At 42.0% G+C, this 144,179-nt stretch overlaps 1 protein-coding gene across 1 annotated transcript; it reads left to right on the top strand.

Annotated features, from left to right (window-relative positions):
- Window positions 1–63,366: 63,366 nt before the first annotated feature.
- On the top strand, window positions 63,367–141,388 carry ELOVL6 (ELOVL fatty acid elongase 6). Its single transcript, XM_061355215.1, has 4 exons — window positions 63,367–63,685; window positions 115,719–115,850; window positions 136,790–136,941; window positions 138,933–141,388. The coding sequence occupies exons 1-4, from the start codon at window positions 63,597–63,599 to the stop codon at window positions 139,355–139,357; spliced, it is 798 nt and encodes a 265-aa protein (XP_061211199.1). The 5' UTR covers window positions 63,367–63,596; the 3' UTR covers window positions 139,358–141,388.
- Window positions 141,389–144,179: the final 2,791 nt, after the last annotated feature.

Raw genomic sequence — 144,179 nt, 5'->3', positions numbered from 1 at the left:
CTATAAGATATGACAACAGTGCAAAAATAATGGCTAGCTTAGATTAAGCTATTTAACTATGTCATAATATAATACTAAGGAAACTCATAGGCCTTTAAGAGGTAATAAATTTGACACAGGCTAGAGGAAAGCCTTTCAAGTTTCTCTCACATATTTCTTTCATAGTGGCATTCATAGTGAGTGGCCACAGATGCTATTCATGAAGCATCTAATGCAAGCCACTGAGAAGCAGAACAGTGGACTGAGATTTCTGACCTGCTCTGCTATGTAAATTCATGTAGTCCTTTCCTACTTAAGATGCCTCAGAAATCATGCCAAGTCACACAAAAATAATTGCTTGCATGATTTCCAGCACTAAAGAAGTTAATAATTTAATTTCATAAATAAAACCAAGTTAATGGAAGAGGAGATGACAGTTAAGCATTTTTGCCCAGTTGGAGATGTAATCTCAGAGGAATTGTCTGTCAACATGTATTTAGGTTACTTCCAAGCCATTTTCTTGGCCAGGGTGATGAAGCTGCTAAAAGAGTTACAGTGGCAAAAAAATGTTTCATTTACTATTATGTAAAAAAAAAAAAAAAAGAAAACAAGAAAAAAGTCCCTTTTTCCCTTTGTAAACAGGATTGTAGTTATATTAAGGCATTTGAGAATTAAACAAGAGATTGGGGGATGAAAGAAAGTTGACAATTATAGATCTATCTTCCTCCCTTCTGCCCCACCCCTTCCCCCAGAAGGGAAGAAGTTTGAGTACTGGTGTTTTACAGGACAAGCTACAGAATGGGGTATTGTACAGCCAGATATTTCCTGTACAGCCTTTTTTCCCTTCTCTCTTTAATTCACTTTTTTTTTTTTCCTCAAACCCCAGTGATAGACTTTATCAGGAATCTTTCTTTACTAAAACGAACTTCCTTCTGATAACTTCTGGTAATAGAAGCCATGAAAATACCAACAAACCTGATAAAGGAAAACGGACATAAAAGACAAGTTTTCAGCCTCTGTCCTAATTCTTTTAGAAAAACCTACTACTACTTGTATATGCTGTTTTCGGGCTATTTCTGGTTCCTTCTGAAGTCAGTAATAATATTTCCATTCACTAAAGAGAGATCAAGAAGTAGGGCAGAGAAGTGCAGGCCTACATTTATTACTATGTCTGAGGGGAGCATTTAGACCTAGGGTATCTGATGCGTCTACCTCACAGAACTTTTTTCTATTTATATACTTACTTTCAAGAGCAGTCTAATGCTTTTAGATGGAGTAGAGGCTTTGTCCTTGCCCAGAGAGTGCGTCTACTGGCATGAGACATGATAAAAAAGTAGGGCACTAAGAAATGGAAAGGGAGAATGAAATGAATTCATAGGACAAGTATATTGGCATAGTCATGTAGACAAATAGGTATTTACTATTCATCTTGATTATTTGTAATCCAACATACGCAATTCATATTACATGTAATTCACATTACATGACAGGCTTTCATTCTGTTGGCTTGCTTCCCATGATGATACAGGACTTTATTCAAAGTTATTCAAATTAAATAACTCCATTAAGATATCTACTCAGTAGAGAAGAATACTTACTGGACTCTAGGACAAAGCAATTGCCAACTGAATTATCAGTACTCATATCTATGGTGCAATCAACAGTGTTCTTCAATGCTTGTGTGTCAGTCTAAAGATTAAAAAGTCAAAGGACAAACTGTTCAGCATAGTTTTACAATGATCATACCTTATTTTGCCAAGAAAAGGAAGTTGGTTTTGAAGCATATACTTAGGGTAACAAATGAAGCAAGGTGCAATCTACTTAACTCCTCACACCTTAAAGTTCCATGTGATTTTTACAATGGAAAAAACTTTTTCTTTTTTTGAGAAAGATACACTACTACAACAATACACAGCAACAAAAGAGCTCTCTCAGAGACATAACTTTAATAATTTTCTTATTTTTTTAATAAAAATCTGTGCACCAAGTTGACAATGACATAAGGGCTTGTTTGCACAAGAGCTGAGTCTGTTTATTCCAGCTGGAGGGTCAGCCTGTTTTTTTTGACAAAAGCTATGCCACTCCCTTCCATGTTTGGTCTGTAATACCTCTATTATTGACAGAGATGTTAAAATCTTCAGTCTGTCCATACTGTCTGCTAAGCAAGTTGTTGGGGAAAAATGGGACAAGGCGCTAAAGCTAATCACAAGTTACAGAGAGGCTTAAAACAATACCGTCTTTGTAGTCAACTACAAAGTTGTTAATGTAAAAGGATACCTATTTCCATCCCCCAGTTCTTCCTGATTACTATTCTAATTGTCCATTATCCCATAGCAGGACAGATACCTGAACTGCTGATATTTGGGGACATTTTGCCTAGATTACAAAGGAATGCTTCTGACTGTGTAACATTTAAGACTGCTGTTTTAACAATAGTAGGTAAAAACCCTTTAATGTTCCAGATAGAGAAATAGAAAGGCTCCTTCTGCTTTGCCCTTTGGTTTTCTTAATTCCTATTTTCCTCTAAGTGGTAGCTGCACATTTAGCAATGCAGGGAAAGCAGAGTTCATACCCATGCCTTCAGGCAGACTCACTACAGTTTAACATGCTGAACAAGCTGTTCCCTATTGTCCTGTTGCAATATTTTGGCACACACTCGACTGAGACTCCCAGCTTCACATGAAGCATTTAAACAAGCGGCCTAGTTTTTCAAGTGCTTCCTAGTGAATGTACCCATCCAATCTAATGCTTAATCTTCAGAGTAATGAAATAAATATTAAAAAAGACTTGCCAAAATCGTAATCTAGTTTAAGATTTTTGCGAAGGGAAATGCAAAAAAGAAGATAATGTAGAAAAACGAAAGTCAGCACCTGTTTTCCAATGTTATCCTGAAAACTTGTATGTATTATATGCTGCAGCTCTGTGTTCCTGGAACCCTATCAAAACCAGTGTTATACCCTTGGCTATATCTAGATTTGCAGACAGATATACAGCCTCATTTTAACAAAAAGATGAGTTCTGGTTATGCTTGTGTGATCATTTGGATTATTGCCATCGCCACATCGAGCTGCGTGTCTGTGCTCACGTGCCAGCCCTTCCCTGCAGTACAGGAAGACTTGGGACTTTTTGTCTTCTGAAATATACTGAAAAATTCCTACAGACAGGGAAGCTGATACATTGCTTTAGGTCACACAAGTGACCGGTAGCAGTGTCCAAGCAAATTCTCTATACTGCCTCTTAGTGCCTTTTACCTGATGGCTCAGTGCAGGTCTCAGATGAGGATTCTGTTATCTCGTTCTGTCAGGAAATAAAATTCAGCACTAATCCCACAGCCTCACCCAGGACAGAAGACCCAGAGCAGCAAGGATTAGAGTGATCTTCCTGAGCGGTGCTGACCCCATATTCAGCCTGAATCACAGTAACTATTAGTAGCTAAGTGTAATACCATGTCCCAACAAGGGATACTGTCTGCCGATACTGTCTGCTTACCAAGTTGTTGGCAACTAGTTCAGCTCAGACAGACCATCATTTCTACAGCCTCTGGTTAATTTCTGCAACCCTAAATACCATGTCACCTCAAAGCCTTTGTATTCAGTAAAGACACTCACCCATTAATGCCCTTTGATGAGGCAAAATTCTGAAATTCAGTTCCTCAGGTGTTTTCCAGCATACATTCACAGATTTAGGAGTGTCAAATTGTAACAAGGCAAACAAAATGCTTTTATGCAGCAAATCACTAGAGCCGCCTCCCCCCTGGGAACAGCATGAACTAGTCTCTTAAATACAGTTCCAAATCCCTTGATCTGCTAGGATTTACAGGCTCACCCGGAAAGCAAGTGGTGAAGCCAGGCAATGACCAGTGGAGCAGAGGGAATGGCCTTAACTGTTCTGAACAGAAGAGCTGGGAAGAAAGTGGTCAAAGGAGGTGATGACTAAAGGAATTTGCTTTCTGAGGTGATGACTGGGTGAGATTTCTGTATATCTGCCATAGAGGATGATTATATGTAAAAATATTTCCCTGGATGGGCAGTTAATGAGGCAATCCAGTTGGTTTTGGTTGGTTTGTTTTTGGTACTTGTGTGACTCAGTGACAGATTTGTGGCACTTCAGATTCAATTCTCTCGTGCTAACATTATATGCATAGGCTCTTATGTTCATCTCCCACCAACATAAGAGCATTCAAGACCAGACCTGTGTTTATGCCTGTTCCCAAAGCTGTGTGATCATTTCTATACTTCAGATAACCAAGTTACAACAGCTATGAGCTAAGTGACCCAGCAGAGATGGAAATGTGGCTCTGAGGGATTTTTGTATGAGTTTATGATTTACTTTCCTGTTCCAGCAAGTGGAAACCCATGCTGTTTTCCCGAGCTGTGTATCTTGAAAAGGTAATTTTGATATCCTCATGAGGACAGACTTCCATTATCTCACTCTGTGGCAACTTCATCCCTCACTTATAAATAGGAACAGATGTTTCACTCACATACCAATGAAGAACAGGTGTGGAGAATAACATTATTTCCTCCCAATTTAGTATTGTTTCTCTTTCTTCACACTAGTGTCTCTGTGAAGATAATCCACTCCTGTTGGCCAGCCACTCAGGCTGGAAGGGAAGAGCTGGGTTGTGCTCCCTCCTATGCATGCTGCCCTGAAAACATTTGGATTTAACTTTCCTTTTCTATTCAATACCCAGAAGTGCAAAACAGATTATTTTCTGCAGCTGTATGAAGGTGGCAGTGAGGGAACCTGAATCATATTTATTCAGGTTTGCCTGGTTATGCAAATGGTGTCGAGGTACTGTTCTGTTTTAGACTTCTGCTGATAGATTTGCAGTGTTTTTTGCTTAGGTAGCAACAGCTGTTGGCTCTAAAAGCATGTTGCTTAAATGGAAACTGAGTATTCATTTTCAAAGCAATTCCTGTACTATAGAAATGCAATGAGTCTCCTAGTTTAACAGGTTAATAGTTTACTCAGGATTCACCAGTATGTTTTGAAATGCTAGAAATGGTTCTATCTTATTGCATGCAATTGGACTTTATTCTTTCATAAGGAGTGGCTTTAACAGTTGCAAATTACGCAGAAATAGCATTAGTGTCCTCATATACGGAAAGTGGAGCAAGTATAAAACATAAACTGATATGAATGTTTATTACCACAGAAAGAACTTCAGCTAAATAACCTCAAAGTCGTATGATAAAGGCCCTGCGTTTCAAATGCTGTTTTGTTTGGGAGATTACCCTCACGTGATGGTTAACGCCCATGTTTTAGCCACATCCTTCAGTGACAGCTTTTGCCAGAAAGAAACCAACAGGCTAAAAGGACAGGCTCATACTGCATCTGTGTGATGTCCCTCTACTCATGTAAACAGCCGAATAATGTTTCCTTGTGTCGTGGTTTAAGCATGACATCCTGCCATGCCATTCTGAAGTTAGATGTTTAATATTGCTAATGCTTAAGGTGCAGTTGGGCACTCTGGTTCTGAAATGTACTTTCTTTGAACTGTGCTACTATCATTTTTGCAGCTTAGATGTTTTTAGAGCCAGACTCCAACATTTCATTACGATGTAACTTAAACTGCACCATTGCTTGTGCCCAATGGATGTAAGTTACTTCTCTGGAATGAAAAAGGAACCCACTCCATTAAAATGTTCAAAGTCCTAACATGCACTGAATTCATTTGCAAGACAATACACAGGCACCTGGAACTTTATGTGCTCAGATCCTTCATGCTAATTCTGGTGCCATCCAAGAGAAATGCTGTATTTTCTAGAGTATGATGGTAAAGTCTCAGTTCATGCTTTGCTGACACTATTCCTGTTGCAGTAATTTTTCCAAAGCAATGAGAGCTACATCGGTTTCTTTCTTACCTCATCTGAAGTTGTTCTTCTCAACTCCATTATGCCATGACCGTGTTTCTTGGTGTTTTCCAGAAGGCAACATTAATGTTTCTTTTAAAGAACTTTCAGGAGGAAGCACTTACACAAGATGTTTAGTGAAGATGCTTAGAAGCCTTTGCCCATGCACAGGGCTAAAATACTATCTGTAGTGGCAGTTGATGTATGACATACAGTAAAATGATAAAACATATTCTTTAAGGAGCTTTCAGATTTTTCATATCAGATTGCATGGCAAGTAGTACAGCTTGCCTTGCCATGAAATGCTGGGCTCCAAGCTTGAAAGCATGCTAGCAAATTCTGATAGAGCACCAGTTTACCATGTGGGTGTCTATAGTGATGAGAGAGGGTCTCTCTAGGTCTAGTTGGAAAATGAGTCCATAGGGTGAGAGTCCTAAACCAGGCACTGACTGTGACAGTGCTTAAAAAAGGCGATAGAAGCCCAACCTGATCCTAAATAGGGCTCCAATAGGTAGGGGTGTGGGTCCCAGCTGGAGCTGGTCAGGGCCACAAAAGCCTGTTAATGTAGTCTGTCCCTGATCTGAAGCTTTTGATTGTTGTTAAGTATTGAAATGGCTAGTGTGTGCTAGGGCAAGGGAATCAGGGCAAAATTCAATTTTTCTAACAATGCCAAGAGATCTTGAACAATATCTTTGATGAGGATTTGGTTTGGGTATTTTTTGTTGTTGTTGTTGTTTTTTTTTTTTTTTATGAAAAAGAAGGAAAGCTTTGCCAAAATGCAGAATGTCAGCTCTAATTTGGCTGGAAATGGATTTTGCTATGGTGGGATGACATGGTTTCATGTGCTGCAGCTAGTAATCTGAGCTTGGGGTAATATTTGCTTGTGTGGCTGATACGAGGTTGGGGCAGACTCCTTGCCTGTGAAGGTCGCTGTCCAAGAAGGAAAAAGATCTCTGAGCAGAAGTGAACCCCAGAGAGGTACAGAGGCTGCTTGCCTCCTGCCAACAAAGTTGACAGTTCCTGATTGTTTGTACTGCTGTGGACTAACTAGAATGTGCTCCTTTTCAAAAGGTGAAAGGGGTGCTCCTTCAAGAGACCAGAGCACCCCATTCCTCCTGTCTGCATTTTATGTTCCTCTTGAACACTGTCCCTTTTCCTAAGGTGTTGACTAGCTGAGGGACATGTTAACTGTGAATCTAAATTCAAGGGTAGCAAGAAAATCTTCTGGAGGCAGAAGTTTGAATTTGCAGTTTCCATCTTAAAACTCAGATGTTTATGTTAGATTCTTTAGACGCTTTTACAGCACATTAAATACAGATATATGCAGATGCAAAAGGATAAAGGATATTTCCTGCATTTTCCAAAGTAAGGTATATACTCAGCGCATCAAACTGAATTTTCTGTACTGTGTAAACCAAGTATTATTCATACAGTGCAGACTGATATCAGAAAATTCCATACAATCTTTTCATAATTTAAAGAGATGTAATCTAGGTTTAGAAGATGCAATAATGTTTTGTGTAGTCAGAGTATGTTCTGCTCCTTAGATATCCTTGTGCTAAAGATCAGTGTTATTTCTAATACAGTTTAATCTTACAAACCTTGAAGGCAGCTATAAAAACTTTAACATAAGTTCAGCTCAGAAATAACCTCTACTGTTGCAACACTAAGGAATATAGAGGGAACGGTGAGATCAGATCAGAAATCAGAGATGTTACCTGTTCTGTAATTTACTGCTGACACCAGTCGGCAGGGAGATAATCATTAACAGGATTAATACAGTAAAGGTTATACCATCTATATGACAGCTTTTACTCTTTGCTTGGTGTGGGAAACTTTAACTTTCCCTGGTGAAGACCAATTTAGATAAAAGGAGGATTGCAGGAAGTATTCTGAGGCAAGGGTATGTTTCCTTGTCAATCCATTTCTTGATCTCTGATTTTGCAGTCTAAGGGCTTCCACATCACTCATGGTATACAGCCATTTCCTTGTGCTAATGGCCTGGTATAGAGGCAAGGCTTCTTATTGTCGATAGTGAGTTAATATAAAAAGCTGGAATCCTGTTCATACCAATGTGAAAGGGTCAGAGAACAAGTACAGGTAAATACTCTTGTTTGCTCTTCTAGGGACCTTAGTGAAAAACGTTTTCCTTATCTTCAAAAGGGTTATTAATGGCTGTGCAGCTTCCGCATGTTTTATAGGTACCCCAGAAGTAATGGACTCAGTGGGATCTCATTGAAACAAGTAGCACTGTGGCCTTACTAGGAAAGAACCAGGTCCTTTACACATTGAAGAGAAGCTAACAACTAGCTTCACAATGTCTTTTTTTTCAGAGATGGACAAAACTTCAATGACAACAATCACATTGGATTTAAGAGAGTATAGAAACCCTTGTTCTGAGAGGTCTGTATCACAAGTACTAAAGCTACTTCAACTGGGGGAGTTGTGTGTCTGAAATTTGCAAAGTCATCTTAAAAAGAGGAACTTAAACACCATTTAAAGGTTTAGTTCTTTTCCTCATATCACTAGTCTTAAATTTGGATACATTGTAAGGAATTTTGTTCTTGTCATGTATGTGGAAAAATATGCTAGAAAGCAAGATCTAATATTACCTTAACATCTCCTCATAGAACTGGAACAAATAAGGACCTGGACAACAAAAGGTGTTTGTAAAGTTTCTGGAAACTGGGATGAAGGTTCTGTTTTAACTTCATCCCTCCTTTTTTACCTTATTTTGTCTTCTTCTGTGATTCCAGTGAATGTTATCTTGGTGAGATCTTTTCCTTATTATATTTCTTAACCTCTGTCCCATAAACCAGAAGATTTTATTGAAGTCTAATGAGGATTTTAAAAGATTCAAAGGTTTGAATATTTATCAAAACCTTCCATTCTTGCAATAAATTTACAAACAGGTATTTTATAATACACTTCTAACTAGAAAACTTCAGTAAGTGTTAGTTGCAGGCCAGCTAACTTTGGTGGATTCTTAATGAGTTCTCTTAGCCTTCAGTCTGGGTGCAGGATCCATAATTCATCTCATTCTTGCTAATAATGATGACCCAGTTTGGTTATTTTAGAAGAAAGAGGTTCACAGCTACCTCAGAGCACCTTCTCAGGATAGTGAAGATGACTGTTCATGTGCTTGATTTCTTGCTATGACATGGGGAATACTTTACTACTTGGAGACAGGCCTTTCTCAAAAAAGGGTTCCTTGTCACAAGCAGCTGAGCAGAGTTCCCTCCAGTGTATCCCCACGTATCACTGGTTGAAAATGGTCTGACACTGGGTTTCCAAGAAGTGCAGAGGCAGAAATGGTTAATGTGCCCAATACTAATCTACACCTGGTGGTCATGTAAGATGTGAGCATCTAAAAGGTCTACTATTACAATAACAGAAGTGTTACATTATGAACACTTGCATTGTGAGTTCATCGTCCTCCATAGTGAATTGGCCTTTAAATATGAAATTCCCTTGGAGACAACAAATGTTGTTCATCTGCAGCCATACAGATGAGAGAAGAATTTTCCTGGTAACTCTAAAAGACTCAGAAAAAGCAAGATGCTGTTATCACAGATAATGTCTTTTTCTTCAGATTATGTCAGCAAGTATGTCTCCAAGCAACCCTGTATGGTGGTAGTGACGTATTCTGGCAGTCTACATGGAAGTACATACTCAGCTGTTGGAACTCTTGTGGATAGAGTACACAGCCATACCTCTGGAGGTAGGTTAATGAGGATGACTTGTAGGAATTATTTTGGCCACAAGTATGAAGGACAGCACTTAGTTTTTACTTACTGCTCAGGCAGAATAGAGCTGTCATAACCATTTATAGTCGGTACACTTTGAATCTTACTATAATAATTATAATATAAATATTTCCACATGAATATGTAAGAAATTGCTTTCCTTTGGTATTGTATGGCATTTGCATAATTATCACTGAAATTCATGGCAGATTCAAACTGTCAAGCCTGTTTACGTTGCAGTGGAAAATTATTTACTGATCCATACAAATGTTACATTTGCATCTGTAACAGAAAATGCATACCTCTTCAGTTTACTAATGAGAAAAATTATACATCTGGTTAAAGAAACTTTGCAGAGGCAGAGGTGGCGTTTCCCGTATCCTATTAACACGTGGAAATATTTCTTTGCTCCCCTGGAATTTCAGTCAACTCTGAGAACATGTTGTTGAGGAAATTGAGTGGTACCAGAATTTATATGAAGTATTAAACCCCAGGCTTCTGAGCCATTGACTTATACTAGTCACAGTCTCATTTGGCTGACCAAGTAACAAATACAGCATTAATACAGGTTTTAAAACTGAAGAACAAAATAAATGGGATATTGCCCTGTTGTTTAAAGGCCTCAGAAACAATGTCTGAGAGAGCAGGTGCTGAGTACCCAAGAGGATTTAGCATCAGGAGACTCAGCTCTCCCTTGCAGCTGTTAAACCCCTGACTGAAAAACTGGATGCAAACCTGCGATCAGACTCTATGCAAAGCAGGTCAGATCTAGTTAGGTTTATTAGCTTAGCCTCTATAGAGATCAAATGAAGCAGCACTTAATTTGTCCAAATCTGGCTTTGAGGGACCATAACCTCAGACCTGAGAGAACATGATGGAGCTAATCCCACAAGGCTCTTCAGAAGTCAGAACAAGTCCAGATTGATTTGGTACATGTGGGTTGGAGCTGGCTATGCTGGCTCACAGCTGGTCTTTTGGAGAGAAATTCAATGTCATTGGCCTGTGCTCTTGTGTTAACCGCATGGGAGAAAAAGAGAACTTGACTCCCTATCAGTCAGAAGATATCACTGCAACAGTCATCTTGTCCTGCTAGATGCAGAAGGAAAACCATGTACTCTGCAACTGCAAAAAGAAACGAAATTACAAGAATTAGCTTGAAGAGGCAAACCTTCAAATACTAGGGTTGAGGTTCCAACCAACATGGGTCTGGCTTAGAAGATACATGTTAGGCTCAGTTTAGTTTTGGAAACTTCTAGGTGTACTTGATGAAATTCCAGACTTGTCCCTTTAAGTTAGACAGACTACAGGTTTTCTTGTCATATGACTGAACTTGACATTCCTGGTATCAGGAAGTGGGGCACTAAGTAATGCATCAGTATCTATGAAACTTGAAATGAAACCAGCACTAAGCCCTTCTGAACCGATGACTCTGTACAGTCCCAAACTTCATACCCTACTGATTGCCTTGAAACATTTGTACGAGCTCTTTACCTGGTCAAAGATACTTGTCAAAATGCCTTGCTCTTAATACAGGAGGTGTGATAGAATCAGAAATGCTTCTTTGACATTAAGTTACTTAAGGAAAACATTCTTGTTTAGATCTAGGGTTTTATTTTGGGCCAATGGCTATGCTAAACTGAGATGCTAAACTGAGATGCTTGACCATTTCACTTAGTTCTCCATCATTTAAAGGTATAGTTTTAAGTATTTTTTCACATTCATACTAGTGACCTTCAAAGTAACCATTAACGCAGAATGTTCAAGAAGTAAATAACTAAACCATGAAAGATGTCTTTTATTACATACACAGGATGAAGCTGCTTCTTGGCCCTGAACACTTAAGTTCCTTCCTTCCATGACTCTTTCTTCTAATAAATGCAGCTACCTCATTCTAGCCATCAAAAATCAAAGTGAAACATTAAGCTCTTTTCTTGACAAAAATACATTATATTTGGCTTAAGCTGTTCTTGCTGTAACCTGTGGAAAATTCTAATTTTTGTTCTTCCTTTCTTAGGTAATAGGGCTTTTAAGTGCTCTTGTCATTTTCACACTACACCACTATATTTTTATCTTTAAATGGTGCCCATGAAATTGCTTATCATTCATAAGAATTGCCTCAGAAGCATTTATTTGATGTTAAGGCATTTCTCAGATCAGGAGCCTGTTTTATTGATGTTTATAAATCTTCCTTTGGAATGGTTTTGTTTTCTTAATACCGGTTGCTGTTTGCAATCTATTTGCCTGTGGCCTAAGGTTAATATAATTTGGACATATATCTAAGCTGGAAAATTGTCATACCTTTAAAATCTTAGTCTGAGTTTCAGCAATTTTTGAAGAGAGATATTGTGTTTTGGTCTGTGTCCTCTGTAGTTCAAACTGCAGGCTCATGTTGTTATGTCTCCTCTGCATTTTCTCCATTAAAAAAAAACAAACCAAAAAATCAACTTTTACTCATCTTTGCAATAAACTGGAGTGTTGTCTCAGTCCTGGACTGGGGCCAGAGGTGATCTCCATGCTGGAGAAAAAGATGTAGTGGTAGAAATTTGGCACCCGAAAGCATGCGGACTGCCTCCTGCAAGAGGGTTAGTGCAGTAATGTGAGATTTTTTTTCCATTCTTTCTGCAAAGTGTCCAACTTTCAACTTTAATTTTCTATTTTGCTGTAAGCCCTCTGCTATTTCTTTCACAAAAACTTCTCCCAGATGCTATTGACAGCTCCAAGTTCTTCCTGCAATGGAGGAATCCCAAGTCCAAGTTCTCATCTTTTTCACATCCCTGACAAGTACCTTGACCAGCTGGGGCTTTATATCAGTATTTCCATAATCCTCCAAAGGAGACTGTGTGATGGTTGTGACTTGAACATGGATGAAGAAATATCAAAATGTGTTTCTGGGGGTTCAGTTTACTTTTATAGGAGTATGTCTTAGGGCTTCAGGGAAAGCTTTGGCCAAAACCTGCTCAATAAAGAAATAACCTTCTCCTGAGCACATTTACTTCAGGTTCTCTAGTCAGTAACAGGCTCTCCCCTCATAGCACAAAAATCCAGTGAAATTCAACCTCACAAAAAGAAACTGATGACTTCTCTGGTTCATAGGGTGTTGGGCCACTAAGGCAGAATATCTACATACCTGATTTTCTAGGCAGCATAGGAAGCTAGAGATGTAGAATGGATGCCATGAAAGGAGAAGAAAGTGTGGCCTGCATAGTGGGCATGTCCATGAAGATTAACAATAGACTGTTGGGATGGAGAGCTGAGAGTGTGACCTGATCACACATGAAAGGGGACAGGGCCCATAATTAGATGCACTGTACCCTTTTCAAAAACATGTGGCAACTGCTGTCTGAAACCTTAGAAGTAAACTCTCTTATTTTGTTGTGCTTGATTTACATTAGCAACCTAAGGACCTGACAGAATTCCAGGTGTTCAGGGCTTTTCTTAATATCCTAAAATTTCCTCAGTAGCATTTCATTGTAGGAGTTAAAATCCTTGATATTTATTTATTTATTTATTTTTATTTTTACATGGAAATTTTTATTTTTGGTTCATTTATAAGGTCAATATTAATGCAATCCGATATACATGCTCCAAAACAGATGAGCAGAAGCTAAATTATAAGAGGAAGAAAGTTGAAAGCAGCTTCAGCAAATCCAGGTTCTAGAAAATTAAATTGCCTTGCCATGCTCCAGGAGGCAAAGTTATGCTCAGGTTACAGAGCACGGTTTAGTTTAATTGACTGTGTTGTAATTCTCCCACACCCTTTGGTCACAGAAATCAGATGCAGTTCTCTGGTGCCTGCGGCATCAAACCAGGCATGTCTGAGGTATCTGAGAGCAACCAAAGCTCACTAATGGAACCTTGTGGTGTGCAGAACAAATGTGTTTATATTGCTGTGTCCCTCTTAACCAGAGAGTTACAAATAGCCAGGCTATGTAGAACACTTTTCAGGAAAGCTGGTGAGGATACTCTTATCTCTCCATTAGTTGCTTGAATGACAAGCGTGTATACCTTTGAGGAGTTAACTGACATAGAAGTATAAGTAAGGTCTAGCTTGAAAACATACAGATTTTAAATTCAAATATTCTTTTCATCTGCTCTTGGAAAACTTTAAAAAAATACAATTTAATACATTTATGCCAAGTAGAGATCAATTTTATATTTTTTTTCTAGAAAGGTTAACAGTATAAAATGGTAAAAACCCAAACTTAGAATATTAATATATTGTTATTTTGCCTAAGATGCTGTTATACTTGTGTCAATATAGACTTACCAAAATACTTAGAAATGTAAGTACTATACTATAGTCATAATAAAAAACCCCAAAATAAATGTGAGGGTACACAGTACTTTGAGTGCCCAAGTTAATGTTGTATGCATATATATGTAGCACATTTGCTTTTTAAAAATAATTTAAGTTCAGTCCTTTTCAGCAGGATCCTAAATCATGGTGCAAATTAACAGATTTCTGGAAAAATATGTCAGGGAGAATCCTTTACAAATGTAAACCATTTATAACTGTTCTAGGATACTTAAGACAAAATCCCTAATTACAAAAATTGCAAGAATGAAAGGATCTGAAAATAGTAAGTAATGACTTTGAGCTTAAGTTCAATGATTATTTTCTCTCTGTAAATGAATGAAATGTGTATAATCTAATATTAAAATGGAGCAATTAAGTTTTACATCAAGGAGCATTTTCGGTTACCATTTCCAATTAATTCCACAGCATTTTGCTCACTTCCACCTAATTTAGTGTAATTTAAGCTTCCTAGCTTCTCAGCTATTCAAAATACTTCATGGAAACAGTAGACACAGTGATTTCTTCTTCCCTGTAGTGCAGTAAGATGGCCTTGAACCCCAAAAACAAAGACAAGAAGGTTCAGTCACCTTTTCAGCAGGATCAAAATATTCCCTTTCCCACTTGTCTAAGGAGGTCAGAGTACAGCAGCATAGATCCCAGGTTGTCTTTCCCCATTGAAGGTGCATGGTCACCCAACTGATTGGAAAGCAATTAATATTTTCATAATCTCACACTTATTACTACATTTTTTACATCAGCCCAAATTATGGTGTCATTTATTGTGATGAAATCATGCAGGCATAATATGGATGTGCAGTAATATGATATTTACAGTGTAATTCAGGCTCCACTGACAAGTTATTAATTTAAAATGTCAGCAGGAATGCATCTCTGCTGCATGATGAGGGCTACTGCTTGGATGCATGTTAAGTTCAGTTTTCTTCTCTCCCTGACTCCCTGCCTCCTCCAAACCAGCAGAAAGTCTGTGAATTCCCTTCAAATATAAATTGTGATGAAGATCTTGAGGCTGTTACCGCTGTGTTCAGTTTCTAAGGCCCAGGAGAGCATGGAAGTCCTGCAGGGCTGCCCAAATGCAGCCAGCAGCTTCAAAGTGCCACCTGAGGTTAAACTCTGCTGGACCTCAGCCTGGGGAGTGTGCTAAGTGGAACGCACTGAACTAGTGTTACCCTGGCCTTCTGCCTGCTTCTGAGGCTCCAGGCGTCATGGTGGGCTGGGAATGGCACATCTGCCCTCCTTTCCCTCCTGACTGCTGGTCGTTCCTTGCTTCCTCTGTATGTGACACCTAGAGGAGATTTTCACAGCCTGAGCTGCTGGGTTTGCTCCAGGTGAGGGCTCAAGTCCTTGGTGTGCATAGTTTCACAGATGCTTTTTTTTTTTTTTTTTTTTTTTACAGAAAAGTAGCTCAGAGCACAAACCTACAATGGCCAAATATATGAGGGCGTCTTCCTTGGCACAGGGGAAGAATGGGGCACAGGGGAAGAATGGGGCACAAGCCCAAGCCACCTGGCAGGGAATGCTGCTCACAGCACAATGCAGACCTGTCAGCATGGACTGGCACCAAGAGCCAGACAGGCCACTAGATGAGGGTGAGATGGCTTAAAAGCATGTGTGCTTTTCCCAAAGCCCAGGACTTGCCCTTGTGCTGTCCTAACCTAACTGCATGCTGTGTCATTTGTTGTTTGTGTCATTCAAGAGCATTTTCTCAACATACTGATGTTCCTGTGCACTCATGTTTGTTTTGTGAATACTGGGACATCTTGCTGTGCTACCAGTCACCTGAGCACGAAACCACAGTTACTCTAAGAGTTGTGCTTGATGCTAAGCGCTTCCTCCTTGGCAGCAAAGCTAGTTTTGTTCAAACTTCCTCTCTTGAGAGGATGCCAGAAATTATTCCAGACCATCTCTAGCAAATCTCTTACTGAAGCCCTGCATTATATGTCTATGAATTTGTGTGCTTCTATCCTTGCCTTATGTAGCTGACATGAGCATAGTTTGACCTGCAAGTGGCAGTATATGGCTTAAAATGCTTCCTTCTTCCAATGCTTTTTCTCACCAGCTCGACATTCGGAGGGAAGGACATTTGAAAGGCTGACTGAATTTCTCTGATTAGGGGCTTACTTAAACAATCTGCTTGTCTGAATGGTGTCATGCAGCTCCCTATTATCCTAATAGTGCTCAAGCATAGGAAAAGATTTTGAATTGCTTTATTTTCTCAAGTTGTTTTAAAGCTGCTTTTTATAGTAGTCAAGATTTATTTCCCTGCATACTTTGAAGGCGTTAATTTCTTATTAATTTTGAAATAGCACTGTGTAGATAATTTCTACATAACACTTGGTGTCATTCTAAATATACATACAGGAATGAGTACATTCAGTCAACAAAAGAAACTTTACTTATGCACATGATTTCCTCTGCAAAGCTGGTGCTAAAATTCTCTTTGCTTTTTGGTAGCATTCATTTCCATTGTTTGGTAGCAAACATTTTCCATTGCTGCAATACTTTCCAAGGCTTTCTTCTGACCCAACCGGACAATGATAAGGTTCTGTCAGATCCCATGGCAATGCACTGAGTATAAACAGATGACATTGCTCCCTAATTTTTAAATCTTACTGACCATAATATGTGCCATTCTTCCATATAGAATTGCTGAAGTAGTTCCCAGGTGAGACCAATGTCCCATACACCTATAATGAGGCATGGAGAAAACTGGATTGATCCAAGCACCCCACAGGTTTTGTCAGGGACACCATGACTGCTTAATCCCTATAGGTGCAGCTCCACCCTCAAAGCAGATGATTGCCCAAATTACCGGCAGGGATTAATACTTGTGTGATAGATTCTGATAAAGATTTCATAGGTTTTATGCTAACAAATGATTCAAGTTTGCCAGTGAAAGGCAGGAAGAATAGATTTCTTCTCTTTCTTCTGAAAGGCCTCAGCCTGGTTTGTTTGTTTGTTGGTTGTTATCCAAAATTTGAAAATAGCTTGAGTGACACCCCACAAACCTCTGTTTTACAGATGGAGGAAAAAGGCAGAGTTTATACATACTGATGTTATTCTGCTGTCTCACCCATGAATCAACCTTCCCTAGGACTGAACGGCAAGCAGAAGCGATGCTCTCCTTTCTCTCTGCTTCCCATGCTCTCTTTGCTTTATGTGTAAAGCTGCTATGCTTCAGCCTAGTCAGCTGCAAGTCTGGTGGTTTTTCACAGGCTTTAAAAATATATCTTGAAAGAAACTATTCTGTTCTGTTTGGCTATAAAGGACACTGAAAGTTTCATCTATAGCATGTCATGCATAAAAATAATCTCTGCAACTGCAATGTACAAGTACTTATTGTTCCAAGGTAGAATCAAGAGGTGTCACAAGTGAAAAATATTACTCTGGAAAAAATTGTCCTTGCTTTAAGAAGTAGAGAAAAATAGCTATATCAGTGGAAAACCAGAACACAGAGAAGATTTCATTTGTAAGTCAGCCTTTTATGGTACTCATAAGAATCCCTTTAGTACCTCATAAAGATGAATTCATTTATGCTCATAACTCTTCTATGGAAAGTATGGAAATACAATTTTCTTCAGTTTAGAAAAGGGAAAATGGGGCAAGGAAAGATCAAATGAATTGCCCAAAATCATAAAGATCACCTATAGTAGAGCAGAATAGAAATGCAGATTTCCAGGGTCCTGACCCATACTTTTAGCCACAAAACAATCTTTTTCTTAAAGATAATTGTTGGTATCTATCAAAGAGGGGGGGAAAAATCAGCCTTGCTTTCAGGAAAATAAAGATGTAGTGACAAAATTAAGTGCTCCATCTGGAAATCCCTGAGAGTTCAAAGCATTTAGATGTTAGTAAAGTTTTCAGAGGTTAGCTTCTGATTCAGCTATACTCTTGAGGTAACAAGATTTAAAAAAACCAAATTCAAATACTCCATAAACAGTAGGAATTACACATGAAGAGGGAAATCATGAGTTTAGGGTTTGGGGTTTTTTTCTTTTACTTTTCAAATGTATATCTGAACCCTTCAAAGAACCCATAAATATCCTATTTTTAACACCATGGGTCTCCATCTCCTGTTAGTTTTATGATACTCAATTTCAGACATGAGATAAACCGTATTCTTCAGTCAGTATGCTGACAGTTTCATTCCCTTGCTAGGTCTAGCTCAACCCCAGTGCTCCGAACCCAGCAAGGACAGCCCTGAATCTGTGCTTGCTGGCCTCTGCCCTGAGGTTTAATTCCACTTTAAACTTTTCCTGTCCATTTCCCACCACAATAATGTTGTTAAATCCTTGTCCTTTGCACAGTTTCCTGAAAGAGTTTTAAGATGCTACATAGGATATTTGGAATGCTTACTTTCATTTCAGCTTTATCTCTTCAGTGTCTTATTCTTGGACATAATGATGCTTTAACTTTAAGACTTCTTCTGGACCTGGAATTTATGTCCCTGTGAATAGGAAGTCTCCAGGCTGATATTAGGGGAAATTAAGTGGAAGGCAAGGTGGGAGAGAACATGTATCTCTGTAAAACAGCCAATGATACCTGTTAATGAAAGCAGATGGGGAGAATGACATGACCAAAGAGTTGCATTGTCACCATAAAAAAAAAAGCTTCTTGCTATACATTGCATGAGATGCGGTGACTGTACCTCAGTTAGAAATGTCGTAGGAGTCTGTGTGACTGGCCAGTCACAGGGATCACAAGCAATCTCTGTGCAGCTGCACCTGATGACACTGCTCTGCTGATCTCACTGCTCTGCCACTTCAACTGAACCAAGTCTCAGTTGCAAAACCTTTCTTCCTTTGAACTGTTCCCTCAGCCATGTGTGCAGTGTCTGGTTGCATAACACGCACTGTTCAACAGTCAAAGCATAACAGCATTTGTCTTGTGTTACTAGGAGTGATGTTAGCCTACAGGTATTTCTCATGTGTGCGTGTGTGTGGTGAGAGAGCTTGATGGATTAGAAAGTCTAAAAGGGCTGTTGTTCCACCATAGCACAGTACAAAGCCACTTGGTGTCTCTCCTTGTTTCTGCATTTACCTTTGCAAAATGCTGTTACTTGGCAGTCTAGGAGGCAGAAGGCAGATTTTTTAAGGTCATTTTTTTTTTCCATTGAAACCTGATAATCGAGGCTCCTCCTTAAAGATGGGGTTGTTGTATTCATCACCCTAGCAGAATCCCTTTTGGTATGCAACAGGTTATGTGGTTGATTTCTTGCAGCACCAACTGCTCAAATCTTAAAATAATTAAGTAAGAAGCTGTAGTTCTAAACCCACCATGGTTTGTTTTTTTCTCCTCTGACCATCTGTGAAGTATCTCTTCTCTCAGTGCCAAAGTAAGGGAAGATTTACCAGGCAGTGGAGACCACGAGAGAAATGACTGAAGGACCTGGAGACCATTGGGATGTTCATCATTGGAGGAGAAGCAGTGTATGTGAAGAAACACAAGTAATACCTGTTATCTCTTGCTCTCTTTCAAAACCAGCCCCGTTTTTCTCCTTTTCTGAAGTGGAATAAGAAAAGACTCACTTTGGTCTGCGTCTATGGGAAAGTTGCTAGTATAAGAAAAGAAAAGCAGTCTTTTCCCAGAGAAAGATGATCACAGGCACATAGAACTGTCAGGTCTACTATTTCAGTGTGTGAGCAGCCTGGAAGAATAAAGCCTCAAGGAGTCTTATGGACATTTAAAAATGCAAAGACAAAATGGAAATAAGAGAAGAAAACCCAGCTGAATAAAAAGGGGGGTATATGTTAAGTCGTATGGAGCTTAGCATACAGTTGAATGATGGAAAGAGGTAATTACTGATATGCAAACAAGACAAGAAAGATTCATGATAAGCCTTTAAAGAAGAGTAGGAATGGAAAGTCAGTGTCTCCTGCAAATCTTCTTGAAAGTTTATTTTTTTAATTCAGTTCCATATGCTAGAGCTGAGCCCATCTTTACAGTTGATGGCTTATGTTTTTCTATCAAGTATTTTTTCTCAGCTGTGCTAACAAGCCTTTTGGGCAGAAATGCACTGCTATGTTTAACATGGAAAATAGGAAAGCCTGCTTTAAAGAATTCCAAGCTTTCAGGAACTCCTGCTTTTTGAAAAACCATTTGTTTCAAGATGCACTCTATTGAAGAATAATAAACTAAGGCCAACTGCTTGCTGTTCATGACTCCTTTTATAGGCAGGAGTGGTGTACATACCTATCTGCTGAGAAGTGTTAACTGTTGTTCCGGCTCTTTTTTGACAAAAATAAGATTCCTTACAGTTTGTGCTATAGCACTTCCTTGCAAAAAGCATAAACCAGGCAGTAACAACTAAACTCTGTATGTTTGAAGTAATGGTCTTAGATTTTGCTTTAAAGCACCTTTGAGAACCTTTTATGGAAAAGTACATTTCTCCAAATTGGTACCTCACTTACCATAGGTAATATTCTTCAATACATTCTTCAGTGAGGTGTTCAAAGGGAATTTACAACAGAGAACTTGCAGTTCAAACTCACTGCTGTTCAGAGAACTTTTAGGGCATGAGATGCACAGGGATGATAAACAACATTAGCTGTCACCAGAAAACGGACTAAAAGAAACCTAAGACTTCAGCTTTATGATGGATATGGATGCAAATATTTCTGCAAGTGATGGGATGGATATTGCGCCATTGTGTCAATCTCTGCTCCCAGTTAGCAGGTGCTGAGGCTGGCAGTGTGTGCCTTGCTTGCTTTCATGCTTGGGGAGCAGGAGCTCTGCCAGTTGCTGTATCCTGCCAGCTCCCCAGATCACAGCCTGCAGTGGCTGGAGGGCTGGCACAACACAGAAACTCATATACAAATGCCTGAATTTCCACTTTCCAGCTGCCCAGCTGAGGAATTGAGAATTTCTCATCTCAAGATATTTCAGGGTCTTTTCTGAACTGGGGACTCAGAGAACCATTCCAAATACAAGGGAAACATATTAAATGTAGCAGACTGAAGTGATCAGCAAGTAGGGTGACATCAGATTTCCAGGAAGTCAAGGAAGGTGTGAGTTTGCTGTGTACACTTATCTGCTGTCAATTTTTCTGTGACTTTTCCTTTCTTCTTATGAGCTCATAGCCATTTCTCCCTTACATCACAAGCGACAAATTAAACACAGCAGATCTTATCTGCACTCCTCAGCAAGCAAAGGCTGTTTGTATTTCTGTATCATTGTTAGGTTCAGTGGGATATATTTCAGAAAAGGATAGCTCTCCCAGCCGCAGTCTGGAATCTGACTCCATAAGAAGCTTTGGTATCAAACCTGATCTCGGTGAACTATGAGCCACCTGAGTGTCTAACCCAGTAATTTTGGCTGTCCAAATGCAGGGTGGGATTATTATCTGGTTTGATATAAGCATGTAAGTTTCAAAGAAGCAGGCGGAAATGAGATGTTAAAGGGGAAAACCAGTTTGTAAACTCAGCTATTTTGCAGTGTTTACAGTCAAACCCCCCTGTCCTTGCTTTTGCTGAATAGCACTAATTAGCCTCCCTGATGTGCCCCCAGGAGCATTTTGGGTAGGAGAAAATGAGGATGTCAAAATAAATCCTTTACTTTCCTTTTTTTTTTTTCCCAGGAGCGCTGGTTCAGCACTGAAGGTGACAGTAAGCTATAAAATCTTGTGTCACTTCTGATACTGGGAACCCCGAAATCGATGCAGCGACAGAATGACCTACCATCAGGGCATGGTACATTGTGCAGACTTGCTGTCAAGGGTGAGACTCACCGGCATTGCAGTCTTCAGAGTTTTCATAGGACTTATCAGTAAAATATGCTGCTTTCATTGAAGATAAAGACAAGGACGTGCTGGTGGCATCATCCCTGGTGTCAGGTGAAATAGATTTCCAGGCATTTCCATTACGGTTAACCAGTTAAGTTTAGGTTTAAGAGATATGTACAGTACAGCATGGTTCTGAAGGCCAAGCAGTATATGCAGCACAGTATGGCACAACACAGCATGTGCCTGCACTTGTTGAAGGCAACTGGTGCATGGATCACAAGCTCCTAGATGTACAATACTCTGGTTAGGACAACTGCATATGTCCTGCAGTCCTAAGTGGATGTGAGATGTCCCAGGAGGAAAACACATCCAGTTCTGGACAAAACTTGTAAATGGCGTAGCTGGGTAATATCAGCTTTTCCAGCACTTTCTGTGCACAAATGCTTGTATCACAGTGATTAAAAGAGCTGTGATTGCATGGGGAGTAGTATTTCCACATAATTTACACTAGCTGTATGTTGGTGAGAAGTCACAAATGGGCATGAGACGCAGGCATCTGTGTTGGAATTCCCAGAAGAAAGTATGTGGGATCCAGCTTCTCTGCATTGCTTAACCCTAGCACGGTAGAGACTGTTTTCAGGGAGGAGAGGACAGTTTATTTTCCCTGTTTGCTTCAGTGATCTTAATCGGTACAGACACTGCCAAGGTGCAACACTCCACCAGTGCCAAATCCGGGCTGTGAGAATCGGGCCTTGGTCTGCTTGGAAAGCAACACAGCCTGCTGCTTTCTGGCCTGCAGATGCTGGGGGTGAAGGGTCGGGGCTGGCAATACCTCCTTCCTCTCTCTTTTGGCAGTGCACAATGAGCTCTTCCCAGCCTGAAGGAGCCCTTGCCACAGCTTGTCCCAGGAGGGCAACACTTTTCCTGCTGCACTGGAGCCTTCCTGGACAGCAGAGGATTCAGCCACAGTGGCAGGGTACCGCATTAGACCTCCTGACCACGTTTGAAAACTAGCAGTGTCTAAATACAGTCTCCCTTCTCCAGCTCTGACCATTTCAGCCAAGAGAGCAAAACTAAAAACATCCTATTGATCACTTTGTTTGTCTCTTTTCCTCTGCTGTGCAAGCACACATCATAAGGCTAAAATCTGGGCTGTGCTGAAGTAGGTGGTAAAATGCCTACTGACTTCAGCAAAGCCTCGGGTTTACTTCAAAAATAAACCACAGAGCTATGCAGTAAATGAATTCAACATCCCAGTTGCAAACTCCTGCATTTTACTGGTTTAAATTTCATTACTCTGGGTTTATAGTAGTACTATGGGAGCATATATTATTCCAGTGTTTCCTATATATTATTGAAAATCAGATGCTAAACCTAATCTGCCTAAACTCCCAAACTAGTGACACACAGTTCAATTATAAATTGTGTGCAAAATGTGTAAGCTGCCAGAAGCAGCTTCAGCCAAATATGTGCCCAGGGGCTCAGTAATGCTTGCTAGTTATGCTTACAGTGTTATGCTTAAGCTAGTTAAGCTTACAGTGTTATGCTTGCTAGTTTATTGCTGTCTATACTCTCTTCATCCTTGTCTTACAATTTTACCCTACTGTAGGCTCATTTCTTTCTTCTTAAAATATTTAGAAAGGAACTGGAATGAAAAATTACAATAATTGTCTAATTTTGTATGAGCAGAAGGTTCTTTGGCATAAATCTACAGTGAAACAGGCATTATTGACAGCTTTGTCAAATTTCCCATATGGACAGTTTATGCTGATTTCCAGGCAGTTACAAATAATTGAAGTTAAAGATCTCTGTAGCTTGTCTGACAGGGCTGAAACAAGAAACGCGTGCATGTATGTCTGATTTTGGAGAGCCTATTGTTCATGGTGCTGCTGGTTTGCTTCTCCAAGGAACTGGCAGGTTATTTTCCAGCACAAAACAGTGGAGGCTAATTTGGGACTACCAGAAGCGATCACAAAGTGGATGTCATAAACGATCACATGATGCAGCCTGAAGAAAGCTGGTAACGTCAGGAACCATGGTGCAAACCTTTATGTTTGATATGTGATCAGCGAGAGCCCACTGAACCTGGTTTTGCTGTTTTACAATCTCATTTTCAATATGCAGTAAAAACAGTTCTAAGAAAAGGGAAGCTTGCCAGCCTGACTAGAGATTTTTTATATGGTGAGGATGGATGTGGCAGTAAAAATCTGTTTATTAAAATCTCTGAGTATGTGTAATTATAGGGTACTATGTGATGAATAAAGATGAAGTTGGGAATGAAAAAAAGTAGTCTTTTAGGCACTTTGAGACTGCAGTAATTGTAGATACCTTGAAAACTTCCTAGCTCACAAGAATAATACATGAACAAAACAGGCTTCCCTTCATAACTAAAGCTGGCAAAATCACGTATGAGCAAATCCAACAGCAATTATTCCTATTTTTTTGTGTGTGTTTGACAAGGTTTGCATCATATGTATTTTATGTGTTTGCATTTCTCTTCTAAGAAAATCAACAGGGCAGGCCCCACAATCTACTGATAACTGATCTGTGCTGTAATTATGTTGGGTCTGGTTTATGTCTAATGATAAGATTCCTGTGTTTATATAATATAAACACCTGAAAAGAAAAATGAGAGTTTGGAGCCTCAAGAACTGAGATTTGTATGAGAAGGGAGTTTCTCTTTCTGATGATTCATAAAAAATAATAGGGCTGAGGGTTGAGAGGTTATCTAGTCTATCCTCCTAAATCAGTGTAAGCCCAGTGCATTTTGTGCAGCCGCTCTGGGAATTGGGAGCAGATGAGGAGCATTTACATCCTCAGAGGCTACTATCATTCCCGTTCTTCACTGCTCTTTTTCAGACTGCTTCAATACTCCCTTCTGCACCAGTGCTCCTAACCTTTTCTTCTTTCTCCATAAGGTTTATTAGGGGACAAAAATGTCCAGAAGCACCTACTGTTCTTGAAAAAAAGAATCCACAGTTGGACTTTTTAGTGGAAAAAGACACAAAATCTTGAATTTCTGCATCTTCAGTCAATTGGTTTAGCACCCCATGTTAGATGGGTGCATTTGTGGAATGTCACAGCTTGTTACCCTTTTTTGAGGCCTTTAAGGCTAGCTGGTTTTCTACAAGGAATAAGAATTTATTATCTTCATTGACATATAAGCACTCAGTGAAGCTCAGGCTCATACCTCACTGATAAGTTTTAACTAGACAGCATACTAGAAAAGTCCACCTCCCAGTGATACTAGTATGGTGCATTTGCTGATTGTTGCAAATGTTCTCTCTGAAAGAAAAGCTCTGAAGTATGCATCTTTGCTACTTAACTTTAGGTTCGTATGTAGGTCAGGTATAGACAAATATGATGAGATACTCCCCTGGATTTCTCTCTGGCTAGAGACACTTTTCCTTTTAGTTGTTCTAATGGAAGCGTTGAAAATAATGAAACAGAAAAATGTTATCTCAATTTTCAGGTCACTGTTTCCCTTCTAGACCCATTACAATTGTATTGACCCAATTGAGTTGATGTAATTAAGGATCTAAAATTAACTTTGAGTTGTGATACTGCTCAGTTCTTCGCTTCATCTTACAAAGAATCTCATGTTAGAGTTTCATGTCTTACAAGCGTATGACACCTTTGGTAGCAATTGCTTCAAGTAGCAATACGTACGACTTAATTTGAATAAGAAATTCTAGGAGATTCTATGGAACCTAGGTGTAGTCAATAATAGCACCATTTCTTTTATACACACAGTCAAGGTCTCCTCTTGTCCTGGAGCATTTCTTCCAGTGAATTTTGATCACAACCTACCAAAACTGGTAAGAGTTCTTAAATTGATACACGAAGGATGTGCTACAGTTGTTCTGGGGTTTATGTCTCCTTATTGGAGTGCTTAACCTTCTCCGTATCACCTTCGAAGACTTAGTCAGAGTTATCTGATGGCAATAAAAGTGCTAGCTTCTGCTAGTCTTCCCAGGGATGAATTTGGCCCATAACCTCAGACTGCTGTCTAAAGTACTTGACTTGTTTCTGAAGTCACTTTGACTGCCATAAAAATCTCATTCAAATATCTAAAAGCCTATTTGCCATACTCTTAAAAGGCAAGCAGTAAAGTAGATCTCCAGAGTTCACCCACTGGTTGCTGCTAGAGTTTAACACCCAAATATCCCGATTAGTTGTACTGAATTGATGTTTGTAGATAGAACTAGTGAACATTTACAGTGCCAGTGTATATAAAAAAAATCACACTGCATCTTTTCCATTTCCTCACAGGTACAAATAGCTTATAATTGTAAACTGTGTTTTAAAAGTCATTAAACATACAGAGAATTAACCAACCTAGTTTTTAATTTAAAAAATAATGTTATTTTAAAAGAAGTTTCCTTTGCAAATCTGTTGGAGCAAATCAGTCTCATACATCTGCATTGCAGCTTTTCACCTCTAGTGTCTTATCGATTTCCTCATCAATAGCAAACACCAAGTGTGTAATTTTTAATGGTCAGGAGGAATTTCTCCCTTTCTGAGCCTGAACTTTACTTGCAAGGAGCTGGAATGGAATTCTCATCCACTAAGTGTTCTGTCTTTTGAAATAACTAAGTTTTCATTTAGCCTAAGGTTAACTTCTCAAGTGTATCATCTTCAGGACAGATAAGGCTTTGATGTCAAGGCAGTAAGTCATGAATCTCTCTTGCAGTCAGTGTTCATTTCCAGAACATTTTGGGTTTTCCTCAATTTCTGTCGATTAATGTGTTCTTTTTTTCTCTTCCCTAAAACCGTATATATCTTTGTCTGATGATGGCAATATCTTTCTTGCCTTTTCTTCACTTTTTGCTTCTTTGAGGAAATCATTCTCAAGTTTTTAATTAGTTCTCCTCACACTGTCATTATAATTGTCATGACCTTTGAGATTTTACAAATTTGTGGATCTAGTTGGCCAAGTGACACTTTCCTCATGTTTTCTGAATTCCTTTCCTGACTGCAAAACCCCATTTGTTTTGTCTGGGTGACAGAGTTCTTTCAGCTGTAAACCCTGAAATAGTTTCAGAAGAGTTTTTTCTTTCTTATCACTCTCTTTCTTTCAGAATAAATCATATTAATTAGTTTTTAAATCAGAAGTTTAAGGATCCCTGTGTAGTCTCATTCTTACCTCTCAGTTCTTTACACTGAGGCTGTCCTCAATTAGGTTATGATAGCTATTTATATCACTCCTGAATGTTCATCTCCAATTATAAATTTGTACAAAAGGCCAGGTTTGAATTTACATGGAACATACTTCAGCAATTCTTATAATATAAATGACTGAAATGTGATTAAAGAAACTGAGAGAGACTTGTGAAAGCAATTTCAGGTTCTTTTGAAGTCATTTAAGTTACTGAAGCTCTATTAAAATTATAAAATCAGAATTTGATGCGAGAATGGGGATTTTATATTTAATTTGGAATCCTAAGTGTCCAGCTGTGGATTTTTCTATAGTATTGAAAAGAAATAAGGACAGATCTCTTAACATCATTGCACCTATTTTACAAAAATGTTTTTATTCATACATGCAAACACAAATTTTAAGATATCACTTGGGAATGGATTTTTTCCAGAGACCAAAGCTGGAAATAAGCTCTCCACCTTTTTTTTTTTTTTTTTCCCAGCTGAGTACCCATTAACCTCAGGTGACTTTCATATGCTCACTGGTTTTGTTATAAAGCATTTATTTTTGACTGAAAAGCTTGTTTTTAAATACAGTATAAATAAATGCCATAGATTTAACCTGATTACCCTCTACAAAATGTAGATGCAATTGATTGAACACAAGTGAAATCATATATATAAAAATGTGAATGGAGGGCAGTAAATAAATCCTTGAATTTCATTCTTGGATTGTATGAAGTATTTATATGGTATCCATTGTTTGGATTCTATAAATAGCACACCTTTATGTGTTGATGTGACTCCCAAAAAATGTCTCTACACCGCGATATTTTCTTGTCTCCATAAATAACCTGAAGATTGTCTGTAAGTGTTCAAATCCTATAATTCATCTATATGATGAACCCACAGCCGCTTTGTCGTGCTGTTGTAATGGTATGGGACATATATATTCTTCAGTCAGATTCTGTTGTGGAGACTGATTTGAGGATTTCTGTAGCATCTAGAAATATCTACTTCACTGACCTTTGCAGAGAATTTTAGACAGAAAACTGCTTATTTCTGGACCCCAATTTGTCTTGGGCACTGTCTACATCTGTTTTGTTCAGCTATGTCAAGACTTGGGGAGCAATGAAATATCTATCTATGGACAAAATGGGTCTCCAGCATTAGTACCTAACTGCAAATTCAGGGCTTTAATTTTGGGTGTAGGCATCTAAATGACACATCACTCTCCACTCAACTTTATCTTTTTTTTAGTCTCTGATATCTGGATCTGTGTGCTTTCTTGACTAGGCTCAGGGTGAGGAAATCAGTCTAACTGAAGTTGTAACTGGATAACCCCAACTAAGGGTTACATTCCCATGCCTAATGTCATTGGGATTACACCAGAGATGAACTTAATGCAAGTTTAACAAACATTGTCCAACTACAAAAATGTCTTGTATAAAGCTGAAAATCCCTTCACCCAACTCATTAAACAGCCTCCATATTGAAGTTCAGTGACACTTTTTTCCAATTTGTAAACTTTTGCTTCTTGCTTTAAAAATTCCTATTTATGATGTATTCAATTGTAGATCTCATCTAAGGTCCAGGGGGAACTGTATAACACCATTTAAACGTTGCAGTGTCTTCCCTCTAAGCTCTGCTGCTCTAGGTTGGTTTACTTGTGTGAGCTTCTGCAAGGGCTGAGACTGTTTCCTCTAATACTTTTCACTAGGTCACAGAATCTCTTTCCTGCTAAACATGACCATGTCTGGGCTAGCACTGATACCTAAGATAGTTGTTGCCTGCTAATAAGGTTCCACAAATTCTCACAGAATTCTTTAAACAGCAGAACTGTCTGGGGCTTCGAGTTTGTTCACAGTGGTCCCAGAAATATTTGACTTTCTGGAGGGTCATAGTTATGATTTATGTCTTCTTTATGTCTATCTTGAAACGATGGACTTCATGTGGACAATATTGTCCTATGAATGTCAGAAAAGAACAGAAGCTGCACTACTGAACTTCTTATTTCCAAAGTCAGCGTGTCTCAGACAGCGAGTTGTGATCACTGGGGATCAAAGAGGAGGAGTCTGGGATCTTTACAATTGAGTCTAATATCCACCTTGTTGTGATTGATGTCCTGTCAGCAGTTAAAAGCAGCTTTTCTCCTGGCTTATGTAAACATTTAGAAAGGAAGGCACCACAAAAAGAGATCCATCTGCAAAAGGTTTGAGAAATACTGCTTTAGAGCTTGTATAAAAAATGGCACTCAGTTTCCTGAAAGCTGGTGGTGTTCATGGTCTAAACTCTCAGAATAGAGTCATACAGATGAAGAACCTAAGAATTTATTGAAGGAGGTTAAAAAACAAATCCCCAGGATCTATCTGAAATATCCTGACTGTAAATGTCTACTTTGAAGGCAATGCTCATATACTTCCCTTTCTCTGTGATGTTCTACACTCGTTTTGATTCAGTACAGTTAACTAAACCTACGCAGTCTGAGTTCTTTTCAAAGCTTTTCAAGACTTTTCCTCCTTTCCTTAGTTTACAAATCAAGCAGGAGACTTTCATTAATAGTTGTCAGAATTATTCTTCCTATTCCCACATCAAAACTAAACAATTGCCCTTTTCAGTGTATCCTCCACCCTTTGTTTTTCTGCCGTGAGATAACACAACACAGCTGAGGGGAAAAAACTCAGTGCAGGTGATTATTACATGTTATATTCTGTTATCCTTTTTTCTGTCCTTAGCACAAAAAAGAAAAAGGATTGTGAGACTGAGGAGAACTGATAAGAAAACCTGCCCCATTTTGCTTGGTGAATGAAACAGGTAGAAAGCAATTTGCACGTAGCTCACTGTTAGCTGCTCCCATATAGCAGCACCCTTTAGCATGGAAGCCACTGTTTTCATTTTGTGCTTACTTCTATAGAGTACTATCTTGAGAAAATAAATCCTCTTGTGTTTCTTTAATGGTGCATTTGACTTCTATGCCTTTCTTTGGGCTCAGTTTATTTAAAGCTTTCTGAGCATTGAATCTCTGGTATGTGAATAACCTCAGGCAGTCCAATCTATCTGGAAGAACACCTCCAGTTATTTGTGTTTCTAAAACGGCATATATGGAAAAGCAGGCTGTGAAAAATATCACTGCATAATAATGTTATATAATTGTGTTTATCATAAAGAGAGCAATGTGCTATCTACTCTTAATTGCCACTTCCACTACAGTATCTCGAGGCACAGATCTTTCTTTCAGCAGTACTATTTGTTTGCTAAAACAGTAACTGTAGGTCAGGTAAATGGGAGTCAAATACAACCTCATAGTCATTTTGTATGTGCAGTATTGGGGCAGGATTTCAGGCTGCTTCCTTTAGCCATGTGTGTTTCCCTTTTGTGAATAGCTGTGTTTCTGGGAATAGCTAATGCACAGTGATTGTCTATATTTTGTTGATAGTTGCTTTCTTGCATTAACTTCTCTTCAGTTTTGTGGGGGTTTGCCTACAGGCGGCTCACTGCAAAGCAAAAGGTCAGGCTTTGCAATGTGCATTGCAGATAAAAGCTGTGTGTAGGTGTTAAGTATTACTTATTCTGTGTTTTCTGTAGTATCTGCACAGTGTGATCACTCCTCTGGCTCTAGTCATATATCTGGAGTAGGCAAAAAAAAAAACAAAAAAAAAAAAGGAACTCCAAAGAAAAAGAAGCTGAGAACAAACCATGCCATGTGAGAGGCCATTTCAAACCATGTTCTTGTGCACAAGAGCAGTGACCTTCTCCCTCTCAGTTGTCCCCATTGCTAAGACCCCCTAAGACCTCAGCAATCACTGAAAACCTCTCTAAATGGAATACAAGTCAGCCAAAACTAAGATGTCATTGTCTGGGTTATAGCTGCCTATTCTGCAGATCCTACCTGTGAAACTTTCTTTAGGATGTGTTAGTTGAGATGGTACCATGGGGTAGGCAGATCCTGCAGAGTGTCTGAACCTGGGAGCTTATGGGACATGATGCGACTCCCACCTGCAAGGGAGGTGGCCCTCCTCTGGTTCTTCTCCAACAGGTCCATGTCTTTCCTGTATTGAAGACTCCAGAGATGGATGCAGTACTCCTGGTGGGGTCTCACAAGAGCAGAGTAGAGCAGCAAAATCACCTCTCTCGACCTGCTGGCCACACTTCTTTAGATACAATTTAGGGTACAGTTGGCCTTCTGGACTGTGAATGCAGAGTGCTGAATCATGTTCAACTTTTCATTCACCAGTACCCCCAAATCCTTCTCCTTAGGGCTAGTCACAATCCCTTCATCCTCCAGTCTGTAGTTGTGTTTGGGACTGCCCTGACCCAGGTTCAGGACCTTGCACTTGGCCTTGTTGAACTTCATGAGGTTCACATGGGCCCACTTCTTGAGCTTGTCCAGGTCCCTCTGGATGGCATTCCTTTCTTCAGGCGTGTCAACCATACCACTGAGCCTGGTGTCATGAGTCTTACTTTAATTTTATCTCTTGAATTTTAATTTATTCAGCTGGGACTAGATCTCATTAAAGTACCCCAAAGATATTGACTGTGCTTTTGTCCATAAAGAACAGTTCTTTTTGTCTTAAAATATGAGAGTGTAGAGCATATTTGCAAAGGGAACTTGAGCTGTATTCTAAGCTGGATTCTTTTGGACAAAGATAGAGAGATTTCGGATTTCTGCACATAGACTAAAACTATACCTGAAAATACAGTTTACTGTGAGAACACAAGCTGAGTTAGAAAAACAGTGGGTTTTTTTTACAACTAGTAGAAATTAAACTTTAATAAAACAGAGAAGGAATTGTTAACTTATTAATTGCTAACTGATTAATCCACAGCTTTAAATTAGTAATGCATCTGACAAGGATATATAATGTTCTGGACTATCTTTGAAATTTACAACTATTTAAATTGTTTCTTTATTAAGAGGGCTCAGCAAGGTAAAGGGAAGTGACACAGGAGCAGAAAGCTGAAGGGAAAAGGAGTCAAGTTGAAAGAAGACAGGAGAGAAAAGTGAGTTAAGCAATAGCAAAAGAAGGGAAAGAGGCTTCCACCAATTCACCTGACTATTAGAGCAGCTTGAGAAAAATATGTTCAAGCTGTGAAAGGCAGCCTGCTACTGGCATCATCAGCGGCCTTTAAAGACACAAGGGAGAAAGCAGAAAAGCTGTCATGCATCATCCTTTACAGTACTGATTCACACCTGCTGCTGGGACAGCCCAGCTGGCAGTGGCAGCTGCCGCAGTGGCAGAGGTACTGCTTTCATGCTCAAGGCTGGCAAAAGGACCTGTGCAATGACAACTGAGTGACCCTGTGTGCACTGGACCAAGGTGCATCCCTTTCACTGAGTGCAGTTACTTTCTCCTGAATTTCACCAGGCTCATGCAGGTGCTTTTTTAGTTGTTGGGGGGGTTGTGTTTGGTTGCTTGGGGTTTTTAAGCTTCCTGTAAAAATAGGTTATTTCAGGAAACAGCTATTATGTCAACTCCTGAGACACTCACTATTTTTGGATACCAAAACTCTCTGAGCTTTCAAAAGGCATCCAAGAGAATAGCTGGTGCTGCAGTATGTGATCAGCTTTGCCAGTCTCAGAGCTTTCTTCTTATTTACAAAGTAGTAGTAAAAGTTAATAGCGTATGGTTTGAATTTCAGCACTGTCAAAACATTACTTTTTTTAGCAGACTTGCAGCTATTTTTCAAGTGTTAGCATCAAAGATTCAAGGCAAGTGCCAGACAGCAGATAATCAGAACACATATCAGGATCTTTTGTATGCTCCACAGAGGCAGGCATAGCATGTCAGACGCTGGTGGGAGAGGAGGTGACCAGAGCAGCTCCTGCTGGCCAGCTCTGGGGTCTTCCTAAGCAGGTCAGTCAGCTCCCGCTCCTCCCACCCACCCTGTCCTGCCTGCTTTGCAGCAGTAGGTGTCCCTTATCTGCTCCTGGTGTCCTGCACCATGGGACTGTTAACAGACATCTGGAGCTTTGGAGGGAGTCAGGGCAGCTAAGGAAACTTCAGCTGCAGTACTTTCATTTAGATGCATTATCACCTCTTATCTCTAAGCTATATTAGATGTAAGGGTCTCTCTGCCTTATCTGTTGCCAAATAAAAAGGGAGTCCAGATATTCTGGCAAGGTTTATAGGCAGGCTGTAGGAAAAAAATCTAAAGAAATTCAGACAAAAAAAGGCTAGAGACAGCTTATTACTAGCCCCTTTCTTATTAAGTTGATTCACTGGAGAAAATGGTTTATTTTAGGTCATTCCATTTTTTCTCTGTCTCTTGGATGCCAGAATTGCACGCAGACAGTGGTATCATAAATGCTATCCTCCTCCTTCCGGTGAATTGTCAGAAAGGCAGTATGTCTGTCAGGTGAGTACAATAGAAGAAATTGCCAAGTTGGTTTTGAAGCATTCGGCAAGATTGCAGAGCCTGGAATGACAATGCTTCCACAGGTCCCTTATGCTACCTTCCTGTTTCACTCAAATAAACTTATACATTTCAGTCTGCTTGTGCATATTGTGCCCAGTGATTGTACCAGGTCTTTGCTACTTCTCTATTTCAATTTTTAGCAGCAAGATAGTACCTTTCTGTTTTAAGTTGGGTTTCCCAGTGAGTGACAACCTCATGAGAAGCTTCAGGAATTGGAAAAAGCAGTAAGTTAGTAGCCATGAGATGCTGCTGTGAAGAAATGCAATCCCCACAATTTAAATATTCCAAACACAGCCCTGAAGTCTTGATCAGAAAACAATCTTTCAATTTAGGTTGTGCTTCCATCCAGTCAGCGGCACAATTTTGGTCGCAAAGGAGGGCTGTGGTCTTGTGCTAGCAGAGATGCAAGCAAGGCAAAAAGGAACAAAGCCAAATATTTTGCTACAGTATTTTTCATTGCTTTTTTACAGGTCTCCATAGGTTTGCTATAGTACAGCTGCTATAAATGCCCTGCATTTAGCCAGTCCTATAAACCTGTTCAAGGAATCAGAGTAGATCAGATGTAACTCTTCATACCTTTTGCACTTAGTTGTCTGATAGTAAATAGACTTTGCCATCTATTGTTATCTGATTATATAACCCAAGCTTGGTAGTACTGCTAGGCACTGATTTAAAGCTGAGATATTCAAGGTCACAAACCCACCATTTGCTAATGCGGTCTGTCAAGTGTTGAGAAATATTTATGGGGAAGAGTGGGAGGAAGCTTGTGCATTTCCAGTGACTCTCTCAGACTGCTGGTCAAGGAGCTTTGGACGCAAAATTAATTTGATTTTATTTTTAATCCCATTAATTTCTGCCACTGCAGAAGTGTTTGCTTCTTAGATAAGCTTTTGAAACAAGCAGCCATACCAAGGGGAAGACATGAGGGGCTTGCATTTCTTTGAGGCCACTGAACTCCCAAGTTTCCTGTCATTCACACCAATGGAAGTGTGCAAGGAATTGACCCTGGTTCAAATGTCCATCATACTTTGCAGGCTTTTTTTGCGTAATAAAACCTGGAAGTTGCTTAGCCACAAATATCTTTATGTCCTGGAAAAAGAAAATGCACCTTCTTACTGGTTATGGATAAAATGGTATGATAAGCATCTCTCAATTTATTTTATTTTTTTTTTTTAAGAAGGATAGGATTAATAGTGAGCTTTTAAATGGAAAAAGCTTGCTGAGCCAGACCAGCTTTGATGCCAAGTCCTGTAGTGGAAGTAGGAGATACCATAATTTCCAAACTATTGCTAGTTTATTCCTTAATTGACAGTACCATGCACATGGGCAAAATTCACCTTCCCCACTGGGACTATATAATAGGAGTCAGGATGTGGTTTTGTCAGGACAATGCAGTAGGAGTTATGGCAGCAAAAGGGATCTTCACATGCTTGAAGCAAGATGTAGATATCTGATTGACCTAAAGCAAAGAAGGTACTCATTCATACTGCAGAGCATGTTCACTCTGGAAAGAGAAGGAAAGTGTCATTGATTTAGTTTCAACTAAACTATTAACCAATAGTTAACAGTTAATTATATTCCACTTAAAACACTGTAGGAGATAATGGAATGACACAGCATTTAGCTGTACCTAGTATACAGTGATCTAATATAATACCCTTCAGCTTGTATATAGTATCCAGCTGTACATTCGGTTGTTGGGGCTTTTTTAATTTCAGTGTGTAATTTGTGAGAAAACTGGGCAGCAATTCCAGAAATGTAATTTTGCTTTCATTACTTGATATTTTCATATTTTTCTTCAGTTGCTATCCTAATCTGTCTTAAACACACAAGCAAGTGTTGGGTTCATCTCCAAAATATCTAGATGTCTTCTGGAGATACAATACAGCAGTAAAAGGTAAAAAGGTTGCTCAGAAAGATGGTAGATGCGCCATCCCTGGAGACTTTCAAGTCCAGGTTGGATGTGGTTCTGGGCAACCTGATCTAGTTGAAGGTGTCCCTGCTCATTGAAGGTAGGTTGGAGTAGATGACCTTTGAAGGTCCCTTACAACCCAAACTATTCTATGATTCTAAAAATCTGGCTGGATGGTTGGGCACAAAGAGCAGTGGTGAATGGAATTAAATCTAATTGGCAGCTGGTCACAAGTGGTGCCCCCCAGAGCTCAGTACTGCAACCAGTTCTGTTTAATCTCTTTATCAGTTACTTGTACAAGGGGATCAAGTGAGTTTGCAGATAACACTAAGCTGGGTCTTGATCTGCTGGATGGTAGAGGGATCTGGACAGGCTGGATTGATGGTTTGAGGGCAGTTGTATGATGTTTAACAGATCTCACTGCCAGGTCCAGCACTTGGGTAGTAACAACCCCATTTAATGCTACAGGCTTGGGGGAAAGTGTCTGGAAAGCTGCCTGGTGGGAAAGGACCTGGGGACGCTGATCAACAGCCGGCTGAATATGAGCCAGCTTGTGCCCAGGCAGTCAAGAAGGCCAACAGCATCTTGGTCTGTATCAGCAATAGTGTGGCCAGCAGGGCCAGGGCAGTGATCATGCCCATGTACTTGGCACTGGTGAGACCACACCTCAAATCCTGTGTTCAGTTCTAAGCCCTTCACTACAAGGGAGACATTGAGGTGCTGGAGTGGGTCTAGGGAAGGGCAGTGGTGGTGGTGAAGGGCCTGGAGCACAAGTGTGATGAGGAATGGCTGAGGGACCTGTGATTGTTTATTCTGGAGAAAATGATGTTCAGGGTAGGGAGACCTTCTCGCTCTCTAGAACTATTTGAAAGGAGGTTGTAATGAGGTGGTGATAGGTCTCTTATCCCAGGTAACAAGAGATAGGACAAGAGGAAATTGCCTCAAGTTGCACCAGGAGAAGTTTGATTGGATATTAGGAAAAATGTCTTCACAAAAAGGATTCTGAAGATTTGGTGCTTAGGGACATGGTTTAGTGGTGGAGTTGTCAGTGCCGGGTTGATGGCCAGACTTGATGGTGTTAAATATCTTTTCCAACCTTAAGAGTTCTAAGATTCTAGTCTATTAAAATGCCTATCTGTAATTAGTAGAAATGTGAGTTCCAACCATTACTTATTTGGGATCACCCAGGGGTGATCTGTACTACTGCTTTCAGGGACAGCTATGGGCACTGTTCTACAAGAACAACTAATGCAGTTTCAGCCCCAGTTCTGACTGCTCCATTCATCTGTCTGCTTTAACTGTGGAAAAAAAAGCTTAGTTTTGAGTACAAGTTGGAGCAGAACATCTACCCTGTGATATTCACTTCATATTTTTTTCTGGAATGGGAATGGAACAGAGCCAATAACAGCAAAAGTCAGGGTTTTTTTTTTTTGTTAAGAAGTTGCTGTAAACAGAAGTGTAAAGTGCTGGGAATATAAATTTCTAAATAGCTAATGACATGTGCTTACAAGATACTATCTCAAGAGCAGGTAAGAAGGGGCTGGGATCTCCTCTGGCATGCTGTTCTTGGCAAGGCATAGACGGGGGCTCCATGACTCAGTTTCCTTGCTCTGTTAGAAAGATAGGATAAGTCCTTGGTACATTCAAAGTATTATTCTCCTTGTGCCTAGATGGCCAGAAGAACAAATACAGCTTGGTGGTACATGCAGTCTTCTGCCTAGACAACAGTCATCTCTTCCTGTCTACTTACACAGGAGCTGGAGTGCTGTTAACATTATGTTGTATAACTTGCACTATGATTTTTTGGTACAGGTGATGACAAGGCAAAATCGTGTCTTACCCATAGACTAAATCTGTAACTCAGGTATCTTTCTGCCCCTTAGATTGTTTAAACTGCCTGCTGAAAATGAAATACATAGTCTGTACGGACACAGGCGTTTATGACTGACTGGTAATATCAAGTCTTCAGAGAGAAACATTTTGCAAGCAGATGGTAGCTGCTTTCAGTTGCCTTTAACCAGGAGATGAAGGGACCAGCTGGAGTCTTGCTAGTGCTTGAAAAGCAAAGGCAGCCGCTCATTGACATTTCCCTGAGCCACCCAGTTTCCAGCAAAATGATTTTTAGTGTCTGTTCTGCAGTGCAGAGTTCCAGCCAGGAGCAACAGACCAGTGTGCAGAAAGGGAAGAAGAGGTTTTACTGGCAGGGACTGATACTGGTGTCATCACTGGCCGTGAGCAGAGGAGTTGATTGCCATGTAATCATATGAGAGAGAGCCATCTAATTCAGGAATTAATTCTTAGCCAGGCATCCCACTGACAATATAAAGTGCTGACGGGCCTTCTACACTGAAATGTGCAGTAGTTCAAAAGTAGCCAGCACGTGCCTCATGCAATCTAAATTCCCCTAGTGCAGGATGGATTACTGGTTTTTTTTCAGACTGAAAACTGAGCAGCAGCCTAATTTTCCCATGTTAATCAGGAATATCAAAATTTCTCTGATAGTTCAGTGCTGTTTGCAGATTGTTATGCTGCAGTTTTTTATGCTGTTATGAATGGCTGGTTGCAATAAGGTATAATTGCATGGCAACTAGGATTGCTTGGAATTCAAGAACAGAGGTTTTTTTCAATTATATTCAACCCCCCCCCCCCCCCAAACAAATCCCACCCCAAAAAACCAAGAGGTTTTCGGCTTTTAATTTGGACAGCCCCCTCTCTTCAAGCATCAGGTATGCCATGGCCATTCTAGGAGCAAATGTCCTTCCCCTTTCTGCTCACAGTCATTCTTAATGACTGCTGGCAGTATTTTGGCCTCTACTGAAGTACAAGTTTTTAAAGTAACAGAACAGATAATTTTGGAAAATGGCTGGCAAAAGTTCACATGTATTTGTGCAAGGGCACTGAGAAAATAGTGCTGGTTTGTAAATACTGCCAAGTGTCCACTTGACTGCTGTCTGAAGAGCAGACTTCATTCTTTTGGAAGCTGTGAAGCAGGGGCTGGAGGAGCTCTGCTGCAGTGCTGTGCTCTTCTGTAAAGCCTCTCTGTGGTGTGTGCACATCACTTGCATAACCAACGCCCAGCTGACCACCAGATGGCCTTTGCAGAAGCAAGAAGATAAGGTTAAGATTTTTATTTCTGATTTGTCGGTAGACACTGTTTCCAGTCCTGCATAATCAGATTCACTGTGCACTAACCAATTTCCTAAGGCATAACGTAATTGATGGGTAGAAAATTGCTTATGTTATTATCCTCAAAGCGCTACAAAGGTAAGCAACAATTCTCAGTATCTTTCTTGCACAGAAGCAGACTGTAGATGTGAATTGTTAGGCACACAGGTTCTCCATTCACTCCCAAAAGGCACTGCAGGGTAGTGGTGTCTCCAGCTGGCTCAGGAGGGCTTAATTTGCAACAGAGTGGATAACATCTGTGTGTTGTACTCACAACATCATGAAGCGCTGAATGTGCTGCAAAACAGGTTGGAAAAGCTGAATGAGTAGCAGAGTGGTTGCTTCAACATTTAGTTTTATGCTGCAGTGGTAAAACTGCTACAACACTAGCAGCACTAACTCACCTAAAGAGTTTCTAGCTCAGGTACATCTGCACTATTCTGTTGTGGCAGCGGTGCCAGCCCAAAAGGCATAAACCCTAGCTCATCTAAGTCTCTATCAGGAAACCAATCACTGAACTGTGCAGCTTTCAGCATTGACAGTGACAATGATGCTACAGCTCAGCCTTCACCTCTGCTGTGTGTGGAATGTACACAGCAGGATTGCACTGGAAGGAGTTGTGTCTGGGAACTGGATGCTGAAAAGCATTTCCAGGTGGTTAGAAGCCCCAGTTAGAAATTGCCCTTCCTGCACCAGACTGGCACAAGGCTAGTACTCCTCTGCCCACAAGTCCCCTCAGAATCCTAAATCCTTCTCTACTCCCATCTCACTTTTGCCTCTGCTGCAGCTCAAGGCCATCAGTCTGCATGTGTGAGTGTGCAGTACTGCTTCTCATAGCAGTGCCAGGTACCCTGGATGAATAGGTATGCTATTTCATCTTTCCATTTGCTCAAGGGCTTGTTCTTTCTTCTTCATTCTAGGTGAGGTAAAGGATGCTTGCAACTCAGTGTTTGTGTCACATAGTATGCTGCTGGGAAGAGACATGGCATTTCTGGTTGTGCTCATTCAGCAGATGCGGTGAAAAGAGAAGGATACTTGGAGTACCCAGCACTGTCTTTCTCTGTCTTTTTTCTCGGTGCAGATGAGTTAGCAGTTACCTTAAAGCCTTCAGAGATTCACAGCAAAAGGCAGACTTGAAAAAACACTAATAAATTAGATCCAATTATCAGCTTCAAATTAGATGCAAGAATAGTCTTCAGCTCCTCTTCCGGATCCAAGCAAAAGTCAGACCAAAATACTAATGGGTTTTGCCTTTCACCATCAACAGAGACTAGTAAAATGCTCTTTCATGTCCTATAACCAGGGATCTTATCTTTCATTGAAGTAAATCACCACGTTTCTTGCTAGAAATATGCCACTTCACACAAAACGCGAATGAGTAGCACTACTCATGAACATGTGCGTATGTTCGCATCAATGCATATCTATTTCTGCATTGTTACACACTTCTGTGCCTTTTCAGTCCTTCATTTTCGATCTCGATAGACTGCAATAATGCTGTTTTCTAAATTATACACTGCTTTGCTGAATTCCTTAATACACTTAGAAAATGAATAACAAAAGCATTAAATGCTTTGCTCAGAATTAGCTGGCATTTGTGATAGCTGTGGAAACTACTCAAGATTCAGAAAATTAAATTATTAAGCCATAGGGACCAAGCTAAAGCATAGCTGTTTCCCACAGCATCCTGGCTGGGGAGATTTGCCATTCCATGGGAGGAAGGAATTTCAATTTCGCAGGTGCAGGAATAGATTAAAGCATTATACCTTTGACACAGGACTTCAGGTAGTTGTAGATCCAGTGAGCAGTGGAGTTTATGTGCATGCAGAAAGCTACAAGTCATGGTCTAGCAAGGCAGTCTTGAGTGATGGTTTCATTGAATATACCTCCCCAAGAAAATGGGGGCAGAGGGCTATGGAGGAGCCACCAGTGGTCTTCTGCAGAACAAGGAGAGTAAGAAATCTGTGTGTTCTGCTCCCGGAATGCCACCATCACAACAAAGGAGAGGGTTGCAGTATATCTCATGAGAAATGGTGTTTTTATGGTATTCTTTATCACACATATTGAGATGTCAAACCCAAATCATGACTATTAAATAAATAAAAGTGTGAGTCCTGAGCAGGAGCTATCGCAGTGGCTGAATTCATAGGTCAGATATGCTTAATTCTGTATCTAATTGTGTCTAATTATTGCCCTGTAGGGTGTGATCAAGCTTTGGGTGAATAAAGCCAAGAACAGGGTCTTTTTACTGTGTAAAACAATCACATGCTTTTTGCTAGGTGGCAGGTCAAAACCATACTAGGTATTTATGGTTTTTTTACAGCTTAACTTAGAGCCCTGTTTTGGCACAAAATCAGGACATAGCTTATCCAGATCTTTGGCCAGCTAGGAATTTTTACCTTTGATATCTATCCCAGCCACAGTTCTCCTCATTTCTTTTACTTCCCCAAGCCAAGTTTCAGTTAGCATGTCATGGACAGAGACTTGGACCCCACAGGACAACATTTAGCTGAATGTGGAAACTACAGGGGGCTTTCTGGGCCACCAGGACTACTAAATAGTCCTTTGGAACTAGTGCAGAAAGAGTTGAGCAGAAAACGAGGAGTTTGTGTGGCTCATGTTCACAGAGGCATACACAGGCCTATCTCAGTTGCAGTAGCTGCAGTTGCTCCTGTTAACAAGTCTCAGATGAAATCATCTGGTTTTACAGTTGACAAAGGCTGTTTGTGCAATGTCAATAGTTGAAACATAACATGTATGGGTAATTTTTTCCTCAGTTTTAGTGTACTAAAAGGGTTTGCTTTTGCTCTGGCTTTTGTGAAAGCAAAACCTTATAAATCTCCATTATGTAAGGCTGTTTGAAAACACTCAAGCTCCATGAAAAAACCTCTTTTAATTACATGATCAATTTCGTCCTTTAGTGTACATTCTTTCTCATGCTGCATAACTTTCTTTCTACGACATTATCTTCATGGGAGGGTAAATAGCACTATTTACTGTTCTAGGATTACAGTGCCATAAATAAAACATATACTGAGAATTACCATATCTAAATAGGATTAGCATTATTTTTCTGCTTATTTTATAGGTGGATTATTTTTATATAATTTATTCTCATCCACGCTTTCTGTAACAGAAGCTTTAAGCTCCTCACCCTCTTCTCCCCTTCCGCTGGCTGTTGGTCATTTTCTTGACACAGGAGTTGCTGAATAAAGCCAGAGGCCAGGTCATGTATGAACAGGATTTGAACCTTTATTTCTATTTTTACTTTTACTCTAATCTTAAATAAACTTTAAAGTCTTATATATCTCTTTCATTCTTTCCTGTGCTTCCCATCAGGAAACAGGATTTGAGGCAGTTCAGGTAGGGAAATGTGCCCTCCTAGAGGCTGAATTCCCAGGAGGGGTTTTATAGATGTCCCTGGTACATGGTGACCACCAGGCCCCAAGCATCCATGATCACACAGAGAACTGAGCCATAAGCAGTGGGAAGCCCTTGCTTGGCCTTGGCCTCCGCTGTGGGGATGGATGCTTTAGGGAGTGCAGCTTGAAGCTTTCACTTCATTTTAAATCTAGGCTGGTGGGAATCCAGTTGGAACACTTCAAGTAAGAACATCCCCTAGAGATAAGGATCACAACTAGCTCCTGTCTCACCAAATCAAACTAAAAAGCTCCAACAGTGTGTGCCTTTGCCTGGGCACCTCCCTAGAAAGAATGTATGGAGGGCTTTGTGCAAGGCCCAGACTAAAGAGGCTCTTGGGAGATGCTTGGCCTGTTCATTCAGAGGACACCTGAGAGAGCTGTTTTGCAAGTGTGATACACAAGCAGAAGTACCAGCCTATTCAGAGGAGCTTAGTCCCAGAAAGAGAAGTACAGAAGCAATGCGGATACTACTGCTTCCAGGGGTAAGTGGCAGCTGGGAGGGGCACCTACCTGAAACATACAGCCACCACTGACAGTTTTGTTAGGCAATTTCATTGTGCTCCCAAACAAGTCTGGCATTTCTTAGTAAAAACTTTGTTAAAAAATCTCCATGAAAATGAGAGAAAGGCACTATTTTGCTTTCTCAACACCCAGGAGTTTTAAATGAGCTGGTTGAGAGCCTCAGTATTTCTAGGATGAATTTTAATTAGCTTTTCAGACAAAGAGGAAGCTCCAGCACTATGCCAGTGTTTACAATCAGAAGATGGCATGACCCAGATGCTTTCAACTGCTATTTCTCATTCTGACACTGATTCTGGGTGAAATATTTTAAACGGGATATGAGAAGAAAATAAAGGGAGAATGAATGAGTTTATAATTACTACTTACTACTATTTATTAAAGAACTTAAACAGATACTTTCATATTTGAACTAGATTGCTACATAAAGACAAATTTAGATGGCATTGATATGTACTGAAACGTCTGTTAAGAATTTTTCTAGATCTTATATAATTTTTGAATAATAAATAGGAATGCTACAAAATTATCATAGGATGTCTTAAAAGTAAGATAGAAGACAGGTCTTCAGTCACAGCTACAAGCAGGTAACCGTGAGCTCCTAGAGTGGTCAGCTGATAACTGCTTCTTGGCCACTGTCTAACTGCCAGTACCCAATAAAGTTTAGAATGACAGCAACATGGGGCTTAAAAGCCATACAGAAAGACACAGTTGTCTGGATAAATTGAGAATAAACTAAACAATGTAGGTCTTAACCTGAGGTTTCTCATACAAATACATGATCTGGGTGCAATTTAGAATAAAGATGAGGGGAAGAAAGATTCCTGCAACCCAGAAAGCAACATCTCTGTAAAGGATTCAAAGAGTAATTTGAGCTGCTTAAGTAATAAGCTTCTCTTTGACTGGGCAGTGTCTAATGCAGTCCTTAGATGTATAAACAGAGGTAGCTCAAATAGCAATGAAGTGATGATATATGTGTTTAGCAGTGGAGAGAGCACTAATGGAATATTGTGACCAGTTCTGTCATTCACAATTCAAGAAGGATATTGGCAGAGAAGAGTTATGAACACAATTAAGAAGCTGGAAAATATTTATTATGGGCAGAAAATCCTGGATCTAGGAGGTACCATCTGTTATAAAAGAAAGTTAAAGGGTGACTTATTTGCAATCCATAAGAGTTTACAATTACAAAAAGTTTTGGTGATGGCTCTCTGCAGTCTTGAAGCCAGAAAAATGGGACTAGAAATAAGACACAGGGTTTAACAGTGTGGCTGTCATTAAAATTTATGGTAACAATTTTCAAAACTTTATTTTTAGTTGTTTTTTTTCTTCCCAGCTACACCTACATAAGATTTAACATGGGGGTTGCTGCTCAAAAGTCACCCCTGTTGGCCTTGAGAGCTATGAATCTGAGAAAACTACTGAGAATATCTCAAACAAAACATTTGAGTTAAAATTGCACACTCATAAATACAAGCATGGGGTCAGGGTCTAGATCAGTTCTTTACATGGTTTTGAATGTTAAGAAAATTGTTCTAGCCTGGTCACACGTACATAGAAAACAGGCATCTTGCAGCACACCAGCTCTCATGAGAGATACAGGAACATTCCAGTGTTTGAGGCTAAAATGGAAAGGAATCCAATATTGGAAGTGAAAAGGGTTGGTTGGGCAAATAACATCGGTAAGGCATGGAGCAATAATAGTAGCAGAGAAGCCGAGTAGCTTTCTGCTATGCAAGGAGGTCTGGGAAGAGTGGGATTTAATACAAACACGTCAGGGTGAAATGAATCCTAAAAGGAAAATGGATAAGGTAGGGATTTGTGTTAGGTTCCCTTTTTATGCAAGTATCCTCATTAATATGAGTAAGGGAAACTGCAGATGATATGAAAGTATAACTAAGTGCCATAGGGGAAATAGAAAAGAAGTGACATAAAAAGAGCTGCATATGATAACAACACAGACATAGAATAACAGTGTGAGATTTGGGGTGAAAATATGCAAAATAAATCCTTCAGGCAGAGGAAAAGATGGAAATAATCCAAAGGAAGGAAAAGTTGTACAGACCAGCTATGCAGAAAGATAAGGAATATGCAAAGATGGGAGCACAGAGCCAGTGAAATGAGTCTGCAGCATGATATGTTGGCATAAAAGATGGCATTAGCTCTGTATTTCAGGTATAAAAACACAGAGCTTTCTCCTGTAGGAAGTCTGCTGCAAGTTCCCAGGTGCAGCATCAGGTGAAGTTGACCTGTTAATGTTCTGCTTCCCTGGGAACAGAAATACCCCATCTGCAACTTGAAATATCAATAATACAAGGCAATTTTGGAGTCATTGAAATGAGTTCAAGTAGGACCCAGATGTGAGTTGAAATACATTTGAATTAGAATTTAGCTGGAATATTTTGATATTTTACTGGCTTTAGCCAAACACCCCTTTTGCACATTGAAAAGTGATGTGGATTGAGTTAAGGCACATTGCTGAAAGTTATGGGCTGAAAATGAGGCTTAAACTGATCTGAAAATCTGGGCCTTCCTTGGTTGTCAGACGGGGAATTTCCCTAGAAAAATTTAACAGCATTTTTGCCAGCGTATACATAGCACAAGCAAAATTGTGCAATAAGGAAAATCCTTCTAGAGTCAGGGAGATGAATTAGATGACCCACTAGACTTTTTCCATCTTTAACTTGGAATGACTTTATGAAAGTCCTTTGTCAGCTCTTCACTAACTATTGTGCACTTAGCTCTGATCAGTCCTGTCAGGCTGTGGTTTGGGAAGTTAGATTCAGATATAAATTCCAATCCCAGTCTCTCAGAAATTTAAAAATAGAATAGTTGAGAATGTATGGGTTGAATTATGGATCAAATGTGTCGCTGCAGGAACCAAGGACAAAATCTGTGACACTAAACTGATGTCATAGAAAAATTCTCTACTTGACCATTTCTCTACTCGACCATTTCTCTACTCATACAATGCATTTTTCATTCACACAGCCCCATCTAGACCCGCTAATTAATCCTCACAGGATGTCCGTGGATCATTACTTATTTTTCAGACAGAAAAGAATGTTTAGAGCATCTTTTCATGTTACAACTGAATAAGGAATACAAATTACCTTGCCCATTGCCACATGCTGAAGTCTCCCGTCCATACTGCCACCTAATGCCTGCCTAATATATGTGAGAAAATGCAGAAGGTGCTTTGAAAAACAAATGAAGTAGATATTTTCAAATTATTCACAATGTTTAATAGTTAAAAAGAATTATACAGGGGAAGGAAAAGCAGTATCTATTATTCACGGTTTCAGCCATAGTATGGCAATATCCATAGCTACACAGGCCTCTGTGCTGCCCCTAGTTTGCTTGCAGCTGCTGAAGCAGGCAGATGCATCTGAATAGGTTCTGGACTAGATAGCAGACACTTTATGCAGCTATCGACTGGACACCTGCAAGTCGTAAGTGTCCTTGTAATAAAAAGATGTGGCATACTTATTGCGCTGAGTTAACACTATGATTCACTCTCATTTTGTACCTACCCTCTGTAATAGCTAAGGAGACATAACTACAGTGTGCAATTAGCAGTTGCCCAGAGGCAGTATAAAGCAATCATACCTTTATTTTCTTAAATTCTGTAGCAGCTAAAATATTCCATTAGGACCATATTTGCATAGTCTTGCTACTCATTTGGCAATTTCCCTGTAACTACTAGGTTTTGTTAGTATTAGGTTAATAAATCCTGGTATTTTATTGTCCAGGCAGCGCTAGCAGCTTTGCCACTGGAAGAAAATAAGGGAAAATTAAACTATTTTTTCATCTTGTTGCCTTTGTTACGGAGGGGAAATTCTGTTTTGCTATGGTTGATTAACCTTTAAAGGGGAAGGGAGGGAGGCGGAAATCAGGCCTATAGAAGCACCCTATGTTTTTAAAAACAATGTGCTGAATGTTGCGATTTGCTGACAGGCAGGGGAACCTTTCATAGTGAAAGCCAAGCTTTTACCATTGGAGAATATTTCTAATTGCCTTTCTGACCATCATTCAGAAATACCTTATTAATGTAACAACTGACTTGTTCAAAACTAGAAATCTATGCGGAAAAATGTAATTGTATACCTTTGAGGATTCGGAGATTTCAGTCCGATTTTGCCCTAATTCAAGTGGAAAACAAAACCATTTTGAGTCCCCCATGACAGCACTGAAGGCATTCTTAGCTTTGACTAGTGTCATCTGCTTAGCAGACTCTGCTAGAGCCTTCAGTCACAGAAGTCCCCAAAATTTTTGCCTGCTGGGGATCTGTATGCCAGGCAGATTAACTTCCCTGGCATCTTTTCCCCAGGGAAGATCGATGCCAAGTGACTAGGAAATGGGACAGGCAAAAAACCTGCTGAAGAGATTTTGCTTGCTTGCTTTCTAAATCTCACTGGCATGGGTACACATTTGCAAAGCATTTCAGGTTCAGTTAATTCATCAACTTGTAATGAAAAGAGAGTCCTCTCTGTTCTGCCCTCCCCCCAGGGGTTCTAATCTTACCAGAAGATGGCTAAAATTACTGATTATCAGCTTTCATTGGAAAACGTCAAAGAGAAAAATTCATAGCCTAATTTTTAAAAGGTAGTGACTGTAAACTTTCCCACTGGAATGTTCATACTCAATTAGGTTATTTTTCTGTTTCAGTATCTTCCAAAATAGGCCAAATTCAGTTCTGGAGGAAATAAATGTATTTATTGCAGAAGAACTCAGGTTCCCTAGAGGTCAGTGTTTTTTTCTAGGGCAGTGTTGTGTTGTAATTGTTGTAATAATAATAATAATAACTATTATTAGTATTATTATTCCCCTTAATTCTGTATGGCAGTCCCACTATGGCAGGTAATATACGACCTAAGAAAAAGTACTCCCTATCTCAAAGAAGGTAGATTGCAGGCAGACAAAGGCAGAGAAAGGAGAGGAAGAGGAATTGAAGTTCTTGCATAGGATCATATGTATCGGCCTTATCGGTCCTTAATGGACAGCTTCCAACATACCCTCACTGCCACTCAAGTTTAAAAAGAAAATGTTCTTGATGGCATCCACCCGCACTTCAGGGTGCCACGGTGAAGGAGATGGCATGTCAGTGCTCTGCCGCCAGGATTCCAAGTGCATTCCCCAGCAGCCAATTAAAGCAGACAAGATAGGTACCAAAGGAAAAATAAGTATTCGTCAGCCACCACCTCATTACAGAACCGAAGCGCCTGTTCTCCTGTCAGAGTCACTGAAAGGTTTTGCAAATGCGTAAGCGCATAAATCGTGCCTGCACAATTACAGCTACCATTGCTCAATGCATCTTGTTAGCTTGCTTTTTAAGTGTAGTAATTAAAGGCACAAGTGGGGATTGTGCAAAATTCAGAGATCCTGATACTAGGACATGGACTTTTACAATCCTAACAGTGCTTCTGTCCTCCACATTTCTTGGTGGATATCCTCCTTTGCCAATCATATTTCCATTCAGCTGTTTACTAGACCTGGGACAGGTTGAATTCAGGAAGAAACAAAATCCTGGTTTTGCCTGAAAGTGTAAACCCAATTTCTTTCTTGCACAATCAGGTAGATATAGTAGTCACTCATATGTTGAGACTTTGGTACGTTAAAAAGTACAAAATTCTCCCTTAGAAGGATAATATCCTATACCTATGATGCAGCAGACTTCCACTTAGGTTATTTATAAGGGATCAGCTGTAATTAGCATAAGGAGTATATGCTAGGCTCGATCATTTTATCACCAGTTATGTGGATACTGTATTGTATAATAGGAATTCTATGCTTTTTGTTTTGTTTCTGTTGCTAAAACCAGTAAGTAGCAGTGTGAATGGTGCTGAAATGGCAATTGTGGTTTGCAGACCTCCTCCTTTCCCACTGGGCAGTAGGTGGGACAGGCGATGTTTCACATTGTGACTTCTACTTAGGCCTTTAATTGTTACTATTTTGTGCTTATATGTAGAGTAGAAAGCATATGTATTTCTGAGTCTGATAAAAGAAACTGAGATCAAAGGGTTGATCTTTTTCTTCTCAGTGACTTTGCTGTAACTAAATTACCTGGAAATGCAAAGATAGCAAATACAGAAAATGGACTGGAAATGTTTCCAGAATCCCTTAATGAAATTATAAACAAAATGAGCATTTCAACAACACGCTGATTGTCCCTCACAGAGTCACACACAACAATTAGCACACAGTGCAAAGCACAGGAGGAGGGAGGGTTTAGGACGGTGATCAGATTCCATTAAGGAATAAAAAGCTAATTACTGAAGGTGCTTGTCTCAACTTCATCATTGATGAGCCTTAATAACTTCAGGTTTCTCAGGTCATTTTAGGGATCAGCAGAAGGGGAAAATCTTTCCATTATAGGTTGTAGGTTTAAATATAATTGCGGTCGCTAGTGACCAGAACACATCACTGACAGCAGCCTGCTGGCACATATGGCTGATGCTGGCAGCCTGGCTCTGATGAGATGAACTTCCAGATCCCAGATATCACTGGCTTCACCTTCACTTGCAAAGAAGAGTGATCTGACTTTCAACTTCTGGAGGCCAGTATGATCATGCATGCTGCTTTTGCTATTTCTTTTTTGGAGAAAGATGATCTGCCTTCAGTCCTGAAGCCCAAGGCTCTCAAGGACTCCTTATTGCCTTGCTGAAGGGGAATTGCCAGTGCAACAGGAATCCAATTCATTTGCAGGTGTGCAAGAAATCTGGCTATGAAAAGATAATACCCACAGACCTTTGTGGAATGAGTGAAAACACACTTTCTGTGCTGAAATTCAAATGCCAGTTGTCATTTTATCTTAAATGTGGAAATTCACACAATACTGAGCAATTCCACAGGATCCACCTATTATTGAATGAAATGGAAAATATATTTGCTTCCCTCAGAACTTAAGAAGAATTTAAGCGCCCATTGAAGCTATTACTTGCTTCAACTGCTATCTTCAGTGGGGAAAAACGTATCTTTCCCTGTAACATTTTAACTTTATGGCTCCTTATAAGCATAACCCTTACAGACTGAGTACCCCATAATAACGCAGTAGGAATATATCAGTACCAACTCCGCCAGTACCCACGTGCTTTTATGCAGCTCTTAAAAGCCTGGCACCTTCATCAGCAAACCCCTGCTTTGTAAAATCTGGGTTGCTGCCTTTCTGGCAGGGCTGAGAAAGTTGTCGGCAGCCGAGCTGCACAGGAGAGCACCTTATTGTTCTGCTTGTCAAGTACGATGCCGAGATCATTGCCTGCATGCTTCAGTGCACACCTCACAAATTACAGCTGTACCTGCATGTGGGTTTAATTAGGTACGTTCGCATAGAGGGGAGCTGAAGCATTTCAGTGCTGGCTCTGGCAGTACCTATTTCCAGCACTCTGACGTGGAAAGAAAGAGTAAAAGGACTTCTTTTCACAAGAATGAGCAAAAAAAAAAACGGAAAGGAAACCTACAGTTAAAGCTGGTCAGTGCTTCCCATTATCATATCTGCAGTGCAGGCTGAAAGATCCACAGATAGTAGCAGGGGCCTGACACATGAAGGGGGAAGGGGGCAGGCCAGAGAGAGGTGCCAGTGTGCTGGGGGGAGCCCAGGGCATGCATGTGGGGCCAGAGAGACGCTGGGAACAGAATCAATGACCTGGAAGCCAGTCTACAATGGTCTTTTAAAACCTGTACATTTCAAAGGTGTTGGATGAAATTTGGATTATCCTAAGACATGTTACTAGGGACAGAGGGGAGTGCAGATCCAACCTAATCAGCTGAATTCATGTGTGAGCATCTGAGACAGAATTCTCTATTAGACTTTGCTGTGTTTGCTAACAAAATTTTATCCAGCCTTGCTCTTTTTTGTTCTTGTTGTTTTTCAATAATTAAAGTTTATGATATAGCTGTGATCATGCTGTAATCTAGATAGATCCTACATGTCTAAGCCTGGCTCTAACATTGCTTCTCATGAATTTGCACTTGATTTGTCTTCTGCTGTTAGGTCTTTATGCCAGTTCTATTTATGAATTATTTGAATAAATGAGATATCAACCAACAGATGATGGCCTCAGTTCCCTAACATCCGACTGAGGTCGCCATTTGTCAGCTGGCTCTGAAAATGAAGTGAGGAGAGTGAAGAAACAGACGCTGGAGCAAGGCATTCATTACAACTAGCAGAAGGACAGGGGCTACAGATATGTTATAGAAGACCAAAACCTGCATTTCCATCTTCAGCAGCAGAAGACTGGCTGAGTCGTCCCTGCAGTTTGAGCTACCATACAGCTTTTTGTAGAGATGGTTTCTCTTGTTAGAAAAAGAAGATGGTGACCTTCCAGGCTGAAATTGTAGATGAATGCTTTTCCAAAGGCAGTAGGAAAACTGCCCTTAGTTTCAGCTGTCAAAAATAGAAGGCATGTCTATGACAGTCATGATATATATAACATACAGCAATGAATCGATCTCTGGTCTTACTTCATTTCAGTATTATGAACAGTTTACACTATACAAAATACTGCTTTATCACATGGCTTGTATTTTACAAAGTACCTAGTAGATATTTGACATTAAAGGTAGATGTTGTTTATCTTTAATAAGGTAAAGTAAGGTTTATGGTTGTTTAAAACAGGCATAGAAAAGAAGTTTATTTTTTCATAAGGTATTTCTTGGCAAAACATTAGTGGTAACAAAGTTGAATTAATACAGTTGTAACACTCTCCCAAGGATGGTTTCCCTTTTCCTTTGGTTTCCTTTGGTTTCCTTTGGTTTCCTTTCTCTCCTCCTCCACAGACCCTCTGTAGTTTTTGTCCCTGCTCTTTGCGTTCTTCAATACTTCATACTTCAGAGCATAAGCTCTTGTGAGGAAAAAACACAGATGAGAAGAGTTTGCCATTGCTTTCAAAGGGGCTTGATTTGACTCCAGATCACATTCCTGGCCATCACAACACAAGAGCAAGGGCTGACAGAAGAAGTCTATGAGCTTTTATGGAAATTCAGGGCTTTATTCTAAATGCACTCAGGTGCAGAGTTTCACAGGAAATTTCCAAGGGTCTTGCCAGCCAGTACAAATCAAAAGTACAGTCTCACAGTAAGTTTGACCACTTTGTCTGAAACCGAAAATGATGATTTCCTTTGAGCAGTTCTGATTCCAACAAGTGCATCAGGCTGCTGAGGTTAAATGTAGCCCTTGTGAAAGCCAGTCATTAATGTCACTGGAGTTACAGCAAGGATGCATTTAGGCCAATGCACTTAGAAAAATTTGTAGTGTAGAAGTACAAAATGCCAAGCACGGTTGAAAGGTTCTGGGGCATGTGTGTGCAGATGAGTAGAAAGATGTGATTTCTTTCTGCTTTGTTTGGTATTTGGCTTTTTATTTTGTTAGATTTTTTGAGTAATAATTTATCGTATACTATTTCTGTTCTGTTTGTCATCTTTATTCCCTCAACTATTTAAAAATCAAGGTTTACTAGTTTTGGGTGGATTGAGAGGTGACAGGTTTCAGGCCACTACACTGGCAAATGAAATTAAACTGGTAAGTCTGTAGAAGAAAAGCACCAGGAAAAAACCCTAAAAGACTGCTATTATAAGAGGGCTGAAGAACAAATATGGAAAAAACATATCTGTGTTTCCTATTTATTTGAGCGAATCAGTGACTGTGACCTACGTAAGCTGTAGGTCTGATATGCTACAAGATCTGTTTATCTAGGTACTAGCCACAGCACGGACACATACAGCACTGGCTTCAGGGCTCCTGGGGGGACACTTCAGACTTCTTGTGTGTGAGAGCAGAAACTATACCCAAAATGCAGATCACGTGCATCAATAAATGCATCTCAGCGAGAATAAGTCAGTGACAAGTCTTATTCATTTTAGTCTCTAGGAGGTCTTCATAAAACCATTTAATGAAAACATGATTTGAGATGTTTGCACTGGATGCAAAGGTGAAACAGAGTCCTCCCCTACACTGCTGTTGGCAGAGGAAAAAGCTGTGGTGGAGTTCATAACAGACTTGGACCAGCTGATGTAAATTGCCCAACCTCCACTGACTTCAACACAGCTGAAGTGGTTGACCCTCAGTAAAAATCTGACCCAGTAATTCTGGCTCTTACCCAAATCTGTCTTTTATTAGCAAATGAGTTTCATGAAGTACCTTTATCCATCTTGCGCCCCTCTTCCTACCTAACCATTTTCCAGAGCAGGACAACCTTCAGTACAATTAATTTCACTAGGTTCATTCCCCTAAGGTTTATAAATAATAAGTTGCCTAGGCAGAGCGTTGTATTTGCTGTATCTGCTTCGTTTAACTCTGTAAGAGCTGTGTTTCCCTGCCCAAAAAGAAATAGCTTGCAAGTACCTAACAATTTTCAGGACAGTACAAAAGATGGTACCGAGTAACAAACTCAGCACAGCTCAAACATCCAATGAAGCCTTGACAAAAGCTTCCCACAGTCCGCATCTTACAGAGCCAAACTCCAAATTATGTCTTGGTGCAACAGTCTTGATTCTTCCTGCCAAATTGAGGGGGAAGCAATGCTAGGAGCTAGCTTGGCAGCAGGACCAACTTGTTGGGGTTGGGGTTTCTCACTCCCAAGACTTGCACTTGCTTTCCTTCTATTTAGCACAGGAGAGATTTGGAGTGGGCACCAGGGAAGAAAGCATGCTGGAAATTGCTTTACAGACTGCAGGAATTGATTAAACCCCACTGGAACAGAGAGGGAGCAACAGAGAGTGTTTCTGCACTCTGCCTAAAATCCACCTGGGAGAGGGTGCCAGAGCTTGGGTACTCTCCCCTAGGGCTGCTTAGGGCTTTATTCAGTGAAACTATTGCAACCTACAGGGACTTAAATCCTGTGTGGTAAAGGTGCTACCGGACCCATCCCTGAAGCAGCAGCCTGGGGAAGCACAGCCTACTCGGCCCTCAGGAGCAGACACTGGTGGGAGGGGAAGGGGGCTGCGGGTGGCTTACTTGGACTTTAGCACTTGCTGGCACCTTTGCCCAAGCCTGGTTTTGGGGCTGGTCCTTACCCAGCAATGTCCAAAATGCAGGCTCCACCAGAGGGCACAGCCACCCAGCAGGAGTGGGGAGCTGGGGCAGCAGCGGAGGCAGCAGCATCAGGAGGATGCTCCTGGGAGCAGAGATACCGCAATAGCTAGAAGGGCTGGCTCCTGCCAATCCCAGCTGCATTCTAAAAGGAATTGCGGTTTTTGTTTAAAAACACACTGCCCCTGCTACTTTCAAAAGTGGCCCAGCATCTGCTTTTGGCATCAGAGAGCATGATCGATCACCTGGCCAAGGCAGGTGAAAGGAAGATAGCACAGCCAGAACATCATTTTTTTTTTCAGTGATTTTTACTTACTTTTGACCTTATTTTGGATGTGTGCACCAGGCAGGCTTCCTGAGGTAGCAACTGAGGGTTGCCATTCCTTCCCACTGATACAGTGCTAGAACCTGGGGTAGCTAATGTGAGGTCATGATTTATGACTAAGATCAGAGTCTGACCCTTGTTCTTTATTTGCAAAAGCCTTCCACTTATTCAATAGTTACCCAGTGACCAGTGTGCTTCAATGATTAATTTTCTTGTGTTAGAAGAAACATAAAAAACCCCACAAGCTCTAACTTGTAAGATGATGATTTTTTTTTTGTAGCGGTTGTACCTAGTCTACCTGTGAGCTGTGGTGCTGAGAGGGGGGTATGAAGACCTTTCCTCTCTGACCTGGGGCAGCTATGTCCCCTTTGCCCTCCATTAGCCTGTGCAGCATTTCTAAGGGGACAAAGAAGAGGAAAGGCATCCCTCTTTCTTTTGAGCCAGCATGTGCAGGGAAATTGATAACACACCCTTCAAGGAGGTATAAATCAGGAGATGCACCCTCCTTGAGCAAGGAAGAGCTCAAGGAGCCCTTCTTTCTATGATGCCTCCCAATGCTCACTTTAGAGCTGCATTATCTCATTAGGGCTCTCCCTCTGTGGCATTATTAAAAGCACACTTGAGTTTTCTCTATTTGTCTCAGTAGATCATCATGGCAAGCACAAGCGTTGTGTTATACAACGTGCCAGTAATTAACACCTAGCTGCAGCTCTATGGAATCTAGGTCTTTCTTAACTGGTGACCACAAGTCAAAGACAAGTATTTCTACTACTAACAGTAAGAATATGGCACATTTTAATTTTGTGAACAATGTATGTAGCAGATAAGCAACATAGTAATTATGCTTTGTATGTAAAATAACACTTTCCTTATAAGTCTCTTCAAAGTTTTAACACTCAAAAGTGAATTTAGTCTGGCTGTATCTGCTGTGATGGAAGAGTTCTCAGTTTTGCTCTTCAGATTAAAACTGAAGCAGAGAAGGGACTTGTCAGAAGTATCTTGGAAACTGCCATTGACCCATTTAGGCTAAATGAATAAAAACCTTTAAGTTCACAGTTTTGGGGTGTAATTGTGAATGGTATTTGTGTATGTCTGTTTGTGGAGCCTGACTGACATCTAATAAATATTCTGCTGATTCCTGTAATTAAGAATAGGCACTTTGACCTTTAGAGCCCAAGACATGAGTTTCTGGTGACACACGTCATACACATACAGAGCAAGTGATGAAATTTCCTGTCTTCTGGGTGTTGGTTTAAACCGATGAGGTTCTCAGATAAGCAATGCATTAATTCACTGTCCTTCTGAAGGAAGCTAGTGAAGAGGCCTGGATGGAAATGCAAAGAATCTTCAGTTGGTCGGGTACTCATGGTGACCAGTGGTCGTATGTGACCTTCGTATATTCAAACCTTTGATAACCATATGGGCATGCCAGAAAACTCACCTCTCTTCTCGGGATTATCCTGGAAAAGGGAGAGGGAAATAACTGTAAAAAGAAGTATGGGATCAAAGACAGTGGTATATTTATGTTTCTTCCCATGGAAAGGCAATTCTTATCCTTAGAAAGACCTTTCCTGATATCTGACCTTTAAAAATGATGAAGAAACTCATAGCTTCATATTTTATCACCCTTTTTTTCCACATTGAGTAATACTTAAACAGATATATTCACATACTACCTTATGTCCATGTGACAGCTTATGGCTTAACCCCTGATACCAGAACTCTGAATCCCCCAATTTCCAAACTGGAATCATTTCAAATGGATCCCTCTCCCACATCGAGTGCAGGTTAGCCAAGCTGAGCAAACCAGAACTTGCCTCCTTCTGGTCAAAATAGTCAGCCTAGGGCTAATCTGTTTCAAGCAATCTGCTCCTATTAGTGAGAAGTTGTTCCTGCTGCAGGCTTATCCTTGGTCAACACCTGGCTGTAGCAACACACGTTCTCCAATTTACAGACTGGTAGATAGGTGAGCACTAGAGCAGTAAAACAAGATAAAAACAAGCAGATAGCTGAAACTGAGAAACAGTCTGTCTGCTCAGGAATACATAAACCCAAAGAGAATTAGCACTTCATATTTTAGCACCCTTACGATGCGTAGCAGGTGTTTTTTCTTCCACTGCCCATCCTACATCCTCTGGGCCAAGCACTCTGTTGCAATGCACTGGCTCACTTTGCCCCTTTGAGAGGGCACAGGGTGACATCCCAACTCCAGCTCCACCATGAGCCACACTACTTTCCTCTTCCACAAGACAGACCTGACCCTTCAAGGAGCCAATGCAATTCACTACACAAGATATTTATTTTCTTTCTGCTTTTTGTTTCTTTGGGGTTTTTTTCAGGTCATGTACCCACCCACTGTAGTGAGCTGAATCAGCTGATACACGGGTGAGGGGATTGCCAGGGCTGGGGAAACAGGAGGAGAGCATGACCAACAGGAGAGCAGGGAGCAGAAACTCCCCCTCTGTGGCAACCAGATAGCTCAACCCTTCCACCCAGGCAGTCTCTGCCTGATAGTGTGGCAATCAGTTGGAGTGCAGAGAGCAGGATGACTTGTTATTTTGGAACACTCCCCAAATAGGACTCATCCTCCAAATGACTGGAAGACACCAAAAGAGTCATTCCTGTGGCTTGTCTCTTGGAATGCAAACAGCCTGTGGCACACAAGCATGGTTATATACCCAACTGAAGGTGTCTGCTTCCAAAGGTGGGTGGGCTAGGGTATCCTGAACATCCTTGGGGCCAGCAGATAGGACACGGGATTTATGGGAATAGCTGCTGGAGGCCAGAAAGAATACTGGAAGACACCTCAAATGGCAGTACCAGGCACCTGTCTCCCTGAAAATGCGTTGAGATTAAAGTCACTGACATTAGAGTGCTCATCAGTGACAAAATATATCTCCAACTACACTGATAGAGCACTGTCTGGGAGAAGGGGTACCCCTTGAGTAGCTTGAGTACCAGTGGCAGAGCCTGCCCACAGACTTTCCCATACCTCTGAAATAGCAACAGCAGGCTGAAGATACAGTACAAAAGCTCTCCCTTGACCCTATCGACTTCCTACAAAAATCATATTTCTTCATGGATTCAATCTAATACAAATATAGAGCACTTTTTCATGCCAACAAAAAGCACTTCTGAGGCCAGAAAATACCTGTGCAGTCCCAAAGATGTTCAAAAATGCGTTTAAAAATTAAAGGCAGCCTTTTAGAAACAGATTCGCTGCACGACTGTGCAACCACTTTTATGTACGACTTTTCTTTCTTGTACTCTAAAGTGCATGCAACTCTAAATTGCAAAGTAAAGTTATTCTATAGACTATGTTTTCAGATTCCAGATGGCACAGAGCAAGAGACTTTGCTATGTAAAGCAAAAGACTTTAGAGGAGGTGACTATAAAAATTTTCCCAGCTTTTGTACCCCCTTCATTACTGACTGCAGGATTAGCCCATCTGATTAATTGAAAAAAAACCCCAAGAGGAATATTTTCCCATTTTCACTTTTGAAGAATCAACCTAGGCATCTTTTTTTTTGTTTGTTTGCGGTGATTTTTTTTTTTTTTTGATAATTCCTTAAAATATATACAATCAATATTTGTAGAATTAAATGTGACATTATTACATGGAAGAATGAGACCTTCTTTTTCCCCTTTGAAATCAGTGAGCTTTTGTGTATACCTGTATGATCTCAGCAGCAACATGAGGTTAGGCAGCATAACTGATGACTGAGTCCTGTCCTTCATTTTAGTAATCTCTGCATGGGTTTTCTGTAACACATTCACATTTGATGACAGTGGTAAGCAATAATAATCTTAACTGGACTAATTAAGCAATAATTAACAGGAATTAATTCTGCTATTGCCTTCCTGCTAAAGGAGACCAAGTGATGGTGTTCATCTTCCAATGGGCAGTGAGTGGGCTGAGCACTATTTCCAAATCCCACTGGAGGCTCCATTGCCTCAGACAGCAAGTGTGCCACCACATCTTGTCCCTGCTGAGGTCAGCAGGACCCTGTAGCAGAATCATGATCTGTATGTACTGCAAGCTGTGACAGCTGGGATAGAGCCTGAGAGCCATTTGGCAATACCACTGTTGCATTATCAGGTTTTTTTAAGGAAGGGAGTGAACGGACAGATAACACTATCAGTTGTGCTGGTTCTGGGAGCAGCTAAACCTGCACAGAGCAGAAGCAGGTGAAAAGTCCAGGCCTGCTTAATGACACTTTCCTAATTGCAGTTGTCAAGGAAGCTCCATCCTAGAGGCTGAAACAGCAAAGAGAAAAGCCTCACCACAGGATTTTCAGGGTGCCCAGTATTTTGCTCTGTAGCTACTTCATCAAAGTGCCCGTCAGCTTTTTGCTTATATTCAAGATTGTGAAATACGCAGAAACAGGCTTTAAAAAAAATCAAAATATGAAAAATTACAGAAAGTTAAGGTTGAAGTTCACACACTTGTCATTATCTTTGTATCGCCCCACTCGTCAGTGAACATATACACATACCCACACATAAATAGGCACCTATAATAACATCACTAATCACTTGAAGCAGTGCTTTCTCCTTCTGTGGCTCTTTTGTATGGCAACATAAAATTAAATAGTCTAGAATGTGATTGCACAGACTCCATTATTTCAACCACCTTTTCAATTTTTAATTCAAATAAAAAGTAGTATGTAGGAAAGTCAAGCAAATATATGGATTAACGTCAAAAACCTCTAAGACAGACATTTAGAATGACCTCAGCATGCAAACTTAGGTGGTTCAGCGTAGTCATCCAGCTCCAAATCACATGCCCATGTTTGAACTTTTTGCCTTTCACTTCTTCATCTCACCTCCTTCCCTTACAAAACAGATTTTTGCTGACCTCTCAGCAGTGAAAGTCAAATTATTTTCTCTCAGGTTTACTGATATTGTTTAACCCATAGTTGTAGCGAAGTAAGTACACTGTTTGTGTCATGATCTCCCTGGCTTGTAGGGCTGAAGCAATCGACAGGTCTGCAGATGTACTGGCAGATAATGTAGAAAAAACCTTGTGTCTTTTGCTTATGAATGAGTACCATCTGGGATATGCTTAGAACTGCTACTAGTGAACGCAAAGATGGGAAATTCAGATTCTGTGATTTATATGGAAATGGCTATAATGAGGCAGGTCTGGCTGTTGGATTGCATTTTATGCACAAGACTTCATGTGTTTTGAAACCACAGAAATTTTCCACTTCTTGCCACAAGCCACGGCCTAGAGCTTCAGCACGAATTGAAAAATGCCCCTGCTTCTTATGGCTGTGAAGAAAATACTGAGAGGGGCTGAGGACGTGAACCATGTGAAGACAAAGATATAATTACCCCACTTACAACCACAGTGAGCTTTTATCTGGCCAATCTAAGCCATAGCACTGACAATGTGAAGGAGCAGATTGCTGTCGGAGCTACCCACAAGAGCTGCACAGTAGAATTACTGCCTGGCCCCTGCGGTGTGCTCTGCAGATTGCTCCTGCCCATCATCTTTTCTGTTGTAACTGGCATGAGCTGCATTAAAAATATTGCAGAACAGCTTAGATCTAGGTGGTTACAGAGCACAGGGGTGGTTTAAGTACATGATCAAGCTGGGTACTACAGAGCGAATGAATGGGAGTATGTTGAGCCATAGGTTATTTTATAGACCTGAGAGAGGACACAATAATTGTGTTTTAAATTTCTTTATAACATTTTGATGTTGATTAGTGCTTACTGTTGATTTATTATGAGCTGACACTTTGTGAGTAAGACCATTTGTTCCTAGGGTTTGCTTAGGCTTAGCACGGCATCCATCCAAGCAGCTTCCCAGCTGTCTGCAGTTGAGTCCAGGAATAATGCAGCAGCACAGACTAACCCAGTTTGCAGGCCTGGCTTGCCAGGTAAACTTGGGCTGTCCATAAACATCCCTTGGCCATTTTTTGTTTATTCCATGGCACTTTCTGAAACTTTTTTTTTTTTGTTAGGACCAATCAGGACCAGCTAGTAATCTTAAGGAGGTCCTTTATTAGTTCTTGGTATCAACTCCCATTTTCTTATCCAATGGCACCACCTAATTGTTTCCCTATTATGGGGCATATAGGAGAAGCCAGTTTTCCATGGCTTCCATTATTTGTATGTTGCTCTGCTTTCAAATATGGCAAAATTGAAGACAGAGAGATTGAATCCTTTAATACATTAATTGATACAGCTGAAAAAAAACACCTTTCAAGCACACAGGCCTCCTTCAATTCTGTTTGTTTTAGTAATTGATGTTGTTTAAACCACAGTGTCAGCTCATTGCCACTTACTATATCTTACGTTGACTTGTTGGCAACATAGCATCCCATTTCCCAGCAGCTGCTAAGAGTTTGGTCGAGACTTAGCTATACATCAGTACAACAAACTATTCAAAATTACTCCTTACAGCAATAGAAACCTAATGAGTTTTGCAATAAATTAACACTGTGACAGGGAAGAAAAAGTGTTTAGTAACAGGAATGATAATGGTAAGGTGCCTAACCTGATTAGACAGTTCTTTGTAAATCCTGAAAGAACCTGCTTGCATTACTCAGCCAAATGGTCCTGGGTAAAATGGAAATGGCATTAACATGTATCTGATAGGAAATGCAGCATTTAGTTGCTATGTCTTCTATACAGCTTTAGAAGACATACTAAATGAGGGGAATAAAAAGTAATGCTCGATAACTATCTATTTACTGACCGAGATGGGCACCCTGTAGGAAAAATAAAGGTATGCACATGTATGTGTGCAGAGGGACTTATGTTGTATTCCCTGTCTCTTGAAACCACATCATTCTCCCCACATCCTTCCTCGTGAAAGGTATTTACAACTTTCACTTCAAGTTCCTGCTTTTATGTGAGAATTAAATACATTACTTCAAGAATAATTACATAAAAGTTATTTCCCCTTATTTTTGTTGACTGCTCTTGACTGCAGTTGATGTAAGCAACCAGAAGCAGGGATTAGAAACTACTCAAGGCCCAGAAGATTTTATGCATTCTTCCATTGTCCACACAGATTTTGTAAGTGACCCTGAGCTTTGGGATTAACTTTCACATAGATAGTCACATGCTAGGGTGAATTTTCAGGTAGCCCTCGTGAGGCTAGGACAGGAAGAAAAGAAGTATTCATTGCAGATTGTTTAACCTATGCAGAAGTCCTGTGAGCTATCAAAAAGCTGGAGAAGTCCCTGGTGAGCTTTTGAGATGCATATGAATCCCAGTCGGGTTTAGCATTTCAAAGCTGTTAATATATTTCCCGGAACTGTTACAGCTGATTTTCAAGCACTGCTGGGACTTTCTTCTACATGATGCCTTGCAGAGTCAGCACTCCTGAATGAGCACCCAATGCCACATAGATGCTTTGAGTCTGGATGGCAGCTGAGTCCTGAGATAGGTATTTCCAAACAGAAACCCTGGTGGCAATAGTCAACCTCATCTGAAGCCCTGTGGCCATCCAAACCCTAGAGGAGCCCTTGCCATAGCATTTCATAACCTTCAGCTCCATCCTGTGCACTGTACCAGCTCTAGCACCGATTTTTGGAAGCTGCCACTGTAAGGGAGCAGGTCTCAGGCCTTCTGGCTAATCTGTTACTTCAGGATTTCTGAAGTCCATCCACACACTCTGGAAACTGCATTTGGGGCAGTTCTGTTCTGAACAACTGTTTTCTGTCAGAAGGAAACTCACAGACCATAAACTTCAACGCACCAGATAATCACGAAATAATCAGATTCAATAAGCCTTTAAGGCACACAAGTTTCTAATCCAAAATAGGTTGGAGTTGCAGAAAAAGGCATACTGATCTTTTTTTCCCCCCAAAATGAAGATTTCTGGTAATGGTCTCTCTGTAACAACTCCACTTTTAAGACAGAAAAAAAATATTTTGCCACTCATGGGAGTAAATATAACCAGACACAGCAAATATTCTCACAAAATTGGAGCCCAAATTTCCTTATTTTCTAGCCATTTTCAAGCAAAGAGCATTGACATGCAACAGCATTTGTTGTCTCACACATTAATTTCTCCATCTCTCCATATCAAAGATATTGCTCAGTATTGAGCAGTATCACCTGAAGCTTTTAATGGAGCAAGTGCTGATGCACACTGTGGTGAGGACATCTGGAGCTGACACATCCATGTGTAATCCTACAGGAATTATATCTAGCAGAGGAGCAGGTGATGTGGGCCAGTATCTGCCATGGGCAGCATTTAACCTCCAGCATGATGGCAAGGAGCAGTCCCATGGCTCTATCAGACCTAGAGCTCTGTAGCTGTGAGGAGCCCTTTATGCTGTGCTTCATCCAGCCACCCAATGTCATGTGTGGCGCTGTTAGAGATCTCTCCAGACGTCTTCACCCATTTGCCTTCTGGTCCCCATCCACAAAAACTGCCTGCCAGTGGAGATTTGGACTTTTAGGGGCACATCCTTTGGAACAGGAGTGCATGTGAAGTCAGCTTTCCCAAACACCACTCCACCAGCAAGTTCAGTAGCCACTGAAAGCTGATGTGAGGCAGTTTTGAAAATCCCTGCAGCTCTCAGAGCCTCTCATCTGGAAAGCAAAGCTAGCACTATTGCTCTTCCCCTTCATCCTGCCTGTACAGACAGTAATCATTTAGAGAAAAGGACTGAAGGACCTTGATCTGTTGAAGGCCTTTGGGTATGATAGGAATAAATAATAATTTAGCACCACCTTGCAGTTTCAGTGTGAGCAGCGTGAGGTTTGGTGTTTTGCTAAAAAACCCCTGTCAGGTGACAATGTGAGAAACTCAGCCCTCGTTAGGGAAAAAGAAAAGGTCTAATTGTCAGGGAAAAAAATGGAAGAACATGACTCTGAAGTCACACTAGTAGAATGCAAACAGGAACATCTGACTAGCTGGCTGTTGACGTCCCACAACCTGAGGGCTCTCTGCTTCTCTTTCTCCTACCCAGTGCTTGGGTTTAATGACATTAAACACTTCCATGTTAATGAGAACTGAAGTCCACAAGAGACAAGAGCATGCTGACCCGTGCTGGATCTGCTCACGTTCTTGACATCTGCTAGCTTTCTTGACCAAAAGCTGTTCTCCTCCTGCCTTCAGACTGCAAGCTCGGTGGGGGCTGGGACCGCTCTTTTAGCCCAGCTCGCACTGTAAAGCACGTCCCGGGTGCTGCCGGAGCCGGAGGAACTCAGCTGGAGACATCAGCATGTGGTAGATGAGACGGGAAGGCAAAATTAAGGATCCATAAACACCGTGTACCTTAGCTGCCAGGAGAGCCGAGCAGATGACAGTTATACCCGGGGTCCCTGCCCCATGCTGCCCCAGCCACGGGGCAACATCCCAAACGTGTCTGTGCACAGCGGGGAGCCTGGGGCTCTGCAAGACAGTGACCAGCGTGGGGACACCCAGCAGCACCCCCTTACCTGCAGTACCCTGGGCCTGGCTGAGCAGGGGGCAGAGAGCCCAGCGCCGCGAAGCGCGGCAGTCACCGCAGGCGCATATTGAATTGAAATGCAAACAGGGCGCGGAGTGTAGGCTTTTTGGGGGCAGTGTACGCGTTTCCTTTTCTGGCTAAACCTCAGCTTGTGCCTCTTTATTTCCCGGATGGCCAAGGAGGGCGCGCAAGGAGCTGCGGTAGCGATCCAATACTGGGGTGGGGGCTCCCGATTTCTGTAGTTATTTTGGAGGGCCTGGAGGGGTGTATGTGTGTGCGGTAGCCTCCGTGCCCGGCAGGACCGCAGCTCCGGTACAGACCGGCGTCGTTCGCCGGGCAACGGCGGCGGGTACGCGAGAGTGGGCGGGTGTCCCGGGCGGCGGCGGCGGGCGGGCACTAAGACCGCACCGCCCCCGGGCGCTGCGCGGCGGCCGCAGAAGAGGAGGAGACCGGCGGGCCCGGGAGGAGAGGCGCGGAGGGGAGCGGAGCTATGTTAAACCCGGGATACCGCTGAGGCGGGGCGGGCCAGGCCACAGGCGGGGGCTCTCCGGCGGCGGGCGCGCAGGGGCCCGGCTCCCGAGGCGGCGGCAGGCAGCATTTCGGCGCGGAGAGCGGCTCCGCAGCCACCGGGCCAATGAACATGTCAGTGTTGACTTTGCAGGAATACGAATTCGAGAAGCAGTTCAACGAGCATGCGGCCATCCAGTGGATGCAGGAGAACTGGTGAGTGCCGCCCCCCGGCCCCGCCGATCGGCGGAGAGGCGCTGAGCCCATCCGGGTGCGCGCTGTGTGCGCCCGGCAGCGCGGTGCGGCTCCGCGCCGCCGTGCGCGGGCACACGGGCGGGCGCAACTGCCGCGCTACCTGCGCGCCCGTGCGCGGGGCCGCCCCGCCGGGTTACGCAAGGCCAGGGCATCCCGCCGGCGGTGCGGTGCGGCTCGGTGTGCTGCGATGCGGGCCCCGACCTCCCGCCGCCACCGCCTCCTGCTGTGTCCCCGGCCTCCGGTTGGCCCGGCGGCGCAGAGCCGCACACGTGCCCCAGGCTCTGCCCTCGGCCTCCCGTGCTTCCATCCCTGCTCGTCCCTCCCGCTCCCCGCTCGTTAAAACAAGTTGCGCGTTTGCCAGTGCTCCCCGCGGAGCCCCTTTCCTTCCCCCTCACCCAGCTCCTAATAAAACTTCATTTGGAGCCATGCGGATATTAACTTTCCCGGCGTGTGTAGAGAGCTGGGGCGAGCTGAGCCGCGGCGGGATCCGCCGTGCTGGGAGCTGCGCAGAGACTCCGCGGGGTTGCCGGGGCTGCGACGAGATGGAGTCTCACGGACACACGCGTACAGACACACGTAAACGGACACATGCACGCACACAGCCTTGCCCGCCGAACGGGAACGCTGTGCCGATAGCCTGCTTCGTGCCCCACACTGCCCCGGCGGCATCCCTGGTCCCGGGCGCGGTCCACGCTGCTGCCCGGGCCTCGGCTGGCAAAGTGGAGAGAGCGCCCCAGCTGCCACTGCCCTCTCCTGCGTAGTACCCAGCGGCCGTCCTCGGGCCGGGATCTCCCTCTCCATCACACATGCCCGACACCTTGCTTCTGGCATTGGCTGTCTGCATGGGTCTTGTGTGCACACCTTGCCTGTGCTCACTCGTGCTTTGCTGCTGCATTGTCCCCAGCCACCCCAGCCTGGTGTCCAGTCTAACCCAGTCTGCTGCTCCCATGGTGTTTCTTCGCAGCTTGCCCCCTGGTTTCCCATTGCCCACATGCCCTCCCTCAGCAGTGCCACCTGCCCTCACAGGTTCCTTCAATCCCTCAATCTCCCAAGTGAGGAACTTCCCAGTGCTACCCTCAGGTGACGATGGTAGGGTAAGACTGTCTCTGGGTTCAAGTTTTGGTGCCTATGTTTGCAAGGTAGAATGGGCCCAGATCCTAGGTGCATCTCAGCCAGGGACTTGCTAGAATCCTCCAATGACTATTCTCAGGGCTTCTAAATGCAGTATAATTAAAATGACCCTTTAAGTGTGTGTGTGTCTCCGTTCCCCTACAGGTGAACTCATTAGCTCTTGGGGGTTACCTAGTGTCACTCATGCTACTGGAAAAAGGAGACCACATAGATACTCTTGGGCTGGGAGTGTTGGATGCTTCCCATTTTGTCCATGTTCCAGAAAAAATTGGCATCAGAAGAGGACAAACTGGTAAAAGAGGATGGGGGGGGGGGATACCCGAGTGTATTTTGTAGCCAAATAACTCAGGAGAGATGCAGTTTAGATTAAAGAACACAACTACGAGCCAGTATTCCTGTGTCATCTTCTTGGCTCTGCTGTGCTTCATGGCATGACCTTGGGAACATTATTACATAACCTCTCCTAGGCCTCAGTTTCTCCAGCAGGGAAAGACCAGAGGGGTAGGGAGTAATAATGCTGAAATGCTCTCATGAGGTGCTTTGATGACTTTGGTAATGTTTGCCGAGTGACTTGAAGATGTCAGGTACTATATAAATGCTAAGCAGTGTTGTTAAAATCTCCCTGGCAGTCTCCTGTGCTGCAGAGTCTCCAGCTGGGACTCCTGTAATGCCAGGCTTTCTCTTCCCAGCTTCAAAGGAAGAGACCATCAGTTTTATGTTGCTGCTGTACAGCTAAAGAGGCACAATGGTCTGTGTGCACACACTTTTCAGTCTAGTTTTACCTTCTTTAAGGGAACTGATGAATTATTACCTTTGATTCACGTGAAAGTAAAGGAGAGCAATCCACTTGTGGCCTGCGAGAGTTTCTGGAAACGAAATGGGGCTGTGCCCACTGTTGGGGCAGACTTCTCATCAAAATGCTGCTGAAGACCCTTTGGAGTTTTAGGTTAAATTGTGTGGCTTTATCTTCAGGATATTCACTTGCTTAATGAAAGCTGCTGTACCAGCACTTGAATTTTGTGGGGGAACTTAACCGGTAAAGTGCATCAGCTAAGGTCCATACAAGAAGGCTTTTCTTCTTCATATCAGGGTGACACCATAGGTTTGCTTATGCAGACACTGATGGCAGTACGTGGCTTCATGACTTTGTAGGTGTAGCCTTAACATACGCGTAATTAACTGAGATGAAGTTGTTGAGTAGTAGTTTGTAGGGATGAACACAGTTGTTCATTCTTTGGGGAGGAAGGTGGACTAAGTGGACTTGCTTCAGGAAAAGCTAGTAGGATTTTATACTGTAATATCCATTTAAATTAGGATGCCATGCTATTACCATGTCTAACATGGAGGTAAACACATTCTGTAGGTGTAGCATTTGTTATTTTGCTTAACTTTAGGAATCTTGATAACTGTCCAAGGCCATAAAAACCCCTAGACTGTGAGGTGCTGGGGAGTGAGGGGCCTCTAAGGAGTTGACTGTGTCTTTCAGATTTTGAGAAGAGTCCTTGGGTTCTGACTGGGTCACATATGAAGATGTAGGCCAGTTTGAGGAAGGATGCCCTCTGGGTTCTGAGCTGGTTAAAGCACTGACAAGCCCTTTTAATTATAACTGTGCAAGGCTAAACCTGGAAAAGCTTGAACGCAAAGCCTAGGGGTAGTAGCATACCCCTGGGTACTGGTTTGATTGGTCTGGATGGATCATGGTGGCTGGTTCTGTTTGGCCAAAGCTTGTGCCTCCTTTGCCTCTGTCCTCTAAGTCTGTCCCAAGGTCCATTGCTCCCTGGAGCAAGTGCATGTCCTCCGTACTTGCTGGTCGCTGGCACCGGGGTTTTTCTTCAGCACAGCCCCATCCTACTGTTTATTTCCTCACTGCATCTGCCCCTGGAGATCAGCCCTCTGAGGCTGACATGAACGGAGCCTGTCTGACAGTGAATTGGTCTAATGGCAGTGAACGAGGTCCTTCTTGCTTCATTCCAGATGTTCCTGCTTCACTTTAGAGAGGCCCCCATCCTGCAGTGTGCATTGTGCAGGGACCTCTTTAGAGCCTGGGCCTCAGTTAGTAGTGCTGTAAAGAGGCTACTGTTTTGACACAGAAGAAAAATGAATAGTCTGTTCCCTGACACTTACAAGCTGATATGTTTCATGCCTTCCTCAATGCATAGCTTTATGTGTATGTTGCCCTTATGGTATAGCCCCCAGATTGCCTAGTTCTCCTGAAGAGAGGCATGAAGGGCAGAGCAGGGTTGCAGGCTGCAAAGGCAGACCTACACACTGCTGGTCTGAGAGTGAGAGCCACCCAATTAGTTGTCTTTCCTAAACAAGCAATGGTGGCTTTTCAGGAGGCTGAAGAACTAAGGGGTTCATTTAGTCTCATGAAATTAAACTTTCCCATACTGTGGGAAAGCTGTTGTGGATGTACCTTTACATACAGTGCCACCAGGTAGCTTTTAATATGTGATACAGTATCAATTTAGGATAAGATCCACTATCTTACTGTATTCAGACCATGGGAGGTTTGATTTCAGTATAATCAGGAATAAGTCAAATGTTTATTAAGATAATTACTTACAAAGATTTCTCAAATCAACCTCTTCCAGCACTTCCTCACAAACTTCTTCAGAGAGGGGAGGGGGATGAAATAAATAATCTGCAGGGGATTTCCCTCCACCTTAAACTGCTGCGTGAGAATTAATGTAGCTCTGGTCCTTTATCTCTTGTGCACAGATACATCAGTATTTGTGCAGAACATTCATAGTTCAGTCAGACACGCAGCAAAAAGGGCTGCAGCACTGGAATCCCGATTCCTGGCTGCAGGCAGCGAGGCAGCAAAAACTGGCTGGTGCTTGGAAAAGCAGATAGTGACAGCAATGCACGAACGGAGCGGTGACCGCCGAGGTCCTTCCCATCGTGCTGCAGAGCGCCAGGTTCGGGCATCAGCACGAAGTGACAGTTGTTCCTGTTATAATTATCTGGCCAATAATAATTATCTTCAGATGTCTGCTGACGAGGGGCTCGCCAATGGGGAGGCAGGAGGCCTGTGCTGACTGCGCCGAGATTATCTGGGCGAGATGACGTCACGGCAGGGCTTGCCTAAAATCACAGAAACTTTTCCTCTGCTGCTGCTCAGCTGCTGCTGCAGGGCTCCGGGCATCCCTGCTCTCCTGCCCTACCCTCCTGCCCTCCGGAGGCTCCCCCCTCCTCCTTTTGTGTGGCTTTTTTCACGCCTGTTTTTCTCCTTGAAAAGCCAAGGTTTAACCCTTGGCAGCCAGCAGCAGGCTCACAGGTAGCAGCAGCAGCTGAGTTGGAGCAGAGGAGGATGAGCAGGATGGCAGCGGAGCTGGTTATTCCCCAAAGATGCTGAGGGGCTCTGCTGCGGAAACCGGCTGTTTTCATCTATGAGCTTTCAGTAAAGAGAGAAGCGCTGGGTAAATGCAGTCAGGCATTTTTCTTAGTTTTAATGGGCTGTGGCAACTCAGACTTGACTCTGAAATTGACTGTGTAAACCTTAGATGAGAGTAAATGTTTGTGTAGTGAAAACAAACATCCAGGTGCAGGGAATTATTTTTAGCCTTTTGTTAACAAAAATATTAATGTGGCGAGGGGCAGAAAGTACAGCCAATGCTGAGAGAAATTTATCCTTTGGTGTGATTTTTTTTCCAGTCAAAACTGGAGATAGATGTTGCGGAGCAGAGGGTCAGCTAATTTGGATTTGAAACACACTTGCCTTTTAATAATTCACAGAAGAAGCACCATCATCCTAGACAGATTTGTTTCCTAAATGCAGAACAAGCTTCCCCCATCCACTTAAGCTACTCTTACCTCATGCAGAAATCAAGAGTGAGAGGCTGTGCACGTATCTCTCCAGGCGTACGTGTGTGGCAGCCAAAAACTGATGTAAATTACTTCTTCTTTTTTACCCTCTCCTGAGTTCTTGCTGAATGCCAGAGAAGGATGTGGAGGGACACGACAGACACCCTGTCCTTCTCTCTGTGCTGCAGCAAGGACTCAAAGGGAAGGTGTACGAGTCGCTCTTTACCACAGTGGATTGTTGTACTTGAGCAAAATTCAGCCAGTGCAAGAACTGAGCCTACCTCCACATTTCATCCCCCAGAGGGGCTTTTTTCTGTTCTTTCGTGCAAACTGTCCATAAAGTTGACAGGACAGTCAGCGCACAGTAGCTTTGGAGCTGCAGAGATTAGAGGATACCGCTTCTTTGCCTTTCCTCCATCCCTCAGGCCTTTCTGAGCAAAAGGCTGATACAGTGGAGTATAACAGGGCTTTAGCTCCTCAAAAATGCGAGGACAGAGTCTATGGGGAATAACAGTACATGTCATTTCAGAGTTCACGTATTTTCTGTCTCTGGGGGGGGGGGGCCCAAGAAGGAAAAAGACTGTGTCGGAGAAATGTCATCCTGAAGATAAATACGCGGGTGTCTTCTGGGTTCAGCCTACCACTGAAATGTAGGCATTGGCCTTTTGCTTACTCTATCTATCCTTAGAGTGTGAACACGTCTGTCATCATGTTGCTTCACTAATTTTTAAGCCTCTGAGAGTGAAAACATCTCTTCCACTTTGTGCCTGTGGGAATAATGAACTTGTAAGAATGGAGCAAGAAGTAATTCAGAAGCTTGCCATTTCCACACGTGAAGATGAGCATTCAGGAGTGTTTTGGTTTGGGATGAGATGTGGCATGTCTTGGCACTTTTGGAAAAGTAGCTCATATCGTCAAGTAGGCATACACTGTGAAAGCACAAGGGTGTTTGTGCAGGCATGGGCTGAGTAGCAAGTGGTGGCACAAATCCCTAGATTCAGAGTGCTTTATGTGGACGGGCAAAGGAGTGATGGGGAGAAGCCGATTTGCCCTGGGACTAGGGCGCAGGGTGCCCAGGTATCTCCTTTCTCCTCTAAATGGCCTTACCCTGAACCACAGGGAGTTTTTCCCCTGGCAGACAGTCTTTTCACTTCTGTGGCTATTTCTTCTAGCTTATGGATGCAGGCACCCATGCAGAGAGAGACAGCTTCCTTTGCTGGTTAAATCCATGTGAAATCAGTGGCAGAAGGCACCCCGTGTGCTGGTCCAGCTTTCTAGCCCGCCAAGCTGTAGCTTCACAGGGATGTGGTGTTAGGGCCGTTGGAGTGGCACTAGGCAGCTGTCCTTCCTGTTACATGGTAGCATCCCTGCTTCATCAGTCCTGACAAAAGTACAATCTGAAGTCAACCTCCACAGGCTCTTCTGCACCACAGGCAAAGGCAGCCTGAGCGCAAAGAGCATCTTTGGCCAAGGTCATTGCCCCATGTCGAGAGGACAGCAGTTTTTATGATGGCACATAAATTGCTGTTGGCTGTTTTGCTGTCAGGTTGCACATGTTTCTGGTCTCCTCCTAGTCACCGCAGTGGCATTACTTTCCTGAATGCCAGTTTTTAATCACACCTTGATGAGGAGCCACTGTTTTTTACCTTGATGCATTTTGTCTTCCTGTTAGTTTTTCTGAGGCAGACACTGTTATGTGTGTATCCCTTGCAACGTAGAAATATTAAAAACTGTTCAAAAGCAGTGAGTAAAATTTACATGGGAACATCCATTTTCTCCTCCTTCCTCAAACGGGTACAGTCTGGTTGGCCCTAATCTGGTAAGAGTAGCACTCTAGACAGGCTACAATGATTTATTAGATCTGGTCTTTTAATGAACTCCGTGCTGGTAGATGTTGCCTGTTAATGGGGCTCAGGGTAACCAGGAGATTGCTGCATGTAACTCATTGTGTGATTAGGGGTCTCTACTCCATTTTATGCAATGCCTAACATAAGTGGCCTTTTCCCTGACCTCCTTGCTGAAAACGCAGTGAGCATTCATGTTCCATACACCTACTGCTCCTTAAAAAGTCAAACATGGTCATGTTCCCATTGGTCTCAGCAGAGAAAGGTCTGGCAAAATATTTAACTCTCAAATTTATGTGCTGTGTTTGCCGTTGGTCTCTTCTCCACAGCCATCCATAGTGGTACTGGGAATAAAAGGATGTTTTGTACTTTTTTCCTCCTTTATGTCATTGCGCAGTCTCTGCCCCTTGCTCAAGAGTCTATCCCAAGCCCTTTTCAGCTGACTTTGATCTGCTGACTCTTAGTGACCAATATAGAGATAAAAAAGTGGAAAAATTTGTAAAGGAAAGGCTGTAGTATTTCTGTCTTCATGACTGTTAACACTGGCAGGCTGGTACCCTGGTGTGCTGGGGTCCAGGGAGGTGGGACAAATGGATGGGGAATGCAGAGACCCTTCTCTGCAAAGGCATTATCAGTACAGAGCTGGAGATATTGGAAGATATAGAGCTGAGGTTTCTTTTTTTTTTTGCTTTAAGGGAATTTATGGAGCTTTCCACAGTTTTGAAAATGATTTTGTGGAGCAGGGTCCATTGGGACTCTAGAAGGCAAGATGATGTAGAACACTTTTTGGAAAGCGTAATCAAGAGAGAGTTTAGATGCTTTCTTCTTTTAATGGAAATGGGCAGAGGCTAAAACGTTATTTTAAAATGTAAATTAGTGTCAGCTAGAATGTAAAATAAACTTTCCACTGTCTCGATTCGATCAACGTGTGAGCTATTTGTGTAACCACGTTACCTGCATACTGCTACCCAGTACTTTTTTCTTGCCAGCTGTTTTGTCAGCCCTCTTGAACCTTGTCTCAGGTTGGAGTAGAAGGGTTTTGTATTTACTCTATGGGTACACAGCACCTGGCACGGCAGTGTACTGTCCCTGACTTATTTAGGGACTGGGAGCAACGTGGAAGGACTCTCAAACCATCATGACCTTGGTTTAGTTAGAGAAGGGACCCAGATCCTGCAGAGCTGACATGCCATGAAATGATGAAATGGGCATCTGCTGAACAGTCCTTGACCTCTGTTGTGAAGAGCTGGTATTCAGAGTTGGGAAGAAGAGGGTGTGATGAAAGTCAAAGATTTACCTTATGCCAAGGGACCTGGGGCTTTGCAGAGTACATAGAGTGGTTTATGCACTGTGAGGCATGCGGGAGAATGATGATCAGTACATTTCTGCTGACATGGGGAGCCTGACTTCAAACTGAATGCAGCTGTATCCACTGTGTACAAGTTAGGCATCAGTCAGTCAGACGCAGTTCTTCAAAAGGTACCCAAGTCCCACAGTTTCAATAGAAACCCAGGACCTGTGCCGTCTCTGGAAATTGCTGATTGTGCTTTGGTTCCGAAGGTGTTTTTTCACCATATCACAAAGGTGATCCTGAGGTTGCAAGACCTGTATGAGTACTTACATTAAGACAGTACATAGAACTTGATGGTCTTACAGCACTACTGTACAGCCCTGCACTTGTACTAGCACTGAAGAATGCTTTATTCTTGTCAAGTATGTTATGCGGAGTTTGTCTCCTTGATTGCGGTAACTGAGGACTCAAAAGAGCTACTGGAATATTTGAGGCAAGGCAGCTTATTGTTGGTGTCATGAGATTAAACTGCAAAAGTCCAGACCGTTCTTAATTGTAAATTTGTGGAAGGACCTGTCCTTCATATAATTTAATAAAACTTTAGACTGGTCAGTATCTTCTGACCATAACTTTAAAATAGAATATTTAAAATTTGTTGGCAGTTAGTTTCAGCATATGAAGCCTGCAAAGTGAGTGAAAAATGAATTGGACATCATCTATGTTTGATTATGAGCTCCTCAAATTGAATGTGTTGGTTTTGCTATATAATGGCTTTAGTTATCCCTGGACATAAAACTTAAGGTCAGTCAAGAGCATTATTAAGGACAAGTATTTACCCTGTATAAACACCATAATGATATCATTGGGGAGTATGATTTTCTGGCTAATAAAATAGTCTGATTTTTTTTCCTTTTTTTTTTCCTTCTTATTTTTCTTTTTTCTTATTTTATTCTTTTTGTCTAGAACCCTTAAGAGGTATTTAAGTTGGTAGTAAAATCCCCCAACTGTAAGCAAAAGCAGGATGCCAGAGTTGTTGCACTCTCCCATTCACGTAGAGGGTTTATTAACAAATGTTTTCGAAGTCTGGCTTTTTCCTTATGTAATTATTCTTTTAGCTTTAACTGGGAGTTTTCCCTCTAGGTCTCCTGTTGTGCATCTGCTGAATGCAGGTCCTCTGTAAACAGTAACGGGAATTTTGTGGTTTCCATTATATGAATGTCCATGCAGCTGAAAGTCCTGGATTTTCTTCCTTTTTGTTCTCTGTGGAGGGGCTGGCTGTCCAACTCCTTTTCCATGTGTTTGGAGGTCACAACCAAGAGAGATGTTGGTTATTAGCAGCAAATTCTGTGGACATCTTACATTTCAGTTCCTTACTTCTTGTTTCTTCATCCTTCTTGGCTTGACAGCCAAGCAGAAAACTCCAAGCTATTTCATACACCATGATCATCCTCTTGTCTTCATTAGCTGCCTTCACTTTTACAAAGACTTTTACTCTGTTGACATGGTAGCTCTGGGGCTGGCGGCTGCCAGGGCCCAAGTTATACCTCAACGCCTCTTCAGGGTGTGGATGGGGACCTGGCCCTTGTGCACAGGCATCGCCATGCTTTGGGTGACCGACCCAAACCCGGCAAAACCTGCTGGTGATTTCACTGCATTTCCTAGGTAAAAAGAGAAGCTATGAGGTTGGGCTAAGTGGAATGGATGAAAAGAATGCATAGCATTGATTGCAGACCCCCAATGAAACAGTTTGTTTAACAGGTAAAAGTATTTTGAGATGCATAATGTTGTCTTTACATTATTTTGTGAGAGCATTTCCCCATTGCATTTTTTCGTAAGATGCTACTGTTGGCCACTGTCTGAAACAAGATACTGATCTGATTCAACCTTTGATCTGACCTGATCACTGCTGTGTGCTTTAGTACCCTTTCTTGATCACATGTCTGATAAAGAAAATACTATTTTTGGTACCAGTCACAACAGAACTGTGTGGAAGTGACATTCCCTCTTGCAGTGGCTCTGTGTACACAGACCATCAGTTTATTTTGTTAAATCATTATCTGTTGTTTCAGAACTCTGTAAATAATTGTGGAATTAAATCTTACTTGGATTGGCACTTCATGCTGAAAATGCCCAATGATCTAACATATTGCAGCATTTCTGTTGGTCTGATGCTGGGCAGAGATTCCGCCTGTGCAAGGCACTGGCCAAGGATGCTATGAAAAACTCTTGTCTTACCCTTAGCAGCTTGGGGGGTTAGTTTAAGACTAGTAGTACCCCAGGCAGACAAAACTAATTATTTTTGGAAAGGTTTAGATAACTTATTGCTTGGGTTGTCAGAGCCAGATATGTGCAGCTACCTTGCCACCATCTCTGTAATGTGGGTAGTTTTGCAGATGTCCCATTGGAGTGAGGACAGCTCCAAACAGCCTACACCATGGGTAAAAATAATGTTATAGCTCTGAGAGGAGTCCTTGAAGTCCTCAGTTAATGTGTCCCTCTTCACTAACTTTTAGTATCACATGTGATTGGTTTGGGGTTGTTTTTTTTGGTTTATTTTTAAGAATTTCACATAAGCTTTCCAGCATTTTCCAAGAGCTCTCCTCCTACGTCAGCGCTCACATCATGGACAAATTTCAAAATTTAGTTTGGAAGATAGGATCAACACAGGTGTTCCTGTTGCAACATTTAGAGCCAGATTGTCGCAAGGCTGTTGTATGCAGGATGCTCAGGCTTGTTAGGAAATGAAAGAAAATGTTTTACTGAAAGAAACATTTTGAAAACCTGGCCCAAGATGTTCATGAGAGGTGGTCTTTGTGTAATGGTAGCCTTGTATAAAGATGGTAGTTACAGTGCATGCCATTCCTATGTTCCTCCACATACGTCTTTTGATCCTGCTCAAGAGGTTTGCACATCTGAGATCCTGATATTTGGTGATTACAGGCAGTTTGTATTACTGTTCACTCATTCAGTCATTTTGAGCACCCTGCAGGCACCGGTGATGGGATTTGTCTGACCACACATAGTCACCTGCTGCCTGAAGTGCCTGAGTCATCTCATCCTGAAATAGAGAGCTAAGAGAAATAAGTTGCATCCTAAAACCATTCCCTTCTCTGCACTGAATATGAAGAGACTCCTAGGAGCTAACTGGACCACAGCCATTTCCAAACATCCTTCTTCCTTTCTCTCCCACCATGCATTTTCTTCTTTTCCAGCTATCTACTTAATTTTTTCCTTTATATCACCCTTTCCCCCTCTTTCATTTTCTGTACATCTTTTTAGGAACAGTCAAACTGGGTGGCTGGAGAAGCCCTCTGCGCTCACACAAAATAGCCCATGCAGTGAGAAACTGCTGGTGTGTGTTTTGGAGCTGGGCTGATGGAGCTGGACAGTGCAGACCTGGCCCTGAGTTGTCTTTGGATGAATAGCAAGAAATACTGCATTGGGGTAGCTCGCTACCATCTTCTGATGAAATCACTTGGTACTTGATTTCTGGAATAGAGCAGTAACAAAAGAAGAGTGCTTACATGTAGCTTACCTCAGCCCCTGTCATATCCTGGTATAAAAGGAGCCTCTTTTAAAAGCCACTTGCCAGTCACTAACTGGAAAAACCCTAAATAAAGTCTGTAATAAAATTTCTGTTGGCTTCCATGCAAGAGATTTAGTTCCTAAACTTTTATATGTTGGCTAAATGTAATGTAGCATCTGGTATGTAGAATGATTATGACAGTTCGCATATTTTGAAGTGGTCATTGCTGTAAATGGAATAATTGGAAAGGATGCTGGAAGAGTATGAAGATGAAGAGGTTGTGTCTACATTTAGGAAGAAATACACACCAGGCTGATAATATGGGCAATCCAGAGATTAGAGAGAAATAGTAATGATAAGTGCTATCACAGCTTTTTATTGTGTGGCGATCAAGCAGAGCTCCTCCCTGTGCTTTCTGTAGTAGCATGCTCTTGACTGGGATTAAAAGTGGGCTAGGATAACAAAAAAAGGATCTGTTAGTACCTATCCTGTAATGGCGTTAAAGCTGCGAATGCAGATTTTGATCTCAGCCTTTCCAAATACTCTTCTTGCCTTAGTAGTCCGTGTGATGCTGCTCTGATGTCATGGAGCATATTCCTCAATGAAATGCTGGTGGCTTCAGGATAGTCATGCGAAGTATGTAAGATACCAAGAGTGGTCCTTTGGTATGTCTTGATGAAGTCCTGCAAGTATGGTGACCAGTTTTGGCTTGCATCAATTAAAATGGCATATATGATTGGGAGAGGCTTTTGGCAGACCACAAGTATCTTGCCTACACTTTTACAATTAAATTCCAGCATTTGGTCTTCATAGGCTGTGTCCTGATGACCTTAGTTACGATCCGTATTTATTGCTGGTAGTGAGTTAGGGCCCTTTCCATCAAATTAGATCGGATTGTATTTGTTTACAGGGGAAGTGAATTTGGCTTCAGACATCTTTAACCCATTTGCCTTGTTTAAATTTTCAAGAATGAGTCCTGACTTGGTGGAATTTCAAATAGCTCTTGTGTTGTTAAAATAGCTGTGTATCTGGAAAGAGGTACAGTTGTATTCACTGTATTAACATGCAGGGTTATGGTATTTTAGCATCTAAGGTCTCTACCGAATATCACAGTCACATGCTTGGTAAGTTAGATACTTTAATGACAGAAAGCTCTATAATGTAACATTTCTAACAACAGGAGGGATGTCTTGAAAGTGATGGATCTGCACAGCCTCCGGGGCTGCTCCGGGTGCTGCCTGAAACCACTGCTGGAACAGTTTTTGGCAGCAGGAGTCTTGCCAGATTAGAATGACCAATTCCACTAACTTTCATCTGAGTTCTCTCCTCTTAGCTCCCAGGTACTATATGACATTAAAAGAAAGCAAGACTTCTGCTCCCAGCACTTTTGAGAGAGTCCCATTGCACGTACAGTAAGCAAAGCACATCAAACATGATGGTACACGATGGTACCATCATGTGTTTTCCCTGGCTGCTGGATGAAATTCTGCCCCTTGAATGTCAGCCAGCCTGTGAGGCAACAGGGACAACCTCCCTGTCGAGATTGCATGATGGGGTGATGTCAGGGTGGGTTGCCTTGGGTTTACTGGTGCTGGAGTAGCTTCCCAGGGTAACTTTTCCCCGTGCTGTGCAGATGCAACCAGTGCTACAGTTAGGTGAATTGGCTGCCTGTCCCGAACTGTTCCAGCTGCCTTGCCTGGAGGCTACCTGCATGGCCTCCCTGAAAGTAGTCCCGGAGACATCATAGCATGGGAGTGATGTGTCCTTTGATATTTAGAGCCCATGACAGCATGTATAGTAAGACGTTCATGGCTTATGTGCCCAGAATGTTGCATGCAGTCCGAGTGGTTTCCTTCTAGCTGCGTAAGTGAGGACAAATACTCTAAATTATGAATAAGAAAAACATCCCTCTCAGGCTGGATCTCAAAGTCTGCCATGATAACACCCTGCGATCTGGTCCCTAGACTAGCCTGCTCAACATGCTTCAAAGAGTAGGTAAGGCATCCATCCAGAGAACTACAGGCTTTCAGGGGCTAGTGGCTTTCACTATTATGATTGGGGTCTGGGAGTCATCCAGATCAGTGAGAGACATGCCTGTGACTTGAATGGGAAGAGGGTATAAATTTCTGTGCATGAGTACATAAGGTGGCTCTGGCATTAGCTGTAGCTTTGATTCAGAGAGAGATATGAGTGTTGCTGAAGTCAGAATAAGCTGCCATCCTGCAATAATACCTATGATTTGTATGTAAATGCAGGATTTGGCTGTGGAATCAATGGTAGTATGTGGGGGATCACTAGAAAGCATGATGATTAAACTGAAAAAGGCTTGTTTCCCTGATTGGCTTATGTGCAGTCCTCCCTGTGCAATTGCTCCTCTTCCAGAATAAAACTACCCATCTCCAGTGTTGAACCAGTTAATGCAAGCAGGGGCTTAGGCTGCTTTCTGCTGTGCTCTGGGGTAGTGACTGTATGCCAGGGAAAGCCTTGCAGAGCAGAAGGGGTAAAGAAATGTCTGTACAAGTCAGGGTGTGTTGACTCACAGGGGACATTTTGAAGGTTATGGATATATGTTAGGCAGATATTAGCTTTTGCCTTACAAATATCATTTACAAAAGCAAGTATCCTATTCAGAGCGCCAGAGTGTATAAGGATATGAGTTAATTAGTCTGCATTTTCAAAGGGGTAGAAAAACAGAATTTAGATCAGAAAAATGGCAAAAAATTTTGCTGGTGACTTAAAATCCGGTGACTTAAAATCCAGTGACTTTTGTAAAACTTCCTGGCCTCGTACCTGCTTTTTCTTCCCACTCAACTGCTTTCTGCAGCTGTGTCCATTGAACATGGTGTGGTCATTTGTGATGTGTGTGACTCAAGAGAGGAGAGGTTCAGACCTGCTGTCCGATGGCTCACTGCAGAGGGGCAGGTCCATCTGCTGATGGGGCAGGTTGTGGTGGTCAGTGTGGCACTGTCGCTTGTTTTACGGAGAACTGTGGGCTGGCAGGAGGATGAGCCAGACCACAGGCTAATTTGTAAACAGGCTCAGCGGAGCATTTCGTGGCCTGCGAAATGACCAGGCTAACCCTGCAGCCTTTATCGTGACACCTGAGGCAGCAGCACAGCCGGCCTCCTTTGCTTTACCAGATTCTCATGCTCGCATCTCCGTTTTTCTAAACATGGCACAAATTTTTTCACTTCCCAGACCTAAGAATGGAGGGAGGGCAGTGGAAGAAATCTGCATTAAAGCCACTGCCATACCAGTATGAAACTGCAGAGGCCCCTTGGCAAAAGGGAGGGGGGCTCTCACATTGGGGTTGTGTGTTGTCCAGGTTGTCTGGGATGTAACTTTGCAGTGAGAACAACCTTGTGGTGCATTCAGAAATGCTTGGCTGACTAACATACTGCTTACATTTGCTGACTCACTCTTGCACTGCCTTTTCTTTCTTGTTCCCTGGATGTGTTGATTTTTATCTCTGTTACTAGGGCTGCGTCCCAGACACTGTATAATAAGTGTGTTTGTGTTCAGCTTCCGTGGAGGTAGGAGGCATCTACATTTGGATACAAATGTTAATATAATTCACCCATAAGTGAATAATAGCAACAGAATGCAGGGGCCTGACCCCCTCCCCCACCCCACCCCCCCCCCCCGCCCCAGCATGGGTGGTAAGGCTGTGAAATGCAGCTCCTGGGACAGAGCCACCCCCAGCATCACTGCCTGGGACTTTGCTCCATTCAGCCTTACTGCTCTTCGGGTCCTGCTCCCCAACAGTGTTTTGACGTACTAAATTCAGCCTCATGCTTTCACCTGTAGAGGACACTAATACAGGCAGCCTGTGTCTGAAAGTCCTTTCAGGGTGGGAGTCGTACATGGCCATGGCTGGTAACTGCAGCAGAGCTGCTGGTTCCCTACTGCCTGCTTTTCCTGGAGGCATGTGGGTGATCCGAGCCCCTGCTCAGCATCTGCCCTGGACATAGAGTGTTCCTGAATGAGCTTCATCTGGCTCCTGTCTGGGTGAGCTGCAGCAGCCCTTCCTCGTCAGAGCCCTGCTTGCTTTCCTACTTTGATCTTTCACCTGGAGCCATTAAATGACATTGTGTCTCTTGCCACTTCAAAGGATGCCTGTTCTTAATGTGCAGTGCCTATGTACTTCTGGAGGTATGGTTCATTTCCTGCATGTCTTCTCAAATACCAGTGGTCTTAAAGGACACTCCTCAAATATTTGAGGATCCAGGTTAGCATGCAAGGAAAATGACAGCTTCAGGGTTTTTCCCTTTACAGACTAGGTTCCTAGGCTTTGTCTATGGGTATCCCAGATGGCTGCAACTATACTGTCTTCTTAATCTCTTCTGAACAGGCCACCATTTATTTCTCTTGTCCAGCTTGCTAAGGGCTAGCTTGAATCCCATCTCATTAAGTTGCCATCACATAATGCTCTTTTCTCTTGTTTTAATCAGATGATGTCCAGTGTTTTTCCCAGCAATCTTCATGCAAAGGGTGACATTGTATGGCCAATTACCAGGGAGCTAATTGGCAAACAGCTTCTTCCCTTATGGTTCAAAGAACATTATCTGTGCATTCCCAGGAGATCGTATCGCACAACATCACCTTGCAGCTGCATTGCTGCGAGTGAAGTGTGCTTTTTCCCTGCGTGCTGGTTCCTGCTCATCAGTTTTGTGTCAGACTGAGAGCAGATGGCACTCCCCAATGTCACGAAGCAGAATCTAGCACTGACAGTGCCTTCAAAACCCTCTCTGTATTGAAGCTACGGCCCCTGTGTGATGGTTCTGCATAGCAGCAGCTGAACAGAGGCACCCTTTTTAGTGCCCAGGCATGGTAGTTTTGCTTTAAGGAACTTCAACCTGGAAAGGGCTGCATTTCTGGTTTGTTTTAGGCGTGATTGCTTTTCTCAAGCCAAACTATTTATGGCATTTCTTATTGCAGGTTTCAGTATTCCAGGTTCAGTGAAATCAGTGATATTTAGCATTTATAAACAGAAATTCTAAGTTTGAAAATCTTGGCATTTTTGATTGTGACTTTTGTAAGTGCTGGAGGCCATTAAACATGCAGCTTCTCTGGTGTCATCTGTTAGCTGTTTCTTCATAATGGAGATCGCTGTCAGCTTCTTGAACCAACCCTGAAAAGCCCTCATGCATTTTGGTGGCAAAGCTAAGGAACTATGTGACCAGCTTTACTCACTTTTGGATTTACATTTTTGTCATTGATTCTGAATACATATTGGGCCAAATACATAAGCAAACAATATCAGGAGGGTGTGTGCTTGCACTCTCACACTTACTTTTAATGATTCTCAAAAGCAGTGCCTAGCACCTTGGGCCCATGCAGTGAGAATTAAATGATGAGAAGAACTGTTGTTTTACATTTAACATCTTTGTCAACAACATGGCCAGTGGGATTGAGTGCACTCTCAGGAAGTCTGCTGATGACACCAAGCTGGTGTGATTGACACACTGGAGGGAAGGGATGCCATCCAGAGAGACCCTGATGGTCTTGGGAGGTGGGCGATTGCCAGCCTCATAAGTTCAAGGCCAAATGCAAGGTCCTGAACATGGGTTGGGGCAGTCCCAGGAAGCTACAGGTTGGGCAGAGAATGGACTGAGAGCAGGCCTGCAGAAAAGGACCTGGGGGTGTTGGTTGATGAGAAGCTCGACATGAGCCGGCTTCAGTGTGCGCTTACAGCCCAGAAACCAATAGTATCCTGGGCCGCATCAAAAAGAGCATGACCAGCAGGTTGAGGAGGGTGATTCTCCCCCCCTGCTCTTGTGAGACCCCACCTGCAGTACTATATTCAGCTCTGGGGCCCCCAACACAAGAGGGATTATGGACCTGCTCAAGCAAGTCCACAAGAGGACCATGAAGATGCCCTGAGTGTTGGAGCACCTCTCCTATGAAGACAGGCTGAGAAAGCTGGGCTTGTTCAGCCTGGAGAAGGCTTCCTTATAGCAGCCTTCTAGTACCTGAAGAAAATGGAAATGGGGAGGGGCTTGTTACAAGGGTGTGTAGTGACAGGACAAGGGGAATGGCTTTAAGCTGAAAGGGGGTAGATTTAGATGAGATGCTAAGAAGAAATTCTTTACTGTGGGGGTAGTGAGGCAGTGGCAAAGGTTGCCAGAGAAGCTGTGGCTACCCTATCCCTGGCAGTGTTCAAGGGCAGGTTGGACGGGGCTTTGAGCAACCTGATCTAGTGGACAGTGTCCCTGCCTGTGGCATATGAGCTTTAAGGTCCCTTAAACCAACCCAAACCATTCTATGATTCTATGATTAAATTAGTCCTTCTCTATCCCAGCCTTCTTTGAATTTGTTTTATATTTACTGGCAAAGAGCATCTGGCATCATCTATCTGTAAATCATAAATTTAGATTTATTTTACTCAAGTAAACAGAAACCAATCCTAGAACAGACAATAATACCAGAGCTTTTAAAAAGATGCCTTATCTTTATCAGTAAGTGGTAGTGTGTACTCTGTTGGGATCTGCTCTACTAAGGTATTTCTTCATTTCTGTTGCCTAAGGTGAGCAACAAGCTTTTCTTCAGCATGGCACTCTGTCACAGGATGGGGTGGGCAGTGATGCTGGAGAAAATTAATTCTCTTCCAGCTCCAGACTGCAGCACCCGCTCCTGGTAACATTTTTATGTCCCCTTATGCAACTGGATGATGAATTTCTGGGATGAATAGCTGCTTCTGTGCAGAGTTTAAAATGGGAACCAGGACTTTGCCACCTGACTTTCAAATACTCTCTTTTGAGAGTCAAGTAGGAGGCTTTGTTGCCTTACTAGAGAACACTTGCAGGCTGGAAACTGTAAGTCTCCCACCCTGCTTGGGTCCCAGAACTGCTGGCTCTACAGCTTTTTGCCATATTCCGTCCCCAGCCCAAAGCTGGGCATTTGGCTTTTTGTTTAAGATGAGGGAAGAGATTTGTACCTGTGGAAGAGGCTTTGGGCTGTGGGCAGAGTCAAAGAAATATCCCTATATTAGTTATATGGATAGTTAGGCCAGATTTTCCAGCTGTTTATTTTACAAGCATGCTGAGGCATCTTAATGCAGTTAGAGGTATTAAGTCTATGTTGTTAAGTTAATTTTAATGCCTTTAATAGGCCTTTAGCATTTATGTTTAATCTAGTACTACTTACTGGCCTACGTGGTATGTTGATATATTTTAAAGCTTCAGACTTGGCAGCTTGCTGAGAGAGTACTTGTATTTCCCAGATATTTGGATGGATTTCTTTCTGCTGTTGTTAACCAGTTCAGCTCTGCATTTGGACTAAAATTTAAAACCATCTACAGAAGGGAGCCTGATGCTGTAGTTGGAAGCAGCATCATGGGCTGACTTTGAAAAGGGTGCCTGTATGTGTCTGCCAGGCAGAGGCAATGGGTGGAAAGCTGATGGAGAGAGAAACAGATTTGATTTGGTTCAAATGAAGCATAAAACATCATACCAGCCAAGGAGGTCTGAGAAGCTGCCCAACAGACCATACGACCTTGTTCACTGAAATGAAGCTTAGTTAGGGATGCTTCCAGCCTCTTCAGAGTCACAGGGAGAAACATCCTGCTGGTTACAGCACAGCAGAAAAAGTGTGAGCCACAATTACTTTCTGTGCTGTTTGAACATACTTGATTTTAGGATGGGAGTGCTCTCTCCAGGAATGAAATTTCTGGGCTACATTAACCTTTAATCTGCTCTCTGCTAGCTGGCAATTTCTATCCTGATTTGCAGTGATTAAAAATTAATCTAGCTAGGATTTGGTGGTACTCCAGGATTCAGGCATTTTGATCTTGTAAGTCAGGTTTTAAATTAAATGCACATGATGTGTACATCTGCTTTAATTATAAAATAGAATCAGTGTTTCATTTTTAAAGTAAAGATTATTCATGATACTCTGGTCTATTCAGAATTTCAGGTGTATCACTGAAGCTAAACGATCGGAAATTGTCTTCCAGTTGACTGTTCCAGTTGACTTTGGAGGGGTACCTTTTGTGGTTGGTATCAGAAACATGTACAGGAGCATTTAAGTCTCTATCTGTGGTGCTATGATTTTGGTATTGTGTTTCAGGAAGCAAACCCAGCTCTGCCATGCTTTGCTGAGGCAAAGCTTCCACTAATGCCATAGGACAAGTTTTCTTCTTTACCGTGAGCAGCTGGTTAGGAATGCTAACTTAAAAAGAGGAGATTCAAAGCCAGATAATGACCTGATTCTCTTACAGAGATAATCCTTACATGATTTTCCTAAATATTTTGTCAAGTGTTTCTGTCTCTTATTTTCTTAAATGTACGTTGACAGTAATGCCTGCTGACCTTCCTTCGCTCAGCTTTCATCATCTGAGCAGGTCGAAGGAGGTGATCCTGCCCCTTTATTATGCTCTCGTGAGACTTCACTTGGAGTATTGTGTACAGTTCTGGTGTCCTCAACATAAAAAGGACATGGATCTGTTGGAACAAGTCCAGAGGAGGCCACGAGAATGATCAGGGGACTGGAGCACCTCCCATATGAAGATCGGCTGAGAAAGTTGGGGCTGTTCAGCCTGCAGAAGAGAAGGCTGCGTGGAGACCTCATAGCAGCCTTCCAGTATCTGAAGGGGGCCTATAGAGATGCTGGGGATGGACTCTTCATTAGGGACTGTAGTGGTAGGACAAGGGGTAATGACTTAAAACTTAAACAGGGGAAGTTTAGATTAGATATAAGGAAGAAATTCTTTCCTGTTAGGGTGGTGAGGCACTGCAATGGGTTGCCCAGGGAGGTTGTGAATGCTCCATCCCTGGCAGTGTTCAAGGCCAGGTTGGACGAGGCCTTGGGTGATATGGTTTAGAGCGAGGTGTCCCTGCCCATGGCAGGGGGGTTGGAATTTGATAATCTTAAGGTCCTTTCCAACCCTAACTATTCTATGATTCTATCTAATAACTTGAGGCAATTTGTGCACATCCTGGAATTTAGATATTTGGCTTATTTGTGAGTAAATACCTCTCAGTCTCTGTTTAAATTTGCTTGAGTCTAGAGAGATGCTGATGTGCATACACCACAGATGTATTGCAGTCATATTGCAGGTACTTGCACATGACAGATACCGTTCATTAGCTCCTCCTCAGCTATGACAAAATACTTTTGTGCCAAGTGGAAGCACTGGTTCGTGTATATTCGACGCAGTTTTTGCAGAAGTTGCACTTAAACCTGTTCTTCAAATATTAACACAGTCTTGGGTTTTTATTAGTATACTGTAATTAGTATGCCTCTAAATTCTTCCTTGCAGTTTATTAGTTCATAAAGGGCTGCAGCATTTTCACTGGTTCAATTCAATGGTTAAGGCTAAGCCATTTAGCCAAAGCTGGAGTCTTCGGTTCCTGGTGTCAGTCTTCTGTCCATCTGACTTCCTTGGCTTGCTCCTCACCTTTTTCAGGTTATGATCTGTTTAGCTTAAAATATCTTTTGATCTTTGGCTTGTAAACAAAGGCAGTGAACACTTCTTTAAAGTGTCCACGCTTTGTGGAGAGAGGTGTGCTGTTAACTGTTTTGTGAAATAGCTTATTCCAGTAGACCTTGAAATGTATTTAAATGGTAATCCTATTTCTAACCCCGGTTAGGTAAATAACTATGTTTGTATTTTGACTTCTCACCAAAGGTTAGTGCGTTATCAAATAGGCTGCGGTCACACTAATGACAAATACTGTTTTAACACGCTTGAGTAGAAAATGGTACCATCTTCATGTAGCACCATGCCATGTATCAATTTTATGGCACTTCTCAAAAACAAATGTAACAAGCATTACTTTATAGAGGGTTACTGCACCCACGGGCACTACTGGTGCATGGGGATAAACCTTCATTTCCACTTTGCTGTGCGTTGAGTGTACTCTGTGTTTTACAGCACCACATTTTATTTGATAACAGCCTGGACTATGGTCATGTGTGAGGTGGTACTATTTCCCTTGAGTTTGGGAGCTGCTTGCAGTTCACCTCAGGATGAAGATCCAACAAATCTGCATGCACAAAGTGAAAGATTCGGGCTCTGGTTTTAACTATATTGGTTTTTGAATACTGAAGGTCTTTTGATTTTGATTCTTACTCTTCTCTTACAGTGAATGTGAACTAGATCTAAAATCTCAACATGCTGTGCATTCTGAAGTTCTATTAAATTCATTTCATTGAATTCATCAAAGCTTTCAGACCTTTCAGGGTTGCTCTTTCCAAGTGAAATGTAGAACAACCACTCTTACTGTTCTTCTCTGTAACTTCTCTAGCGATGTGCTAAGACAGTAAATTTTTGGTGTCACTTGGGTAACCGTGCTATGAGGTTAATTTGGGAGACTTGAAACAACTCTTAAAACTTGTGCCATTATAGCAATGTGGGCTGGAATATAGTAGCAAAAAATTTCAGCATTTGACTTTAATCCTTTTCCTCAGTCACAACCACGTTTTGAATCAATAGGTAGGAAGTGAAGCATAAAGTACAGATTTCCAGATGCAAAAAGCACAAGACCATTTCAGGTATTAATGAGATATGAAATGTTCTCACCTTGCAGGAAAAGCTCTCCAAAGAAAGATCACTGTTGTCTTTAAGTTATTCTGTGTGTATGTTCCTTACTTAGAGCTGATCTCTGATACAGTTGCTGTTCAGTTACAGAATAATCATTTTACTTGAGACACTAGGCTTTCTTCTTTTTAGTCCTTCTTCTTACTGCTGTCCATGGAGCCCACCAGAGTAGCTGTCCTAAACAAACAATAAGCATAGCAAATATAGGTACAGTAGCCTTTTCCCAAAGCAAAGTTTTTCCTGCAGATCAAATAAGGTAAAATCAGATAGACAAGTCCCTGAATGCATTGAAACATGAACACATAACATGTGGGAATCTAGGTGCTCTGCATGGGACTTTGCATGAGAATTAAGTGTGGAGACAGACTTAGCTCTGTATTTAAATGGTAATCTTTTAGAAGGTGGTAAAATTGTATCTTTGCTTTTACATCAGCTATCCCAGCTATTTCAGTTACAACAGGCAATACAGTAACCTGCACGAGTTGGTGTGATCACGCTGGAGTACCCAATACAGAATTGCAGTAACTGTTCTTTACCATCTATCAGTAGAAGAACAATGGATAATCCCAGCTGCAAACTCAGGTAGACACTGGGTGCTCTTTCTACACTACCATGCTTGCAGAACTGCGCAGAGATCCATCTGTTCTTTTTGCACTTCCCTGTCTTTGTGGGGAGAGAAAAAACACAGGTTTGTGATGTTTTTAGAATCAATCACTGTTATCAGAAAAGGCAAATTTCAAAGTCATTTTACAAGATGATAATGGATGAATCGGCTGGCTCTGTACTTGTAGTTGTTAGGATTTAATTCAGTTCAATATAGTTTAGGCAGTAAAAATAGCTGGGAAATAAGTCTGGAGAATGAATCCAGAGGAAAAAAAAAATAAATCACCAAACCCTCCTGGTCAACATCTCAAAGGCTTAGAAAATTATCTTCTTTGCAGGGGATTTCAAGCTGCCATGGAGCCAGGAGGAATTCACTATGTTCTGTCTAATCTTTCTGGATCACTCTTCATTGCTCCCAAGTATAAAGATGGTTAAACCTAAACGTGTTTAATGGTTAATAGAAAAGGGCTTTGTATATTTAAAACCTTTTCCTCTGAGTCCAGGATAGAAAAAATTTAAAAGGGTAGAAGAGGACAGTCTTTAAGGCGCAGTATGAACCTCTCTTTGCAGAACCTCATTAACCTGGGCAGCTCTTGGGGTTTTCCTTTATATGCAGCTATAGGGTTTTCCTTTGTAGGGTCCCTTCAATGTTGGGTTTCATGTAAACAGGAAACAATTAGAGAAGTGTGGTGCTCTATTTCCATTGCATTTCCTGTGCAAAACTGTGGGCTGAGCCATTCAGGAATTTTCCCCTTAATTGCACCCTTGGTTGTGTAAGGTGTGCTGATTGATTTTATGCTATGTCCCACTTCCCCCACCTGCTTGGAACTGATTCAGGCAACGAACCTTACGTAATGAGAGGTATTTCAGCTCAGTTTGCAATTTGAAGATACTGAGAGCTGGATTCACTGCTTGGTTACACAAGAGTTGTTTCAGAGAGATTGTGCCCATCTTGCCATGTGCGGGAGGGAGGTGGCATGGTATGGGCTCAGCCCCGTCCACCTTGCAGGCATTCCCAGAAAAGCATCGGTGAGATTATGGCTTGTGCTGGCTGCCAATAGTCACACTGCGTGGTTGGGTAACCAGAGCTACCCATCCCAGCCCTTTCGTTTCACAGGATGTTGTGTGTGTTGCACAAGTAAACATTATCATGTATAATCCTCTGAGGAATTTGGAATGGGCTGCTCTGCTTGCCTCAGGGCTCAATGTTTGTTGCAGTCTTGCAGTTTTAATGATGTAGCTCCAAATCAGAAGAAAAGACCACCTGAGGCAGGCAGGTTCTTTGAAAGTTTAATAGATGCCAGCAAAATGAAGCTAGGAGAAGATACCCATAAACCCTTGAAAGTTCAAGGAATTTGTGCATAATTAATAGCAGTAACCAAAGCAGAGCAGCAGGTGAGCATCAGTTTCAGCTTTCTTTTGGCAACTGCTTGATATGTCAATTTTCTTAACTAAGAAGAAGCGAGACCAAAGGCAGGTATAAATGCTGTCCAACTCTACTCCTGATGCCACTGGTAAGTTTTACCACTGGCAAAGATCTCAGAATTGTATCTTACTTTCATTTGGCCTCAGAGATGCATTAACTTTGACGCATCTGACAGATGAATTTGACTGCATATACAGGAGCTAGAAAGCTTCTGGAACTGCCCAAGAGGACTTAGAGCTTTCTAGAACTGTGTAGTGCTAATTCAGAATAAGACAACGGCAGTGGTTCTCTGTGTTTCTGAGGGCTAAGAGAACCGTGTTCCCTGGTTCTCTTTAGTCCCCCTGAGAGTCTGCAATTAAAGACTATAGGTTTTTGTAATACTTGCTGGATTATTCATTTGGATTATTCAGCATAGGTAGCTCTGATATATGGATGGATGAATTTACATTTCTGAAAGGCAATTTTTATGGAGAAACAGGGAAATAACGTAGTACAGGGTTTACTACCAAAAAATGCTTTATAAGCTGCAGAAAGGGAAAGAAAAATAAATACTCAAGTAAATACCTCAAAATATTTTTTTCTTTTTGCGTAGCTGGTAATATGTGCACTCTGGCAAGTGGTTCTTCTAAGTAGTACTGAGATGCATGTGTGAAGATACTGTGATAGGGCTTTGAAGTTTCTGTGTGAAGTGCCACTTTGCTTCTGCCCATAAATTTTCATTAAAATGTGGTTTATGATAACCTGACGTGAATTATGAGATTGGGTTCACTGCTACGGAAAAAGATGCTTTTCAAATCTATGTATGTGGTGCAGAATTCATCTTTTTACATAGCTGCATTGAAGGGATGGTATTTATATTACAGCCTAGAACAATTGCAGGAAAGCAAACAATTACATTTATGCATCTGACATTTTAGAAGCTCAGTTTCTTACCTGCTTTTGCTGAATAAATGTCACCTTGCAGGAGATTGCACAACCAGGTGATGTCTTCTCTTGCACAATCAAGAACAATTTAAACATGCAAGAGGACAAAGATAAAATTGGTTTTGTAATGATAAAGCCAAAGGCCTTTATTTTTGTGCAATTAAAATTTCACCTCAGAATTGCGTAGTAAATTGTTTGCATGGCATTTCCTTTGATTCCTCATGCATCCTACCCTGAGAAGGATACATAAAAGATGTGTTAAGCAGATGCCGAGCTGCAGTTTATCTGGAGATCTTGTGGGCCTTGGTGCTTGCTTCCAGTGGGGCAATGATTAAAGTCTTAGGTTGTGCTTTTAGTTGTAGCCATCCTAAGTCTTTCTTCTTTGATATTTCTTCCCAAGGGCTGAGAATGACCTCCAGTCAAACATGCGGGTAATTTAACAATGTCACAGTTTCTCCAGTGCTGCTCAGCCTGTGAGTGCTTTTGTATTTCTTATTCATAGCCAAGGCAGAAGAAATCACAGCTTTTCTTGACATTTTTCATTTTGGTAAAGTGCTTTGTAGAGAAAGCAAGCACATGGTGTTTATGGGCTTTAATGGTTCATACAAAGGTCCTAGGAGGTCCTGTGATTTCAGAGAGCTTTTTTGGAGGACGTGCCTGTGCATCAACTGTTACTATTTCAGGCAGGTCAGGTTTTCCTTCCACAGAACACATTCAAATTGATGTCCAAAGAGGCAAACATGGAAGAAAGGCAAAAGGTTAGTTTGTATATTCAAAAGAAATTATGCATGTTTCCAGCATTGAGAATGTTACTGGGGGGATTGGAGAAGCTGTGAAAGGACTTGAAGATGATTTAAGGGCCACTGAAGATGCCCTATGAAGAGAAATACAAGCGTTTATCCAAAATTAGCATGTTAGCACTGGAAAGGAAAGAATATCTATAGCACTGAAGAGCTTGAAAAGGGTGGCCCAACAATGGGCTGTGCCTGAGAGGTGAAGTTCTATGCAGAGTGATTGTGATTAGTTCCTAGATTAAATGTGAGGACTTGAGATACTCAGAAGGTCAAATCAGATGATGGTCCTTTCCGGCCTATAAGCTGTGAATGAATGACCAATTTTGAACCTGAAGTGTTATCTCGATCACACTAATATAAACACACACCAACCAGTTTAGTAAATACATGGAAAGCTACAGAATGAGAGCACTGTAAAATGTTTTGGCACCTTGGGAGATTTTGCCCTCTTCATAAGTGTTTTCTATCAGTTGTTCATGAGACGATCACATCTTCAGAAAAATCTTGTATTCTTCTAAGTTGCTACCTAGAAGCCTTTCATGTTGAGTTTCTGGAATTTCATGAGTGACACAAGGTAAAAATATATTAATCTAACTGTCATATACAGGTTTTATTCGTAGAGTTTCATGTGTTATCAGCATTGATGGTGATGTCCCTGGGAGGGAGATAGGGCTTGCTGCCACATAAACACCTGCTGGAGACAAGCTGCATCACTTTCTTTGCTCTTGCTCACTGCTCACAGAATCGGTTTGAGTGTATGCTTAATCTGTTAACTACTTAGTTTTATTGCATACTATGTATGTAGCAGTACTTAAGGTTAATATTACCTTGTATTTTCCACTGGATAGTCATGTTCATTTACTTAAATCTTTGCCCAAGTTGATCAGCTGGAAGCTGAAGCTCTGAAAATGAGGAATTAAAAAAAAAAACAAATTGAGCTTTGATTATGAATAACAGATCATTTATTTTTTTCTGAAAGCAAATAGTGTTGGCAATGGGTGAAGCAAAAGAATGACATGATTTTGGTCAAATACTGTTCATCAGAGCTGCCACTTGGGTTTCAGAAACCAAATTTTCAGCTAAGATAGAACTAGATCCTTGAAAAGAAAATGATTAAGTCCTTGTGAAGTAAGTTTGCATCAACATGCCATTTTCTGCCTGATAGCTTGAACTGAATTAAGTGCTGGCTAGTTTCTTTTCCATACAGCATCAGTTTTGAAGTTTAATGATAGCAGTTTAAAGGCATCTTTGCTGATTCCTTTGTGGGCAAACACAAAAGAAGTAGGCTGGGGGCATCACGTCTGAATGCTGTCTGCTGTCACAGGAGTGATGAGCTGAGTCTGAGGAAACAGGTTTGGGTTTTTTTCCTAGTTAAATGCCATCTTCCCCTGGTACTTCCTAATATCAACATACGTACAGTGATGTTTCCCTTTCACACAGTGCAACACATAAATGGTCCAGATAGTAAATTCTGCAAGCTTATCTTTTGTCTTTCAGTAAAAAGCCCATTATTGGCCTCTTCTGAAGCAAAGCATGAAAGTTTATGGCAGGCAAAAATAGAGGAGCCTCTTATGTAAAAGATGTTTCCACAGTCCTGCTCAGCTCTGGGCCATCCCTGCTGGTGCTCTGATCTAGCAGCAAGTGACCTCATGCTCTCTGCAGGGATGCGGTGATTCAGTAGCAGACAGATCCCCTGTGAACACTGTAGTTCTGATTGGCAAACGGTCAAACACAGCAGCCAGTGGGGATTTGAACACAGTGACTGCACTTGAGAAAGTGAATCAGAGGCAAGAAAAAAGAACCAACCCTAAATTGCTGGGAATTGAAAAACACCCAACAAAACAAAAACCAGACACACAACAACCTTAGCACAACACTGATTTGCTTATTGAGAAGATGTCTGCATCTCTCTTTCTAGTAATCTCATCCACTGTTATTTGATACGTCTGATTTTTGAAAGAATAGGATTATTTTTTAATAAGAAACAGAACAAAATCACTGTGTTAATTAGTCAATTGTTGTGGAAGCAGGCTGCTTATTTTAGTTTATTGTAGGAGTAAAGGATGCCGTTAGGTCAGCAGAGACTAGCTAAGCCTTGTAAAGCTGCTTATGTTGTATTAGAGAACCTGTAAAGTAAAGGGAGGGTCATTATTTCTTCAAAGTTATTTCAGGAATGTCACTGTGAAGTGCAGAAGATCCCACTTCTGAAGAAAAAAACAAAAGGGAGAAAAGAAATCATCTCAGTAAAAAGATCTGTCAGTAGGAAAACAGTGCCATAGCTTGCTGTTTGAGGAAAAATATAAATACAGAATAAAACACCCCATTTCTCGAGAATCAAAGCATAATAGTCAAGCAGTGCTATTAAAAGTGCACTTTCCCCCTGTCGAGTTTCTGAATTCAGATTCAGTTTTGCTACATCAAGATAATCCTTCTGTCACCTTTGCCTTGTAATGCCAGCATGTTTCAGAAGCAGCAATCCGGTCTGTTTGGATTAAATATTAGAGTCAGTAAACAAATAATTTGAATACAGTTCTACCTAAGATGAAAACACTGTCTGACAACGTGGCTTTGTAGATAAAAGTACTAGCCACTCATCAAGATGCAGGAGTTATTCAAAGGGTTTTTTGATTTGAGCGTTTTTAAGCTCAAATTAGGGGTTTTATCAAGAAAGGCTGTCTCAGACTGGGTGCAACGAGAGGTTTGCTCAAGGACCGTGAGGTGACTCCATATCCCAACTGGAGATGTCTAGTGAAAGTGTGGAGCAGCTGGGATGTTACTGAAGGGTGCATACGTAACATGGGGAAAACCACATTTGATTTTGTTGGTGTGGAGTTTGGAGGATTCTTAACTGATTAATGAATTGTTTGGATCTTATGTGCAGCAGAGTAATAAATGTCACACATATTTGTGTGAAAGCGGAGGAAAAAGACTGCTCCTGCCTGAGCCACTAACTATGGAATTAAGGCTACAGGACATAGTGTGAAAGTTTCCCTTTGAAATGTGCATGAAGTGAAATGCTTAACTTAGACTCATAGAATAGTTAGGGTTGGAAAGGACCTTAAGATCACCTAGTTCCAACCCCCAACTTTGCATATCTGCTGCTGTCTCAAGATTTCCAAAGTGTCTAATGGTTATAATACCTCCCCAGTAGGTTCCTAGTCAGAAACACCTTATGAGAGTTTGGTTTGCAAAATGTGCCAAGCAGCACCGCTCTAAAAGCCAGACTAGCAGCAAAGATCTTGCCATCTGAAAACCACAGGCAGGTGCAATTACTGTCCCCTGTGAAATACGAAACACTGCTCAGTAAATTATTCTTGGCTATTTCTTGTATTGTCAATTGTTGATACCCAATCATGTATGTTGTCTGTGGGCGTAAATATATGACATCCGCCCAGTTAGATGAGTGACTGATAACCCATAATTACATTTGAAAGAGTGCTCCCATCATAGTGTCATATCTGCACAGGCCTGGGTGACACTTAGCAGTTCTAATTTCATTTTCCATGGCCAAGAAGAATGGTGAAGGTTTGGGAGATCTCCCATGGGTGATCTCTTGCAGAAGATAATCTAATCCAAATCCAACTGTATTCTTAGGACACTAAAGAAGGGGGAAACCAAGATAAGTTTGCCTATATTTATTGCATTTATTGCATATATTGCTTGTTTGTTTCAAAATACGTGCTTCAGGAGGAGGCGTGTTCTGGATTTGTTATGTGGCTGTGTTGTGACTCAGTATAACGGTGGGAGTCAGATGGCAGTGTGAAGGAATATGGTGCTGGAGGTATTGACACATAACCTTGGTCAAGCCAATGTAGAATTATAAGAGAAGGATTGCCAGCCTGAGTGCAGTGTTTGAATTTCTTTTTGAGTAATGACATTGTGCCTACCCTCTGAAAGGTCCCTGTGAAAACTCAATCGGTTTGGTTCCTCTAAGTCCTTGAGCAAATAATTTTGTTGCATGTCACATTTTACTGTCTGTGAAGAGGTAGCAGTGATTTGTAAGGCTTGCACTTGTGTGCTGACAGAGTGAATTTATTAATTTTGAGATATGCTTCTGTATAGGCTGAACTACATCACTACCCAAACAGAAGAGCATCGTTTTTTAAAAGAGCGGATGCAGTATATGTTGGCCACTGTTGAGGGTTCTGTGTGCAGCTCTAGTGTTCTCAACGTAAGAAGGACATGGAGCTCTTGGAGCAAGTCCAGAGTAGGGCCATGAGGATAATCAGGGGACTGGAGCACCTCCCGTATGATGACAGGCTGAGAAAGTTGTGGCTGTTCAGCCTGGAGAAGAGAAGGCTGCGTGGAGACCTCAGAGCAGCCTTCCAGCATCTGAAGGGGGCCTACAAGGATGCTGGAGAGAGACTCTTCATTAGTGACTGTAGTGATAGGACAAGGGGGAGTGGGTTTAAACTTAAACAGGGGAAGTTCAGGTTAGATAGGAAGAAGTTCTTTACTCTGAGGGTGGTGAGGCACTGGAACAAATTGCCCAAAGAAGTTGTAAGTGCTCCATCGTTGGTAAGTGTTCAAGGCCAGGATGGACAGAGCCTTGGGCAACATAGTCTAATGGAAGGTGTCCCTGCCCATGTCAGGGGGGTTGGAACCAGATGATCTGAAGGTCCTTTCCAACCCTAACTATTCTGTGATTCTATGTGTAAGCTTTTGGTTTACTAGAGTGGTGATAGGGTACAATATACCAGGAATAACATGGTTCACCTCTTACATGCTTTTTTGAATCTTATGAGTGACTGGTTAAAACTTAGCAAGTATGATCTTTGGTGGGTTTAGTATTCATTTGGTTTTCCAGTTCTCTTTAGAATTGTTCTAAAAGCAAACAATCTGCACAGTGAGCCAGAGAGGCTAACTGTAGTTAAAAAAATCCTCAACTTTTCCAACTCAAACTGTTTCTCTTTTTGCCTTCATTGAATTCACTGCTGGTGAAAGGTGCTGTATGAACAGTCCTAACAACTGAACTTTTCTGACCTCAGCTATGTGAAAGTAGCACACTGCAGCAACCTTTCTCGGCTTTGCTTTTCTGCTGGTTCTTGGTAAGCATGGGCTTAATGCTACCAACTTGTCTTGCACAGCTATCAAATAGTCTTCAGGTAGTAATGACCTTTGGTCATGGTGGACATGGGCCAGATTTGAACTAAACAAGCAAACTGTAAAATGACCTGTATCTCATTACCAAACCACTATCCAGTCTTACTCATTAACATTTTAGTGGTGAAAGTTCAAATGAGTTATTTCATTAATAGTCATGAAACTAATTACATTGAAGTGCATCTGTCAGTAGTACAGGCAACTGACTTCTGTGCTTCTGAATAAATTCCGTCTGCATTAGGAAATGTTATTCTGCCTCTAACTGAGAGAAATACATTGCAAATCATGAAGAGGTATTAAAAAGGAGAATGCAGATGTGTCCTAAATGTGGTATGCTTGGTGCTGCAGTTCCCTAGTGCAATCAATTAATGAAATGAATAATCAGAAGTGTGTTTGAGTAGAGGAAGGGTCTTGGGCAATATTTGTACTTCATCTCTTCCCGTAGGCACTAAAAATTCTGCAGGAGAGAAAAGGTTGAGGACAGGAGGGTTGTCATTGACTTGGATAAAATCAGACTCAACCTAGTATCAAGATTAGTTTGGATATGTAAAAATGAAACCTAGGTATACTGGGGAGATCTGACTAGAGCCCTCAAAGTATCTATTCACGTGATTTCCATGAGAGTTTGGCATCTGATTGTGGTTAAGGACAGTCGTCAAATTTTCTTTGCTTAAGATCACAGGAAAGTTTGTGATAGAGCAGCTTTAGTTTCCTGAGCATTAATCCAGAAGCCCAACACTGCAGTGACTCCAATTTGCTGAGTGTGTGAATTTCCCCACTACATCATTCCCTTACCTAGTATAGCATGTCAGGTAAAGTCTAGTCCCAGTACAGGCAGGAGGACTGTTATTTGCTGTTGCTGTTATCCTTCCTTTCCTATGTCTTCCTGACCATGCATGTGCTCTGCACATACAACAAAGACACACACTTGGAAGTAACTGCTGCCTTTAAGAATGAAAAAGTTGTCCTCAGTATGTGGTCATTTATGGTCCAAGACTTGTTCACTGGGGCTACTGAAACAGTCTGTTCCTCCACGTGTGCAGGTAGATGGGGGAGACTTTCCATGTGAGATCCAGGAACAGGTGTAGGCTAAAAGTGGTTTGTAGACATGTCTCAAGGGTATCCAAAATCATTAAGCTGTTCCCCTGCAGTCACAGATCAAGAGTTGGCTAGACTGACCACAAAGAGAAAGTTCTTTGCTAAGGATTGTCCAAGAGCATGGTATTTATAATCTTAGACCTTATGAGGAATTAATTACTCTACAGCCTAAGATACGTTTATCTTTCTTCTGGGGTAAGCAAATGAGAGGAGAGTAAGCAAAGTAAGCAAAGGGGAGAGAAAGGGCAAGTCATAAATCTGGTGCTGCTAATTCTTGCCATCAGAGAGCGTTCTCCTATGGAAGGGACTCAAAAGCAGAGATAGGAATTTGGCCAGATTTTTTTGTGCCACAGTCTCTTGTCTGTAAAATGTACTGTGCTTTTCTGCAGAGAAGTAAAAACATCAAATAGTGTGAGCAGTAACAAGGTTACGCAGGTATTTAAGGTAGATGAACCAGTTTGTATCATAATTACAGCCTGAAGTCAGCTGCATTTACAAACAGCCCACTGTTTAGGAAAAGTACTGTATGAGTATATAATAAAAGTAACTGCTAGTTATGACTGTGAATCTATCCATATTAATATGTCTTTATGAGTCTCAATGCTGTGGCATTCTGCACAGGCATGTCCCTCTTGGCTTTACTACCTATTATTTTTGTAGTGTTTAAAGGCTCTAGCAAACACAGCTGTGTTAGGGAGATATTACAGGAGGTGGAGTCTCTCCAAAGTTAAAGATGGCAATGCAGACATTGAAAATACCACTGTGTATTTGTTTTATATCTGGGCATCTAAACTGAGATACTTAAAGTGACCTACAGTGAAGTTAAGGAGGTGGCACTTCCATATGTATCATACACACTCTATCCACTGAGCTGTTGTAAACCAAAGGTGATGCCCAGTTACTTTTGCTCCTAGTAAGTTCTGGTTTTATTTCTGTTCCTCAGAAATACTGTACTGTAAAGAAACCTCCTCTAGAGTAACTGCAATGAAGGAGTTAGTGCAGATTTACAACACAGACAACCTGGCACCAGTGCAAATATGGTCTTACAGTATTGCCACAAATGCCAGTGAAAAGAACTGTAATGGATTCAGCTGTGTTGGACAGGCCAAAAATTATTAGAAAGAGACAACCTGTGTTTTTTTCTTTAATAGAGAGCGCTTTGCTCTTAATTTTGTGTGGAACATTCCTCCTGGGATCTTCTCAGCTTGTCTCTAGAGAAAGCTAAGCCATAGGGGGACCAGGGGTGATGCCTCCTCCATGCAGTGAGTAGAAGTCACGTAGCATGATCTCTGGGAAGCAGGAAGGCAAGCCTGCAGTGATATCTGCCCCCTTCTTGCTTCCAGCTGACTGTGCTAAGAATACAGAGGTTGGAAATGGCTGGGATTGACTCTGGCAGTTGACCAAAGCTGGAACATGGTCAGATATGTAGTTCACCTCTTCAGATACCTTTGTTTAACTCACTTTGGGAAGCTGTGCCATGTGAATTTTTTGGATGGGGTATAGCTTTTTCAAATAGTTTTTTCAAAACCGAGTCAGCAAAGAACAGTACTGAACACTTTAGAGGTACTGCAAGGAACCCCAGGAGAGTGGAACAGACGTTCAGTGTGCCTCTACCTGTGAAGAGGTCACACAAAAGGAGAGATCCCTGAAAGCTGACTTGTCCTGTAAGAAAGGTTGTTTAATCAACAAGTTTCGGCTGCCCCATCCCTGGCAGTGTTCAGTGCCAGGCTGGACACGGCTTTAAGCAACCTGGTCTAGTGGAAGGTGTCCCTACTTATGCAGGGGGCTTGGAACAGGATGATCTTTAAGGTCCTTTGCAACCCAAATTCTATGATTAATCAAGAAAAAATATTGGATGATGGACTTGTGGGAATAAATAAAGTAAGATTGTTAAAGTTGTCAAGTTCTGCTGTCTGTGTTAGGGATGGTAAATGACAAAAACATTATCTGCCAACTAATATGCAACTTTCCCAAAGTGCTTGGAAACTGTAGGGAATTTTATATTAATGCACCTGAGCTCCAGACCAGAACTGAGCATTTCTCTGGCAGTAAGAGAGAGATGCAGTTTTACCACGTATTTTAGCAGCGCTTGGCCTTCTTACTGTGTTGTTTCCCCCTGGCCCAGTGCAGATAAAGAGGACAGGATACAAATATGTTTGTTATTTGACAGGCAGTAGACAAGCTTTGCCTGCTGCATTTATGCTTGGCTTGGAGTTGCTGAGCTGCATTTCACAGGTCTCTAAATAGATGTTTTCTGCCCAGATCATGCCCTAAGCAAGGGTTGTTCCCTCCCCTCCCTGCCCAGTAAGTTGCAGTAACTATGAGCATGTCCAAAAGAGCAACGCAGCTGGTGAAGAATCTGGAGCACAGGTCTTAAAAGGAAGAGCTGAGAGAACTGGGGATGTTTAGTCTGGAGAAAAGGAGGCTGAAGAGAGACCTTACAGCTCTCTACAACTACCTGAAAGGAGGTTGTAGTGAGCCAGGTGTCAGTCTCTTCTCCCAAGTAACAAGTGATAGGACAAGAGGAAATGGCGTGAATTTGCACCAGGAGAGGTTTAGATTGGACATTAACAAACATGTCTTCATTGAGAGGGTTGTGAAGCATTGGAACAAGCTTCCCAGTGAAGCATTTAAAAGATATGTAGATGTGGTGCTGAGGGACATGGTTTAGTGGTGAATTTGGCAGTGCCAAGTTAACGGTCAGACTTGATCTTAAAGGTCTTTTCCAACCTTAATGATCTTATCATTTTATGATTCATTCTTGTTTTCATGATACATGTATGGTCACAGCTAGAGAATTCTATGGAAAAGCATAGTGTGCTGCTTTTGTGTGTGGATTTTACAACTGGGAGCAAACACCAGCTCGGCAACTCTTTCGCCTTCCCTTTAAGGTTGATCAGTGCAGGTCTGTCTCTAGCACCTCAGCCGTGACCTGGGCTGACCTGACCTGGAGTGAGAGTGTGACTCAGTTAATTCCCCTTCAGCTCTTTTAGCGGCTGCTGCAGCGATGGCTGAGGCTGCCAAGTGCCATCAGTGCAGTACTGTCCTTTAGGAGGTCTCCTGGGAAGGGGGTTGAGACTACTAAAGACTTGTCAGCATCAGCTGGTAAAAACTTCTAATTACCAGGGCTTCCATCTCAGATACATACTGTTATCTGTAAGAACCAGGCTCCCTTTCTCTTTCCTTTCTGCGTACACAATTTAGGACCAAACTGTGAAATCTTTACCCTCTTCTTACTCTGTGGTGATACATAATGAACTCATGCCACTGATCCAAACCAAGCCAAAGAAAAACATGCTCTTATTACAAGTGACATGTTTACTAGAAATGGGCTAGCATATTGTTTACTGTTTAGTTCCCAGAAATACAGCTGAATCGGTGCATTGATGCAGCAACACATTTCAGCCAAATAAATGAAAATGAAGAAGAATCCATGCATGGTCACAGGTTGGTGAGGTTCTCCGAGTGAGGTGTTTAAACATTTTGCTCTGGGTTGCCTTTCAAACCAAAGCCCTTTAAACTGTGTGTGTAGCTACAGGGATGCAGAGTGCTGAGCAAAGTTGGGCATGGCTTGGGGCTGTGTGAGAGCCTGGTCTCTGATAAACTGCAATGCTTCCTTGTTCTGCCAGTGAGACAAGCACGTGGAGGAAGGGAAGTACAGGCCAGTGAAAAGACTACACTTCTTCTATGAGTCAGCCCCAAAGGAATGTTAATTTCAATTTATTTGGTTTGGGTTGAACTAACAGCATTTAACCACGCAGCCAAAGACCCCTGGGTCTATAGAGCACTGTGCTAGAGGCAGGCTTAGTAGATTGTCAGGGGCCACTTTGGGATCCCTGCTGCCTCAATTGCCAGAGCAGCTGCAGCTGCTCCAGCCTCATCAGGGACCTTATTTGAGGGATGCTGTGTACATCTTGCTCAACAAGTCCCAGCCTTGCAGCCTCAGGAGGTTTGTGTTGGCACTGCAAGGGAGTGAAAGGGAGAAGCTTTTGCAAATTAAAGGTGCCAGGTTTGCATGCACCTTTGCATGCAAGAGGTGAGGCTTCTCTGCCACCTCCTTGCATCACACCCAGCCATACAAACCACCATCGAGCCTTTCTTCTCCTTGGTCTGTGTTCCCAGTGACCACTTTCAGTACAGTCATCTTGGAAGTGATGGAGTTCAGGCAGGACTGCCCAAGCCCAGTTCTGTTCTATAAGGGACCTGCAGGGTCATGCAGCCCCTCACCTGTCTTTAATGTTTCTTTCCCTCCAAACTTGTTAAGCCTCATCTTTGATGCAGGTAAACCTTTTTGCACTTGGAAAGCAGAGCCTCCCAGAGTTTGGATATCCTAATGGTTGGGAGTCATCTTCCTGCCTACGCATAGCAGTGACTGGCGTCTGCAGGTTTGTTCTGGTGCCAAGAAAAGTGGAAAGATTATGTACGTTCCTCACCTTCCCCTTTGCATGAGAGCAAACTCAACCTGCCAGTTTTTTTTAACAGACATGTAGCAGGGAAAAGTTGTGTGAGCCTGGGTAAGGCATCAGATCTTTTAATTTAAAGCTTGTGTAGCTAGCACACACTGAGGATCAAGATGATCCTTCAGACCTTGTGAGATCAACCACCTGCTGTGTTTGCTGTGGTAGATTTGCCCCAGCCTGCGTGCGAGAGACCGTTTCTTACTGTTATTCTGTTAAGAGTTTATGATTTCATATGAATGCAGAAATCATCAATCATTTAAGACACTGCCTCATTCCCCCTCTCCATCCCAAATTTAACAAGGCTGAAAGGTAAGACTGTATGTAAGCAGAGGCATCAAAGTCTTTACCCAGTCTTAAAAATGGAATTGGCTTGCATAAGGCAACTGCGGTATTTTTTTAAATGCAGAGAAGCATGTTTCCTTTTCATTTGTTAATTATAAAAGAAAATTCACCAAGGAGAATCTAGTTAAACAAGTCTGGCATTGAAGGGGAGAGAGAAAGAAAAGGATCTGCCTTCACTATGTAGCTGGTTGACCCAACTCACAGCCACGACCTGGATTTAGTCCTTCAGATTTTTATTTCTATGTTTTCCTCCATTTCCTTTAGTCCGGTCCTGACAGCTTCAGGAAGGACATCAGAGCCCTGTATTTTGCCTCGGGGCACACCATGAAAACAACTATTTAGAAACTTCAGCATAAAGCATGGGCTTATTTCATGCAACATACACTTGCAGTCCCAGGAGCAGTGGTCAGTGCCCGTTACTGGCAGCTGGCTTCAGGGACTTTAATATCCCAGTGTTCTTGCTGCCATCCTCTTCCTGAGACCCACCAGAGCCATATATTTCCCCATCTGAATTTACTGTTTTGTAAAATGTTTAATTTGGTGGAAGGCAAGAGACTTCTTTTTTCTTTTTTTCCCCCAGACACGTTAAGAGGCAGTGGGGGTTGGAACATTCAGGCAGTGCTGGAGAAAGCTGCCCCTGCTGACATGAAGGTGCTGAAACATCTCACACAGCTTTGACATGCATGAGGAAAGAGCTACAGCTTTTGGTCTAAAATTGTGCCCCCAGAGAGGCTGTTTGGAGAGCTCATGAATTTTGCTGGGGAACCAACTAAACAGTGAAGGATCTGTCCTTGTATGGAGGAGCCCTAGTACTGTTGGGTTCAGGGAGCACCACATGCGGGGAGTTTTGTAGGACTGTTCATGCTGTCCAAAATGGACTAGTATACAGGAAGAAGCCGTGCCAGCATCTCAGGACATCAAGCCTGTATTGTGCCACATTTTAGTTTTATTAGGTTGGTTTAGTTTCGTACCAGGACTTCGCATTTTAATTTTGGCTGCAGGACATATGCCAGAAGGTTGCTTAATATGCCACCCCTATGTTTTAAGCCACTCTGTGGTTATTTAAAATGCCTCAGCATACCACAGTGAGAAAGAGAAGCAGCTGCTTGAGAACATTTATCCATTGCTTTGTTGGATAACTGCAGCCCCTAAATTCAGATGGGCAGCTCTTTCTTGGTTTCCAGGAGCTCTCAAACTCTTGCTTATTAACACCTCCTGTCATCATCCACAGGGTTTAGGGAAGTCTAATAGAACCAATGCATTTTCTTGCACCTTCTCAGAAAGGTGTCAGTCTAGCACAGCCTGTGAGCACCAAATTTAGCCAAATCACTTGAATATAGTTTTACTCAAAGATTACAGTCTTTCTGTGAATGCAAATGTAGCAGTGCAGTTGGGTTAAGGTTCAATTATATGGGGCCTCATTCTTGCTTACTTGCCTGCTGAGTGAGTAAGCCTGTTTACTTTAATTATTATTTAAGAGATCCATTTAGCATGTTACTGGTATTAGTATTAACAGTATTATTTGGGTTTTATCTAGTACTGGTATTATTTAACAGGTGTGAGTGGGAAGCAGAAGTGGTGTTTATTCTTCCCACCATCCAAGCAAACAAGAGCACATCTAAGACATGGATAAAATATCCTACAGTCCTACAGGGAGTTTGGTTTATATCAGCACAATATTTAAATGCAAAGACAGAAGAAGAAAGAAGCACAAGCTGATTTAAGTAATAAGGACTGGTACTCTTGTGACTGAAGACTGGTGAGGTTCATCATCTGGTTTGTAGTCATGTAACACCCTTGTTTTATTTAGGGCAAAAGCTGCCAGGGGTGGGGCGGGGTGGGTGGAGTGGTGGCTGTAGCACGGATCCATCATTTTTCAGAACTGTGGACAGAAGTTCAAAGCTGTATTTATAAGAATTCAACCCAAAAAAGAGCAAGCTTTTGCAACTGCAGGTTTGGTACGACTTTGAACAAGTCATCAGTATCGTGTGAGATTGCTAAACATCTAAGGCAGGGAGATGTTGATTCTTTTTGCTGATACACTAAGTAGCTAGAGGGACTGAAACTTAAACTGTAGGCTGAAAACAAGTAATTTGCAATGAATCACAAAACTGTGTTTTTGCTTGGCCCAACCTATCATGCTTGCTAGCCTGTGCTTGGGTGAGGGATGCAGGAGCTCTGCTGGGGTTGCTGGTTGAGGCATTGGAGCTGCACACTGGGCTCTGCCCACTCCCAAGGGCCTCTGCCCGGCAGGATGTTGTGCTGCTGACGGGGCTGAAACTGCTGAACCAAAAGGCACTTTGAACGTGGACTTTGTGCCTTCTTGGTAAAAGACAGAGGACTCGAATACTTTTCATCAGAGGCGTTTTCTGCTGCTTGTCCCTCTGTACATGCAATCTCCTCAGTGATTCAGGCTAGAAAATGGAAGGTTGTGCTGGAAATTTCCGTGTGAGCCATTGCAGCCCTGCGCTGTGCTGACCCATGTGAAGAGAGCAGCTCAGGGCCCCAGAACACCAAAACAGAGGTGGTGCCCAGGACCATTACTGCTGACTCGCAGTGCAGGTATGAGTTGGCCCTAACACAGCAGTGCTGTGTCCAGGATGCAAGCAAACACAGGGGCACTTGTCTGTGTTTTCAGTCATTGTTGCTGCAGGTCAAGGTCTCCAAAATATTTTTATTTTCAGTGGGACAGAGTCCCAGTGAGCTAGAGAAATTAAAATAAAGTAGAAAAAAAAATGGCAGTTGGGTGGGAGGGGATTCACTGGCATAGATCCTTAAAACATGAGTAAACCTTTTCCCCTTGGCGTTTTGAATTCCAACACTGGCTGCCTTTTGCTAGAGTGAAACGTCAGTTCAGACACAGTGTAACTGTGAAACTCTCTGATATGTATTTATAGTGTGTTTACATTCATGAATCTTGAAGCAGGCTACAGCTAAAGGGAAAAAAGCCAACAACCAAAACTGAAAGCAGTGAACAGTAGCCAGCTGCCATTTGCTCTAGGGTATCATGAAAGCGGAAAAACTTGTTGAATACACAGAGTTGCAACTTTTTCTCTGAGCACTTAGGTTAGCTGGGAGGCAAATATGCAGTTGTGTTGATCATTACCAACCTCAAAGAGATAGCATTTGCCTTTCCCAAGAATAGAGGCTTGTAAAAGCAAGCTATTGTTAATGTGTACTTGATGCACAGAAACTGGAGTGCCCAGCCCATGGAGTCTCTGGTAGGTGCTTGAATCTCACTGGTTTAGCAAGAAGGCTTTGAGATGCCCATTCTCAGTATGTCTGAGTTGCGTGATGGGGCTGGCTGGTGCTGGGGAGCAAGGGTGACTGATGCCTAGGCATTACTTTAGTTCAGCTGCAGGCACAGGCTGTGGTGGGAGCACTGCAAAGCTCTGAAGCACCTCAGGGCATTTTCAGGGAAAATGGTATCTTTCACATTCTTCCCCCTCTCTGTTTCCCATCAGATCGTGCACACAGGTGCCAAAGGACTCCTGTATTCCCTTTGCAAATGAAAGGCCTCTTTATAGGCCAGCCATAACTTAGCAAACCTGCCATGAAGAGAAGGTTGAGCAGAATCCACAAGTTATGGAGGTAATCAGTGGTAGGAAATTCAATTGAGAAAAAGCATAGCAAAAGGGACATGTTTGGAGATGTTTAAACAAATCTTGGTTATGTGACCTTTGGGAAAAAACAAAGGTCAGACGTTTATTTAATTTCTCTACCTTTGTGGGTGGCAATTTTTTGTTTTAAAAAATCATATCTGAAACCGTATTACTGACATGCTAACAGGCTTTCCTATGCAGTTGCAGTAATCTGGTCCTCCCTTCTGCCCCTTGACAGCCGTGGCCATTAAATTCTGACTACTGTTGTATTTGAATTGTTGAAAAACATATTCCTGTTCCCTTGCTTTGCTCCATTTGTCTGCCTGTCCAGAAATGCTGAATGTCAGTTACTGCTCAGTCCTGGTAATGCTCCGTTTCTTTCTCACGGTGTCATGTATGCAGCCACTGCTACTGTAGTCAAGATTCATCACCTTGTTTCTCTGTGGTTACTTGCCTTTTGGCATCTGCTATCTTTTAACAGATTCCCTGTGACCAAGATTTAGCAGGAGCTAGAACAGAAAACTCTCTGTGTATATATAACACTTTAATGCTATACTTGCTAATCCTTTAGTAACCTGTACTCTTTATACCACGATGGAAAGTGAAATACTGCTAAGCAGTTTAGTATACCATCTAATTAGGTGAGGGGGTGGCTAAGGGCAGGATGCAGTCAGCCAAGCCCTCACAGCTGAAAGCAAAAAGAGAGATCCATAATCTTTAGTTGGGAGAGCTGGCGGGTCCTGCCACCTCGAGAGAGAGACAAGGGTGCCTGTGCCAAGTGTGAAGGTGTAGGCAGAGGTGGAAAGCCCGAACAAGCTGTCACAAACATATTGCTGACAGGATAGAGATAAGCTATATTAGTGCCGTGTACTTTGTACTGCATTGTGCCGCTCCTGCTGGTTTATTCCAGTTGTTTCAGGACTGCCGGTGCCGGTGGGATGTCTACAGGAAACACCCAAAAACCAGCTGGCCTGTGACATTTAGCTGAGGAATGGGTGCTGGTCAATGTAGACTGTTTGCTTATGTTCCTCTGGCCCATCTTCATTTCCACTGCAGGTTTAGGAATGTCATTCTGCCTTCTAAATTTTGTCTGCATCAGATCCTGAAACCTCAGTAATTGGAAAATTCATTTTACTGGTTTATCACTTGCAGTATTTCTCATGGTGTTTTATGTTCTCTCCTCAAATAATTTTAATTGGATCCAGGCCAGCTTTCCTCTTCCTTTATCTTTGAAAGAGTCTGCTTTAAAGGTACTTCCTTCACTGATTTCAAGTAAAGCGATTCTGGATTTAATGAAGAAGCTATAGGTCATGGTCAATAACATGGGAATGATGATGGATTGAAAGTACTGGGAAATTTATTAGCAGATTAGTTTGGGGACTGAAACCTCCACTGGGAATGGAAGGCATAAAAATCTTACGTAGGTAGTGGCAAGGTTCAGTTCATGGAAATACCATTTAATCATGAAACCCTTACATAAGTAGTGGCAAGGTTTAGTTCATGGAAATGCCATTTGCTAATGATAAGGTAGTGAGCTAATGCATAGCTGGCTTCTCTGCTGGTGGACGTGTTGGGCAAGCTGCAAAGCATTGTGTTCTGAGGTAGCAGCATGTAAACCTGCCTCCTAGCTACTCTGAATTGTTCCCTGTTGCAAGTTTCGAGCACTTGCTGAAACACCTTTGTATTTGTCCTGACCTGTTTCCCAGGTGACTAAGAAGGGAAATGGCTGTTTATCAGGGCTCTTTGTTTTAGAGAGGGGGTTGAAAAGATTATGGCCAAATTGCCCCATTTTTCTCCTGGATTTTGCTAGTTTCTTATCAGTCAGGAGCTAGGTCCAGGTTAGTGGCAGTGTTTCCATTAGCATCCTTTGTCACTTGATCTCTCACCACCAGACAAGGGTCAGATGTCCTTGAAGGTTTTATTTGGTACATCAAGCAGTCGTTGACATCATGTATCAAAAAGTACTGCAGGACCAGTCAGAGCAGACAGTTGCTCTTCAGATGACCTGATTTTTTTCATGCAGGGATGCTGAAAAATATTATTCCATTTGCTTCCCTACCAAAATGCTGTTTTTTATGAACTCCATTTGCCCCCTTCTCTTCCACAGGGCATGTGAGCCTTTACAGGGTTTGAAAGCAAGACATTTTATTCCACAGTTCCATTACTGCAATGTCACTGGGCCCAGTATCCCCTTTTAATCAGATCTAGGCCACAGAATGGCGTAGCTGGCTTGCTCTGATCTGTCCATATTGTTTTAGGTTTTTAGATGGGGAGCAGAAGTGTAAGTGTATATTCTAATTCATTATGCTTTTCAATCATCCATCCCCTTAGTTTGGTTTCCTCTGGGATAATTTAATATTTTCCAGCACTGAGAGAGTTATGTGGTCCTTTCCATAAGGTGGTCACCAACCCCTAGCCGTAAACGCTCATTTGTCCATTACTTTTGGCTGCCCTGCTTCTAAGGTTGTGCTCTGCTCCACAGGAGAATCTTGCATGTCTTTTTTGGCTGGGAATGCTCTCAGGAAAATCAGAATGGTTTTTGTTTGTGTTTTGCAATCTGCTGGCAGTTGTAGCACCATCATTTTCTGAGGTTATATTGCAGAAGGCTGGAAGGGAGCAGCATCCACTGGAATGTCTTTCAGGGAGGATAGGTAGAAAAACAACACACTGATTGTAATCCCTGCCTTTTCTGTGTTTTATTTTGAATTGCTGCTTTTTTCCTACTTAAATATTAGGTCCAACAAACATTATTTCCTAGACTATTTACAAGTTGCATTTGCAAATGTGGAGAGAGCTGATCATAACCACTGTGGTGCATAGGCATTCCTGCAGAGGCAGGGGCAAAGGTAGCTTTAATAATGTATTTGTATTGATGTGTTACTTGTAGTGTTGTGTTGTGTCCTGTTAAATAAATGTCTGTCCTCTGAGCAGTGAGAAAAGCAGCACTTGTCTATACAAATAACATATGTGAGTTGCTTCAGGGGTCTTTCCAGATCTGAAGGCCTTACACTGATGTAAGTGTAAGTGTAAACTTATTAGATGTCATAACCATTGATTGATTTGATCAGATAAAGCACATCAAATGAGTAAGGCATTATGGAGATCTAGTTATTTTCATGCTATGTCTCTATGACATACCTCCACTAGCATCTTCATTAACCACTTTTAGGTGAGATGTGCATACAAACAGAGTGACTTCAGCTGGTAGCCATGTAGGTTAGTAGGCCCAAGTTCAGTTGCAGTTGTGTTTACTAGCTCCAGGTCTTTACTGTGGAGGCCAGAGGTTTAAATTTACATTGATGGAATTAGAAGTGAAAGTACTGTAGCTTTTCATCAGAACTGCAGTGCCCATGACCTACATTAGTTTCCCTGCTCTCTGCTGTCTCTTTACTGAGGTGCCTGAAGGACCCAGCAAAGCCTGGAGAAACACATGGTGGGCCCAAGGGGACACTGAGACACCCTGCTTTGTCATCAAGTCTATGTATTAAGAACTAGGTATGTTGTCAGGGTGATACAGATGGATATAGCAGAGGCTTCCAGTACAGGAGGAGTTTCTTTGACTACACTGACCTGCTATGAAGACTGCTAACAGGGACAGCGATGGTCACTGTTTTGCAAGTAGGCTCCTTGAGTCTTCTGGGAACACTGTCAGTTCTTAGCTCTGGTGACATAAATCTTGGGGGCTTTGTGCAAAAATGGTTATTACTTATGATCAGTGTCAGTAACAGTAGGTCAGATGCTGGTCCATCCCTAGGGAGGAGTGGAGGCATTGAGCATGGGGCGATGCAGGCTTCGGCACAGGCTGAATGGTGTTAGCTGGGTAGAAGGGTACAATGGGGCTCACCCCAGCAATCCAGCCCACTGGGCTACAACTTGCACTGCTGTTCGTGTGAGGTGGAAACTGGAAGATGGCTGTCATCATCGTGAGTACACTGTCAGCTGCCATCTGCACTGATTGGGTCACCATTCAAAACATAACTTAAAAGCAGAGGAAATCCGGGGCAGAGTTAGAGAGGAAGCTAATTTGCCTTCAGTGATAGCAAAATCTTGGCAAGCTGGTTTCAAGTCCCAAAGTTTTGGGGGTTGTTTTGGTTTCTTTTCGGAAGCCCTTTCCATTTGAGGGGTAATTTTCTCTTGTGACGTTGTGTATATTTGGAATTGTAGCTTATGGATTTTTAAGGGTTTATGGTTTGTTCAATTAAGGCAATATGAGGCTTAGAAAGAGCAAAGGACTTCATATACTTCCGAATGGAGTTTGCCACCTCTGTGTGGAAGAAAACAAATAAAAATAAATTGTCCCTAAATTTTTGTTTCAATTTCTCACCCTTAAGCTTCTCTTACATTTTCCCATTGCAAAGGGACAGCAAGCAAAATTCGCTTCTGCTGTTTTCATCCCTAGCTGCACCCATTTTAGTTTATAGCGGGTACTCTGTAACATGTATATTCTACAAGCATGAGTATGACAAACTACTGGCAAACACATTTCAACAGAGCAAATGCAACCATCAGGGAGGTGCAGGACATGAGCCATCTTCCCCAGTGCCTCCACACTGCTATGCCCTTGTTTCTCTTCTCTGTAATTTTAGGGCTGTTACCTGCCCTGCCGATGGCATGCCCTGGGAGTGCTTTCCTGCTCCTGGGTCTGATTAAATGTGATGTGGGGGAAGGCTTGGCTGGGGACAGCCCCTTGCTCCCTGGGAAAGATGCCCATGTAGGTTGGCTGGCTGGGACCTGGGGCTGTTTCCAGCTGGCCCTTCAGCTGGACCACACCAGGCTGTGACCTCATGATACACCATAAACACCTGCAGTTTCTCTACTCTTCAGAGTTATCTGGCTTGGTAGCTCTCACCTTTCCCGCTTTGACCTGGGCAACAGGGGACCTGAGCGTTTATGCCTCAGCTCTGCTATTAGCACTTACGGGGCATGAGGAACATATGAAAATCCTTCTTGGCCAAGTTGAGCCTGGGAAAGTTCCTGCAGCAGTCCTTCTGGCAGCCTCCCAGTGCTGCGTTTCCTTACTTTCTGTGGGTTAAGGAGTTGGACAGATACAGATACAGGTACTGTCTGTCAGTAGCAACATGAATTGGGTGATGGGAACAGGACCCCAGAGAAAAGGCAGACGTGGGGCAATAGCAGTCCCTGCCTGAGATGTGCTCCCGGGGCCCTGACCCTTCTTCTCCAGGGTGCCTTGTGGGGAGCACAGACCTACGTATCCAACACTACCTGTCATGAGGAGACTGAAATGGTCTTTTGGGAGTCAGGTTTTAGAAATCAAGGGATCAGATTGGTATGAGATACATCCCTGTTTATTCTCTGATAGCCTGTTACGTCAAAGACCATCATCGGTGAGTCACCCGTGTGTGTGACTGTCGTCGTTACTGCTCTAAATATAAATGTCAAAGGATACTGAGCTGTAGGAATAAATCAAGCTGCATTGGCTTGTGTGTATCAGACAGGTCTTCCTTTTATGCATGTCCTTCTCTCTCTGTTATTAAGGCTGCAGGGTCAACAGGAAACAGCTGCACAAACTCATAGCTGGGAGTGCAGGTTATATTTTCATATGCAGATCTGGGATAGCCACATATTAGATCTCTTTTTGCTGGTTCTGTCAAAATCATATCTGGGAAGAGTGAGAGAAAGGTTTGTTTTGACAGTATTTCAGAGATAGAAACACTGAGAGACTGAGAAGCGTTTTCACACCCTTTTTTATACATGCAGAGTGTGTGATTTTTAAATAAGCACCAGAGAGAAAGTAACTTTGCCAAGGCTATCAGTCACTGCTTGTAAGCTATGGACATGGATATGCTGTGTGATTTGCACTGGTCAGGTTAACCTGCTTTAATTAGACTCTCAGGTTAGGAGTTTCAATTATAAACATAAGTGGTTGCTTTTGTTTTCTCTTGAAAGCTGAGAGAAATTGGTAAGAAAAGTCCCTTTCATCTTACTGATGATCCTTTTCTGTTTTTTTTCTTCTCACAGTAAAATCTGTTTTCTTAAGTCAATAAAATGATGATGAAGAAGGCCAAAAGAAAACACTGGGAGCCAGAAATTGCCTGTTTACTTGCCAGAAGCACTCTGCTCTGGCAACTGCAGTGGTTTAGGTTTTTTTTTGCCTCTTATGCTCCCTTTCCAGCATATGAAGAAGTGGTAATGAGCTTAAGAACAAGCTCTGTCTGTGCAAAGTAAATGCATCCTGATTAAAAAAAATCATTTAAAATCCCTGTAGGATGTAAATAGAGGGGGCTAACACTGATTCACTTTACTACCCTCCTAATGAATGCTGTTATGAGGATAATCCTGTATTACATGTTAGAGGATAGTTAAAAGATGTATGATAAGGTTGTCCTTTGTGCATTTCTGCGAAGGTTTTCCTTAATGATTAAAGAAAATCCCATGGAAATATTACATTTATTAGCACATATCTCTGTTTCAGTTTGCTCATTAACATCAGAGAACTCTAAAATAATGACTCAGGATTCTATTTTCAGGGGAAAAAAAATTACAACAGTGTGTCTGGGCTGAAGCCACCTCCTTCAGCAGCACTGCAATATTCAAGGCTATTTCACTCTGCATCAGAGATGCTGGTATGTCTCATGCTACTGCACCTGAGGCTCACCCTGAGGCTTTGGCCCCTTGGTTTAGAATGCTGTGGTAATTCTTACACTTGAAGCATTTTATAAATAACGTACTTCTGGGGGAGTCAGGATTTCTTACTCCTTAGCTGTCTGCTTACTGTTGCTACTCCTTTCTATGTTGTATTTTCCTGCCTGAGGCTGGATGGTTGATCTCTGCATGTCACTCCTTGGTGCCTGAGAGGGCTTTCCTGGGTAGGACTCCCTGGCTATAAGCAAGGAGAAGCTTTGTTCCTGGTGGGGTGGTTTTCCTCTGTGTTCCTTTATCAGCCCCAGGTTCTGCCTCCCTCTGCTCAATTTTCTTTTCTTCCTGTCTCTCTTCTACCATGGGGAAGATCTAGTAAAGAATTTCAGGTTCTGAGTGCCCAAACCTTCATCCATCCTCAATAAAACACATCACCTGCCTTTACACAGTGCAGAGGGACAAGCAGAGTCCACAGACTGTGGTCCGGGGGATAATACTACCTGCCCCTGTTGCAGGATTTTTGCAGGAGAGTGACCAAAGCTCTGTGTTCAGTGTGGGTAGCCTGAGCCTGTTGGTGTGCACATGGGTGCAAGAAGCATTACTGCAGGGGCTTCATCAGTAAAGGGACTACAAGCCTCCTTCTTTACCATGCTGTCCCAGCTTCACATCCACCTCTTGACCCCAGCCACTCTCAATTGCTTCCATGCTTACCATTGACCCTTTCTCTTCTGTTTCTCTCATCATGCCAGCTGTTTCTGCCTGTCCCACTGCCTCATGGTACAGCCACTTCTGTGCTAGCATCCTGGAAGATCTGCCTCACATCTTCATCCTGTAGCCCAAACTCTTGCCCTGCTTTCTTTAGTTACCCCTAGTCCAAGCAGAGCATTTATAGGTTCTCCAGAAAATTCCCTTTTGGGGGAAGGAGCTGGCAACTTTTGACAGGGAAACATGGAGTTGTATTCAGTAGAGAGAGTACTTAGTTCCTGAAGTCTGAAAATGTAGGAAGGTGGGAGACAACTGTGAGAAACAGAAATGCCAGGAAAATGTGGAGGATTTGGCAGCCCAGTCTTTATGTCTACATGTTATCCTGCAGAACAGAACTGAAGACAAACATACGAATGTGCTAACATTGAAGTTACTGGATGTGAGTTTTGCTATTGAATTGCTTTGGGGGATTTTTCTTCTTTTTTTTTTTTGTTTCAAGGTGGTTTTTCTGTTGGTTGGGTTTTTTTTGTTATCATTCTGCTCTATTTAGTTTCTCTTCAGAAAATAGTAATGAAAAGTTACAGTGCTTCAGAACAACTCCAAAACTCTGTCTTCGAAAAGGCTCATTTGGTATGAGCTGCCTTTGGGTAAAACCATATCAAATGTAACTGAATACTGTCAGATCACCATTGCTTTGCATCACCAGCCCAGAAACCGGAATGTAGGCATGAACCTTTCAGGAAAATCCATCAAAAAAACATTGGTAAGAAGCTGGTTAATACCAGTCTAATGCAGTTAAACAGATTATCTTAAGAGTCCGCAGCTCTGCAACTCCTTTGTAACTACATCACTACCCAGTTCTTTTAACCATTATTATGCTGCAGAGGGGAAGATTCAAAGTCTTTTGGATGCAGAAAGTTATGAGAAGTTGTCAGCAGGTGTCAAAACAGAGTGATAATTTCAAAATCAGTTTACTCAGTAATTCAATATTTTGCTTACTTCTGATAGGAGATGATACTACTGCGTCCCTCCTTGTCTGAAACAGCTTACAGCTGCTCTCTGCAGTTCACATCATGCGTGCAGTCAAGTCTTCCTGTGTCTGCCACCACCAAGACATCTGTATAGCTGTATGCTGAGGGAATACCATTTATCATCATTGCAAATATTGCTGAACTCATTACAAAGCTGTTAAAATTGACCTAAAATCTATCTGTTCTAATTAGTATAATGGAACTATTGACCTCAGTAGACTGAACTCACAAAAATAATTTCAGTAATAAGAAGCAAAACAAAATGTTACTTGGTGTGAGGGTATCTTGCCCACGAAGATGTAGGGTATCTTACCCAGGAAGAAGGGAGTCAAATAGAGCACAGTCCTGAGCTGCTGACTCATTCAGACTGGTCTTTTTGTCTTGAATTGGAACTGAAGTCAAACCATTACTTTGAAGTCTTGGCTGTATTTGATCCAGAACTGAACAGCTTCGTACCTGCCTGCCTTCCCACAAAGGACCTTTAGCTACTGCTCTTAAATCCTGACCACCTCCTGTGCCAGCCTACGCAGCCCACATCCTGTTGGCAGCTGCGTGGCAGCACTGTGTTGCGGTCTTTTCCCCTGCACCATCCTGCAGTGTTTTTGGTTGCTTTGGAGCTCCACTCATGGACCAGTGCAACACAGACCTGCCCTGCCTCTGGCATGAGGGTTTCCCATTGCAGTGCCGTGGGGTTTGCACCCACCCTGTGGCATGGGGCTGCAGGGTACCTCCTCTGGGGTCCCTGCACATGACCTCGCTTGAATGACCATATGTATATATCGTGTACGAGTGTCTCCGTACCTCGTTGTGTGCGTTGCCATCTGTCTGCACTGAGCACTGTAAGCCCAGATTCCATGGGACTGAAGGGGCAGGAACATGGAGAGGGGATGTCTCTCCTGATGCCCTGTGGCAACCAGGACAGCACTGCAGACTGTGGTACAGCCCACCACACTCCCTCACTCACCCCCAGGTTGGCAGTGGGCTGCTCCTCAGGCTGCTGCTGAAGAGGCTGCAGAAGGAAGGAGGTGGGAATGCAGTCCAACTTCACACTGAGAGTTTGTTCCTGTCCCATATCCCATAAATCCTGTCTTAACAGTTAGGCAGCTTGGTATGAGCAAGTTTGAGTTGGTTCATCACTACCCAAACTGGTTAACAAATATTTACTGATTTCCAACCAAGCTAAACTTCAGTCAGATTTGATAAATGTGGTAATTCTGCCCCTTCCCTGAGTGAAAATCAAGAACATAGAAGTGAAAATGAATGCTTTTTTCTTTATTATGATATGAGTAATAAATAAATCTATGCTTTATCATTTTCAAAACATGGTTGTTATAAATAGTGCCATGCAATGAGACCATCTCAATGCACAAGGTGAGAGGGCACTCACTCGGTAGTTACCCAGGGGCTTGTAGCCAGCATGGATGCTAAAGCTTACCCAGGGGACCACAGGCACTAGGTCTTCGTTTCTTAGTGCAGAGCACTGAGCAGTCAGATTTTCATGCAGTTACCTGTGTTTTGAAACACAGAGCTATAAACATGTCAGCAGAAACAGAGGAGTTTCTAAGTAGACAGAAAATGGCATGCTGCTGCATGTATGATGACATGCCTGTCTCTTTGGACTTTGCTTTTACTTAGCTCTCAGACTCACATAAACTATTACCAGTGAAGGCTGCATGTGCTTTCTTCATGCTTCCAATCAGATGTGCTTCTGTATCCTCATGGGAGGACCCTTGTCCACTGAGGAGTTTGTGATCCATGCACCGGTTGCCTTGAACAGGTGCTGTGCCGTACTGTACAGCACATACTGCTTGACCTTCAGAACCATCCTGTCCTGTCCATAACCCTTACCATGGGGTACCCTCAGCTGGCTAATCATAATGGAATAGCTTGGAGGTGGCACTTACTTGGCACTATCAGGCACCACAAGCACATTGTTGTCTTTATCTTGAGGTGAAGCAACATAATTTCATAGGAACATCCAACTGAAAATCCTATACAGAATACAATGCAGGTGAGCCTTGCCCCTAACAGGCAGTCTGGGCAGCATGCCATGCCCTGATCACAGGTTGGTCTGATGCTGTGTCATCTTGGGGTTCCAGTGTCATAAGGAACATAAGATCTTGTGGCTCACTGCCACCTTGTCTGGGATATCAGTGAAGTAGTTAAACCTTTATTGAGAGTGTTTGTGTTTCTTTTGGGGGGTTCAAAAAGAGCCAGCATCTCTTGGTGCCAAGCCATAGTCCACTGATACTTGTGAATATAATTATAGATTTTTTAGAGAAAAATCCATTCCTAAATGTATATCCATACAGTTAGGCCACCGTTAATGTTGTAGATCATTAGGTCTTAGTCAGTGTATTATTGTGCTGTGTGGGAAGGAATCCTAATCTGAGTCTATTTTTGACTTTTAATGGTTGTTTGACAATGAGTTGTAGTAGCAGAGTTCAAGTGTTTGCTGATTGTTGCTGAGCTGGACTACTATCAGGCAGTTTTAAAAATAAAACTTGCAATTCTAAGAGTGTCATTGAAGTTCCTTAAGAGGGCTGTGCTTGGCCTTTCAGCACAGTCACTGGGTTTCCTGAACTGGTGCTCACAGGCAGGGCTTGTGCAGCAGGGCAGTGCCACCCAGCATGGTCACTACTTAACAGGGCTATTGACTTCTTGTAGTTCTCCGCTTTTCATGGGGCTCTTCGTGTTGTGATGCAGTTAAGTGCCTTTGTGGAGGAAACAATGGGTAACTAAATTTCCAGGTAGTAAGGAGCCTGCAGGAAACAGAAATTGATATGAAAAAGATAAATGGACCACAAAATGTGATCAGCTGGTTCACGTATCAACTGTGTTGTGCTTGCAGAAGTGTGTTGGCTCTGCAGTATCTGTTTTGTTCCTCACGGAAGTTCGGTCTTCAGAAACCAGGGAAGAATGGGAGCAAAAACTGTTTGTCTTTTTTTCAGAGCTTCCCCAGCATCAGTTTTGCCTGCACTTGGACCTGGCCCTGTGTTCAGGCATGTAGGTTCATACACTAACAGTAACCTCAGCTGTGCTGCAGGAGGGTCATTGAAAGAGTTTCATGGAGACACACAAGCCCTTGGCAGTTATATTTAGATGTAACTCTCTTGTCTATCTAATGCTAATTAAATACTTGACAGGTGTTTTTTGGTTTTGTTTTGCAGGAAGAAATCTTTCCTGTTTTCAGCTCTGTATGCTGCCTTTATATTTGGTGGTCGGCACCTAATGAACAAACGAGCAAAATTTGAACTGAGGAAGCCATTAGTGCTCTGGTCCCTGAGCCTTGCCGTCTTCAGGTAGGCATTTCTTCACACCAACTGCCTTTGACAGTCTGTGGTGAGGGTTTGAGGTTCTTCACATACAGCAGCACTGCTAGCGTGACAACAAGCTCACCCAGAAATGGTGTTTCTTTAGTTTTGCTATTCAGGGTTATGTCCTGATCTATTCCTATCACTGAAACGATCCCCTTTGACTTGCCAGATCACACAGCATTTGAAGAGGAGAGAAATCAATAACCTTCTTGAAGAACAAAGATGACAATAAAGTGAGGACATAAGAAAAAGCACTTATTATTGCAGTAAATTTACTATGCAAGTTACAAAGGAAAATAAGCATGTTAAGGTGTTACTCTTTTTTTCACTTACCAGTTATTATTGCATTTACATGTGTGCATATATGGAATATTTAGTCAAGACTGTAATCTCCATTAGAGTGATGTAAACCTAAAGTCACTGCTTTGATGACACGTAAATTAGGCTACTGTACTCAGAATCTGGCTTCTGGTTATTCTATCACAAAGAGATTGTGAATGTAGCAGAAGGGTGGCTTCATGGCGAAAGGCAATTTTTAGGCCCTATCATCGAGTATGGGGAAAGTCAGGTTCAGATTCTTGATAGTTGTTGAAGTCAAGAGTAAAACTGAATTCCACTTTATCTACTTAATATGGTAATTTTTAGTGAGACTGAAGATAAATGAGCAATGAACAAATGCTCATAAAATAGCCCTTAAAAACACATGAATTTGTGGTACAGCTCACTAATAATGGTACACAGAAGACCTGAGATTATCTTTCATTTCAGTGCCCATTGGAAATAATAAATTATAGTTCACTCAACTGCATAGAAACCGTTTGCAAACCATTAACAATCACTGATACCTGCAACTTTTTCAAATGTCAATATAGTAATTGCCAATTATATTAGTTCTAAAGTGCATAAAACAGGTTTGCTTACTGTGCAGCTGTGAATGGTGCATAATTTTTCACAGGATGGGAATAGTTTGAGGTGAGTTTCTACAGATTAAAGTTAAGCATGAATGGAGAAGTTTGCTTTCTTTTTTTCATCCAAAATTGGTTTATCACATTGACACTTTCTAAAACTTTGGCAGGGGGAAATAAATTGTATTTCTAAGTTGTCTCATCCAGCTGGGATGTGGTAACAGCAGAAGTGTATGTTGGCTTGATTTTAATAGGTCATCAGTACCTTTAAAAAAATACATCCTGGTGCAGACAGAAACTGCTTTGAAGATTTATAATTTTCATCTTGTTGCATTTGATGCTGTACTTCTGCCTGTGTGTCTAATGCAGTTTTGCTGTTAGCATCCTGTAAGCAATTGTCACCGTTTGTTCCAGAAATGGCTGAATTTCAGCAGCTGTTGAACTGGTTTCTAGATGGCATGTCATTCGTGGATCAGTTTGTAAAGTGATTTGTAGGCAGCAGGATCCCAAAATGCGTATTCCAGTAACACTTTCTTACTGAATGTAGATGCTAAGAAATAGCTGATTTAACACAAACCTTTTGTAGTTTAATTCTTCCAAGGGGAAGAAGCATTATTTCAGAACTGCCCTCTGCAGAAGGTGTCTAGGATGAGTTTTAAAATCACATTGAGATGGATCTGTGGCTGAGTTTCACAGTGTAGGATTTGTAAGCAATTTCACTAATTAAGTTCCTCCTGAAATCATAACCTAGCAAGAATACACACTACATTGTGAAACTGCTGTCTAGAGGGACACTCCAAGTAACTTGGTCTTTTTTGTTTTTTCCTGGCTCCTGGCATAACTCTGTTTCATTTACATGTGCTTGTCCTGAAGGACGCTTCTGCTTCCTCTTAAGGTTGGTGAAGGTAGATTTAGACGGCAGTGTTCTACCTGTAAGCTTACTATGGATCCAGAAAAATGTTCCTTAACTTTAAAAAGGACTTCCTCTTTGGCTTTCTGGGATGCTGAAATGCTATTACTTTTACAATACCTTGCAGAAATTCTAAGTAATGTATTGGTCTGCCTTAAATGGTTGTGCTGAGGAAGAAAAGCCAGCAGGGAGAGCTCTCAATTTTATGCCCCAAGGTCAGTGTGAGGCTTTTTTCTGGAGTCTTGTTTATCTCCCTTCTAACACTCCTACCATTATACCTGCTTCAAAAATCGTCAGAAATAGTAACACTTAGCAGAGGCTGGAAAGATGTGGTTTGGATTTAAAAGAAAAACAAAACAAAGAAAATTGCCTGCCAGGCAATGACACGGTCCCTCTTCAGAATGTATCCTTTACACTTTGCTCTTGCCAAGATCATTTTAAATGTGGTAGCAGCTACAGTAGGAAACTTGCCACACTTATAAATAAACAAAACAATTACACCACCCTACTGAGCTTGTTGAGCATTCAGGAGCTTGGTCAAGAATGACTTTTATGTCAACACCAGCAGCCAGCAGGATTTCTGAGGCAGAAAAGCAGTTTTATTTCCCGTTGGAAGCGTTGACAAGTTTTGAACATTTTGTCTCTGGAAAAAGGTTACCACTCCTCAGTGAAAACTTCTGTCGGAACAATGACAGTAAATCCTTCTTTTCACTTGGAAACTACTCTGAAAACATGATCTTCTGAAATCTTTGGCAGAGAAATTAGTTTGGGATATTTTCCTTAGGTTGTTGGGTTGGATGTTCTTTTCTCACTAGCAGGTTTGTTGACTTGTTTCAAGCATTCACAGCTTATTGTTGCCTGAAATGTTTTCAGTCTTTTGTTCTGTTTTCTACACTTGAATTAAATGGTTTTGTCCAGCCTGGCTATCTGCTGAGGTCCTGAGGTAGCAACAATCTGCTGCTCTGTGTCAGTGGAAACCTGCTGTTATGAAGCCGACACAAAAGTTCATTTTTCATTCTCATCAGACCCCAAGGAAACTGTTGCTGATTCACCTCTACATGAAAACGACAGTCAGCCCTGTTTTTCTGAACAATTCCTGGGGATAAAAATCTGCAAAAACACATTGAATCTGAGTTGCCGCTTTTATATTCATGCGACTTTGAACATAAAGTTAGGGTCATTCATTGAATATTTTACTGGGAGCATATCAAAAGTGTCATGCTGGCATCTCTAGGAATTAGCGAAGCTGAGACCAGGATTCTCACAGGAGGATAAAAAGTCATTACTTCATGTTTTCATTACCTCTCAGCTGGATTTTTGTAATTCCATTTATAGTCTGTAGAGTCTCTGTATGGGTATCATCACTATCAAGGAGCTTAAACATGTATTTGATCACCTCATCTTCATACAAGACAGCAGTATGTCACCATTTTCACTTGCCCTCCATCCTTAAGAGGCTGTCAACAGATGTCTCAGGGTCAAGGCACTAAGTAATAATAGTAAAAGGTTGTCTTCTCCAGGGAAAGCTGTCACGTCGATATGGGAGTTGAAGACGCTAAAACATCCAATGTGGTGCAATGATTTGTAGGCAGAGGCTAAGCCCAACTATGGCTGGTGCAGCAGAGGAGGGATTTCTCTTTGTCTAGCCAAACCACGCAGCCATAACTATTACCATCACCTGAGATTACATAGATTCTAACCTAAATTCAGCTATGCTGTGTAGCAGTGGTGGAAGTCAGTTGATCTCAATACAGGCTTTCCGGATGTCTGTCTTCCTGGGAAACAGTTTCTCTCAGACTAGTAGGAATGGTATCAAATGTAGCTAAAAGGTCACTAGTTGCCTGCCACAAAGCTAAGCAGAGCCCCAAAAGTAAAGTATAAAGGTCTTATATTTGAAATGCAAAACCAACCAGGCTCACTGAAAGAAGGTGACTCACTTTACTTTTATGAGACTGATAGGAGATTGATTTGATACTGCAGGCACAGCAGCATTTTATAGAAGGGTTTGTGCTTGTTCCACAGACAGTTCCTGACAAGGCAGTCCAAAGCACATCTTCATGTGAGGCACTCAGTCCTAAGCAAACTGGAAATGCATACTAGTTATCATGATTGTAAGTGGGAAAATTGATGAAAAACGCTTCAAATTTATGTCTGTCTCAAGAGCTGCCATTCACATACATTTGTCATGGAGATTAAAACACAACTTAATTTTGTATGTTGCTGAGCAATCCATGAAAATCCTGAAATACTCTGAACTTTTATAAAGGTCCTGACAGTAGATTCAAAGAGAATATTAATTACTGAAAAGGGCAATATTTGCCAAATAACATTACAATTAATAAGCAGCATTTAAGATGAATTAATAATCTTCTCTATAAATCTAAAAGCAAGTGAATTCCCTGTGAAGTAGTCCCTGTATTTGTAAAGTGTTAAGGCATATCCTGAGCAGGACATTTCTCAGAATCCAAATTAGTAAAATGCTTAATATATACCAACTTACCAATTTTTCTCTATATTACCATGTTCATCCTTATGTACTTCTGTGATTTTCTTATATAACAGATATTGGAAAGATCTTTTCATTACCAGCTTGGAACAAAAGTTGAAAGTTGGGTGAACAGTAGGCATTCAAAATGATTGTTGAGAAGACAAAAATCCCTTGGATGAGTTTTACCAGTTTAAGAAGAAAAATCTATTCTCTGTAAGCTGTACTGTAATCCCAATAGGAAAATGCAAACAGTGCTATGTTGGGTGTATTCATACGTTACAAAACAAATGCTAGCTGCCATTAAAAAGCAGTGTAGGGGTGATAAAGATATATAGACCAAGAGGAGCAAAGTACTGTCTAGAAGATGTATCTCCAGTATGTGCTTTATTTATTCTAAGAAGATCATCCCATGACAAATCTCTCTATTCCCGGAATTGTAATTGATGCCACATGACAAAGTGCTGTGCCCATCCAATTTTGAAATCTCACCTCTTCATTCACTCTGCTGCTACTGCTGTGGACTCTGTTGTGTCCATCAAAGTAATTTTGGATGTAAACTGATTTTACTATTTTTACCTAATCAAGCCTATTTAAAAGTAAACTAAGGATCCACTGTGAGGCATGGGTAATGCTGCTCTACAGGAGATATGGATAGGATCTCTTTTTTTCAATGCTAAGATGGGCCTCCTTCCTTTAAAAACTTTTTTCTGTGCTTGCTTGCTTGTTTGCCTTTATTGCTGGAAAACTGAATTTAGCAAAGTGAATTCAATATGTTATTTGGAAAGCAGCTGTTGTGCTTGTTTTGCCCCTCACTCTCACAATCAATGAATGTTGACAAAGTCAGTTTGGATTGTATCTTTCTCATGAGATCACCCTGGCCCAGCTGACAGGCGCCCTCACCCACCACCATGCAACATGAATGTAGTACTCAGAGCAGAGTCCCCCGGGAGTGAGACTTTCCCTCTCCATTTTAAATGGGGAGCAGACTGAGAAGTGTATTTGAGGAAAACAGAACATCTGTCTGGTTGCTTAAGAAGGGAATTGTACTGGAGTGAAAGTAGATAATTCATTCAAAAAAAATTAAACCTCCCATCTGTCCTCCTGTGGCAGCACTTCTGCATTTTACTGAGCCTTGATACTTGGTTAGTGTGCCTGGTAAAAGGTTCTCCCCTATGCAGAAATCTCTGGGGAATAGAAGTCTCCGTGTATTTTCTTCTGAGTAAGTCTGCAACAGCTTGTGCTTGTTTGAGACAGTGGGAACAAAACACCAAGAGGTGTTAACTTGCATGACCCATCAAATCCAGCATTGCATCTGAAGACGAGCATGTTAACAAACACTGCCTAACAGAGCAGTGTTCACATACAGGGCTGCACCTGGGTGCCAAGTGAGTGTCCATTTTGTGACAAGTTTAACTTTTTCTAAACATGCATCCTCATGATTCTACCATTCAGGATCTTCCCTGGATTGCTAAGTAGATAAAATACATATTTATTATTTACTGAGTGTAGGCAAATCCCTGAGATCTGAAATTCTCTAGGCACTTGCAGGAGTACTGCCTTGGTGAGGACAGAGTGAAAAGGAAGACCAGTGGCTCCAGGCCTGTAATTGCCATTAAATTTGTGTATCTGAGCAGCTCATTATAACTTTTAGCTTCTTTAAGCCTTCTTTATTCTGTCAAACGCTAGCCTTTTCCTGTAACTCAGATTTTGCTTACTTTGTTATCTGCCTGCTTTACAGCTTTAGTGACGACTGTTGCCATTGGTTGCCTTGATTCTCTGGTAAATCTTTTACTTTATTACTTTTTGGCTTTGTTTGCCTAGGATAATTTCAAACTCCTGAATACATACATTTAAATGCTATACATGACAGTTACTATACCAACTTGATACATTTGATCCTGTAAGTATCTTTATCCAACAGAAATAGATGTGCTTCTTTTTTTGGATTATCATTTAAATCACTGCAATGAATTACAGTTGTTCTAAAATTTTCTTGAGATAATGTTGGATACTGAGAATAATTCCAGTAATGACACAGGAACAAGTGCAAATGCCCCTGAAGCATTCATTAAGGATTGCTTAAGAGGTACACTATGCTTATGAGTCCTCATGGGCTACTTTAGAAATCCTGAGATGGATTCCTTAATTCTCATGAGATTTTGCACCAAACACAGGGCTGAAGTTTAAAATTGATTTTTTCCCATCCTTTTAAGTAATTTAGCCACGTCCAAACTTACTGAAATAAATATCTAAGAACTGGGAACCGTTTCATGAGAGAAAAACATCTCACTGAGTATACAGCCTTCACAGGGTGCCAGGGATCTTCTGCTGCAGCAAAGGTCCAATTATTGTTTAGTGATGGAAGAGTGAGTTATAGCTTTGGAAGTAACAGTTTTCATCAAGAAATATTGTTTCTGCAAGTTCTTACCCTCCATGTGTCAGATAATCAGGGAGCAGCATCAGGTAACGGCACACTGAGGAGGGCTAGGCTGGATAATAGGTAATTACTATTGATTAGCTTGTAACTCTCTTTGGAAGTCAGATGAGGCACAGGGAGGCATAGGTAGAGCTGAAAAATTAGTTTTTATTCACTGAAAGAACACAGCAACATGTTTTTCAGCAGTGTATGGTTACATGGGTGTCCCTGTAAGCAGTTTATGCTATTCTCATGTTCCTAGGGTAATGATGGAGTCCAGCTGCCCTTCAGCCTGACCACTGCCCCTTGTTTATCTCTACCAAAACCCAGTGGCCCTTGTTTAGCCACCGAGCGCTCTCTGTGGGACTCTATGCAAGTATAACCCTTTTTACCTCCACCAATTACCTCCTTCTCTGTTGCAAAGACCACTTGTGGGAATGTAGCCCTGGCATTTGTTTTTCTGCTATGCTTTGTGAGCAGTGCAAGTTCTTCCACTGGACCACAGAGCTTTGCTTTATTGATTATTTTTGTACTCTGCTCCTCTGAATTGTCTGAATATAGCTAATCCCAAACAGAAAGAAGGCAGCTCTGGGGGATCAAATTGCATTTCCTGGAGAGGGAATTCAGGCTCCGTGAGGAGGGACTGGAAGACAGTAAGTAGCTGCAGTAGATTAGATTGATTTTTATCCACACATATAAATAAGCATTCTGAGTAGTAGTTGCAGCAATTGGCAAAATTGTTGAGCTTACCACTTTAGCAAGGGAGAATCAGATGGATTTTATTCTGCTGTGGTGTTAATGTGATTAAAATCTCTAGATGACAGTGCCCATTGATCCAGAGCCCTGCAGAGATGTCACTGTTTGGGTATGTTTAATGAGGTCCCTGGAGAGGGAAGGAAATAAGTTGAGTCTGGTTTCTTTCCAGTTTTGTCAATGAAAAGGACAAAGAAGTGGTTTTGGGAGCAAGGTGAGTTGTGAGGAGGAAATCTGCCAACAAGAGGGAAGGGCTGAAGGGAGTGGCCCCACATTGAACGATTTATTGCTGAGGACTAAAAAAAAGGCTCATGCAAGGAGCACAGTATCTGCTCTCACTTGAAAGCCACAGAGCGAGCTGTCACTTTAATATCTCATTTCCCTCTCCAAAATTTATCACATGGGAAACTAATAACCACCCAGGCATGTATGCATATGCTTATGGATATATAAACCTGCACAAATGATATATTATTTCTTAGAGCCATGTAAAATATTTGCACAATTTTAAAATCACTCTGAGCTGGCCTGGCTTCAGGTTTTTGGTCCCAATGGAAAAAAAATAAACTTGATTTGTGTTGAAAGGCCTACTAAAAAGACATCTGGATCAGATACAGTAGAAGGTCTGAAAGGCAAGGCTTGTGTGTTTAGTTCAGTGATGGGGGTCTTTTTTAGAGATGGAAGGGGAATTCAGTCAAATTTTGCTTTGGGATTTTGATAGGACTGAACCCAAACCTCAGAGTGAGAATGAACTTATCCAAAGAAAAGTCTTCTGCCAAAACAAGTGATAAAAACTGAAGATCGGCACAACTTTTGCTGACACGTGGCACATAGAGCTAGAGTTCCCCATTATAAAACACTTCTACTACTGCTGACCACCAGGTTTTAGGGTGAGCGCCACACTGAAAAAAAAATATGTTATTCCTCATTTCCCACTTTTCTTACCCTTTTTTTTCAACAATGTTGTGGCTTGGACTCCTCCCTAAATGAGACTCCATCACCTTCAGGAAGAACAAGGGAGGACTTTGTGTGTGAGCTGCAAGACCTATGTGTTCTCCTTCCCACTCAGAAGATGGGCAGGGGGAGAGGCCGAGGAGAAGCTAGGCAGCAAGACGTTAGAAGAAATGTTTTGCTATTGGGACTTACGTGTTAAATTCTTGGTGGTTTAATGCCCCTGCAGAAATGGTAACTATTTGTGGAAGTTTGTTTTGGAGGCACCCAATTCTGTTATTCAGAGCATGGATACAGAGAGAATATATAGCAGGCATATATAACAGGCATGGTACTTACTACGGCATTCATATGGTTCCTGCTGCATTCTCGACTATAGCCTAAGTGTATTTCCAAGCTTTTGAGTCAGTACTTGGATTTTCTATCACTCTGTAAAAGAACCATATTGTAAACAAGATACAGAAGAGAGTTGCAATCCAGCATCTGAAATGCGTTTTCAGTGGCTTCCCAGAGCAGAGTAGCTGCTCAGAGTATGGTGCCACATTTTGAACTCTATAGTACTAAAGCTATCTCGAAGGACTCCTGCCTTCCCCAGTCTTTGTTTTCCCCCTTGTGATTGAGAGCAATGAAATCATGTCATTAAAAAGAAAAGTGGAGGAGAGGCTGTCTTAGTTGCATCATTCACCAGTCCAGTTAAATCAGCATGGCCATGCAACCAGCCAGATCAGCATCACTGGGCAGGCAGGCAGCAGGGAAGTGGAGGCAGCAGCCTGCCTGTAGACTGAGCCGTGGAGTAGCTCCCATACAGGAGCACGACCCAGTATAGACAAAGAAGCTCAAAGCAGGGGAGAGCCAAAGAGAGTGCACAACACCAGTTATTGCATACAGCTCCCTGAAGAAAATGGACATTACCAAGCACTGTATTCCCTCAGCTGGAGAAGTAGGACTGCAAGTGGGAACTACAGTGTTAGCCATTTCAAGCTTTTAGGGAGTTTAGGAAGCTAAAACCATCTTTTGATCTAAAACACTTTTGAAAATTGTGCTCTTAATTACAATAGCACAGTCATTATGAAGGATATAGGTACCTTATGGCCTTTCAGACACATGGGCTGAAGAGTTCTGTGTTCTTTTTAAAGGATGAGATTAATAAATGCTCTTAAATAACTACTTTGTTAATTTTTGAAAATGTGTCTTTAAAGGTGTTCAGTTACCATAGAGAAAAGATGTATCATGGGAGCAAGGTGGGTTTTTCATATTTTTTTCTTGCTTCTGCCCATTGTAAGAAAATAAATAATGGTCGCAAATGGTTTTATCAATAGCCTAGGCCTTGGAGAACAAGGGAGTTACTGTGCTTTGCATTATCTGTTAGCAACTGGATTGTGGTAAATGAGCACGTGATTGTCTAAACACAGTTACAAACGGGTAAAATATGGCAGCACAAACCTCATTCTCTGATTTTACAGTTCTACACTAAAATTTGTATTTACAGTAAAATTGCCATAAACAGAATAAGCATATAAATAGTTACCATGGTTCATCAGCATCAGAGGAGAATCAGTAACATTTTCACATCTGTGCCCAAAGTTAGTTTTGTTAGAGGAAAATACGGTTACAAGTGTGACTTTTTTTTTTCCCCCTGCAAAGTGCAAACAATATAGAACAGAAAGGAGTTCAGGTGAGCTGCACAGTAATGGCATGATAATCTCAAGCCCCAAACACACAAAAAGTGAGCATTGCAGTCTTCTGCAAGACTGACTTTGACATAATGAGATCTTTTCATTTTACAGTGATGGTTCAGTGTTCTGTTTTTCTCTGTGGTTGACTCACTGGTTATGTCTTCAGGCTTTTCTTTCACAGACTTTCCTTCATAGACAAAGGGTAAGTCGAAGCCTTTTAAAATGAACTTCTTACAGAATCAGCTGCTGCTGAATGGGATTAAAACCTACATTTTTGTCACAACAGAGGGAAATAGTAAAGAAAAACAGGATGTTTTAAAGAATATTGGCATTGAATTTTCCACCTCACTAGCATGGTTTTTGTACCTGCCTATGTTACAAGGAGTTAGGCACCCCCCAGTGTGGATTATGATCCATACCTGATTTTCTGCTGGAGTTCACTGATGCAAGTAAGTGGGTCAGCAGGGAGCATTAATACAAAACAACTGCAGTAGTTAGAACAACAGCAAAATTCTCCCTATTAAGGCAGCAGAATCCAAATATTTCCTTCTGTGGCAAGGTCAGCTGCAGGGGTCTGGTCCTACACAAAGTCAAGGGGAAGGACAGTGAGGGAGAGGTAGGAGCAGGGATGCACTTAAAACTCATTCTGAAACTCATTCTCTGTGGCTTGTGTCCAGTTGTGACAGGCCAAATCCTCCTTATTTTGGGGGGGAGGTAGTTGCCTAACATGTCAGGGAAAACCAGAGGGAAAGTCGTAGTCTTGACTCAGTCTGTGTAAGGCACATCTGGTCTTCTGGCTAGGTCAGGAAGTTTTCAGCTATTTGTGTTTCTAGGGCAGCACAGCTTTGTAAACTGTGCATCACTGTATTTTTAGGACTTGAAAGCATGATGCCAAAATCTCAGATGTGCAGACAATGAAAATGTGATGTTCAGAGGTGTAACAAGAGCTTTTTATGTCTAAAATTGATTTAAGGATATAGGTGTACCTTGGGTAATTAAGATGGAGAGTTTGGGACCTGGAAGTTTAAAGAATAACTTTCAACAGTGAAAAGAATATCTATAGCAGGTCAAAGGACTCTCTGAAGAAAATTTGTCCTTTACTGGAGTGTGTTTACTGTTAATTCAATCATACTGTTTTCACTGATGTTCAGTGAGGTCAGATCCTCTTTCTGCTTACCTCAAATGGACTGCATGGGTAGAGCACTGAATCACAACACATGATGTTGCACATCATTTCTCATTCTGGCTCAGGCACAGATTTTTGATAGGACACTTATTTCAGTTTGCCTCACCTGTCTGTCTTTGAAATGGGTCTTATGGTTAGCCACCTTACTGGGCTGTCACAAGAGTAAAGGTCATTAAGGACTGTGAAATATTCACTGTTGGTGAATATTCACTATTTGGTGAACACATCCAGTATGTGGTGAACACACTATTGGTGTATTTACTGTTGGTGAATACAATGCTGAGAGTTCTGGAGATGCCAACACAGACATAGGAAGTCTGAAAGAAGTTAGGTCTAAACTTGAAAAGACCCCCAACTTATTAATAGCTTTGTACTTAGCAGTTTGTCACACAGGACATCTGACCTAAAGCAGTTGCTGGCCTGATTATTGTTGAGGTGTTGGTAATTCTGGGACAGGCAAAGCTGGAGCTGCTGGGTCACTTGGCTGTTGGAAAGCAGACAAGACCAAAATTCTGGTATGGCAACAGGAAGGTCTGCTCTGCAGAGAGAATGGAGATGTCCTTTACATCACAAGTGGATTGGATGGCAGGGTCTTCTAGGAAGGTACTTGGATCAGTTGTGGGAGGTAAAATAGAGAAGTGCTTTGCAAGTGTTTATCAGAACAGTCTTTCTGCAGGATTGGGTCTTCTTCATCACTAACCTTGGCGTTGCTTGAAAGCACTTCAGGAATGTTGAAAGATGATGAAACAACAGCATAGTTACATTATTTTCTTAGCCATTTCTTAGAAAAATAACAGTTGGGCTAAGTTCATCCGTTGTAATTTGAACAAGCATCTCTAGGATTTCAAGGTAACTCACTATTTAAGAAGTCCACTCTTTTAAATGCTTGTAAAATGCCTCATAAACATTACATTTAGAATTAAGAGAAACCAAATCCATGGTCACTACTATTTGTTTTCAAACTTTTTTATCACTTACTTAGATGAATACTGTGTTGCTTCACTGACCAGGAGACTGATTCATGTATTTTGGAAGATGAAACCCTCAGTTCCACAAACCTAACAAACTATTTTTAATAACCAGGTGCAGACTTACAAAGCTGGTTCTTCTGGTCAGTTATCAGTTATGAATATTTCATATAGGCTGTCTTTGTGTCGCATTGACCATTTGGGATGATGGTGCCAGATCCCTTTCTAGGCTGCTTTTCTGTGAGATTAGAGGGCATGTCATATTGCGTTTACTTAGGCACAGCTCTCATTAACTCTTTGAGATCAAAATAAGAGTCATCAATGCCATGTAGGTCACTGAACAACAACCAGATGATCTCTTTCAGTCATTGCCCACATTTCATTTCTACTTAATGATCAGTTTCTTAATGTATAGTTTCTCACTGTACAGTGAAAGTACCATGATTTTGCAATCACAGATAAGCCTAAAGCAACCTTATGGTTTTTACACCTGTTTAAATACAAGAAGATCCATGGTTTTATGGAACTGCATTTGAATACAGTCAAAGGCAAACTAAGACAGGAGTCACATCTGAGATAACAGTCTGTCAATCTGTTACTGAAACTGTATATTAAAATTGTCATAGGTTTAATTGATTCCTTTACTCTTTTGGAGAATTGAATCTATCTGGAAAATGCAACTTTTTTAATATAGCACCATCACATATTGCACATTGCCCAGTGAAGGTAGTGCTGCTCCTCCCTTCCCCAGCAAAGCTGTCCAGATGTGGGTGAATGTGCACATCACTGGAACAAAAAAACCCACAAAAAGAGTTAAGAGGTGATTTATTTAAATAATTAATACATAAATCAATAAATTAAGAAATCTAGCCAGTCCACAGACACCCAAGAGCAGCTTGGGTGTTGGAAAGCAGAGCAAAGCAATTGTGAATTGCCCTCAGGACCCACATTTGCTCTCTCTGATACTCTGTGAGCATGCGCCCATGTACGTCATTAGCCAGGACACGTATTCCTCACTTCCCTTCGCTTCCATATGCTGGAAGGTTGGTGTGCGACAGAAGTTCTTGCCAATCCACTCCCCGTGGAGGAATGAATGTCATGTCTGTCAGGCAGACTCTTGAGGTTTCAGTTCTTCTCCTAGCCTTGAAACACACTGCATGTCTACCCACAAAATGATTTTGGCTCAGTAGGCTTCAAATAAGCACCAGACACCAATAAAAGCCAGTACACTGTTGGTCCATAATTCTGGTAAGCACAAACCATACCCTAATATGCTTTCCTCATTTGACACCACCCAGATGGCCACTTTCACCTGGACATTCCCTTTCATTTTGGCTCAACTTTAAAAAGAAATTACCATCTTTACAGCCATATCCTGGGAGAACTGGAGAAAATGCAGTTTCATATGTTTGGGGTTTGGTTTTTTTTTTTTTACAGATTATGAGGGCAGACTCCCATAAAATCTCCTTATTTAATTAACAAAATTTTGTTTGACAGTCTTCTCTTTTTGGCATAAAGGTTAGCAATTTCGCAGAGTACTCTGCTGCTGCGGGGTCTGAAGCCACCACAAAATGTAAGCACAGATTTTAGTTTGGGAGCAGGCCAGCAGTTCATTAAATCTTTCATCTTTCCCACTGGTTTGATAGTATAATCACCACAGCGTTAGCAAAGCAGCACGCACGCTGTGATCTGACTATTTCACCTGTCTACACAGATAATAGTTCATGTATATCTTCTTATAATACTGCTGTGTGTATAGCATGCAGTCGCCATACAAATGCATGTTCTCAGAACTCCTGCCCTGTCTGCTAGGTAGGACCTGTCCTCATGTGCTTCTTCAGTGGAAAGGGCCATTTCCCAATGCTGGTCTGCCAGCTTCATCTGAAGTCATCTAGGAAGAAATAATTCTATACTAAGCTGGGAAAAAACATTCTCTTTGCTGGTTTTCAAGGCAAGTGGCCTCTTCAATGCTTGCATCCCGTGGAGGTGCCTCTTTGCTTTTTGAGTCAGCCAAAGTGGCTGAAGTGGGGTTTTATAGGAGACAGAAATCTCCTACAGTTTCATTTCCAGCAGCAAAATCCATCCATTTCTTAAGAAAGCTGTCACCTAACCCTGTCCCTGCTGTGTCATCCACTGGGTGCATATCATTGATGTGCTGGTACTTTGGGACTATGTTTCATGAGACTGAAGAAAGTAAGAGTGATTTGAAAGAAGCTCACCCTTATCAGGTAAAGAAAAGCTCTATAAATACTTCCAGAGAATTAGAAAGCAAACCTACCAGTTGTGTTGCAAAATTGCTTTGTTATGAACTTACTTTTAGGAATTAATTCAAGAGCACAGGAAGTAAATGGCTGAAAGCTGAGATGTTTCTTCACATGGAAAGGCACCCACCTCAGTACATGCTGCTTGCTAATACCAGGAGTTTCTGGGTTTCTCTACTGATTTGGGGGTAACTGCCTTATCAGGGAGTTCAGAGCTGTCTGATGTGGTTTCAGCTGCGTTTCTTTTCAAGAAACTTAGTTCAGAGAGTTGTTTCTCTAATGGCAGTTTTCTCTGTGCTTTTTCCCAGTATCGGTTTGTATTTTACATGTTTCCTGTTGCTTGGCTAAGCACATAAATACTCTGCTGCCCTTTTACATTAATGCTTTCTTTAGGCAAGCTCTTGGACTACCCTGCTGCCCTGACCAGTCAGACTGAGGGGTCACTGTGCATCCTGTGCTCCTGCGCCACAGTGTTAGCAGCACAACTTGTTTCTCTTTTCTGAGGATGGCAGGTTTTAAATCAGAAGGGCACAGAAACGCCATTTTATTAAGAAACCAGCTCTTCAGCAGTGAAAGCAAAACTTGATATGGGTGCTGAAATGCTTCTGCTCAACAGAGCAGAAAGGTGAAGGTGGTTTGATTTATCACAAAGGAAGGTGTAAGAAGCTCTCCATTCTTCACCTGCTGACCTTTAAACATCTCTTGAATTCAGACTGCTTCCTCTGTAAAAAAACCAACCAAAACACAACAAAACCCATCCAAAGAACCTTCTTCCTATTTATTTCTCGCTGTTATCGTACAAGCAGGCTGCAGTCTGAGGGCTGTGATTACACATGTAAGGTGATGTTGGCTGCTCTCTCAGGAACACTGTCTGTTCCATGTGGCAAGGAGGACCACATGCTCTCCACCACCTCTCCCGGGGCACAGACTCACCTGCTGGGACTCCTGTGAGTTGCCATGTAAGCAGGTCGGGGCAGAATTAAGATTTCCTCTCACCTCCAGCCAGGCTCCAGGCTGGGAGCTGGACCCAGATCCAGTGGGAGCTCTGGCTGGGTGCCCGGCTGGCCCACTGTTGGCTTGCCCAGCACACCCGTGACACAGAATAGTCTGACACCTCGGAGACTGGTTAAACCAGCTGGGTTTTGGGCCTGGGTGTTGAACAGCATGTGGGTCTGGTAAGGAGGGCATTGCTGGAAGTCTCTGCCAGCTCTTCATTTTGTGCAGCACAGCTGGGTCTTGCTGTCCCTGGGCTCCCTGCTGCTCTCTGCTGGTGCTGTGTTTGCAGGATGGCATGCTGCCGAGCATAGATACTCCACTTTCGACACGCAGCTTGTAGCAGACATATTTGACAGTCACCTTAGCCATAGTCAAGACTTCTGTCCCGTTCAATGCCATCTTTGCCTAGTTCTGCAGATAGAATTTTCATGGGGTGTTTGGTTAGTTGTTTTGTTAAGACACAAATGAGAGCAGAGAATTTTGGCTCTGTGATTGTCACAGTACTAGAATAATTTAGGAAATGTTGCTATATTCTGTGCTGAACTTTTTATTTTTTTTAGTGTGGAGTCACATTCCCTGATGAATTCTGCAGTGTTGGTCCTGGGCTGGGATGTCCAGAGGTGTCAGGAGAGAAGTGCAGTGAAGGGTCTGCACAGAAAACCACTCTAGCAAAAACAGGCATTGTCTTTCTTACTGCAAGGAGGAGCTGAGCCTGCTACAATGGCAGCTGGGGTTGAACTGATGCCCTGTCAGGCTTTTGAGAAAGAAGTACCTCAGTCCCTCCTGGTAAGTGGGATGGAGGGAACAGAAAGCCCTAATAGGCTTTGGCCACTAACACCTTCTTTGTCTTCCCATCAGCTAGCTCCCCAGCCATCAATTTCCCTCCTTAATGCTGCACCTAACCCATGCATGGGATGAATTTTAAGGCCCTCTGTATTAGTTTTTCTTGGCAATGTTCTGGTAGCGGTGGGGATACAAGGGAGGCTTCTGTGAGAAGCTGCTGGAAGCTTCCCCGATGTCTGATAGAGCCAATGCCAGCTGGCTCCAAGATGGGCCCATTACTGACCAAGCCCATCAGCAATGGTGGTACATGCCTCTGGGATAACATAGATAAGAAGGGGGGAAAATCCCTGCACAGCTGCAGCCAGAGAGAGGAGTGAGAACATATGGGAGAAGCAGCTCTGCAGACACCCAAGATCAGTGAGGAAGGAGGGCAGGAGGCGATCCAGTCACTGGAGCAGAGATTCCCCTGCAGCCCATGGTGCAGCCCATGGTGAGGCACTGTCCCCATGCATCACATGGAGGTCCATGGTAGAGCAGGTACCCACCTGCAACCCATGGAAGATCCCATGCAGGAGCAGGAGGATGCCCAAAGGAAGCTGCGACCCTGAGGGAAGGTCCTGATGGAGCAGGCTGCTGGCGGGACCTGTGGCCCTGTGGAGAGAGGAACCCATGCTGGGACAGGGGAAGAGTCTGAGGAGTCCTCCCATGGGGAGGAGGGTGTGGCAGAGACAACATGTGGTGGAGTCACCATCAACCTCCATTCTCCATACTGTCCCCCTGTGCTGCTGGTGGGGAGGAGGTACAGAATTTGGGAGTAAGGTTAAGCCTGGGAAGAAGGGAGGGGTTGGGGGAAGGTGTTTTAAGATTTAGTTTTTATTTCTCATTATCCTCTGATTTGATTGATAATAAGTCAAACTAATCTCCTCAAGTTGAGCCTGTTTCGCCCATGACAGTAATTGTCCCTGTCCTTACCTTGACCCACAGGCCTCTTGTTGTATTTCCTTGCCCCTGTCCAGTTGAGGAGGGGAGTGATAGAGTGGCTTTGGTGGACACCAGGTGTCCAGCCAGTGTCAGCCTACCACAGCCTCAATTGTAAACAGATTTGTGAGGGAAAAGTATTAGTTTTTATATTACTCATGGGTACATTTTGATCATATTATGGGTAGTAAAATATCAATTGGGCAATTGGCCATTTGTTAATCTACCAGGGAAGTCACTGCCTGAAGGGAGGAGAATGCAGAGCATTTTGAGTCTGAATAGATGAGAAAGCTGCATTAGCTGGTGCAGTTCATTTCTGATCCGTCTCTGTAGTTGCGGAAGGCTGTAATTGTACAGTAATTTACTGCTACCTGATTTCTGAAATCACTGCAAATGATTTTCCCACCAGACAGACTGCTTTGGTAAGCAGTTCATTTCAATACATCACAAAAGCTACAGCACAGAGTATAGCGAGGACAAAATGAAGCAGAAGTGATTTACTGAGCAAGCAGTGTCATCACTGCTGCACATCATGTCTTTGCAAGATAGAGATTTGTTGGTTGATCTTACCTTACAGAACAAACAAGATTAAGTGGCAGAGGCACAAAAAGCAGTCCTGGCTCTCCGGGTCCAGGGAACATTTGCAGGCATGCATTAGATCTTTTTCTGTCTCCAGTGGCGTGTGCTTGTTGGGAAGGTAGTGTTTTGGCATGCAGCGCATCTCATAAATAGCTACCTGCTCATGGCATCTCTTTAGGTAATTGAATCATTTTGCCATCCCCCTTACTTATGAAGCCTTCCCTTGTGAATTATTTGAAACTTGATTTTTACTGATTAAAAATTCGGATTACTCTGACTCACACCATGTAGAGCAGTAGCTGGAGTCACTTCTTCTGGAGTCATGGAACTAGAGGAAGCCACCGTCCTGTGTAATTACAGAAAGTAAGTGTGGGAGTGTGAGTGTGTGAGTGCACTCCAAGGAGAGCTCTGCAGTAGCTGCTAAACAGAAAGTCAGGAAGAATTAATTACATTGGTATAATCTCAAGGACAGCAAAGTGAAACCCTGTAATCCCCACAGGGCAAATACTCTTTTGCTCTGTTATCAGTCTGGATTAAATCCCTGAGTTTCCATACTCAGTCACTTATGGTTAGGTCAACATTTGCCTGTTTTTCAAAGAAGCAGACTTCTCATCTGAGTTTGTGTTCATGGCACAAAATTCTCTTTGGTTTTAAAACTTTAACAGCAAGTGATATTTTAGAAAAGCAGTATAGTTTCTGTACAGAGAAAGCTATATTTCTTGTAGTTGTTTGATTTCATAATTTAGAATTTCCTTTTTTCCCCCACTTTAATGTCAGAGGTATTTGCTAATTGGGGAACCAGTGTATCATTAGATATTCTGAATGATCTTCCTCCACCCAGTTTTTACCACCACCCAAAACACTGGAGCAAGCAGCAGCCTGTCCTGACTAGCTTGAGGAGTTCACTGCCTCAGGAAGCGATCAGATCACATCTCTTGTCAGGATCTCCTCTCTTCTTGGGAATGAGAAATGTAACTCCTGAGAAAAAGAAACCAAAGGCATGTATTAAACACTAGAGAGAAGGCGCAGAACGAGTTGCACCTCATTTCAAAACCCCTCCTGCTGGCTTCAGCACTCTCTGCGGAGTTAAAAGGACCAATCTCCAAGAGACATGAGAAAAGCATGTTGAGAAAGCATCTCTGGGGGCAAACAACCCTACACAGAGAGCATGTACTACAGGTTGCATACCTGATGAGAATACTGCACTTTCTTGCATGCAGGCATGGATGAAGTTGAGACATTGCAACGGCTATCTTGCCTAAGCCTGGGAACATGGGCATTGCTTTGGGCTGTGCTAATGGGAAAGCTGGACTTGGCTAAATTCCTTCAGTACTCCGATACCACAGCAGAATGGTTTTTTATTTGCACATAGCACAGGAGGACTCATCTGGCAGTAGAGACCATGAGCAACTATCACGATACAAATAGCAGATAATACTGGTAGCTTCTTAAGTGCTCATTGTAATCTGAATTTCCTGATGGCACAGTGAAATCTCAGACATTGAAGTGTAACAGTGTGGGAGTCAGGATGCTAACACCTCTCCACCTGAGCTCTGTCTGACAGAGTCTCAAGAGCACCATGCAGTACTCCACTTAGTTGAGGAGTGCTGTGGACAGCAGAGAGCAAAGTAATAGCTCCTTAGCAGCAGGCAGGTTTGACTGGGTATATCAGCGCTGCAGATTTGGAAAGCTAATTACTTTGTGCAAAAAAAATATATAAACTTAAATCAACAGCTTTTATGCTCGGCAGGCTTACTTAAACCACGATCAACTCTGATCAAGTGCCATAAGAACTGCCACAGACTTACTTTTTGAGTCTGCCTTGATAATTCTAAACCACATTTTTAAAAGAATGCTGACTTCACAAGACAAGGACAAGTAACAGATAATCTGTAACTTCGATGAACTGTTCCTTATTTCACACACTTTGTGTAAGTGGTAGCTTGCATTGCCCACATATGTCATGAGTATTAGGTGGCTTGATTTGCTTGCTTCTGTGTGATAGTTACAAAAGACACCAAGGCAGAGCAGGAACCAGAGGATTCATGAGTAAGACAGGGCCACAAAGAAGTTAAAGGGGAGATAGGATCAAGCAGGATAGTGGCAAAGGGACATATGATGTAGGCGTAAAATAAGACATACTCAACCCCAAATGAGATTGGGTCTTTCTTTGCTCCATTTTTCTGAAAGCTGCTTGTTTCACCTGGTATTCATCAAATTCTGAAGGGCCAACAAGTGACAATGGTAGACAATAGGCAAGCATGTCCTTGCTGTAAAACAGTGAGGCAATTCCCCCTGCAAAGCTCCTTGCTGCTGAGACAGAAGCCTTTGTTCCTTACATCAGCTGGATATCTTTTGTTATCTGAACCTATCTTCTCTTTGATTGCACTAATTAATATCATTGCAAATCTCTTGATGTTTCTCATTTACAGAACACTGTTACCTTACACCTCACTTTGATGTGTGTGAATCTGCTGTTTACAACTTGATTCAGCTAGTCAATTCCTCTGTTAGCAGTGACCTGTTAAGAGATGGAGGTAGCATGTGCGCCAAAACACCAGCCCTGACTGACACCCACCATCAAAATCTATGCACCCTACCTGGGTTTGTCTGTGCTCAGAGCTCCTGTGTGCGTAAAGAACACAAGGCAAGACAAAAGAAAATGCTGAGGAAATCAGAAGAGGGAATTGGTCCTGATTATCTTGATAATAGCTCTTTATCAACTCATTTCTTGTAGTCTCCCAGCTGTCAGCATTAAAACTCTGCATGCTGTTTTCAGCTGAAGTTGATGTCTCCCACCGCTCCTGAAAAGTGAAGAATCGTTCCTGTAGTAATGAAATAAACACTGACATTACTGTTCTAGACTTTCACCAGGGGATACAGCTGCAGTCCAGTTTACAAACCTGAGCTCTGAATAACTCCCTAGAAGCTAACGGGAGTTGCTCCAGCATCAGGCTCTCTCAAACTTCTTATTTCAGCACATTTCAACCTTTTTCTCATAATGATTTGAAGTGATGACATGTAGATTTCAAGTGTCCACTCAACTTTCTTCATTTTCTCTTTTTGTTTTGAAGTATATTCGGTGCTGTTCGAACTGGTGCTTATATGCTGTACATTTTGATGACCAAAGGCCTGAAGCAGTCAGTGTGTGATCAGGGTTTTTACATTGGACCTGTCAGCAAATTCTGGGCATATGCATTTGTGCTAAGCAAAGCACCCGAACTAGGTAAGTACCCTCTCTCCCTTTCTCTCACTATTTGTATTTAAAGCAGAAATGGCTGTGCAGAAAGCACAGGAAGGGTCTCAGTGTTGTCAAAATCTTGTTTTAGTCTTAGAAAAATTGAGCAAACAAAACCAGCCCAACCTCTGCATGTTTTAATCTCCAGAGATTAAGCTTGACTGAAGTTAGAGCAATGTTCAGTTGAAAAAGCCTATTCCCAGCCAAGGAATAAATTGCAGCAATGATACGTAACAGGGCAGTCAAGAGGTAGGAGCAATTTGGTCCATACTTTTTCCTCAGCTACTTGCAGGCAAATCCGAGTAGCATAACTGGCAGTCACTAACCCCATGGGTACAGAAGTGAAGGGTGGACAACAGCACCTGTGCCAGGAAGAAGCTTTGAGTTAGGTTCTGCCTCCATTATGCAGCATTCGCCCTTAAAATCGCATGGAGGCGTATGATTATGAGCCGTAATGTGCTTCCTCCCTAAACACTGAAAGCTGTGGCTGTCTGCTTCCTCCAAATAGAAACCTATTTCCTTTAATATCCCTACCTTTTCCAGTCCTGATTCTTACAAACTCCTGTCTCTCCAGCTTTTTTTTTTTTTTAAGGAATACTTACGATATACATGCCAAAGCCAACTTAATAGGAAGTCTGCATACGTTCTCATCTCATGGCTTATTAGTGTCAGAAAGGATTGTTTTGGGAAGGAGGATCCATCAATTTAGCAGCCCTCCAGATTTCATTTTGGAAGATGCCCTTATGAAACCTCAAAGGGCTGTAGCACTCACTGTGTTCAGGTGTACAGCAAAAATAAGTCTTTCCCTTTCAGCAGAGAATTTGATTCAGCAAATTACAAGGACAGCAATACATCAGCATAAAAACTGGAGCGAGACAAGACACTATTTGCCTTGCTGTGTCAGAATCTCTTGGTTTCATGCTGTTTAAATTACTGCAAAGCCACAGATATCTACTTGTTAAAACTGAAGAACATCAGCTAGAACTGCACACCACCAATAAATTGAACATACCATTATTTATTAAAACGTGAGTCAACATCTTGCAGCTAATGAAGTAAACAGTAGCATTACAGCTTATTACTGACCTTGTGCAGACAGTGCAGTTTTGGTTCCACCCATCACTAGAATTCATAACATGGATTTCCTGGGACAGATATATGTAGAAATAAGTTTCCAGATTCAAATCCCAGGGATCTTTTTGGAAACACTGTGTCTATAACAATAGAAAACAAGTAGCATATATATGTAGATACATACACATATCTAATTGAGATGCTCTGTGCAATAATGAGAACCAAAAGGAAGGAAAAAGCAGGAACAAAGAATAAAGTTTACTTTTCTACAATAGCAGCATGAATTTGCAGAAAAGGATGTGCATTTCAACGTAAACCCGATTTCTTTCTAGAAGCATTTTTTCTGGTAATGATGTACCTTTTGGTACTGTAGATTGCGTATGCAATGGCTTTTTGCATAGTAGCTCAAAAAGATACACTGTGTTTAACTAGGTTCAGTTTGCAGGTAGGCATTTGAATCTGAGGACTTCAGGTGCTGTGCTGCTTCCTGTTGAGCTACATTTCTCTTCTAGTCACAGTATCTAATGGACAGTCTCCCAGTCAGAATCAATACATCGACCTGCCTCATCTCAGACTTCAATAGATGATGAAACTACAAGTAAAGTGCTACAAAGTAAACCTATAGAGTTTTCAAATGGGTTATCCACACAGGAAAATGTGTACATTTTGGTTTTCCAAAGATTGCATAGAAATTAGGAGCCAAGCTAGCACTCAGATCAGACAGATCTGAGGTCAGACAGATCTGATCTCAGATCTGGAGGTGAGGTGGTGGCTCCAAAATAGCGTGTACTCCAACATCAGCAAAAGGAAGAGAGCCCTGCGGTAATTACAGGATTGTTCGATATGTTTCTCATTTCCTTCCTTTTTTTTTTTTTTTTTTCTCCTTTTTTTGTGTTTTGTTACAGGCGACACAATATTCATTATTCTTAGGAAACAGAAGCTCATCTTCTTACACTGGTACCATCACATTACTGTGTTACTTTATTCTTGGTATTCCTACAAGGACATGGTGGCTGGCGGTGGCTGGTTCATGACCATGAACTATGGAGTACACGCTGTTATGTACTCTTACTATGCCTTGCGGGCTGCTGGCTTCAGAGTTTCACGCAAGTTTGCCATGTTCATCACCTTGTCGCAGATTACTCAGATGTTGATCGGTTGCGTGATCAATTACCTGGTCTTCTCCTGGATGCAGCATGGCCAGTGCCATTCCCACGTGCAGAACATCATCTGGTCCTCTCTCATGTACCTCAGCTACTTTGTGCTCTTCTGCCATTTTTTCTTTGAGGCCTATATTGGCAAAACCAGAAAAGAAAGGAAGGTTGACTAGTGGTAGAAACGAGAAGCCATAGCTCAGGGTCATCAAGAAAAACAAAATTATAAGAAAAGAAAACGGCACAAGGAAACACATATATGTATGGTGCAGCTAAAACTAGGCAGCTTAGGGAAAGTTAGCTTGGTTTAACCCAGTAAGTTTATGATCCTATCATGGTGAGAACTCACTGAATTCTACTCTATCTCAAAGGACTGCTGGTGAAAGACAACTTCCTTCTTGTACCTGTCTGCTCTAGAAAAGAAAGAAGAATTAAAAAAAAAAAAAGGAAAGGAAAGAAAAGAAAGAAGAGAAGAGAAAAGAGGGGAAAAAGGTTACATTAAATAAGCATTGTGTTTCCCCAGGGTGGAGGAAAGACTTACATAAAAGAAAGCTTCTAAATCCTTTCTAATATTTTTTCAGCATTAAACTTGAACAAAGCAAAGCAGAGAGGTTGCAAAAAGAAAACCAAATCTGCCTGTGATAACAGTGCGATTGCAGAATTAAAATCTTTTCCATATAGGGTTGATACCTTTAGCCAAAATGAAAACCAAAAGGTTGTTTTCTGCATAGAAGGTGGCTGAACTCCACGCTGTGTTCATGTATGGAAAAGAGAAGAGATTGATTTCTCCACTACGTACTCTGCCACGGGAGCAGATCTGGGATGCAGAGTTGCCTCCCTCAGAAGGCAGAAAGGAGCAGTACTTTTACAAGAGTTTAATGTGAAAAGATGCACTGTTGCAATACATATCTCAGAGAGTGCATTTTCCAAGTGCATTTTTCACTTAAAATCAAGGAGTTTTTACAGCAGGCTAAGTCATAGAGGGTTAAATCAATCAATATTTGCTAAATTACCAGGGGCTAATAGCAGAGGGATGTTCAGGAAGGAGAGGGAGGCAACTGTCCTCGTGATTTTTTGAAATTACCTGTTAATTTCCATTTAACCTGCAGCAACACTGAATTAAATGGGGGAAATCAGAAGAAATCCTAGTTAGCAGGAAGAGAGTGATGTATCTGCCCACTGTCTTCGGAACAATGCCCCGTGGTACAATACGGATTTTGTATTTTTTGTGGCCACAAGGATACCTGCCTGGGTGGGAAGAGGTGTCAGGACTGTGCGACTTTGGGAAACACTGTGCTTCTGCATCTGCCTCCTGGGCAGTGCAAAGATGTTCAAAGTGCCCTCCTCTGGTCATGTGGAGATACTACTACAAAACATACTTGGAATAGGGTTTTCTTGAGATTTGTGTAGAGATAAAAATAGTCTAAACGGAGTAATTTTGCTGCAACAGCTTAACTCTAAAGTCCAGAGAGAATTACCCTTCATTAAGTACATCTCTCTAAAGAATCTGTACTATAACATCAGACTGACCACTTCAGAAGATGCTCTTTCTTCTCTGAAGTCGGCTACAAATGTAAGGAGAAATGTATTTCACTCTGAACCTTAGAGAGTTAGTTGAGAACAGCCATATTCTGTCAAAGACGAGTAGATTGCATTATCTGTGATATTCCAGTCCTTAAAAAGCCAAATAAAATGTGTAAAAGTTCCTAGTATTTCAAAGACGCAAGTATGTAAACTTGATGTTAAATGTGTTAATGTAGTATTCTAAATTGTATCAGTTAGGTAGTTTAACTAAACAATTAGAAGAACTAGATCAACAAAATAGGGACTGCTGTTCTGCATAGAATATACACACACCTATAACTACACCCATATACACATTCTGTGGATTGTCAACAGGAAAAAAAAGCCCAGTGGCAGAGAATCACATTTCCTGGCTAATGCAAAAGATTGTCATTATCTTTCTTGCTTTAATTTGAGATTGTACAGTACAAAGATTTTTTTTATTATGATTTTTAGCTTTAATTGTGCTGTCATTCATGAAACAGAGCTGCTTTAGTATCCTGTTAAGAAATGACAAGGGCTTTTTGTGTCTCATTCTATACAAAAGAAAAACAAATAAAGCTACATTCCATGTTATGTGAATGGTCTAACAAATCAAAAAGCCTTTGCAGGCTAAAATCATAATTATAACAAGGAGAAGATGAGTTTACATTTGTGTTATTTAAGTTATTGATGTGCTGACATTATTTTATGGTACACAACAAATAGCAAAATGTGATATGCAGTAATGAAGCTATGATACTCATTAATAGGACTACTGTATACGTGGAAATATTAGACAAAATCTTAAATGTGCAAACCATTTTGTTATACAGCTTGGGAGTAGATAATTATAATGCTGAATAAGCCTTTTTCCTCATGCTTAATTTTGCCCTGCCTAAGAAGCAGCTTAAGACCAGTTGAGAGTGGAAAAGGCAAAATTAAAGTCAACCGCAATTAGATGAGAAGTGTTAGTAGAAGCTCACCATTGTGCCATTTAGACCCTCAGTCCTGTGTGTCTTAGGTCTCTTAAATAAAGCAAGAGGGTTTGGAAGTGTCCTGGCGTCTGGAGCTGAAGCTGGAGCAGAAATCTTGGACCCCATGAAGTCAGTGGAGATTTTGCTCTGCTGTGAACAGAGCCGCTGTGTCTGACTGCTTTTACCTGAGCAAGGGGAAGGAACCGCACACATCTCAGGCTAATTTGAAGCTTATGGCTAATGATTTGAAGCCCCCTAACCTTTATCAATATGAAGTAGCACCACAACAAGGCAAGGACTCCTTGCTCCCAAGTTTAACACAGGCAGAAAACAGGGTGAGTTGCAAACAACCTGCCACATTTAGTACACTCTTTTCCTGAGTTGCATAAGGGAAAAAAACACACCTGTGCATGCTGGACGGCAATTCTGGCAATGCTAATACTGACTTCAGCAGAGAGGGATTTCACCACTCTTACCCCATCCTTCCAAAGCCCTTGCAGGCACCATTGCACTGTTCCCAGTGCCTGCTCCATCACATGCCGAGCACCCCACCAGCCAGGGCCAGGCAGGCAATGGCCACCTTCATTTTTGCAGCTCCTGTGCAGAATCCAGCTGGAGTGACCTCCCCAAGACGCATTGCACGTGTACCCCTGATATGCAGGCGCTGAATTCAGTCGATGTCCTGGCAGGTGACTAGGCTGCAGGCAGGCATATGTATAGGGAAGGGGCAGCAAGGTCAAGCACACAAGGGACAGTAGTAAATTAGGGTACATTTATTGTCACACTGGAAATTGGCTGTCACACTGCTATTTGCTTCAGCAGATGATGTGTCACACATGCATTTACACAGGTCCTATAGCCCCACTGGGCTTTTCCTCTGAGCTTTTACACTGGAGTGGTACCTGGCATTAAAGAACTTGAGGATAAGACAAAAATTAAGTTACACTGCTTTTCTTACTTCTTTTTTCTCCTAAAACATGCACACGTAATATTTACACGTTGCATTTAACCCACTCACACATACTTAAATATTGGGACAGTCAACCCTAATGTAATGACACATCAACAGTAACCCAGCTGTTCCAACCTATGGGCTAATTGGGTCCTATTTATTTCCCCTGCTTTGAGCCTTGGGGTCACACTTTCAAATTTTTCTGCCCACTACCAGAACCTCTTTTTTTCTTATATTATTTTAAATAAAGCTGCATTCAGACACGCTGGGGAATTCAAACTTTATGTAAATATGCCGAGCATTATGGGACTTGTGACAGCCATTACAGATGCTGGAAATGCTGTTACGGGATTCACTATTGAAGTCAGGAGAGTTAACACTAGTGATGTCAGTCTGCCAGGGTCAAAGTCTGTTTTATATTTTGATGCATTAATCCAACATACTGAAATAAAACCAGAACGGTTGGTATGGATTTACACTTAGGCAGCTGCGAACAGAATTTGGCTCTTCCTAAACGCTACTGCTGTGTGGTGGATGCTCCAAGGAAACTATATTCAGCTATTTAAGAACAAAAACTTGGGTAATTCTGAGCCTCTTTAAATTGTGCCTGTGACAAGAAGGAAAGCTCTTGTGCTTACAGACCTTCTGTAACTTGGAGTCAGAAATGATGTATGTCTGGACTCACTGATAACACTCAACAAAGAGCAGCTGGCTCCAAAAGAGACCCCTCATGAGAATCTCACAGTAAACTAACACAAGCTTTTACTTACAAGATAAGGGCCAAAGTGTGCAAGAGGAATCACTCTAAAAAGCCAGGCTGAGTAGTAGGAATAAAGTATTGAGCACAAGCTGCAGGAGAGGCAAGGAGGGAGGAGCCCTATTCCAAATCTCAGGAGATGGTATTTCCAGGCTGAGCACTCACTCCTTCACAGGATGAGGAAAGGCAAGGCGGGAGAAAGGTGGCCTTCACAGTTCCAAGTGCCCAGGACAGGCTGGCTGGTGGAGTACAGCTTGCATGAAGGGGTTCTTCCTGCAGAAGTGAAACAGCAGCCTTTGTAAACAGTGCCACATATTAGTGCAGTAATATCTCTAGTAGTTGTTGTCTGTCCTGTATTTCAGAACCAGTAACAGGAGTATAACTTGTTTATATACAAATCATAAATACATACTTTAAATTATAAAAATGGCCTTGATCAAAGAAGAAATCAAAACAAATTGCAGACCATTCCACTCATAAGTACAGGACTTGGTCCAATGCCTGCTGAAAGTGAGATTGTTGGTGAGATGCCTAGTGACTTCAGCAAGCCTTGCTTTAGCCTGCTGCAGCCTAGTTGCAGAGAGTGATGCGAGACCTAAATCCCGTTGTTTACGTAGTGACATGAATCACTTGGGGCATCACTCAGGCCCTGGCTGGGGTCTTTAATCATATTTTCTGGCCTAGCATCAGTGAGCCCTCTGAAAGTGAAGATTTACAATTCAGAATTGCCGGTTGGTTTCTACTGTTTTATTTCAATACATTTTCCATTC

This window comes from Neopsephotus bourkii, unplaced genomic scaffold (genome assembly GCF_033783945.1).
Source record: "Neopsephotus bourkii isolate Nb327-2 ecotype Australia unplaced genomic scaffold, CSIRO-AGI_Nbou_v1 NB_787, whole genome shotgun sequence".
Taxonomy (NCBI): domain Eukaryota; kingdom Metazoa; phylum Chordata; class Aves; order Psittaciformes; family Psittacidae; genus Neopsephotus; species Neopsephotus bourkii.
The sequence above is the reverse complement of the archived record's forward strand: the minus strand, read 5'-3'. Positions and strand labels throughout refer to the sequence as shown.

Bases quoted from the DNA above. Each gene is read 5' to 3' on its own strand.
- ELOVL6 (XM_061355215.1), top strand. From the start codon at position 63,597: ATGAACATGTCAGTGTTGACTTTGCAGGAATACGAATTCGAGAAGCAG. The intron at 63,686-115,718 runs GTGAGTGCCGCC...TTTGTTTTGCAG, and splicing joins CAGTGGATGCAGGAGAACTG to GAAGAAATCTTTCCTGTTTT. The intron at 115,851-136,789 runs GTAGGCATTTCT...TTTGTTTTGAAG, and splicing joins CTGAGCCTTGCCGTCTTCAG to TATATTCGGTGCTGTTCGAA.